Raw genomic sequence first — 144,179 nt, forward strand, 5'->3', positions numbered from 1 at the left:
TTAGTCAATTACAGGCCAATCTCGAATCTACCGTTTCTATCAAAAATACTAGAAAAGGCCGTGTCTTCACAATTATGTTCTTTTTTAGAAAGAAATGGTATATGTGAGGATTTCCAGTCAGGATTTAGACCGTATCATAGCACTGAGACTGCTCTAATTAGAGTTACAAATGATTTACTCTTATCATCTGATCGTGGTTGTATCTCTCTATTAGTGTTACTTGATCTTAGCGCTGCATTTGATACTATCGATCACAATATTCTTCTGAATAGAATCGAAAATTATGTAGGCGTTAGTGGAACTGCTTTGGCATGGTTTAAATCGTACTTATCTGACCGTTATCAGTTTGTAGCAGTAAATGAAGAGATGTCACACCGATCACAAGTTCAGTATGGGGTACCGCAAGGCTCAGTGTTAGGACCGTTGCTTTTCACCCTGTATATGCTACCACTGGGAGATATCATTAGGAAACATGGCGTTAGTTTTCACTGTTATGCTGACGATACTCAGCTCTATATTTCCTCACGCCCGGATGAAACCTACCAATTCACAAGTGTAATGAAGTTCGATCATGGGAAGGAAGGAGGCGGGAACCGGCGAACGTTTCAAACATTTATTAACTCAAAATAAATAAACAAAATGAAAGTAAAACCGCGGGCAGCCCCTCACGGACGACTGCCCGCAAACACACAAAATAAAACATAACATAAAATTCCAGGCCTGGTCCTCTCTCGTCTTCCGCTGTCCTTGCTCCTCCTTATATGCTCCCGTCACATGGCCGCGAGACGAGACCGGTGTGCCACGCAGCTGGCACTCGTGAACGTTAATCACCGGCCCGCTCTCGCGGTCCCTCGCCCCGCTGCTTGCCACACCACATACCCCCATCGCCCCTCGCAGGCCGGGGGGCACTCCCGAGACGGCGCTCTACTCCCCCTCCCCCCCTCTCCCGGGGGGGCCGATCACGGCGGCCGCGGCACCTGGGGGTAAGGACAGAGAGGCGAGAGAAATGGAAACGGGAGCACGAGGAGCCCACGGAGCCCGCGGACGAGAGAGGGGAGAGAGGGAAAAAAGAAAGAAGGGGGAAAAAAAATTCTGGTCCGGTTCCCAGACACACTGCCGTTCGGCCCTCCGCCCGCCGAGAGGCTCTTCCTCGCGGTGCTGTGCAATGGCACTGGACGCCTGGTGGGCCGCTCGATCCTCCTCCGCCCCCTGGCGGCCGGCGGTGACTCCTCCTTTCGAGGGACCCGGCAGCGAGCCCCGCGCTCCCTGCTCCTCCCCTATCAGGCGGATGGCAGCAGGCTCCAGCCCCCGGCAAGCGCGGCGACTCCTCCGCTCCCTCTCGGACGGCAGCCACCCCACCTCGACCCAGGGGCACGGCAGCGAGGTCTCTGTCCCACCTTTCCCGCTCCAGCACCATCGCCTCGGGCAGCCCTCGCGGTCTTTCCTCATCCGCGCTGCCCGAACTCCTCAGCACCGCGATCCCCCTCAGCAGCGAGGGCTCTCCGACAGCGCGTCCCTCCTTCCTCCCGGGCTTCGGCACCAATGTAATGAAGTTCGATCATGGGAAGGAAGGAGGCGGGAACCGGCGAACGTTTCAAACATTTATTAACTCAAAATAAATAAACAAAATGAAAGTAAAACCGCGGGCAGCCTCTCACGGACGACTGCCCGCAAACACACAAAATAAAACATAACATAAAATTCCAGGCCTGGTCCTCTCTCGTCTTCCGCTGTCCTTGCTCCTCCTTATATGCTCCCGTCACATGGCCGCGAGACGAGACCGGTGTGCCACGCAGCTGGCACTCGTGAACGTTAATCACCGGCCCGCTCTCGCGGTCCCTCGCCCCGCTGCTTGCCACACCACAACAAGATTAACAGAATGCATAGCTGATATAAAAAATTGGATGAATAGTAATTTTCTGCAACTTAATTCAGATAAAACTGAATTTTTAATTATTGAACAGAAAAGCTCCACAAGTAGTAACCGAGAATACTGTCTAAAACTTGATGACTGCTCTGTCAAGCCCTCGTCGTCAGTGAGGAACCTGGGTGTGCTCTTTGATACCAATCTTTCATTTGAAAGCCACGTTTCTAGCATCTGTAAAACCGCATTCTATCATCTTAAAAATATATCTAAATTACGGCACATGCTTTCAATGCAAAATGCTGAACAGTTAGTACATGCGTTCATGAGCTCAAGGCTAGATTATTGTAATGCTCTACTGGGTGGTTGCCCTGCTCGCTTAATAAACAAACTCCAGCTAGTCCAAAATGCAGCAGCTAGAGTTCTCATAGAACCAGGAAGTATGATCATATTAGTCCAGTTCTGTCAACACTGCACTGGCTCCCTATTAAACATCGCATACATTTTAAAATCTTGCTTATTACTTACAAAGCACTAAATAGTTTAGCTCCCCGGTACTTAAGCGAGCTCTTAACGCATTATACCCCATCACGTCGATTGCGGTCTCAAAACTCTGGCCAGTTGATAATACCTAGAATATCTAAATCAACTGCAGGCGGTCGATCATTTTCCTATTTAGCTCCTAAATTGTGGAATAGTCTTCCTAGCATTGTTCGGGAAGCAGACACACTCTGTCAGTTTAAATCTAGACTAAAAACACATCTCTTTACTATGGCATACACATAGAACATTTTTAACTTTCATTATTCAATTCAATTGACTGATTGTTAGGCTGCATTAACTAGGTCAGCCGGAACCGGGAACACTTCCCATAACACCTGATGTACTCGTTACATCATAAAAAGAGTGACATCTACGCTAATGTTAGTCTCTCTGTTTATCCCGAGGTTTATCCCGGATCTGGGCCCTGTCCGGATCGGATGGTGGACCTGCCTGGACATGACCAACGCATCCTGGAGTGTCTGCTGAGCCGTGTCAAATGGTGTCTCCTCCGAATTTGCCTCACTGGCACGACATGCTCAAAACCCGTCTTCGGCGCAATAATTCCGATCTTTCATGTATTCATACTCTTGTGTAATTGACGCCCCATCCTAAATAAATCTGTCTCTTCCGTGATACCCTGAAAATTTTGAATAATCCGATCTAATATGATTTCCGACCTGTAAGGTTGCCAGAATAATAATCTTACACGGTGTGTTAATAGGCCAGAGGAGAACTGGCACCCCGACTGAGTCTGGTTTCTCCCAAGGTTTATTTTTCTCCATCATGCCCCGATGGAGTTTTGGTTCCTTGCCACTGTCGCCTTTGGCTTGGCTTGCTCAGTTGAGGACACTAAAAATATGATTAAAGTTATTCAACTTATTATACAAATAAAATATATGAATTAGGTCTTATTTAATTCTATAAACTATAATACTGATCTGCCAACATTGTCGCTATATGATAAATTAAAATAAGCTGATAACATCACTGTTTTCTCCAGTACGGCTGTACAGCCAAATCTAATTTTGTCGCAATATTACCCTGTTTGACACTGTGAAGCTGCTTTGACACAATCGTGATTGTAAAAGCGCTATATAAATAAAGTTGATTGATTGATTGATTGAGTATTAACTGCTAAGGGCCTCGGTTTACGGTTAATGAAAAACTTGAAAACGTGCAGCCCTAAACAGAATAATTAAATGTGTACGTAAACTATTAAATATTTATGACCAAATAACCAATTGGCATTCTAACCTAAATTTTAAATTATGATTAAATGGAGTCAGATTAATGAGGAATTGGAATAAAATCCCTTTTCCCCGATGACACGCAGTGACCTTCACCCGCCGATCGTTAGCCTCCATTGGGACGATTTAGGCAGCCTAACAACATCATGTCTTTATATTGTAGCAAGTGTCTTTGCTTGATCTGTTGCAGAATGCATAGCAGACCAATTTCACCAGGATCAAATCATTAATTTCATTAACATGCTAAAACTAGTTGTCACGACTTAAATGCATGTACAGAATGTGGGCCAGTCTAATATTTGTATACTGTTTAGTCATATGTAATGATTGCACATATTGCTTGTTTGTTTGGTACTGTATGTTTACTGAGATATAGACATACTGACAGCATAGCTTATGCTGTTCAACTCTTTCCCTCATTGAAGAGCTATCTCGTTTTTTATGAGAGAATGTTTTCCTGCCATTGACGAGATTTTCAGCTTTCTTGGTTTTCACTGTTATATGTTAGGGAGCGTTATTACGCATCTCCTGAATGAGTACAGTATCTCCAGATCAAAACACAGGAAAGGAGAAGCAGAAACCAGTGATCTCATACACTATATTGCCAAAAGTATTGGGACACACCTCCAACTACCTTAATTCAGGTGCTCCGATCACTTACATGGCCAAAGGTGTATAAAATCAAGCACCTATGTATCCAGACTGCTTCTACAAGTATTTGTGAAATAATGGGTCACTCTCAGGAGCTCAGTGAATTCAAGCGTGGTACCGTGATAGGTTGCCACCTGTGGAATAAGTTCATTTCTTGAAATTTCCTCACTACTAAATATTGCACAGTCAACTGTTAGTCGTATTATAAGAAAGTGGAAGCATTTGGGAACAACAAAAAATTAGCCATGAAGCCAAGCAGCTGTATCCAAGCATTACATCACCAAGTGCAATGCAAAGCTTCAGTGCCGCCACTGGACTCTAGAGAAGTGGAGGCATTTTCTCCAGAGTGACGGATCATCCTTCTTTATCTGGCAATCTGATGGATGAGTCTGGGTTTGGCTGTTACCAGGAGAACAGTACTTGCCTGACTGCATTGAGCCAAGTGTAAAGTTTTTTATGGTGTGGGGTTGTTTTTCAGGGGTTTGGCTTAGCCCCTTAGTTCCATTAAAATTAACTCTTAATGCTTCCGCTTACCAAGCCATTTAGGACAATTAAATGATCCCAGCTTTGTGGGGACAGTTTGGGGGTGGCCCCTTCCTGTTCCAACATGACTGCACAAAGCAAGGTCCATAAAGACATGGATGAGCGAGTTTGTGGAGGAACTTGACTGGCCTACACAGAGTCCCGATAGAACACCTTTGAGATTAAATAGAGTAGAGACTGTGAGCCAGGCCTTCTCGTCCAAGATCAGTGCCTGACCTCACGAAATTGCTTCTTGAAGAGTGGCCAAAAATTCCCATAAACACACTCCTAAACCTTGTGGAAAGAGTTAGAGCTGTTATGGCTGCAAAGGGTGGGCCAACTCCATATTAAACCCTATGTATTAAGATTGGGATGTCACTAAAGTTCATGTGTATGTAAAGGCAGGTGTAACCAAGGTGCAGGTTTTTGCCAAGGTGCAACTTTTGGCAATATAGTTCATGTAAGCAGATGCATATGAAAAATAATGTGATCATCGACATTAAACAGCATATAAATCAAAACACCCCAATGTTACAGAGTGAAATGTCGACGCAGCAAATGGTTTGGGCTTTGCAAACTTTGGGGGTGTTGATGGACTCATCTACTCCATTTATGTTTTGATCATCATGCTGCATCTGATCCGATTTTCCTAACTTTTTGGTCAAAATTTAGCTTTTTTATTATTAAACTTACCAACACTCCCACAAGTGTTGATCAAAAAGAATGCATTAAGCTAGAATAAATAAATAAAAATTAAAAGCAGAGGGTATGTTATTTCTTTTGATATATTGCATGTTTAGGTATTCATACAACAATGCTATTTTTGGTCATTTTTAGTTTTTTTTTTTTTTTTTTTTTTTTTTTTTAAGGTTATCAGGGAAAGAGTTAAGCTGTTTACTAGCTTTAGAACAACTCAAGAACAGCTTTAGAAATGTAAAAACCTTAACAAATAATTTATACTATACACATATTTATAGTTACATTTAACATTATATAGTTATTTTTAAATGTAATAAATAAATAATATGAAAAAAATGTAAGGATTACTTAATGATTAAATTATGGATTGGATAGTGTCATATTTTCTACACTTTTTTCCAGGGGAGTAAAGTCACATGCCCTTGTGGTATCATATATGTTTTCTTTTCTATTGGTCTCTCCAAGGTTTCCTTTGAGTGATAACTGCACTGACTGACCTTCGAGACTAAGGAAACTCAGATAAAACTTGGATCTCTGGATAGTAATGGACAATGCAGGACAATTAAATTTGTGTGTATAGACAGGCAAGACAGCCATACACAATCTCACATTTCAACTTTCGTGACAGACTTCATCAATCAATGGACCCAATGTTTAAATATCCAATGTTGCAAAATTGAAATGTGAGCAGCCTATACAGTCAGAGAAAGATTTGGTCTTGCGTGTTATGCTATTGTCAGCAGACAGAAATCCATAATAAATGCAAAAACCAGGGACGTGCTAGTGTCTGGAACTCAGCAGGGTTCTCTGGAGGTGTCGGGAAGGATCTCTGCTCTACTCACATCTAGATGATGTGATGGACAGCCATGCCAGAAAACATCAGTCAAATTATCATACTTGCACTAATGATAGTGCTTAAGTGATGGAAAAGATCCCCTGGCCAGGGAGCTAAAGATGAATGTGTGAATGACAAGTTTATGAAAAATCAAATATTTTTGATTGTAATTAGGGACAGAAAGAGAGAGTTCATGTTTCTGGTTATCACATAAGGCTTTGCCTTGATTGATTTGTTCTCCCTATTAGACCTTGAAATAGAAAAACATAACCAGGACCAAACAGATACAGTAAATACAGTACACAGTAGACTAGATAGTGCTTCTAAACAACATACAACATGAGAGGATAAATCACAAGCAATGGTTACCAAAGCATCTACTGTAGCCTACCAGCTGTGGATAACTTAGCTGATTCTGTCCGTTTAAATTCTTTTGCTTTCACTAACTCATCCAATGAAACATATTGAATGTGTGTATACCCAAATTAATGTAAGATCAACATTAAGAAAGTATATTTTAAATAATATTTGTTAAATAGCAGGTACTATCACAATTTGACAATACAAGTATCTTTGCAAAATGGATTTTTGTTTTTCCAAACTTTTAGGATAAAGCAACTAATTTAGTATTTTTGAATCAGGAAAATCATTTTTATATTTTAATAAGAATACTGCAATTATCAGACGACAGTACTTTCTTAGGGCCCTGGTCACATATGGGGACCAGCAGAACCCCCGTCATTTCCTGAATTATTTTGGAATTTAAATAAGAAGCACACTATAATGAATGGGCATTGAATATTGAGTGTGCCAAGTGTGAGTGACATTCACAGGCCCTCTCCCAAATGGCACCCTAAACACTTTCCCATCTCAAGCACTTTCGTGATGTAACAGTGTTTTGACTGACAGGAAGATGTCTGCTGTGGAGCTCACTTCAGTATACAGAGTCAGCAAAAGTGCACATCGAGTGCGCATATTGGAAGCAAAGGGGGCGCTCGCGAGCACCCTTCTGAATCCTAAAATGACAAATGGGACACCCTCCGGTCTCCTGGACTTAATGGACATGCGCACATGGCAGATTTGTCAGTCCACAAGACCGAAAGTGGATATGAAGTGTGCCATTTGAGACAGGGCCTCAGAAATGTGGCAGTGCACTTCACAGTAAGGCCAACTCATTGCACATCAGGAAGATGGCTAGAGATGGCCAAATGTTTCCACAATGTAATATAGTAAATTGATTTATAAACAAACTAAATTATGTTTTTTTTTTTAAATATAAAAATGCAGAATGTTTCCTGTGATGGGTAGGTTTAGGGGCAGGGGCAGCGTAGGGGGATAGAATGTACAGTTTGTAGAGTGTAAAATCCATTACGCCTATGGAAAGTCCCCATATGTCACAAAACCAAACGTGTGTGTGTGTGTGTGTGTGTGTGTGTGTGTGTGTGTGTGTGTGTGTGTGTGTGTGTGTGTGTGTGTGTGTGTGTGTGTGTGTATATGTGTGTAGATTAACATAAACATAAGCATTCTTTAGAATTATTAAAATCACAAGAATATTCTTAGTTGTATGTAAGTGAATGGTTGTTTCAAAACACGTTACAAACCTACTCTGCCACTGTCACCCATCTGTATTAGCACAGTGGTTTAAAATTGACAGGAGATTAATACACCATTCTTTACTAGAGAAACTACACTTGACCTGATATTACTCATACAACAATGATAGAGGTACTAAACAAAATATGATCTTGTATTTTTTTTTACTTTCTTACCTCAGAATTAGATTTTCTGCTGTAGCTTCAGGAGAGATAGCAACACAGGCAGGAAAACCTCCATGTGGGATTGTAAAGGAAGCCAGAGGAAACTGAGACTGTCATATGACTCCTATCTTATTCGTGGAATTGGTAGTGTTACAACTATACTCGGTCTCCCCTATCCTGTAAGTTTAAGAGCTGAAAACACCAGGCCCAACAAATGAGAGCTTTCAGAATGTGCAGGCTGTGACGTCAGAGTGTGGTGAAACACTGAATTAACAGAAAAGGAATGCCTGATTCTGTAGCCCTGCCCACCGACTCATGCCTGAGATGATAAATACAGGCGGATCTTATGAAAATGCGTATAAATAGTATGAGTGTGCAATGTTGTGGAATGTATACGCCAAAACTCATTTTGGCGTGCATATGCTACGCTGTTTTTCGCGTGCATATGATACACACTTTATGGCGTATTATACGGATGAACCACCCACCCCACCACCCTAATCCTTCCCAAGAGCGTGTCATATACACGGCATAAAGTGCGTATCATATGCACGTGAAAAACAGCGTAGCATATGCACGCCAAAATGTGTTTTGGCGTATACATTCCACGACATTGCACACTCTTACTATTTATACGCATTTACATGTGATGGGGTTGGATAAATAACATAGACCTACCTGGAGCAAAACTGGATCGAACTTCCAAGCAATAAATATGCTGCATAAGCATTATTCGGATTCCAATATTATGAATGCATGGATGAACTTTATTTTTAATGAATATCCAGCTCACGTTGGGAATACATTGCACATTTGTTCCTTCATTTCACCACAGATTCATTTGTAAACAAGATTCTGGATTTGCAGGTTGAGGATGAGATTACATTAATGAATGAAGCAATGTGAGTAAAAATGTATTGCCTATGGAGTAGAACTATGGAACCCACTTTATATTAAGTGGCCTTAACTACTATGTACTAACATTTAAATTAATAATTGATACAATGCACTTATGTTTACTTTTGTTATAGCTGCGTGCAATTACATCTGTAATTAATTGTTACACTTATAATTACTCTGTTGACACTTCCCTTACACTAAACCCTTTAAACTTACCACACCTGTCCCTAACTTCACCTGTATTTCACCTCGATATCAGCAAAAGTGAATAATTAATAATAATAATAATAATAATACATTAATGCAAGCTATTGCAGTTTAAATAGTGATGGTACAATGCTACAGTGTTGTACTGTATGTAATTATTTATATACAGTTATAAATCCAATATTTCAGTTAATTTAATAAACTTTAAAATGTTGTTCTTTATTCTCTCTTATTGAATATGCAATATTCAAAAAAATATATTCTTATATTTGGGCATAATTTCAATCAAACTGCAGTTTTCCAACATAAAAGATGCAAGCCATGACAAGACAAAAAAATAATTCAGCCACTGTATTCCAAAACTGTTCATGTAACAGAAAGCTATTTAACATACAGTTTGAGATGTGGTGGAATTTTCATTATTTTCTAAAAAAAAAAATTAAGAAAAAAAGACGTACAGTATTTACACTGTTAGACAGTGTAAGTGGAAAAAAATTCAATAATCTAGTGTGCGACCAGATGAAGAAACACCCATAAATTATAAAAAAGGTATTTGTGTGTCTCTGGCCTACAATCAAACACAAGGTGGACTTTCCAAACAAACAAACAAAAAAAAACAGTACAATGCATGTGCAATATGAGCCAGAACATATATTTTAGTGATCTCATAGTGCTTGCATTATGCTTTAATATTAGAGGGTTTATTTTATTATTATTTTTATTATTTTTATTATTTTTATTATTATTATTATTATTATTATTATTATTATTATTTATTTATTTTTTATTATTTTTTAAACATTACCAGTAACATAAATTGTAGGGTAAAACACAGCTCTGATTCTGTTCTTACATCATCTTGAACTCTTAGAAAATAGTAAGGTAACCCTTTCAACCCAGTCTTTTTTTTCTCTTTATAACACTATGGCAAGAACCAAATAAATATTTATGTGTGATTCATCCAAGATGATTTTAATGAGGCTGGTAAAGTCAGAGGAATTTCATTAAACTCTCATGAGTGCAACAACTACAAAATACACTAAATATTTGTGATATGGACAAACAACTTAATAGGATACAGACAAATTCTGTTAAGTCAATACTGATGTCCTCAGCTGTGTTGCCCTAAGGAGTTGAACCCTCTTGATGGGTAATTAAACACTAACATGATTGATGATTTGTTATCTTTGTCAGCGACTGATATAGTATGAATACTTTAACCTGAAGCACACACTTCTCAAAAGTAGGACAGCAAAGGCTTGTCTTGGGATGCTCATAAATCATCTAAAGACAATAATGAGTATGAAGATACTAATCATAAGAAATTGCGAGAAAAGTCTCTTTGAAATATAAAAAATACATGCAGCATCAACAAATTAGGATGACTGTGTTTGCAGTCCAGGTAGTTTTGGATAAGACCACCAGGTGTGACCTACTTTTTACTTTAGTAACTTTGACAGGCCAAAGAACAAGGATCAAAGAAGCAGAACTATTTCCTTAAATAACCTTTTGCTATTACCAAGACATTTGCATCTTCCTTTCTGCCCACTGGCAACTTTCTGCTCCCAACATCCTGCCACATCTACTGCCTCAGGTTCTCAATATGTTATGCTTTATGTAGAACTCAGCCTATAAGTCTATAAGATCTGGTTGTAGCAAGCATTACGTTAATTTTTGTATTAATTCTGCCAGGATCACTATCGTCAAAGATGACTGGCAGTTAACATACAGTTTGGATTGGTGGTACGGTTTTGTTCTGGGCAACAGAAACTGAACTGATCCAAGGTATTGCAATATCATTCATTTTCTTAATGACAATGATTAAATGTACAACATAACTGAAGAAATTAGTCTGATTCAAGAGGAATATCAGAAAGACCAGTCCTGACTGGACGAGAGGAGGAGCTGAGGGTGGAGGAGGGTAATTCGCTCCTGGCCACACGATAAAGCTGATGATAATACTGAATGAACCATATATACTCACCTAAAGGATTATTAGGAACACTATACTAATACTGTATTTGACCCCCTTTCGCCTTCAGAACTGCCTTAATTCTACATGGCATTGATTCCACAAGGTGCTGAAAGCATTCTTTAGAAAAGTTGGCCAATACTGATAGGATAACATCTTGCAGTTGATGGAGATTTGTGGGATGCACATCCAGGGCACGAAGGGTTCCACCACATCCCAAAGATGCTCTATTGGGTTGAGATCTGGTGACTGTGGGGGCCATTCTAGTACAGTGAACTCATTGTCATGTTCAAGAAACCAATTTGAAATGATTCAAGCTTTGTGACATGGTGCATTATCCTGCTGGAAGTAGCCATCAGAGGATGGGTACATGATGGTCATAAAGGGATGGACATGGTCAGAAACAATGCTCATGTAGGCCGTGGCATTTAAACAATGGCACTAGGGGGCCTAAATTGTGCCAAGAAAACATCCCCCACACCATTACACCACCACCACCAGCCTGCAAAGTGGTAACAAGGCATGATGGATCCATGTTCTCATTCTGTTTACGCCAAATTCTGACTCAACAGCAATCGAGACTCATCCGACCAGGCAACATTTTTCCAGTCTTCAACTGTCAAATTCTGGTGAGCTCGTGCAAATTGTAGCCTCTTTTCCCTATTTATAATGGAGATGAGTGGTACCCGGTGGGGGTCTTCTGCTGTTGTAGCCCATCCGCCTCGAGGTTGTGCGTCTTGTGGCTTCACAAATGCTTTGCTGCATTCCACGGTTGTAATGAGTGGTTATTTCAGTCAAAGTTGCTCTTCTATCAGTTTGAATCAGTTGGCCCATTCTCCTCTCACCTCTAACATCAACAAGGCATTTTCACCCACAGGACTGCCACATACTGGATGTTTTTCCCTTTTAGCACCATTCTTTGTAAACCCTGGAAATGGTTGTGCATTAAAATCCCACTAACTGAGCAGATTTTGAAATACTCAGACTGGCCCGTCTGGCACCAACAACCCCGCTCAAAATTGCTTAAATCACCCTTTTTTTCCCATTCTGACATTCATTTTGGAGTTCAGGAGATTGTCTTGACCAGGACCACACCCATAAATGCATTGAAGCAACTGCCATGTGATTGGTTGATTAGATAATTGCATTTATGAGAAATTGAACAGGTGTTCCTAATAATCCTTTAGGGGAGTTTATATATATATATATATATATATATATATATATATATATATATATATATATATATATATATATATATATATATATATATATATATATATATATATATATATAGGTAGATGTGGATCAGTCAGCTAATGTGAGCCTGACTAATGTGACCTGCCAGACCTAACGCTACACTTATTTTATTTGCGTTTTGACAATACACATCTGCATGTGTCACTACAACTGCTGTGCAAATGGTTAAAACCCTAAGCACAGTAAGAATTACAAACGATATTGAGGAACTGTAAAAAACTTTTTAAATATTTTTTTATTTATCATTTATTAACTCATTTATTGTTAGCATTCAATGTCTGACATTGAGAATATGCATTCATGTTGTGTGTGTGTCCCCACAAAGATGGCAATATCCGAAATCCTTGTCCTTGTGGGGACATTTTTAGGTCCCCATGAGGAAAACATCTTATAACTCACACAGAAGGAGTTTTTTTGAGAAAGTAAAAATGCAGAATGTTTCCTGTGATGGGTAGGTTTAGGAGCAGGGGCAGTGTAGGGGGATAGGATGTACAGTTTGTAGACATGTGCGTGCGTGTGTGTGTGTGAGTAAAAGAAACCAAATACTTTTATTTTGTATTTATACATTAACAGTGTAATTAATGTTCTATTTTTTTAATCAAGTATAAATCTCCTCAAGGTAATGTTTTAAGCATTTTTACATGTATTCCTAAATTATAACCAAAGGCAGAAACAATTTAAACAATGTATATATTTTTGTGAACTGGTGTTCAGCTGTTTTTAATAGTCAATTTATTTTTGGATCATCAGTTATCAAGCTGGTTAAACACTAGTCAGACACGAAAATGTACCTTTAATTTATTTTAAAAAAACCTTCACTGTCATCATGTTTTCAGGCCATTTCAAGTTTGATTTTAACATAAATTGGTGATGTCAGTGGGTGAGTTGTTTACTTACTTTTTAATACATCTTCCCATCAATGCAATCATTTTGTTCATTCAGACAGACTGATAAACACACACAAAAACAAGGTTATTATATTTTATTTTTACTTGACAGACATGCTCTTCATGCTCCCTCAGGTCACTAGAATAGATGAGGATATCGTTGAAATAGACGATGACAAACTTGTTTAAGAATTCACGAAATACCTAATTTATGTAATTTTGGAAGACGGAGGGTGAGTTGGACAGCCCATACGGCATCACCTGATATTCATAGTGACCTGAGGGAGTGATGAAGGCTGTCTTCCACTCGTCTCCCTTGCGAATGCGAATGAGGTTGTAGGCACTTCTGAGATCGAGTTTGGAGAAGATGGTGTTCCCACGGAGCTGTTCTAGGGCGGATGGGACCAGAGGAAGAGGATAACTGAGAATTGAGAACAGTCTGAGAATTGAGGTGACGGTATTCGATACACGGCCGCGTGCCTCTGTCCTTCTTGGCCACGAAGAAAAAGCTTGAAGCGGCAGGGGAGGTCGATGGACGGAAGAACCCTTGTTGTAGCGCTTCGTGCACGTACTCCTCCATGGCCTTCTGTTCCGGGATGGACAGAGGATAGACGTGGCCCTTCGGTAGAGTAGCCCCAGGCAGGAGGTTGATGGCGCAGTCCCATGGCCGATGGGGTGGTAGTTCGGTAGCCAACTGCTTACTGAAGACATCCTGGAATGCCCTGTTAGCTGGGGGAATGGCCATGTTGACTTGAGTTTCGGGACTCTCTACTGAGGTGGACTGGACAGGCAATGATGAAGGAAATGACGATAATGATGATGGACCTTTTCGGTGAGGACGATGAATACAACGATCAAAGCAGTTCTCACCCCATTGCAGGATCTCTCCGGTGGACTAGTGGATATGCGGCTGGTGTAATATAAGCCAGGGGCGTCCCAGGATGGTGTCTGCGGTTGACTCCTCCAGCACCATGAACGTGATGGTTTCCTCATGCAGATGACCAATGCGCAGTGTAAGTGTGGGGGAGAAATGGAGGACACGACCTCGGCCCAGCGGTATTCCCTGAATGGTGGTGATTCTGAGGTTGACATGACAACGTTGACGTTGGGCGGTTAGCTTTTTGAAGATTTGCTGACTGATGAAGTTTCCTGCCGACCTGGAGTTGATGAGGGCTTGTACTGCAACAGATAAGTGAGAATTACAAACGAATAATAGCGTCTTGGTAAGGTTTGCCGTTAAATGAGGTAATTGGATTGTACTCACCACTGGCCGAGTAGGTTGCACAGGGCAGTTCGTAATGACATGTCCATCTCCCCCACAATACAGGCACAGATGTTGTGAGATCCTGCGTTGGCATTCAGTGGTGGTGAGATGGTATGAGTCGATCTGCATGGGTTCAGGGGCGACAGATGTTTGAGCGGGCGGAGGATCGGCAGCGGGTGAGGAGAGGCCACAGGCAAATAACCGTTGAGACACGCGGTTGGTTTTTTGGATGAGGGCCTAGAAGATCATGGCATCCTCGTAGACCACAATAAGTTGCTTGATTTCAGCGAAGAGGCCGTGGCGAAAGGCGGTGACGAGGGCTGATTCATTCCAGCCGCTCATACAGGCCAGTGTTCGGAAGCGCAATGCATAGGAACTTGTTGTCTCTCGTTTGCCTTGGCGAATAGAAAACAGTTGATCATGGACAGATAATTCAGCAGTTTGTTGACCAAATACCTCTTTAAGATGAGTGCAGAAGGCAGTGGTTGAGCCGATGACGGGGGTATTCACTTCCCATAGCGACTGTGCCCACTGTAGGGCTCGGCCTGAGAATAATAAGTTGATAAACGCCACCCGGCCTCTTTCGCTGTGGAACAGATGGGAGTTTGCTTCCATATACAAGGAACATTGCAAGAGAAACCCGCTGCAATCCTGTGCCGCTATAGGTCGCTGGTCGGGCCATGGGACTTACGCAGGCAGCTGACGAAGTAACAGGTGCCGGTGGTGCAGGTGATGACACGCTAGCTTGAGTAGCGGTGAAGGGAGTGTCATGAACCAGTGAGGACCATACAGCATGAACCAGCATGGTGAAGTGGTCTGCGGTGCAGTCCCTGCCTGTGTCCGAAGAGCTCTGTATTTGGTCTGGTCTTCTGTCAGACACAGACGAGGACACAGATGGATTAGTGCAAGTGCAAAGTTTATTAACAGAAGTTACGGACACAGGTGATACTTAGAAGGGTGGTGACACTCAGACAAAGGACGATGATGGTGAAGACGATGATGAAGGTGAAGACGAAGAAGATGACGATGATGGAGACGAGGATCAGGTGATCGGACCTGATCTCCGGTGATCGGTTCTGTGCAGATTTTGCTCATCTCAAACAAGCCTATTATCGAATCCAATTGTGACTTTGTTCAATTTGTTACATTTTTAACTTAACAGCTGATCGTAATTTTAGTTGATTTAATTTAGATCATTGATTTCTCTTAGTATCTCTTATCTTATCTCAGAGGATAATGCTCACAAAATTAATTAATTAAATATATTACCCCACGGACACAAATTAGTCAGTTGTGTTATTATGGAGGATTGCAGAGTGAAATATTTTACCTTAAGTGAGTCACACATGCTTACTCATAACAAAAAGTGTAATTGAAACAATGATCACAGGAACTGCAACGTATTAATAACAGCGAAAATCAGAAATCATATTGCCCCTCATGCTTTGCGCTATGCTCCAGTTCATGGGGTCCTCTGTATGAATCTGTCCTGACAGAAAGATCTGCAGAAACTCCTACAAACTCCTCATGCGACATTACTAAAATAAATGATTTGGGACTGATACAAGATGCATCAAGACTGACATTTATTTGGGCCAGACAGAACTTAAATAAAATCATTAAACAGGAATCCATGGTACACATCTGTCAGCATAAAAATATACAAAGTAATATGAAAATAGTTTCAAAGAGTCATGATATCTGGCACAATACACAATGTGTGTGTGCCACTAGGACACAAACACAACATGGCATGGGCTCCAACATGGCTCCAGAATGTTCCCCAAATGGCAGCCTGCTACCCTTCCTTAAATACTCAGACCAGAACACAGGATTGTAAACATTTGCAACACAACAGCAGGTTTCGGGGGAGAGTTTTAGATATCTTTGAAGAGACCTGAGAAAGAGAAAATTTGTAATTGTGCTTCAGTCTTTTTCATAGTGACTATAGTGAAATTGAGACGAATTTACCCATCGCACTGAGATCTTTAAAAAGATTTCAAACACGAAAGGGATGAAACAATTGATTCACAAAATACATCATCTTTAGTATATTTGCATTTTGTGACTTGAATCAGGGAGAGTCAGTGGTGTAAAGTAACAGATTACAAATACTCTCGTTACTGTAATTGAGCTAGTTGTACTTTTTAAAGTAGTTAAAAAACAGGGTACTTTTACTTTTACTTGAGTACATTTTAAGTGATGTATTGATAAATTTACTGCGCTATTTTACCTTAACCTGCAGTCGCTACATTATGTTTATTTTTTTCCTGTCAACGTGATTGGCTAAGACGAATAATTCGTCCTGTGTCTCCGTTACGCGTGTGACTCGTGTCAAATCAACCATAGCAACCAGTGAGAGACGCGCGCTTTATGAAAGGAAGTTGTTGCTGGTAACTGTTTGATGACTAAAAACGAGAAATTGCCTTAAACAATTACTAAAAATTGAGCGCAGAATATGACATTTTCTGACAAATGGTCTGTATTCTATTAGCGCTGCACAAGCTTGCAGTGCCTAGCCTAGAAATCTAGACGCACCCTAGCAGCAGCAAATCTAATCTGCCGTGAGTGTCGTCTAGCCACTCTCAATACACTTCTGAGCTGTAAAAGCCAAACTCTGGTCGGGCCAATCACATCGTGTATAGAGTCGGTGGGCAGGATTAACATGATGGAGAGTTGTGCTTGCATGCTACAAGTAAACACAGAGGCTGGAGAACGGCGGTCTTTCGAATCAGCTTTCACTGCGGCCCTGGAAGACATTCTTAAGAAGGGAAGATGTGCTCGGAGTTTTGCTGACTGGATATGGCGAAAGTTTAATCTGTCAACTAGCTCTGGCTTCACCTTCGTTGCTTTGGTTGGTTGTAGTGCTATCCAATTGGGTGCTTGCCGTGCAGATGGAGTTTGAAAGACAGCCGTTTGTCCCGCCCCTCAGACTGAGTCCTGTCAATGGTGAGTTTCCAGACCAAACATCTTGATGTGGGTCTGGCTTGTCAGGCTGTGTGGTGCCATCTGTTGGAAACACTTTCTTTATCTTGATTGTTTGCCAGCCATCAAAGTGCATTAGGCATTAACCGATCGTAACTGCTAGCTGTGTCTCTTACATCGATTTCGTTTAGTGATGTTTTTAATAATTCAAAATTTTTGAATGGGTACAATTTGAATGGGAAAACAAAATATTTTGGGTACTCTGGGTTCAGGCCAAATTCAGAGCCCGGAGCCCTCCCACGGTCAGCACACCAAATATGCATAATCTTTACTGTATATATGCATATATCTTTAATTTAATTTGATTGTTTTCCTCCTCATTGTTTGCATGTTTTGTTTGTCTTGAGCACATGGGCTTATTGACGAGTGCCAGGTGATCGCTATCTTTGTGGTATTTCCCCCTCCCCTTCATTATCCTTAAAGGGGGGGTGAAATGCTGTTTCATGCATACTGATCTTTTTACACTGTTAAAGACTTGGAATCCCATACTAAACATAGACAAAGTTTCAAAAGTTAAGGTGGACGTTTGATGGGTGTATTTCTTTGTCAAAAATACTACTTCCGGTTAGTCATAAGTTTCGGCAATTTTTTTTCGATCATGGGTCCACTTGACGTTAAAATTTCGGAATTTCCTTGTATGGGCAGTACGGACAATTCTACCGGAAGAGCGTGAGAGAGAGAGAGCGAAAGCAACATGCTACGCCCATCAAAGCGGGGCTCGTAGGCTGCGCTGCACAGGTGATGTGACTTCAAGAAATTAACAATGTCAACAAAAAAGTGCGTTTTTGGTTGCCAGACCAAGACAGTCCTGTACAGATTGCCAAAAAACCCAGCGTTAATGCAACAGTGGATGTAATTTGCTTTTCCGGATCAGCAACTGAGTTGCGCAAAGGTTTATGTCTGTTCACTGCATTTCGGTGCCGACTGTTTCATAAACAAGGCCCAGCTCGATGCCGGATTTTCCGATCGCCTAATGCTGAAGGATGGAGCAGTCCCAACGATAAAGGTCCCAACGTTAGAACCTAGGGGTGTCAACAATAATCGATTCGGCGATGCATCGCGATGCGGGGCATGAACGATTCAGCATCGATGCGGCAAAGTGCCATAATCGATTATGTGCAATTCCCCTTTATTCCACAAGGTGGCAATGTCTGATACCCAATGATGAAGTGACGTTTCACTCATAGTTACCTCTGACAGAAAACGAAACAATAATTATAATCTGCAAAACTTGAAATGGCTCAGTGATTTACTTCAGAGAGCAAGTACTAAACACAATCATATGTTAGTGTCACTGTCTCTTGATGATGGATGTGGTCAAGAAGCTGTCAGTGATCAAAATATTGATTTTGAAGACGTTGAATATGAGTTTGGAGAATATGCTCGAGATCGCGAATATGACGCAGATGCTGAATCTACTGGTAAACTCTGACGAGGTCATATGATGATGGTATTAAACATCTGCTCAAACTGAATCCTTCCAAGCTCCAAAAGGTAACGAAATAGGTTTTATTTTATTCTTCTGTAGCTGTTACTCTAAAATCAGGAGTTTTATATATTATCAGGACAGGTAGAGGTCTAGCCATGTTAAATATAGATCTGGGTGGCTAACGAATATGTAAGAATGGTAAAAACAGTCATGCATTTAAGGGTTAATTGCATTTTATTTAATTTTATTTAATTACATTTTATTTTATTTAATAACTTTTATGTCAAAGATACAGGAGACACATAGCAGCCAATACAACCTGTTGTTTAATATCTGCTTGTATTGCCTCATGACTGAAAAATTTGCTTTGTGTGCAGTAGAATTTTGATGCATCACAATGCATCGTAGAATCGAATTGAATCGAATCGTTACCTGGTGAATCGTAATCGAATCGAATCGTGAAGGCAGTGCCAATGCACACCCCTATTAGAACCGCAGGCGGTGAGTAAGACTGCTTCAAATGTCTGTATTTTTGCCTATGCCCATCAAGTAGCCCAAACATGATCACGTATAGTAAATTGATCAATGGAGCATGCGATGTGTAGTGCGTGTACATTTGTTTAGCTGGCCACTATATGTGTAACTTTATGTTTGTGTATTGTAAAAGCACTCCAAACAACAATACACAAAGAGTGGGGAAATATGTTGAACTAAATAAGTACGCTTCTTCATTCAAATGCGCTACTATTCCATGTCTTTCTATGTAAACACTAGCCTGCCGTGCAAAACCAGTCCGCTTTCTACAACTGTCTACACAAACCACGCGTAAACACACACACACACGTGCACAACTGCACTTCCCACATGTACACCTTCAAAGACAAAAATACGACGATATAATTCAAGTATAAATATGTAAATAACACAAGCCGCTAAGCATATTATATAGTTAGTGTATAACTTGTACCACATAGAGACGTCCTGCTCTAGTCGTTTTTGCTGCTGCTCCTGTTCAACTGCAGCCTCTGGGTCTGATTCCGGATCATAGATGTATGGCTGTATCTGATTAAAAGCCATATTTTTATTTTGAATAAAGTTTTCCCGCTGTTAGGTATGACACAGCTTTACGACGCACTCAACACAATAACAGCGGCGCGCACACGTCATTATTTAGCTCCGCTCACATGATACGCCCCCACCCGCTCTGCTTTTTTCGGAAAGACTCGGAACAGCGCATCTTTCTTATATAATTATAAAAAAAATAAAGACTTTTCGGAGATATGCAGGATGCAATGCTACTCTATAGGTACTCAAGATTGACATGACACTGACTGAAACTGAGTGTTTCACCCCCCCTTTAATTTCCAGTTGGGCTCTTCGTTCACTGGTTGCTGATTCTCCCTCGTTATTTTTCCCCTATATTGGACACTCTTGTTCTCAGTCTTTTGTCAGACCGTTGTGGTATGTGGCGCAACATTTTCACTCGTGACCGACTCTCTATTGTCCTGCCATGTCGTGCTCTTTCAGTCTCTCAGTGCAGTTTTATTTTTTTTGTGTTTGCTCTCTCTCATCCGCCAGAACTTGTCTGCTTGCTACGGGCCCTGGTGGTGTTCGCTCCATTTAAGTTCAGAAGCTTCGCTCCAGTCCCTCTCTGCACACTCGTCACCCTCATCGGGGAACCCTCTCTCTGCAGCATCCCTGCTCTCTTCAGGGGAATTCCCTAGCTGGGCACCCATCACGTGCATCCATGTACTCAGCCGGTCTTCGTTGCGTCACTGGTGACGCTTGGGACCTGTCATTGGTTAATGTTGCTCACTGGACAAGTGGACGTTTGATTTGGACAGTTTACTTTACTTTTGTGTTCCTATTTATTTTATTTTTTTCCTCTGTCCGTTTTGAGCTTAAATTCTTGTTACCTGCAACTGAATCCACACTTTTTCCTGACATATTGTACAATGCTTTGCAAAGTTTTTTTTTTTTTTAATTAACTGCAAGAAAACCTCTCCAGAATGGTTGTCATAAATGTTACCAGATTATTGGTTGCTTTCTCAAATATTACATGACTATTTTAGTGTTATAGCAGTCAAAAATAAAAAAGTCAAAGAAATATTGAAATGCTGTTGGTTATCCTTATTTTTTATTTTGTTCTTACTGAGAATTATCCATAAAAGAGTAAGCTACATTTGGATAGAATAACATTTATAGCATAATACTTACTACTCTTGAGTACTTTTAAAAGGGCTACTTTTTACTCCTACTTTGAGAAGTCTTTAGGACAGGTACTTTCACGCTACTTGAACTACCTTTTTTTTTTTTTTTTTTTTTGACAAGTAACAGGACTTCTACTTGAGTATCCACCACTGGGGAAAGGGGCAGGGCAGTCACACTTTTTCTGTGAGATCATCTCTCCAGATTAGTGAGCTTTATTGCAGGGCGTTGGATCTCAGCTTTTGTCTTAGCAGTAAAACCCTTTCTTACAAGGCAACTAAAACTCCACAGTCTGGGTTTGGTATTCACCAGCAGATTGGTTAGTGACATTGTTGATTTGCCATGCTGCCTCCTTTATGCTGTTCTGCTTCCTGTTTCCTGTCATGTAATCAGTCACATGACAGGACCCAGTAACATTTAAAGACATAGACATTAACAGATAAGATGAATAAAATGGACTGAAAATGACTGTTAACCTATTAAAACTATATATTATAATGATTTTATGTGTATTATTGTGGTGTTTGTGTCTATTTATCAAAAAAACAAACAAAAAAAAACAGCATAATGAATTAGGCAAGCAAACATCTGAAAATCCCAGCATACAGTAGCTAACTGACATCTTTCAATCCCATGCGCTGGCTATGGTTTCTTGCCAAAAGCAATGTAATATTTAAAGAAACATCAAGCAAATGTAAAAATTGTAAAGCAAGGTTATATATTTTGTTGTTGATGTAATGATTCCCTTACTACCTGATGAAATTGAGGGAAAAATATATAAGGTCTAGAATCTATGTTCCTATATTTTACAGTTGAAAAGAGATGATACAGCAGGGATGTTTTAAAAAATGTTTTTTATTTTTTATTTTTTGACTGTGACGTTATACTAGCCTCAAGGATTTCTAAAAATAAATAGTCTGAAAATATCCTGAGGGCAAGCATCTCAGGTGTTTCATGAGGAAAGAAAAAATAATTTCACTATTTTTAAAGGAGCCTTTCTTATAAGGAAAATATTTCCCTGCTTTCGAATGATTAAAAGGGGAGTCATCTGACCATAGCCGTTGATGACATCTTAATTTCTGTAAAATTGTATATAATGATGTCTACATTTTCTGGCGGAACTCTTCTTTACAAAATATTTAGTATAATATATTGTTCAATATACAGTAGTTGGTCCGCTAGAGTTAATGGTCATCTGTGACTGCCTGGCTCTATGCATGATGACTCATTGTTTTTCTTATAGTGGTGTAAATGTTTGTTTGTTCTCTGGCCCCTGCATCCCTCATGAGAAACTTATCCCTCCCTGAGCTTTTGTAATCTTTCGAATCTCCCAAAGAGATTCATTTTAATCAGCCTTCAACCATGGGTCACTGAGTCCCTAAAGATGTGGATGCAAACTGTTCATGAATGTCATGATTTACCAGAAAGAGTTCAGCTGGCTTAACAAACAACTTTCAAATTACACATAGAGATTTTTTTTCTTTTTTTGTTGGGTGCAGACTTGATTGGCCTGCTCATCAGGCTGATTCATGTATAAATGCATAAATCTACTAAATATGTGAATGTAACCAACAATGATTACCCATAATGATACAAATGAACACTACATTAATTCAAAATAAAACCTAATTATCTAAAAGAGATGTGCTGAATTTTTGAATAATTTCAAGTCTCATTTTGTGTAACCTGATTATAATATGTCTATTCCATCCCCTTTCAGAAAAACAAATTAGGTGACATTTTAATCAAAGCATATAGTATATATGAAATATCAAAGAATATATCACCTTTAGTTCCCCCAGAAAAAAGGACAATCATAACAGTCCTTAATAAACACAACAGTGGCATTTCTCTCTATTACCATTTTGCTAAAAGGTTTGCCTTTGTGTAAAGTGAGCATAATCTTTTTCATTCCTATTTTATAACGTGCAAGATATGTATACTATGTAGAAACTGACACTGGAATAATCTCTGTAAAGCAATACGTGCTTGCTCTTCATATTTCAGTCCCCATTGACAGCAGGAAATAAATGAATATGTCGATACCCAGTTTACTTAAAAGTCGATGCCCTAATATCTTCACTCGCTTGAGTCATGAAATGTTTGCTGCCAGTGTACCCTCAAGAAACAAAGACATTTCTCTGAAAAGCAAGGAGCCACCCCCTCTTACAATTTGATTAAGCAACAATCTGAGAAAAATGGCTATTGTAACTGGATTCAATGCTTAATATGCTACTTAGTAAATCTTAACCCTCGTTCCTGCTCATAACATGGGATAATTGTACCTGCAATGAAAATTAGAAAATGGAAACAGTTCTCTAACACCTTGTTTAATGTCATCATTCATTTGTCTTATTTGGAAAGGTGTAGGCTATCTTTTTGTTTATCCAAATGACTGGCTCATAAAGTCTGCTCCTTGTTTTTTTTGGATTATCCTGTGTTTCAGTGTAACTTAGTTATTTTACAATAATTCAGATGCCATTTTTACCCTGTCCCAGTTTTTTTATTTTTTATTTTTTTACGTTACTTTTTTATTGGTATTACAACTAATTGCAATTTTATTTCTATAAAACGCCACTATATATCTCACAGTTGTGACTTTTTGTAGTGTGACTGTATATTGCACAACTGCAATGTTAATTCTATGATTGTGACTAAATATCACAATTGTTACTTCCATTATATTTAGTGAGTGCAGCATAGAGAAATGCAGAAAGTACAGATCTTAGGTCTTAAATCTTGTTTAATGAAGAGTTTCTTTCAGCATGGTTATGTGGCCAAAAAAAAAAAAAAAAAAAAAAAAAAAACAATTACAATCTGTGAGATTATCAATACAATCACAATCAGATGGCAATGAAAACATGCTCAAATTCAGTCTTCACAGTATTTGCATAAGGCTGAGATGCTTAAAATGAATGACGTGAGAAGAAAATAGCTCCAAATTTCTCCTACATCAAGTACTTCTTCTTTAATCTGTCAAACCCCTTTCCACCAAGGCAGTTGGAGTGCGGGTTTAGAGCCAAAGCCTATAAACTCAAATTAGTTTGTCTTTCGAAACCCATTTTTTAAATTGCAGCTAATCGATTGCAATCTCTATCTATACAAGTTACGGTGAGCTGCACAAACATGTTGGGTTCACTGTGTTTGGATGCCAATGTAGGTTCGCAAAACCATGTGCATCAATAGGAATGTTGTTGACAGAAGACTTGTTCAAGATGCATCAGCGCTGTGCAGACCGATCGGTGAATGACATCAAATTACTGCAAGCATTTGTAGAGCATATGACTCCTTATGCTTTTAAATCGCTCTTGTGGTAACTACTTTGATGTCATATGCCGATCGTTCTACACAGCGTCGATGCATCTCGAACAAGCCTGGTGTGTTTGTGTTTGCTGCTGCCACTCTACACTCTAAAAACTAATACTATGATTTACTCAATTTTTTTGGTGAAACATTTTTACACTAAAAAAAATGAGTAAATTTTAAAGCAGTGAAATCAATTATAGACACCATAAGAACTGAGTAAATGTAAGTAAAAACATTAAGTAGATCTGAGTAACTGCATTTGTTACATTAACAAATTCAATTGAGTAGAAAAAATTGGGTAAAAAGCATTTTAAAAACCAATATTTATGACTAATATGAACTGTTTTTATTTATGAGTATTACTAACTTGTATAGTATAACTTTAATTTCCTCTAAACCTTTGTAAAATACTCCACAGTCCACACAAACACACTTATACATGACATGGCCTTTATTGTCGACGAGTAACTTAAGTTACAGCAATAACGTTACAGCATATAACAGTTATTAGGCTACTGTTTTGACATGTAAAGAATAACAGTTATTTTACAACATTTAAACTCATGTAACAAACATTTTAGAAGTAAAAATTAAACATTTAAAAGTAATTCAAGTGTAATCAACCGGTCTGTTATCCCATTTCCACCGTATCGGTCTGCGGGTGGACTTTGAACTTGAGACCACTGTCCTGCGTTTCATTCGTAGCTGAAAGATGCTGCGAGGCGCCAGACTCCATAACCTGACAATAAACAAAAAGTGCCCAGTTTTAATAAGATTGTATCGTCCAAATTCATTATATTCATTATCTTTACGAATAAAGTTGTGTGTTTTGAGCCACACAGCAGGCGTTTCAAAGACCAACGCCACACGTTAACTTAAGGTGACACACACTGTCCCTGTATGTTTGTGTTGAATTAAATAAAATGCCTTTTAGCACAGTAATGATTATATATATAAAAAAACAAACATACAAACCTGAATTTCAGAGGAAATGCCCCAATTCTGCGACGCTGAGAAGAAGAAACTGCTCTGGTGACTGAGGAGAATTCAAATATCCGCACTCACTCAACTGTCGAGCTGTCGTCACGTCAGAGGGTGGGGGAGGGGCGCATTGTTTTAATCGAGTAAATTTACTCATTTTCCTCAGTGTGTGTTAAATATTAATAATCTTGATTTTAATTAAGTAATATTTGTGGTTCTTGAAACATATCGGTTTAATTCTCCATTCTCAAATATTTTGAAATAAATTTAGCAAATGTATTAAGTATATTTAAAATAAAGAATTGGTTATTTGAATACTAAATTATTTTAGTGAAAAAAATGTAAATATAACTATACATTTTAGACAAAATTAACTGTTGGATTTTTAGTCAATTATTTTGGTATGTTTAACTAAAACCATCAAGTAAATGATATTGAGAGATTTTATTAAGTTAATAAAGTTAATTATTACTGTGATATTTACTAAGCCACTGAATTATTTTTTAGAGTGTAGGATTTCTGGGGAAGATGACGAGACATATACAGTGACATGAAACCGAGCTCTGTGGTTGCAGGCATATGTGTTGATCCTGGTAAAACATTCCAGTCAAACTTACAACCTTCTACATCAGTGTTATTCACCTACACTCAGAAAAAGGTACAGTGGAGGTACAATTTTGTTCTTTGGGGAACAAAACAAAACTGTACCTTTAAAGGTACACAATTGGTCCTTACAATTATACCATTGTTTTCCTCAGTTCGGTCCTAGTGAGTCGCTGTCCTGCAGAGTTTGCTTCCAACCCTTAAAGACATCTATAGAATCTCTTATTGAGAATTAACAGGTTTATATTTTGATGGTTTATTGAAAAAGTTTGGTCACCATTATGGTGATCAGTGTTTCTTTTAGTTGGCCAGTTTGACTTGGATCTTTATGTGAGTTTGTGGTTTTTGTTACAGTGTAAACAAAACTTGCTCAAAACAAAATAAGCCATTAACAAACTGTATCATAAACGTTTGACTAAAGTAATCACTGAATAAAAATATTAATAAAGAACATTCACCAACAATACTTTCTTGCCATTGATCAGATGTCCTAAATTTAGATTTTTAAAAACCTTCTAAAGGGGGAAAAATTTAGACGCACACGGATATCAAGAATCAGCCTATCAATCTCAAAAATGATGACATATATAATGCTGCAATGCATGCTGGGAGCCAACCCCTGATTAGAGGTACAAAAATTTACTCTTAAAGGGGTCATATAATGCCATTTTTACAAGGTAATTTGATTCTTCAGTGTCTAAATGAAAACTTTGTAATATACTTTAATTAAAAATTCTCATTAGTATTGTAAGAAAATACTAATTTTAGCTGGTCAAAAACAGCTCTGTTTTCACCAAGCCAGGAGTCCGGAGTTGAACCGGAGTCGGACCTGGGAGAAGATGACAGCGCCAACGAAATTCGACTTTTAAGGCTAAACAGGACGTTTCTGAATGGTTGGTTACTTAAAGTAATGTCACTTTGATCTGTCTTTATGTACTGAGAGGGTAACTTAAGCGTAGTGGGATACAAATGCTCTGTGTTTATTGATGTATAAGTTAGTTCATTGACAGATTGATGTTACACCTTCTGCCAATAAAAAAATTCTGTTAATGTTGTTTTGTCAGTGATGCGTAACGTTATCTATGCATTGTAATAACTGTTACGACATGATTTTTTTTTACAGTAACAGACACCGTCATAAACCATCTACATATCGTGTTACCACGTTAACTTTAAAACAACCGTACACAGTTTTTAAAAACACAATAACCATAATGCGTTGTCCATTATAAACGTGTGATTATGATTTATATCGAGAATGTCATACATAGAAAACATATGCCGTAATTTAACTTTAGCCACTTTAGCCACATTCATCGTGACGCGTTTCAAGCTACACTCACTGCAGGCAGCAGGGATACGAATAGCTGGTACAGATCTTTATCCAGGAGCAGCTTCTTAGCAAAACCTGCTTTATAAGTTACTGACCCTCGGTTATAAAGCAGTATGGTGAGAAATGCTTTGCGGTTTGCTCAAACAAAAAAGCATTGACGAAAACAAAACTCAGGAACTTCGTCTACAGCTGTTTGGATTTAGGAACATCAAAATGACTTCTGTGTTCATTATTACACCCAAGAACAGAACACCACAATCACTTAGACGCCATTCTGCTCCAGCGTATCAACAATGGCGGACTATGACAGCTCGCTCAGGACGGGTCTGAGGTGAAACACTGCTGTCAAACAACAATCGTGGGAGGGGTGTCCGTCACACTTCGAATGGCATGAATTGAGACAAAAGAAAACATATAAAGAGATACAAACATTGGATGGATTTTTATCATTATAGGATGGTTGTGTACAGGCAATGCCAAAACACATTTCCATACAATCAGCTTGTAAAAGTGCATGTACCATTATATGAACCCTTTAAGGGTACCACCCCAGTGATGGCCACTTACCTTAAAGGTCCCGTTCTTGGCGATCCCATCTTTCAAACTTTAGTTAGTGTGAAATGTTGCTGTTAGAGCATAAAACCTGTAAAATTATAACACTCAAAGTTCAATGCCAAGCAAGATATTTTATTTAACAGAAGTTCCCTTTCAAAGCCTAAAGCGAACGGCTGCTTTGGACTACACCCATGCACTTCCTTGCAGGAATGACGTCACTAGAACAGTTTGTTGACTAACCCTCCACCCACAAGAATATGCAAAAAAGAAGCATGTGGAGAAGAGCGCACATTGAGCGATTGCATCTCCCCGTTATGTTAAGAGGCGGGACCTTTCCAGGCAAAGTGCGCTAAGCTGCTGTCCAATCACAACACGGGAAGCGCTGGCCCAATCAGAACTCGATACGTGTTTCTAAAGGAGGCACTTCATTGAACAAGGAAATCATCAGGCTGTTTTTAGAACCGAGAAAACAGCGGTGTACACATAAGTAAATTGGGTGGAAAATACTGTTTTTTTTTTACACTTGAAACATGAACTCATGTTATATTGCACACTGTAAACACAATCGAGGCTTCAAAAACACACGAAAAAAGGGACCTTTAAACTCGTTTTTTTTGACAGTGTATCGTTTTCCTCTGATTGTAGGGATAGCTTATTGGTAGGATTAGGTTTAGGGGTAGGGATATTGTTGACATGACATTTTCAGAGAGGAATGTTGTTCCTGGATCAACAAAATATGTTGACCCAGGAACAGGTCTAACTGTGCCAAATCAGGAATGCGCATCTTACCACACAATACTGTCTTCAGTTTCCCATTTAGCATAGAATTTACTATTAAATCATGCTAGACTTTTGAGATTTGTGACCTTATAGTCTGTTTTGCATTTCTGTCAGATATATCATGTCAGTCACCCCACACACTAAGCGCTGCAGAGAGACTCATTAATGGACCTCTGGATCGGCTCAAATGTCACTTCTTATAATATGAGATCATTGTCATTTTGTGCCTTTTACAGAGGCTGATGAGTCATGGCCTTGGAGAATCGTAAGGGCTTGTCTTTATTGTGCAGTATGTATCAAATTGAAAAGAATGTCAAATTGAAAGAATATTGACTTTATATAATGTTGCAATGATAGAATAGCTGTGATGGATCTTCGAATAAACATCTTTTGATACAGAGGTCCTGTTGGATCTTATAATGCGCAAGTGATGGTGATGTGACTCAGCCGCTGAGGTGTGCCCACTGAGATGTTGTTCTGTGGTGGTGATGTAGTTACTACATATGTATGTCTGATGACAGGATGTCAGACAGTGGGAAGACATGTAACAAGGTTAATCGATGCATTATGAATTTACAGGCCTTCAGCAAAACAGTTTAGCCTTAAATATGGAAATAATTGCCAGGGCATGACTAAACAGACAGGGTCATGGTGAGCATAGGCCTACATCAATGCATTAAAGTATTCAAATAGTTGGACAAGGTCAGAAAACTTGAGTTGGAATACATCTTTCCTTTTTTGCAGAATATCAAAAGGCTTTAAAATTGTACAGTTTATGGAAGAAGCAACTTCAGTATCTAATATGTCTCAAATAGACCTAATAATTTTGAACTAACTAACTAACTAACACAGTGCCCCTGTTGCCACTAGTAACAAAATAGTAGTACACAATCCGATCCGATCACAGAAGTATCACTGAACTCCGATCACAAAATATGTCACCATTCACACCAAGTATTATTGTCCATTTCATCTACTGTACAGTACATTCAGGTCCAAAACTATTTCTGAGCACTACTTTAGGAGATTAAATGCATGGTAGGACAGGCCCAATTATTGCAAACTTTTTAATCTTGGCATCCTCAGACTAAACTGTGAATGACCACCTATGACCACACTCTCAGAAAAAAAAAGTTACAGAAGAGTTTTCAAATTGTATTACCCCTTAAGGGTATTATTGCCTAGACAGTGCTTCCCTAGTGACAGCTTTTGTATAATTTTTTTCCTGAGAAGCATAAAACAAGAATTTTCTACTTTTAAAATAAGCCCTGAGCTACTGTCAAAATGAGCTGATATTGTCAAACAAGGACAATGTCACAAGAGCCAATCTAATATAAGGTCCAATCACACTAATATTTTCTTTTTCTAGAGGTGGTTTTAATGTTGATTTCAAACTCACAGATACAATTATTGTGTGAATTCTGTCCCCCTGACACTAAAACAATACAATATTTTTGCTATAGCCTGGTGAACAGAATAAACATAATAAAACCACACTAGTAAACCTTCAGACATCCATGTGGTGTGTTTGTTGGGAGCACTGCCCAAAACAACATGTACAATGAGGAAAAGAGATATATACTGCGGATATTGTTATTGATTGCTAAAAAGATAACAGTGTACTGGAAGGAAGAAGGAAGAAGATGGACTCATTGACTCATTGAAGATGGACATTTAAACAGGTTTATATAATGAAGAAGAAAAAAATGAAGTTGGATATTTTTAATGTAACAAAGACGGGCCATAGGAAGACTATATTACAAATGAATGTAACATGTTCCTATTATATACTGTACTAATATTTCCTCTGCAAGGAAAATGCATTTTTCCACAAACTTTTTTTCTTTCCCTCAGTTGTGAGAGGTTTGAGTTTTGGGGATGGGAGATGCATTTTTTAAATCCTATTTGAACAGTAGAAGGTTCTCTGTATTGGTGAATTTACTGCGGCTCCTCTAATGTGGTGTCCCCAAAGATTCATGCACTGATTTTATTCTCGATTTTTAGGAATCACATGCAGCATCTCCTTTCACTGTTACACTGACGATACCCAAATCTGCCACTGTGATCAAGTAACATTGGATATCGAATTGTTTAGCAGATTTAAAGGCCTGGATGTCCCTAAATTCTCTTCACCTCAATAAACTGAGATTTAGGTTTAGTGTATCTTTAGAAGCTGCTACCTCCCCTTGCTTTAATTCTGTGTGAAACCACCAGTTTTTTCATCTCTGATACTATACAGTAAAATCATTTCTTTCTTTTAAGGACTTTGAATGGGTGAATTCCCTCTATACTGGTATAAACCAAGCATCTCTGAACCATCTGCAGATGATATAAAATGCAGCTGCTGGCTTCTCACTGGTGTGCATTAATGAGAGCACACTCTGCATTGACTCCCAAATTGCTATAAAATTGATTTTAAAGTTTTGTTGATGGGTTTTAAACCCTTAAATGGATCAGCTCATGTATATATTTCCGATTTATTATCCATTCACAATCCTGGAAGGTATATTAGGTCATCCAAGCAGAGACTTGTAAATGTTCCTTGGGCTAGGCTGAAACTGAGAGGAAACCATGCATTTGCCATTGCTGCACCGAAACTTTGGAACAGCCTACTTTCTACCAGAACTGCCTCTCCGCTGCATGCACAAAAAACATGTTTTTTGTTTTGTTTTGTTTGTTTGTTGTAGTTTTTTTTGCTGCAGCTGATGTAGCTGATTCGTGCTGTGTCTGGTCTGGGGCCTGTACCATGAAGCCGGTTTAGCTGGCTAGCCAGATATGTTTTAGCTTAGTTTGTGCCAATCCTGGGTTTTAGGTACCATTAAAGTGGTTTGGCTTTTAGCTGTATTCATCGCTATAGTAACTTACGCTCCACGGCTACCCTGCTCCAGGGCAGGTTATGTTCTGGATATCTTAAACTGAAATTGGACCGATCAGCTGTGAGTAAAGTTGCAAAGTTACACACTTCTGATGCAGTAAAGCCACTCCCCCTGTTTCTACTCCAAATTAAAGGTAACTACATAGCAAATAGTTTTTACTATCAGAATTTCATTTTATAAACATCTGGCTTTTAACAATGCTTATTTATAATAATATTAATTTTGAATGATTTAGATATAATTTATGTAATTATTATACCCTTAATCTATTACACATTTATAATTTTAGTAAATTAATAATTAATAGGCACTTTGTTAAAATTAATATTAATAGCCTATATAGTCATACAAATAAGCAAAGCTATTAAAAAATCTATTAAAAAGCTGACTGAGCTAAACGTTCAATTCTCTCTCTATATCAACTAAACTATCTTCATAACTTTTACTTGCATTGACGTATAATATTTTTTCTTTTAGTTGTCCTCTTTCATAAATAGCTATTTCATCTTGATGTGTAAATATGTTTAAATTCTTAATATATTTCAATCATGTAATATTCTGCAGAAGAGCGGAATTAATCTTGCTGCTTCTCTCGTGAGAAGTAAATCTCGGTGATCCACAGCGTGTGATTGGCTGTTCACTGCTGATGTCACCTGAACTCATGATTAAAGCCTGAATTGACACAGAAAGCTAATGATCAGCATCATGGTACCAACAAAGTCTAAATAGATTGGTTTGGTTTTGTCAACTCAAAACTAATCCTGTAACCCTGAGTTTGTTAATCAACCATCATGGTACAGGCCACTGGTCTGTAATTTATGTTGATGGTAGTTGATATAATGCACAGCACCTTGGTTATTGTTGTTTTTAACAGTGTTGAGCTCTGTAAAAAGATATACACTGTAAACATTATTTAAAAAATAAGTTACCTGGTTGCCTTAAAATTTTCAGTTAATTAAAATTAAAAATTTGATTTAGTTCAATGAAATTTTTTAATAATCGACCTTTATTCAAATATTATTAAAAGATTTTGTAAGCATATTGGGTAATTGTGTGTGTTTTATTTGTGATGATGCAGTGAAACATGCCAAATTGTGCTATTTTTATCATTTATCACATTTTGATGTGGTTCAAATACAATAATATATTTTTAAAGTTAAACCTATATATATATATATATATATATATATATATATATATATATATATATATATATATATATATATATATATATATATAATAAAAACTGTTATGAAGTCACATACTGGGGGATTTAAAATGTTATGTGTATAATCATTATAATAGAGGCTGTCCTTTGGACATCGTTTAATATTTTTTGTAAATAACCATTTAAATTTTGCTCTTTCAAAACGGATTAATATTAAAGCCAGCGTCTATAACACCGTCAGTATAACCGGAGTGTCTATGTGCAAATAGCCCGCGGCATGGAAATGTAATGCACCTTATGATAATCATGCAGGCTAATATGGAGTATCGACGTCACTCTCAAGGCTTCGTCCACACACAAATGCGCTCTTGCGCTCTCAAGTGCACTGAAGAGATGCAAACTCGAGATGCGCGCGCCTCTTTGGGAACATAGGACTTATCTTGGTGACCGTTACTTTTATGCATAATAGTTTATTCAGCATTTCAAGATAAGACATCAAGATGACTTCTGCAGTGAGATTTTGACTGCATATGTAGAGTCTGCACAACTCTTCTATTTCACTGTTGACTTCTGCTTTAAATGTTGCAGTGGCATTAGTGGGAGACTTGGATTTTTCAATACACTGAGACAGCGGCATCTTCCGAAATGAGCAACCAATTAAGTTTAACCTACACGCTTAACCTACAAATGTGTTTGTGATGGACTGGGAGGCTTTTTATTTGGGCTGCTGAGCCCAGCAACTTTTTTCTTGCGCTGTGAGGACGCTCGCGAGGATTTGACCACAGCATTATTGAAGCTTGAATTGCGATTCTTCAGAGAACTTCTCGTGAATGGCACGGTCCGCGCTCAGGTGTGGGGAATCTCCGAAAGAATGTCCATGGCATCAAGCATGCAATAAAAGTAATATCGGCTGAATAGTGTTAAGCAAAGATGTTTTCTGAAGAAGCTAATTTCAGTTACACTTCGAACGGCACGGATGATGACACGCTGCCCGCGCTAGATCAAGATTGGAGCGACACTCCTGCCGATAAACTGTCACGGACGGGACACAATGTGGTGGCCGTTATTTTGGGATCTATTCTGGTATTCGGGATCCTAAACAATTTGATCGTCCTCGTTCTGTTTTGTAAATTCAAGACCCTGCGGACTCCCGTGAACATGCTTCTGCTCAACATCAGTGTGAGTGACATGCTCGTGTGTCTGTTCGGCACCACGCTCAGCTTCGCGGCCAGTATCCGCGGCCGGTGGCTTGTGGGGAGACACGGGTGCATGTGGTACGGATTTGTCAACTCATGCTTTGGTAAGTAAGACCAAGAGTGCAAAACTAGAGACTACAGCCATTGGGAACCAACGTGAAATTTGTTTTATGTAGAAGCTATAGGCCTATGGAGGTGAATACAATTCATTTATTAAATACAATGTAAATCTAAATGTAAGGCTGTTAAACAAACCATGTACTTTACTAAAGGTTCTGATATTTGTTTTTGTTTTGTTTTTTTCAGTCTAAAATGCAGTAAACAAAAAATTTGGAAGTTTGTGAGTCCAAGTAAATATGTATTAATATATGTAGAATACATGTAATTGGAAGTTTACATAACATATTCAATGTACATTCTATTAAGTTAGTATGCCACAACTAAAGAGAAACAGGGAAGAGAGTATTAAAACTCCCTGATTATGTACATATTATTGATAAGGTTTTACGTAAAAATATTGTTTTTAACAATATGCTCTCATTAATGCACACCAGTGAGAAGCCAGCAGCTGCATTTTATATCATCTGCAGATGGTTCAGAGATGCTTGGTTTATACCAGTATAGAGGAAGTCAGTTAAATCAACAACTCACTCTTAAAGGGATAATTCACCCAAAACATAAAATTATCCAATAATCCACTCACCTTCAAGCCATCCTAGATGTATGACATTCTTCTTTCAGACAAATAAAATCTGAGTTATATTTAAAGCATTATAAGCATTATAATGGCAGTGGCAGTTATATACTATTATAATATTAACTGACCAAATTTAGACATGTGAATCAGCCAGTTCAGCCAACACATTTTATTTTATCTTTTCACTTTTATTTACTATAATCGTTTTAATTTTTAAAGACAGGCTACTTTTATTTCTTATAATTATTATTTAAATTGTATCACTTGGTTAAAAAAGTTCTTAGTTTGATTGGGTATGATGCTTCAGTGGTGTGAATGGCACCCATAAGAATACAAATAAGAATGATACTAGTCAAACAATATGATCATCTATGCCTTCTTCTATTTCATGTCCTGCTACAATGTAATTTATTCCATTGTGTTGCTTTATTGTTTCTGATGCCCATAGGGAAATGAGATGATTGCATTTAACCAATCTAACAGATGTCAGTGCGAGTGTTGTGTAGTAGGCCTAATGTTATCAGGTCAGTTGAACACTGCACAAAAAATAATTACAAAATCAGTTTAGTTCCCAGTTTTACCCATTAGAGTGCTGAGCCGTAAACCTTGGGTAAAGACAGGTGCTGATGTTTTTATAACATTGTATTACTTTTGTCACAGCAGGGGTGAACTGGAATGATCAGAGGATTCTTAAAAGATGCAAACAAATTACAGGCTTTGGAGTTTCTAATAGTTTTATCTGTGCTTTTGAACCTGTCTCTCTTTGGTAAACACACACAAATATGTTTACTTAGCTATCTAAATGGGGACATTCAGACTTATATTGTTTTTATATGCAGTTATAAATGCTAAAGCCCTGCTAGCTTTTTTGCTAGCTTTTTTGCTAGCAAAAAAGGGCCTTTTAGAATAATAATTAAAAAAACATCATCGCATGTCATGCAATGCATTTCTTTTGCCCCCCCCCCTCCCCCCCACACACACAATAAAAACTATAGAGCTTTGATCATAAAAACTAAGCATTTAAATATCATCTTACTATATAGTGTTGGGTATAGATTGACAACTGATATCTCTATGAATTGTATGTAAGTAGTCTGCTATAGCCCATACTGTTCTAAAGATCTCTTTGAGTTACATTACAAACTATCAGAATTTCATCTTATATTTTTGTTCATATAAATACTAGCAACTGAACCAAATTGAATTGCTCAGTTGGGATCTCTGAATAAAATGTAATCGTATATATATCATACTATATGAGACATAAAAGACTGATGTAAACACAATTCTTTTATGGTTACTTTCCATAGAAATAATTAATTTTATACTGTACAAAGTATATTCTATCCCCTAACCATACCCATCACAGAAAACGTTCTGCATTTTCATATTTTCAAAATGATTTTGGTCCCCCATGAGGATAAGCTGTTTTCCTCATGGGGACCAAATAATTTCCCCACATGGACAGCAATTTCGGATATTGCCTTCTTTGTGGAGCAATAACATAGGGTTTACTACACACACACACACACACACACACATGCACGCACGCAGGCACGCACACACTCCTTGTGTAAATCAATCTGTAATCTTTGACTTTTCTAAAGTATTTTCTAAAGTTTTAGGCACTAAATGAGAACTAATATTTGTTTAATTGTTAAACAATTAAGTGGAGTTCCTCTCAGTGCTACATTCTATAAAACATTTATTTTGTAAGGTGAAAAATATACTACATGTTTATTTCCAACACAGTCCCCTGCAAGGTGGACAAAGATACGTTTTATGCATGGGAAAGCAGCTGCTGAAGTGTAGTTGTAGAACACAAGACTGCAGGCAAATAACTGTAACAATTTTGTAAACACACAGTGGGGTTTTGTTGTGCCACAATCGATTACCACTTTTGCTTTCAAGTCGACCCCAAAAAGGTTTTATAAATGTCAAGATGTTTATCCTTATATATTACAACATGCACTTGCACTTACACCTTTAAAACTATACCACAAAACCATATACCATTAACATTACTATATGCAACCTTAAAGGGGGGTGAAATGCTGTTTCATGCATACTGAGCTTTTTACACTGTTAAAGACTTGGATTCCCATCCTAAACATAGACAAAGTTTCAAAAAAATACGTTGGATGCTTAATGGAGTATTTCTGTGTCAAAAATACTCCTTCCGGTTTCTCACAAGTTTCGGAGAGTTTTTTTCCGAGTATGGGTCCGCTTGACGTCGACAGAGCGGAATGTCCTTGTATGGGCCGAACGGCTCTTCTCCCAGAAGGGTGCGCGCACGCGACCAGAGCGAGATAAAAATGACGGCGCCCATAAACACTGCTGTCTCAGGACTGCACCAAATCAACATCATCACCAAAGAAGTGTGTTTTTGATGAAGCGATGACGATAAAGGTTCACGATTGTGCTTTGGAAGCAGGTGGTGAGTAAAACTGCTTAAAATGTCTATGTTGTTGGCTATCGTCGCGTGAGTAAACAACACGATCGTATAGTTAATTTATCAATGGAGCATGCGATGTAACTTATGGCATGTGTTTAAATACATTTGTTTAGCTGGCCACTATAGTTGTCTGTTTGTTTATTGTAAAACCACCCAAACATAAACCTAGGGGACGTTCACACAAAGCACATTCAAATGCGCTACTCCATTGTTTTTCTATGTAACACTATAACACAGTCTGACGTGCAAAACCGTTATGGTTGCTAAGGTTTAGTCGCATACCCTCACAATCCACAAGTAAACAAACGCAAATGCTGACAAGCCACTAAATACAGTACATACCACAGAGACGGACGTCCTGATGTTGATGCTTCTCCTGTTCAATTTATTTTAGCCTCTGGATCCGATTCTGGATCGTATACATATTAGTTGAATCTGATTGATAGCCATGGTTTATTTAGGCGCTCTCGTAATTCATTAGCTCCGCCCACACGATGCGCCTCCAGCCGCTCGTTTTTTTTCCGGAAAGACTCGGTACAGCCTATCTTTCTTTTATAAATATAATAAAACTAAAGAATTTTCGGAGATATGAAGGATGCAGTACTACTCTATTGGTACTCAAGATTGACTGAAACGTCTCAGGTTACGTATGTAACCCTAGTTCCCTGAGGGAACGAGACGCTGCGTCGAAACGCTGTGAGAACGCCTCTGCGTTAATGCGTCGTGAAGCGCCTGTAGAACCATTCCATCGGAAAAAAGATCGATCGTCGGCGTGATGACGTCATCGACCGGAAGCTATAAAGCGTCCGTGAAAACAAACAGGAACTAACTTCTGATAAAGCCTGAAGTAAGTGATCACGGACACGCCGGGAGTATGGCAGAGCGACGCAGCGTCTCGTTCCCTCAGGGAACTAGGGTTACATACGTAACCTGAGACGTTCCCTTTCGGGGAACTCGAGCTGCGTCGAAACGCTGTGAGAACGCTTATACCCACATCGCCATAGGACCAAGTGTCTCGTATGTGTGAAGCCGAAGCGCACACGGTTACGAGAGAACCTGTGCCCCAACAGTAGATGCCAGGTCTAGTTCATAGAACCTGACGAAGGTTAACGGAGACGACCATCCGGCCGCGTTGCAAATATCGTGGAGGGACGCCCCCGACAAGAGTGCTTTTGAAGCAGCCATACCCCTGGTTGAATGCGCCCGGACAGCCAGTGGAGACGGCTGCCCGGCCGCTTCATAAGCAAGTGAGATGGCCTCGACCACCCACTTGCTCATCCTCTGCTTGGATACTGGAGCCCCCTTCTTAGGGGGTCCGAAACAGACAAATAATTGTTCAGATTTTCTCCACAGGGCAGCTCTGTGGACATATGTATCCAGTGCCCTCACCGGACACAGCAGATTTAACCTTTCCTGGTCTGACGTCTTAAACGGAGGAGGACAGAAGGCTTGTAGAGTGATGGGGCCCCGTGGGCTCGTAGGAACCTTGGGGACATAACCCGGCCTGGGATGCAGAAATGCTTTCACCATCCCCGGCGCAAACTCTAAGCATGAGGGCCCTACCGACAGGGACTGAATATCTCCTATTCTTTTAAGAGACGAAATGGCCAACAGAAAGATGGTTTTTAGGGTGAGGAACTTGTCCGAAACCTCCTCCAGAGGTTCGAACGGTGGTCCGGACAAGCCCCTCAGAACAATGGCCAAGTCCCATGCTGGGACCCTCGAGTGCATAGCCGGCCTCAACCTTAAAGTGCCACGAAGGAAGCGTGTAATTAGAGGGTGTCTTCCCAAAGACACTCCACCGAAAGGGACGTGGAAGGCACCCAAGGCCGCCACGTACACCTTTATTGTGGAGGGGGTCAACCCTGCCGAGAACCTTGCCTGCAGGAACTCCAGCACTGTACCAACCGGGCAGTTAACTGGGTCCCACTGGCGTTCTCTGCACCATGCTGAGAATAGTCTCCATTTCAAAGCGTACAGCTTCCTTGTGGACGGAGCTCGGGAGTGTAGGATGGTCTCTACGACCTCGGCCGAGAGACCTTCCTCTATGAGCCTAGCCCCCTCAGAGGCCAGGCCCACAGTTTCCACATCTCCGGGCGTGGGTGCAGGAATCTCCCGCCCGCCTGAGAGAGTAGATCCCTCCTGGTCGGAATCTCCATCGGAGAGCCTTCCAGGAGAGATATCAGGTCCGAAAACCATACTCGGGTCGGCCAGTACGGAGCCACTAGAAGTACCTGGGCCCCGTCCCGGCGTACCCTCTCCAGAACTCCTGGAAGCAAGACAATCGGGGGGAAGGCGTACAGAGGCAGCCTCGGCCACTCCTGTACCATGGCATCCAGCCCCAGCGGGGCCTGATGGGTCAGAGAAAACCACTGCGGGCAGTGGGAATTCTCCGCCGAAGCAAATAGATCTATTTCTGCTTTCCCATAAACCTTCCAAAGGAGCTCCACCACCTCTGGGTGGAGTCTCCATTCCCCGGGCCTCGGCCCCTGTCTCGACAGGCTGTCTGCTTCCTGATTCAGGGCCCCCGGGATATATACTGCCCTGATTGACAGCAATTTCCCTTGGGCCCACAGGAGGATCCGATGTGCCAATTTGTCCAACGGACGAGACCTCAGACCCCCCTGGTGATTTATATAGGCGACCACCGACGTGTTGTCTGTCCTGACTAGTACGTGGTGGCCCCTGAGGTCGGGCAGGAACTGTTTCAATGCAAGAAACACTGCGAGCATCTCTAGCCGATTTATGTGCCAGTGCCGCTGATGTTCCTGCCATAGACCCTGGGACGAGCGACCACTCATGGTCGCCCCCCAGCCCGTGAGAGAGGCATCTGTCGTTAGCGTTACGCGACGAACATGAGCCCCCAACACAACCCTGAGATAAAAACCCCGGGTTTTTCCACATGACCAGAGCACGTAGGCATCGCCGCGTGACTTTGATCGTGCGGAGCGGATTTCCCCTCGGGGAGAACCCTTTTGTTTTGAGCCACCACTGCAGTGGCCTCATGTACAGTAGGCCAAAAGGTATCACGTTGGACGCTGCTGCCATGAGACCTAACAGTTTCTGGAACTGTTTCACAGTGACGGCTCGGCCTAGCTTCTGCTCTTTGACGGCTGCCAGGATCAATGCTATGCGTGTTGGCGATAATTGCGCCCGCATAATTACCGAGTCCCAGTTCACACCTAGAAAAGTGGTTCTCTGAGCCGGAGGAAGCACACTCTTCTTGGCGTTCAGCCTCAACCCCAGCTTCGACATATGGGCGAGAACAGCATCTCGATGCTGAACCGCCATCTGCTCTGTATTCGCTAGAATCAGCCAGTCGTCGATATAGTTCAGAATGCGGATGCCCTGCAGACGCAGCGGCGCCAGAGCTGCATCCACACACTTGGTGAACGTGCGGGGTGACAGTGCTAGACCAAAGGGAAGTACACGATATTGGTATGCCTCTCCCCCGACGGCAAACCTCAGGAACTTCCTGTGATGTGGAAGGATGGAGACATGAAAATACACATCTTTGAGGTCTATGGTGACAAACCAATCCTCCGACTTGATCTGCGATACAATCTGTCTGAGTGTAAGCATCTTGAATTTGAGCTTGGCCACCGAGCGATTCAATAGCCGCAGATCTAATATCGGGCGTAAGCCCCCATCCTTCTTCGGCACGATGAAGTAACGGCTGTAAAAGCCAGACTCCCTGCTGGGAGGGGGAACCCTCTCTATAGCCCCTTTTTGCAGGAGTGTCTCTACTTCCTGTGCCATTACCAGAGCCTGCTCCGGGCCCACCTCTGTAGGTAGGACACCGCAGAAAGGAGGTGGCCGACTTCTGAATTGAATGGCGTACCCCTTTTCTATTATCTGCAGGACCCAATGAGATATATTTGATAGACGTTTCCACTCGTCTAGAAAATCTACTAAGGGAACCAGCCTCTCGAGGCTGGCCTCTGGTGTATTTTGAGCAACAAGCACAGTGCCCTGAAGCGGCGGACCGGCAGGGAACAACTGACTTGACTGCTCGGGGGCCCCCCGAAGGGGGTGCGGACCACCCTCGGGTGGCCCGCGGAGACCGACTGCGCCCCGGCATTGCGGCGGGGTTGGCAGCGCGGCCCCCCGAGGGTGCCGTAGGGAAACGGGTACCGTTGGCAGGGGTAAACACCGTTTCCCTACGGGGGGAACCACCCTCAGCGTCCTGACACTTCTGGCGTCAGGAACGCTTCGACGAGGCCTTCTTGGCGATCAGGACTGTCCGCAGATCAGCCCTGCCCCTCGAAGGCCTCGTCTGAGAGCGCCGCCCCTCGTCCCCGCGCTGAGGGGGAGCTCGGGCAGCGACGCTCTGCTTTTGTTGAGCCCTGTGTGAGGAGCTCGTACTCGGTTTGGGCTGCTTGGTGGTATCAGCAGCAGCCCCAGGGACCTGGACCCGGAGAGGGAGGAACTGCTTGAGCGCCGCAGCTTGCTTTTTCGACTCCTGGAACCTCTCGGTGACAGTGTGGACTGCGTCACCGAAGAGGCCTCCAGGAGAAAGCGGCGCATCAAGCAGGAAAGCTTTCTCCCTCTCCTTGATGTCTGTGGGGTTCAACCATAAATGCCTCTCCGTGGCCACCAATGCTGCCATGGAGCGGCCAACACATCTGGCCGTCTCCTTGGTGGCCCGGAGAGCTAAATCAGCTGATGATCTAAGTTCAGCAACAATATCTCCCCCCACAACATCACTACCATCCAGATCCCTCAGCAGGTCAGCCTGATATGCCTGCAAGATAGCCATCGTGTGCAGGCATGCAGCCGCCTGACCCGCTGCCGAGTACGCTTTACCCACCAGCGCCGACGTTGTTTTTAAAGGTCTGGTGGGTAAAGTCGGGGCCTTAAGGGACGATGCCGAGGAAGGCGAGAGATGGCTCGCAAGCGTCTCTTCAACCTTTGGCATCGCCCCATAACCGTACTGTTTCAGCCCGCTGATGTTGCTGTAGACCGAAGTCTGCGGGCTGAAAACTCGATATGATGCCGGTCTCCTCCATGATCTTGCCACCTCGGCAGGGCCCGCCGCTGAGGCTCTGAAGCGCGAGATGGCAGGAATCGTTCGTCTAGCTTGCTATGACGCTTTCTTCCTGCCTCAGATCTCTCAGTGGGCCAGTCGATGTTTAATCTGGCCACTGCTCGCGTCAGAACCTCAACTAGCTCCTCACTAGCAGGGGACTGAAGTGGCGAGTCTTCAGTCTCGATGCTTTCAACGTCCACCTCCTCAGAGCTGGACAGATGAAGCACCGGCGACTCTCTCGGGGGAGAAGAAACCGCCATGCGTGCTTCCATGCCCTGAGAAGAGCCGCTGGATGGAGCAGGTGAGGGCAGAGATAAGGCAGCGCCCGTCTCTAACCCCTCTGCAACATCCAATTGTGATCCCCACGACTGCAGCCTTCGCTCCGCCTCGGCGGCAGTGGGACCAGAGCCGCGGGGAACACGAGCCGAGGCACCCTCCTCAAAGAGTGCCCGGCGGGAGCGCAGCGTTCTCAGTGGCAATCGCTCACAGTGCTCGCAAGCAGCCCCCTCGAGGGCTGCCTGGGCATGCTGCGCTCCCAAGCAGGCTACACAAAGAGAGTGTGTATCCCCGCTCGTGATGTAGCGTGGGCAGGGATGAACACACCTCTTAAAACTGCTTTCACTCGCCGTTTTAATCTATCTATTTTATTTTCTCTTTGTTTGTTAATATATACTGCAATATTTAACAAAAGGGTGGAAAATCTCTGGATATAGACAGACAAAAACACCAAATAGACAGACAGGTTCACACAGATCGCTTGCTGAAGGCTCAGAAGCTAGTTCCTGTTTGTTTTCACGGACGCTTTATAGCTTCCGGTCGATGACGTCATCACGCCGACGATCGATCTTTTTTCGATGGAATGGTTCTACAGGCGCTTCACGATGCATTAACGCAGAGGCGTTCTCACAGCGTTTCGACGCAGCTCGAGTTCCCAGAAAGGGAACTGAGTATTTCACCCCCCCCCCCTTTAATAGCAGCAAAAAAGAAAAGAAAAATAACATGAACCAAATAAGTATATTGCACCGCTAATATTTTATTTCGATAGTCCCTTTGAACATTCTGATGACTATAAGTCACTTTGCAACTACCTGTCAACTAACTCTCATTAGATTATTAGTACACTGTCTGCTTAATATCTGATAACTCTTTATTCTGATGGTTCCCCAACAGGCATTCTACTGACTATAAGTAATGTCTCAGTTTATGGATGTAACCTATGTTCCCTGAGAACAGGGAACAAGACACTGTGTTATAAAATGCTTTGGGGTGCCTTCACTGGCAGATAAGGTGTTTACACAGCACCTACAGACCTGGTACCTAACCACATTGCCAATGTCAGTGTACTCAGCAAAAACCAGCCGGATCTCACGAAAATGCGCATAAATAGTATGAGTGTGCAATGCTGTGGAATGTATACGCCAAATGTACACCTTATGGCGTATTATACGCATGAACCACCCAAATCCTACCCAAGAGCGTTTCATATGCACGCAATAAAGTGTGTATCATATGCACGCGAAAAACAGCGTAGCATATGCATGCCAAAATGAGTTTTGGTGTATACATTCCACGACATTGCACACTCTTACTATTTATATGCATTGACATGTGATCAGGTTGGCAAAAATGCAATAAACCCTATAAAGGTAGGGTAGGTAAGAATTGGTTAAAAAACTTTTTTTCCAAATTTGTTTAAACATTCTTTATATATCAATACATAATTGAAATGTAAGTACTCTAAAACAGAAAGTATAAAATTTGCCTGTTTTAAAGACATCTCATTATTTCCATTCAATCCACCTTCTCCCTTCTGGGCTCTTTCCAAAGCCACGCCCCCAAAATAAATGAACGGGCTTCACAGACAGCACAGCTGGAAGACGCATTATTTACCTGAGAGGAGCGGTGTGCATGTTGTGACATCATGTCAGAATCACATGTAATAAAAAATCTAACTTTATCAGTATGAATATAAACAAATAAGATGTATTTTAGTACTCACTATCAAGCTAGAATACCGATACTGGTAAAGTTTAAAATATATTTTTGTTTAATTCGGTACCAAGCTAGTTATATTTATAAAGCAAAGCTAAAAACGGGTAGCATTGATACTTTTTTTCCCAATAACATCAGTTATACTGTAATGAAGATGAATTTCGTGTAAGATTCATACTGTGTTTTGCATGTAAGAGTTTCCATGATGAAAGCATTGTTGATTAGTAGTAGCTAAAGCTAACTTAGTTCTAAAAAAAAGTTCCTGGATGTGATGTACTAGCTTTTACACATGCATTGTGTTATCTAAGTTAAATTTTGCGCAATTCAACACAATAGCGATCAACTTGAACTAAGCATATTGAGTATTTATTATCTCTACTAATGGCTAAGTGTATAATATTGTAACTTTATGCTAAGTAATGTTATGCTATACAGGTCCTTCTCAAAAAATTAGCATGTGTGATAAAAGTTCATTATTTTCCATAATGTAATGATAAAAATTAAACTTTCATATATTTTAGATTCATTGCACACCAACTGAAATATTTCAAGTCTTTTACTGTTTTAATACTGATGCTTTTGGCATACAGCTCATGAAAACGCCTAGGTTACGACTGTAACCTCGGTTCCCTGAGGAGGAAACGAGTGTTGCATCGAATGACGCTATGGGGAACGCTTGCGTGATGATGTCATGAAGCACATGTGAAATCAGTCCAATAGGATACGGAGACGTCAGAGGCGGGTGACGTCACGGACCAGGAAGCTCTGACAGGCACGTAGGAGGTATGGCAAGGCGATGTAACGCTCGTTCCCTCCTCAGGGAACCGAGGTTACAGTCGTAACCTAGGCGTTCCCTTTCAAAGGGAACTCCCGTTGTATCGAATGATGCTATGAGGAACATCTATACAAATGCCACCATAACGAGGAGTGCCTGTCCCATGTGAAAGGAAGCTTACTAGGAAGAAAGCACTGACGACCCCGGGGTTGGCCCTGTGTCCAAAGAGTAGAACCTCACAAATGTGTGCGGTGAGGACCACCCTTCCACATCACAAATATCTTGCAGGGCCACCACTGAGATAAATGCCTTAGAAGCCGCCATACTCCTAGTAGAATGTGACCGGACCGTCAAAGGAGATGGCTATCCGACAGACTCATAAGCCAGTGAAATGGTCTCAACCACCCACTTGCTCATCCTTTGCTTAGGGGCCCCAAAGCATACAAACAATTGCTCAAACTTGCGCCACAGGGCTGCTCTGTGGACATACGCATCTAACGCCCTAACAGGGCAGAGCAAATTACTTTTCTCCTGATCCGTGTTGATAAAAGGTGGAGGACAGAAGGCCTGCAGCCCATTTGGATCTAGCTAAGTTAGTAGGCACCTTGGGGATGTAACCCGGCCTAGGGTGAAGGAAGGCCTTAACCATACCCAGTGCAAACTCCAAGCACGAGGGAGCCACAGAAAGAGCCTGAAGATCTCCAATTCTCTTTAAAGATGAGATAGCCAGGTGGAACAACGCTTTCACGGTTAAAAACTTGTCAGGAACCTCCTCCAGAGGCTCGAATGGGGCCTCGCACACGCCCTGCAGGACCGTGGCCAAGTCCCACATCGGCACCCTAGTGCAAACTACAGGCCTAAGCCTCAAAGTACCACGAAGGAAACGAGACACCAGGGGGTCTTTACCCACGTCATACCACCCAACGGGCTGTGGTTAGCACCAATGGCCGCCACATAAACCTTAAGGGTAGATGGGGATAACCCTGCAGTGAACCGCTCCTGCATGAATTCCAGTACTGTACCGACCGGGCAGCTTACCGGATCCTGCCGGCGACTATGACACCATGATGTGAAAACTTTCCACTTCAGGTTATAAAGTTTCCTAGTGGACAGAGCTCTGGAATGCAGAATGGTCTGTACAACATCAGCTGAGAGACCTGACCTTACGAGCTAGGCCCCCTCAGAGGCCAAGCCCACAGGTCCCACAGCTCGGGCCGGGGGTGTAGAATGGCACCCCCCGCTTGAGACAGAAGGTCCCTCCTGATCGGCAACTGAAGTGGTGAACCCACGAGGAGAGACACTAAGCCTGGGAACCATACTCTGCCCAGCCAGCGCGGGGCTATTAGAACGAGTTGCACCTGGTTCCTCCGAACTATATCCAAAACTCATGGGAGCAGAGCAACAGGAGGAAATCCGTACAGACGTAGCCTCGGCCACATCTGTACCATAACATTCAGCCATAACCACCCTCAAAATCTGTTCCACCACCTCGGGGTGGAGCCTCCATTCTCCTGGCCTCAACCCCTGTCTTGACAGCAGGTCTGCCCCTGTATTCTGGGTTCCAGGGATAAAGGCCGCTCTGAGAGAGAGAAACTTCCTCTGGGACCATAAGAGGATCTGGTGTGACAGCTTGCACAACCGTCGAGAGCGCAAACCCCCTTGGTGATTTATATAGGCCACCAGATGTGTTGTCTGACCGGACCAACACATGATGGCCCCTGAGGTCTGTGAGGAAGTACCTGAGGGCAATAAATACTGCCATCATCTCCAGGCGATTGATGTGCTATACGAGATAATGGTCCTTCCACAGCCCTTGAGCCGAGCAACCGTCCAGGACTGCTCCCCAGCCCGTGAGGGAAGCCTCTGTTGTTAGCATTTTGCGACGACGAAAAATCCCCAACAAAGGACCCCGGGACAGGAACCATGGTTTCTTCCACATAGCCAGAGCACGTAAGCAACGCCGCGTCACTCTGATCATGCGAAACGGGCTGCCCCTCGGGGAAAACCCCTTGGTCCTGAGCCACCACTGCAGCGGCCTCATGTACAGCAGTCCAAAGTAATCACGCTGGATGCTGCCGCCATCAGGCCCAATATCCTCTGAAATTGCTTCACAGTGATTAACTGGCCTAGCTTTATTCTCTTGACTGAAGACAGGATAGATTCTATGCGTGCCGGAGACAGCCGTGCCTGTATCGATATTGAATCCCATACTACGCCTAGAAAAGTAGTCCTCTGCGTGGGAGAGAGAACACTCTTCCTGGCGTTCAGTCGTAACCCCAACTCCTTCATGTTCGTGAGGACGACATCTCTATGCCGAACCGCTTACTAGTGGTGTTGTGGCAGCTGAACTGACTGCTCTAGGACCCTCCTTGGAGGGAGCGGGCATCCCAAGACCACTACGTTTCCGGGTGAACCCGAGACTTCTGCTCGCTGGGGACCCCTGCGCCCTGTAACACCAGAGTTGGCAGGGTTGGCAGAACGGCCCCTTGAGGGCACCAAAGAGAGGCAGGCACCAACAGATGTGGTGTGTACTGCTTCTCTTCGGGGGGGAAAGCCCTCAAAGGCCTGACCCCTCGGGCGTCAGGACCTTTTCCCCGGCTGCGGCAGACTGTGTTTCCACTGTCCCCAGCCCTTTTGTGGGGGAGCACGGGAAGCCACACTCTGTGTTTGAGTGGCACAGTGCGATGAACTGGCCTTATTTTTAGAAGTTTGGGGCTGCTCACTTGCAGCAGCCCCGGAGAAATGTGAGCGGCGGGGGAGGAGCTTCTGGAATGCCACCGCCTGCTTAGATGCCTCCTGGAACCGATCGACGACCGGAGAAACCAGAGATGCCTCTCAGTGGCTACCAAGGCTGCCATAGAGCGGCCGATGGATTTAGCCGTCTCCTTAGCAGCCCTCATCAAAATCTCCTAACAACTCGGCCTGATAGGCTTGTAACAGCGACATGGTGTGGAGACATGCCACAGACTGACCAGCCGCTGAATAAGCCTTACCCACCAAGGCTGAAGTGGTTCTAACAGGCTTAGTGGGTAACGCAGGGGCTTTTAGGGAAGATGCAGACTCAGGGGAAAGATAACTGGCTAGTGTATCTTCAATCTTAGGTATCTCCCCATAACCATGATCTTTATAGTTCATTATAGAGGAATCCTGAGATGTTTGTGCATTGTAAACTCTATATGAAACCGTTTTTTTCCCACAATCTCGCGACCTCGGTGTGGAGATCGGGGAAAAATGGTAAGCCCCTGCGCTGAGGTTGTGATCGGGATGGCAGAAACCGTTCGTCTAATTTACTCTTTGAACGAACGTCCTGCTGATCTGCTGGCCACTCAATATTTAAACCTTCAACAGCCTGTGTCACAACCTCAACCAGTTCATCGTATGCATGACAGAGGTGGCGAATCCTCACTTTCTCTGACACTGACACTCTCCAGCTCCTCAGAACTAGAGAGCCGCATCAGAGGTGCCTCAATCTGGACAGAAGTAACCGCATCGCGTGCTGCATAGCCCCGAGAGAAGGCACTGGATCTATCAGGTGAAGGCAGAGATAGGGCAGCGCCTGTCTCTAACCCCGCTGATAAATCCATTTGTGAACCCCAAGACTGCAATCGCCGTTGTGCCGCAGCGGGACCAGAGCCCTGAGGAACACCAGCCCGAGCGTCCTCGCAAAAGGACGCCAGGCGGGATCGGAGTGTCCGCATGGGAAGCACTTCACAGTGCCCTCGAGCGCTGACTATGCATGCTCCTTTCCCAAACATGCCACACAAAGAACATGTGTGTCCCCTCCCGTGATGAAACGTGGGCAGGGGTGAACACATCTCTTAAACTGCTGCATATTCACCATAGTGTTTGTTTTTAGATTTACTTTACTGAACTAGGAAAAAAAAAACTGAAAACCACTTTGAACAGACCACACATAGAGGGCTACTGAAGACACAGAAGCTGGCGCGACTTTGCTTGGGCAGGCTTTATAGCTTCCTGGTCCGTGACGTCACCCACCTCTGACGTCTCCGTACCCTATTGGACTGATTTCACATGTGCTTCATGACATCATCACGCAAGCGTTCCCCATAGCATCATTCGATGCAACGGGAGTTCCCTTTGAAAGGGAACCCAACATTCCTATCTCAAAAAATTAGCATATCATGAAAAGGTTATCTAAACAAGCTAATAACCTAATCATCTGAATCAACAAATTAACTCTAAACACCTGCAAAAGATTCCTGAGGCTTTTAAAAAACTCCCAGCCTGATTCATTACTTAAAACCGCAATCATGGGTAAGACTGTCGACCCGACCCTGTCCAGAAGGCCATCATTGGGTGTGTTTACATGCACACCAGTAAGCTGATAACTCCAAAAAATCAGCTTATTGAAATAAACAGTTTTCCCTGTTTACATGCAAATAAGTAAATGGACAATGCAAGTAAACCGCGTTTACACGACTTTATTTATAAACCGGGTTATTCCTTATAGTGATGTCAAAAATAATAATGTCCGTATATCTGACTGAGTTTTTCAAATGTTACGTCAGTTGTGATGTTAAATAAAGCGTGCGCTGTGTCAGCGGGAGATTTACGGCTCATATTATCTCTTATACAGTTATGCAGCGTTTTGACTGAACCTCTTCTAGGCTACTTCTGCTGCATGGGAAAAGAGAACACCTCTTTACAATTTTCTGGGTCTTAAACGAGTGTGCGTTTGTAATATATGTCCTTTTTCATGCAAAACGCTAGCTTGCTCTGTCTGGATGCATTTAAATCTGCTCTAAGTTTGCGTTTTTGTCACCTATCACACATGCACACTCCAATAAGCTGACAGAAAGCAGGTTAATGCGTTTACATGCAGCGCGAAATCGAGGTAAGAGGAAGAAAACTACCTGTCCCGACCGGTTTATGCTAACGCTGTTTATGACATTACTCCGATAAAAGAAAACGGGTTACCGCGTTTACATGACCATGTTCATTGTCAGCTTATTGGGCATAATCGGCTTAAGAACGTGTATGTAAACTCACCCATTGACACCCTCAAGCGAGAGGGTAAGACACAGAAAGACATTTCTGAACAAATAGGCTTTTCCCAGAGTGCTGTATCAAGGCACCTCAGTGGGAAGTCTGTGGGAAGGAAAAAGTGTGGCAAAAAACGCTGCACAACGAGAAGAGGTGACCGGACCCTGAGGAAGATTGTGGAGAAGGACCGATTCCAGACCTTGGGGGACCTGTGGAAGTCTGGAGTAGAAACATCCACTTCATGCTTCCATTTGCTGAAAAGCTTTATGGAGATGAAGATTTCGGTTTTTTAACACGACCTGGCACCTGCTCACAGTGCCAAAACCACTGGTAAATGGTTTACTGACCATGGTATTACTGTGCTCAATTGGCCTGCCAACTCTCCTGACCTGAACCCCATAGAGAATCTGTGGGATATTGTGAAGAGAAAGTTGAGAGACGCAAGACCCAACACTCTGGATGAGCTTAAGGCCGCTATCGAAGCATCCTGGGCCTCCATAACAACTCAGAAGTGCCACAGGCTGATTGTCTCCATGCAACGCCGCTTTGAAGCAGTCATTTCTGCAAAAGGATTCCTGACCAAGTATTGAGTGCATATCTGAACACAATTATTTGAAGGTTGACTTTTTTGTATCAAAATCACTTTTCTTTTATTGGTCGGATGAAATATGCTAATTTTTTGAAATAGGAATTTTGGGTTTTCATGAGCTGTATGCCAAAATCATCAGTATTAAAACGATAAAAGACCTGAAATATTTCAGTTGGTGTGCAATGAATCTAAAATATATGAAAGTTAAATTTTTATCATTACATTATGGAAAATAATGAACTTTTTTCACATATGCTAATTTTTTGAGAAGGACCTGTATTAGGCAGCTACAGGTGCTAGTGATACATGCTTCATGAAAACATAAACCAAAAAAATCTATAATCAAAATGAAAGATTACTTGTCCAGCGGAAATACAGCCAGCAATGAGTCATTTTTCAGCCCCTTTAGGTCCCTTAGTTCTCGACATCATTGGAAAGCCACGCTGATATCTACTCGTGTTTTATTTCTTTGTTTATCCAAAGACTTCTTGAGCATTGCCTTTTAGATCATTACTACCTACCCTACCTTTAAGTAAGGGGAGTACAACTTACACAACCTTACCTCAATGGAGGTCCCGGATCAGGGCCATACCTTCTGTATGCGTGGGCGGCAGCTCATGGCAATGCTCTGGTTGTAAGGGAGCGCACTTCAAAACCCAGCATGAGGTGAAGATTAGAAATTCCCATTCGACACGAGCCATAGTGGTGTTAAGTAGAAGGATACAGAGCTGAGAGGGGAATACGCAGAAATACCCTGATTTAATAGTGTAGTACTCACCACATGACCCTGAGATTTTTACAGGGTGGGGGCCTGCCAGTGGCTCAGGATGTGACAGAAATGTAATCCGCATCCAGCCTTGAAGAGTTGGCCCTATTTGCTTAAAAAACAAACCACATACAACTTATCACTTGATCATTAGTTCAGTGGGCTGATGTGGAGCCTACCGTGGCGGCATATGTCAAAAAAGCTAGCTCTGAGGGGCAGGGGCAGGAAAAATAAGTGATGTTTTTATTATCAAAATTTCGGGATGAGCATGTGCAGATAATTAAACCTAATTAAACACAAGTGGAGAATATCAAGCTAATCGACGATAAGAGGTGTGTATATATACAGCAGATTTACCTTTTTTCATTGACCATTTTCATTTTAGCATCCCTCCACCACCCCATCTCCTCACTTGATTCAAACAAACTCTTATTAGAAGTCTAGATGTAAGTGTGAACTTGTGAAAAGTTTCTTCGTGAAGGGAAAGACGGCTTAACCCTGCTCAGTGACCACTGTACTGTAGGGCTGTCAATGAATATTCTAAATGCGAATATATATTCGAATAGTTTTTAAAAAATGAATTTCGAAGGTGAAAATTAATATTCGAATTAAAAAAAATAAAAATGCGGAAAAGAAATCCCCCGCCGCGGTAGTAGAGGCGTGGCTTTCTGCTTTGCGAGTGAGCGTGCGCATGGGGGTTCAGGGACAGGTCACAGGAGTCGCACTGTCACTGCTGAAAGTGGACGCGTCTTGCAGGGAAGATGACAGAAAATGCAGAGCGCAACTCGACCGCAGCAGATAAAGAGATTTTAACTTAATAATCTAAAAAGCCATGTCTGAAAGTATGTTGGATTTTGGTCGGTAGGAGGTAAAATTGTTGAGCTGCGAGATAAAGTTATATGCAAGCTATGTAAGATACAGTTAGCATACCATGCCTTATTTTATTTAACGTTAAATAGAAACATTACTAAAATGTAGGCTACTGTACTGACTGAAGAGATATTGCATGAATAAAGGATAATGCACCGCTAACACTGGTGTGATTATTTACCATGTCAAGGAAAAAGCTCCATGTTAAGCGCAGCACAGCTCGCTCAGGGCATTCAATATGCTGTTAATTAATAATAATAATATTTGTTTCAATCACTGAATGAAGCCTGCTATATTTGGGACAAGAGTCGCAAATCTCGCGACCTTAAATTGCTTGCACAAAACTTGATCAACACTCAAAGTTTGTTCATTTAAACCGTTATCCGCAGTGAGGGCGAGAGAGAGAGGCCTGCGCTCTGCGGTCTTGGCCATTAGTTAATTTATATATAATAATTATATAATTTATAATAACAATCTACTTGTTTTTGTGTAAGTAATACGTTGTCAAATATGTATAAACTTAAATAGACAAACGATACAAGTAGTTAATGTCTCTGTATTAATTTGTCCTGTTATTGACGTAGGCCTAATGCGCGTCATTGACAAAATGCGCACCCAGATGTTCGAATAGTTTGAATATTCGTGTTTGTTTTAGAGGGAATATTCAAACGTCATTTTTGAGCAATTTTGACAGCCCTACTGTACTGGGAGGCCCAATAAAGGTCGCTCCTAACACCCTAGAATGCAGAAAGGGGAAAACAACTCTTACAATGAAATGAGATTATCATTAGGGATGCTAGAAGCCTATGTGAATATGAGGCCAGAGGGGGAAATGCTTTAGCAGAATTCCTCCACTATCTCTAGTATAGCATAGGCCAGATATTAAGGCAGCCCTGGGAAGGCAGAAACAACTCTCCGATGATGAAATTTATATTGTCCAGTGCTTTTAATAGAGAGGGGACTAACTATTGTATCTTAATGTGATCAAGCGATGGCATCAAACCTACTCCTAGTCTGGGAGGATGCTTCACCACTTACCCTAAGGAAAGCCAACCCATATACAAAGCCCATATAACTGGTGCTTCTATTCTATCATTCTAGCCACCAAGCAGGGGAACTTCAGGGCCCTAATTATTACTTCCTTTCTTTAAAACACATAACTCCCCAAACTCTATACAGGGAACGAGGTCTTTAGAAAAATGAAAAAATGAGACCTACTCAGCTGTAGCATGCAGAATGAAGACACACCAACTTTATAAACATGAAAAAAAAAGGTTTATAAACTTGAGGAAAAGAAACCAGCTCAGGCCTGATGCAAGAAGCGCCTGGTAAATAAAGTGAGGATGAGAGGAGAGGGTTCACTTTTAGTTCACCATCGGGCGAAGAGAATCATCACCAATTGTGATTAGGTTTGTGATGGATCACTTCCCTCAAATCCTTCTTCTTCAGGGAGTCCCAACTCTTTTGCAATCTACTCCTCCACAAAGGCAAAGCTGACCCTCTGGTCCTGTCTCCGGTCCAGTGTGCGACACACAGCCTCACCACTCTCAGCCCCCTCTTTCGCAACCCCGTCAGACGAGACCACTATGGAACGCTAATCCTTCTCTGTCAGTGTGCAGAATTTGACCCCACCCACACTCGGGACGCTCCCACACCTCCCATGTCTGCCCCATCGTGGGTACGCCTTTGCTCACACTGTCTTTACTGTCTGCCTTCGAGGGGGGGATAGTAGGGGGATAGACTCCCCTTCGTGTTAGCCCTGTCACGTCGCGGCTTTACCAAAGTTGTCGAGGCAGCCTTTTTGCTACTCAGGCAGGAGGGAGAAACATTCTGGTTTACAGCTGGTATTTTATCACCTGGTCTTTTTTATCCACTTTCAACTACTTCTTTCCTGATTTCTTTGAGGGGTCTATGGGTGGGTAAATGTTTGGGCATTTTCAAATCTTTCAGTCTAATGGACAATATAAGCTTGGCCAATTTACATATGAACTCGACTGGAGATGATAGAAAACACTGGGAGAGCAGCAGCTTTAGCTCTGATAGCTGCAAGACCACGATGTTAGTGTGTGTTAGATATCAGGAATGGTGAGAGAACATTGTTCTTGGTACATTTTGTGTCTTAAAACGAATTTACTTCAGCCACCAAAGTTTAAATTCCATATGGCCAGCATATTTCCCACTGTTTACACATTAGGTAAGTAAGCGAAGAGTAGGCACTAGGCAGTTTTTGTGGTAGACAGATTCAGTGGGCGCATTCGACCAAATAAGCGTCTACATTGTGAACGCAATCTGGTTGAAATGTTGAATTTCGACTACCTCTGCAATTTGTCAAAAGTCGACAGGCGCAAAACGTTTACACCCCATTTACACCTGTACAAAAAAAAAAAAAATGTCTGTTTGTTGTCATTATTATATTGTGATAGCATGCTCATTTGTATGTATGGTAGACAGTTAGAGAGCTACAGTGTATCCATGTTAATCTCGAATTGAGCTTATTTCTTGTCTTCACTCAAGCATGTTGAGACCCAATCCTTATGAGCAGAGTATCCTCTTAAGCACAGATAAACATGATCAAACAGCTTTGAAGATTAGAACATGCTGTCCTATTAGTAGAGAGGCCTGAGGAGTGATGTGGGAACATTAGGGAATTGATTGCATAACTCACCTTTTCCCATGTAAAGGAACTTCAGATCTAAGGCCAAGAAGAAGCTCAGGATTGGCCTTTGTGACAAAACCACTTTAGGAGAATATGTGAAACCACCTGTCTCTTTCTTTTTGATGCTGTTAGAATAGTTCCTCTCCAGAAATACAATAATGACAATTACAGTCTCTCATCCTTGATATATGACATTGTGTATTATCATGACACCCACAGGTGTTTCTGTTCCTGATTAGGCTTATAACTATAATGGACAGGGTAACAGGGTATGAGTTTTTTTTTCAGGCCTTTGTAATTACTTAAATGAAAGAATGGTTCACTGTCACAATGAGAAATGGGAAGTCAAATCCTTTGTTCAGTCCTATTCACCGTATTTTTCAATGTGGAAGCAATTTCCTGTGAATGTGCAGGTAAATAACAAAAAGTGCATAAAAAATAAAAATAAAAATTCTAAAATCCAGCAATTGTGAAAATAAAGAAAAATATTATGATAGCAAATACCAGTTTGCAACTTCAAGCAGGCTTTTATAATTAATACTTACTGCATAGTAGTGATTGGTATATATATATATATATATATATATATATATATATATATATATATATATATATATATATATATATATATATATATATATATATATATATATATATATATGGACCCACTTTATATTAGCTGGCCTTAACTACTATGTACTAACATGTAATGTACTATGTAATTAATCATTTGATACATTGCACTTATTGTGTACAAACATGTTTTTACATTGTACTTGCCTTATAAAATTAGATGCATATAATTACATCAGTAATTAATTTCTGTAGTTACATTTATAATTACACTGTTGACACTTCCCTTACACCTAACCCTGCCCTTAATCAGACCCACACCACCACACCTGTCCCTAACTCTACCCGTATCCCACCTCAATATCAGCAAAAGTGTTTTGCAATACAATATGAACACAGTAAGTACATTGTACTTATTTTTTGATGTAAGTACATAGTAGTTAAGGCCACCTAATATAAAGTGGGGCCATATATATATATATATATATATATGAAGAGAAAACTGACGTGACAGCCCCACAGTTTGGTGTTTAAGGACTCTTATTTTGATAATCTATTGCTCTTTCTGGTTTAATTTCCTGTGGTTTATTCCTGTTTGCCTATAGCTGTGTCTCATTTAAAATTTCGAAGTCTGCGTCCTCCGGAGGACACATCCTGTGTAGGAAGCAGTATACGGAGTGTCCTCAATCAGAATTGAAGGAGACGTCCTTCATAGGACACACAGGCAGGAAGTATCTCGGTGCTATGCCAACAAGTTCAGCCTCGTTGCGCTCTCACGCCAATTATATGAATGAAAATTACTTATAACTTGAAAATGACATGTTTCTTGTCTTGACAGCAATGTGCTGTTCTAAACGTTTAAAATGCACTAAACAGTTGTAATCCTGTTTACCACAACTATCTGTTTGAGGTAATAGAGCTTAATTTTTTTTATTTTATTTAGGATGCAGCCTTTTGAAATGAGACACAGCTTATGGGTGTGACTCAATCACCTAGCCAACGCGTGTATGTGGGGCCCATGTAGATTAAACATGGGCTACAGGGGTACAGAGTGAGCATGGGCTCAAAATGGGCATTTTTTCTAGGGCCCACTTGGGTCAACTAAGTACAGCTGGTTCACTAATGGAAAATTAGTGAATTACTTAAATAGAAATACATGGGTTGAAAATGGGCTACTCAGTGGCCTAATTTATTCACAGTCAAGACTAGTGCAAACAGTAAATTCTAGTACACAAATATGCACCCTTGAGCATTTGGTACTGTTATTTTGACACTTGAACACAATGAGTGTGACTTCAGTCTAATCAAAATATATAATATAAAAGTATCAAGAGCCTGTGGATACAAAGAAAAAGGGCAAAGTTTATTTTGTGATCACAAAACAGCACCATACAGGGACCATTTTAGCTTTTGTTATAAAATTGTACACATTGAGTGAAATATTTCCATTCTCAAATGTTTAATTTTGAATCAATCTTTAATAAATGTTTATTTAGGCACAGAACCACTAGTTTCCGAGTAATGGCTGCCTGTGCTTTTTTCCCTTTTTTATTTAGTGCTAATTCAAAAAACAAATGCACAAAAAGACCCAATATAGTAACACTTTAAAATATTGTTCCACATAAGTTACGATGTCTTCTGAAGGGTTTTGTAATACTGAATCCTTGTTAATAGGTTACAGCAGGATCTTCACTTTTTACTTAACACATTTTTTATTTCTCCCTCATCGGTCAGACCTGATTCAACTCATGAGCTCATTAGTAGAGACTGCAACACCTGTGTCAGATTTAGAGGGAATGCACGTGACGTCATCGGCAGCTGGAGTGACTGCGATTACGCCCTACTGAGTGGCAAAAAGACTGAGAGGCAGCAATGGTTTACTTTACAGCATGAATGAAGCAAAAACACACAAAAACCAGGCCTGGTGCCAGAGGGAGGGGACATCACTGTTCCAAGCTTGAGACGAACTTGATAATAGTATGCAATTTTCTCACTCAAACCACTGCCACCTGCTGCTGCTTCTGCTTTAAGAGGGAAAAGCTGCCCATAACTGCTTGTCTAGGATCGGTAATCCTTGTAAGAATTCGTAACAATAGCATATTATTAGTGACAAGGAGCTAGCAAAAGATCCAGTGTATATCTGTATTTGCACTCGTCAAATTATTAAAGGGTTACTTCAGCCCCCCCCCCCCCCCCCCCCCCCCCAGCTTACAGCAGCAGATGTCTGATCTGGGCACCTCTAGAGCTTTGCATGTCTCATAGATGTTTCTGCAAATTTTAATTTAATATGAGGAACTGTTGGTGAACAACTATAGGCCTCGTTGAGGGCAGTCTAAACCAAAGAGACGCATGGTTTGCAAAGATGAGAAAACATTTCATTTCATATTAATTTCAGTTTTGTAAAATCAGAGTAATGGAAGGGTGTAGTTTATAAGATTTCAGCTAGACATTGCTCTCTAAGGCAAAAACAAAACTAATTGAATAGAAAACTAATATGTTTGTGCATTTGTAGCTATCTTTTATTTGTTATTTGTATAGATATTTTATATTTTGCATTGTTTTATCAATAAGCATTGGGTTTTAGCAATTAAAAAAATACATTTTTTATTAGGTGCAAAGAAAAAAAAAATCCCCCTAGGTGCTGCTAGATCTAATGAGCATATTCTAATCAAGACATTTTAGAGCCTCTTTCCAACCGACTGAATCTTGTCCCTTCAGAAGATACTATTTAAAATTGCCTGAGCAGGTATATCATTGTGGAATATGAAGATGAGCTAAACTTTTATCTACTATTAACCATCTTTTTTAAAGGTCATATTGGTAGTCAGATAAGATGAGTCATCCTGTCTTCTCACTTATTAAATATGCTTCTAAGTTACTAAAACTGCTAAAGCTGATATGAAAATGCTGATGTAGCCTTACTGACACATATAAGTCATAATGTATCTGTTCAAAATGATGCTATTATCCCCTTGTAGCTGGCTTTGTGTATGCTGTATGCAAGTATTTAGAAAATCCCAAAGGGGTACAGAAAGTTTCATTATACATTGTTTCATCTGTCTCTCTGGGCAGCTTTAGCCTAGAGGTCATGTTCAGCTCTGTTGATAACATTTGTGAGAAGTTACTTTCGTTAATTTAATTTAATTGGATGCGTAGCATTCCAAGAGTCCGGATATTTATTCTTCATGTTAGTGTTGTCAAAAATATTGATATTTCGATATGTATCGATACTGGAATATCTGAAACGATACGTTTCTCAGTTTTTACAGTATCGATACCAGCTGCGCTCTCCTCTCCGACCGAAAGCGAGTTGACACACACCGGCATTTCCACTCAGCCCGGTTAACCTCTGAGCACGGCGAATGCGCGTTCTGCTGGACTTTTTCCTCATGACAGTGTGTTAGTGTTAGTGTGTGATCGGTCTGAATTTTCAACCCATTCTCACTCCCAAGGCGTCAAAAACCGAAGCATGGTCAAGTGCCTTCTGCGTCACAATAAAGACGCTAAAGGTGCCCCGCCTACTGTAATAAAGCCGCCTCTGACATGATACAAGTCCAAACATTTGCTTCTTTTTCCAGCTTATTATTGGTCAAATTTGAATTTTTTACAAAGAACATTATGCAATGTTGTTTTAAATGTAATTACTATGCATTTTTTTATTCAGTTTCTTATCTGAATGTTAGACCTACCTGAAAAAATAAAGCAGTCTATTTCATTTGTATCTTCTATTCTATTGCATTTATTTGTGCTATTGTTTGTAATCTGTTTATTTGTTCTTATTTTATTACTGTTAACTCGTCTTTTTAAATTCAATGTACCATTCGAAATCAAGCTTTCTTGTGCTGTGTGTAAGCTATTGCAACACAATTACCCCATTGTAAAAAATACATTGAGATAGCAAAAATGTGTGAGATAATTTTGATAGTAATTGATCAATTGATCAATAATTGTTCAAATCAAAACAATGCCCAACCCTAAGGAACATGCTGGCCACATCAATTTTTAGTAAAAAATAGCAATGAATAATAACAAGTTCTGTTGTCATATTAAGCATCTTATCTTTTTATTTTTATTTTACTTTGGTATCGATTTAGTATCGATATATCGATATTTTAGTCTGGTATCGTATCGAAGTCATAATTTTGGTATCGTGACAACACTACTTCATGTGCTATCAGAATTATTTTAAAGGGGGGATGAATTGAGAAATTAACTTTCCCTTGATCTTTTGATAAATAAAAGGTCATGGTATAAGAATATCCTGTAAGTTTCTAGCTGAAAACATCCTTGTTAGTCAAAGAAAAGCTTTTATAGACACCATGCCCAGAAAACAATCCTGTTCGCAGCTTGACGCCATCGCCTGACGAAACACCACCTCCAGAATAATACGCATGTGTAATTCAGTACCCCACCCACCGACTCATCGGATCACGCTAGCCAGCAGCAATAAACATGCCGAAGAATATAGCAAGATATTGAACTTTTCCTGGTTGTGGAAGAACACAATGAACAATGAATATGTCGCTGCATAAGCTTCCTTCTGATCCTAATATTAGGAATGTGTGGTTGAACTTTATTTTTAATGAAGTTCCAGCTGACGTTGGGACAAACGTATATGTCATAGTATTGCATTGTTAGATTGTTTTGCTTATGTGCACGAGAACATACCTTTAGCACACTTGACTGGGCCAGTGCTCGCAAAGCCAAATATCCTGGTGCTGTGTGTTTTCCAGATGGGGTACTAAGGCTGATAAATCTCGTAATATTCCTTTCTTGTTCTGTCCTATTCTCTCTCTCTTGACGTGCACGGCTTATATCGAATAATCGTGCGGGCTATGTAATACAAAAATAATAGTCCAATCAATCGCAGGTGGATGAGAAATAAATCACTGTGTTTGTTTGATAAAGACGTACTTCAATCATTACGTTTGCCGCGTTCAAAACAACTCCTCCCTCATGTGAACTGAACTGACAGGGGCATAGATATGACAGGAGCTGAAGCTCATTAAATATACAAATCTTATCCAATCCTAGCCGTGGGCATTTACTTCCAAATCTCCAATGCGGCACGCCCATCAAAACCCAGCGTTCTGGAGAGAGCCTCAAAACCAGTGTAGAAAATAGCCTATTACTTATTAGTTATGATGTTTTTGAATGTAAAAAACACGCCATTAGTTGACCTCAGACAACAATATAAAAAAATTAAAAAGCCAGTTCATGACACCTTTAAATTCGAGTTTTCTAGTTAAAATTGGTCATGAATCCCCTTTCAAGTCATATTCACCACTGGGAACATCAGGGATCATTTTGATACTCAGGTTCCCGAGATGAGTGGGCCACAAACTTTAAACTAGGTGGATGGGAGAATGATTGCTGCTGTGACTGGTATTCTTTATAGTTTTTTTTCCCCATAACAGCCTCGCCTTGTCTTATCTTTAATGTAATGCAAATTTACAAGTAATCATTTGAAGCAAATGTATGTATGTTTCACTCTGTCTCCTCTCCACCAATCAGCTGGTGTGTAGTGGGCGTTCTGGCGCAATATGGCTGCCATTGGATTTTCCAGGTGGATGCTGCACATTGGTGGTGGTTAAGGAGACACCCCCCCATGTAAAGTGCTTTGAGTACCCAGAAAAGCGCTATATAAATGTAACAAATTATTATTATTATTATTATTATTATTATTATTATTATTATTATTATTTATTATTATTATTATTATTATTATTATTATTATTATTATTATTAATTAGATGGTAAAAATAATTTTGATTTTAATAAGACTTTCCCAATAAATAAGCAAGTTTCCAACAACAAAGCACTTGAAAGCAAATCATTTATTGAATGATTTATATGAATTGCATTTATATTCTGCTTTGACTGCTTTGGTTTGGACATTTTTTCGTTGAAAGTAAACACATTTGTGACATTTTAGTAATGGACTGTTGTAAAAAAGCAATAACATACTGAAAAATGAGCAATATGTCAGTAACATATAAATTCATATGCCTGGTAGATTATATCCGTCAGATATTTTTGATTTGAAAATGAATCAATTGCAGGTGAATGAGAGATAACTCATTGTGTTTGTTTGATAAATATGTTTTGAGAGCACTGTCAGGGAATTATTCCGGTTGTCGCTTTCAAACAATCCCTCCCGTGAACTGACTGAATGAGTTGAAGCTCATTAAATATACAAATCTTCTCTAATCTATAGCCGTTGGCATTTACTTTCAAGTCTTCAGTGTGTCACGCCCATCAAAACCCAGCATTCAGGAGAGAGCCTCAACCAGTGTAGCCTATTACTTAAGTTATGATGTTTTTGAATGTAAAAACCATGCAAATGTCATAAGTTGACCTCAGACAACAGTACAAAAAATTAAAAAGCCAGTTCATGAGACCTTTAAAGGGGTGGTTTCATGCGATTTCACTTTTTTAACGTTAGTTATTGTGTAATGTTGCTGCTTGAACATAAACAGTATCTGCAAAGTTACAGCACTGAAAGTTCAATGTAAACTGAGATATTGTCTTTAAAATTATGGCAGTTTATTGCCCACAAAAACGTCCGGTTTGGACTACAACAAGCTTCTTCCCGGGTTAAGAACATCATAAACCCTTGCTAGTCACTGCAGATGTGACTTCTGCCCGTAAATGAGTGTGGCGTTTCCGGACAACCTCTGCTTGGCACTTCAGCCAATAAAAATACATGAAACTACATTTGGCCATCTAACCAGTCTAAGAGCATTGCATTTTTCGGAGGGATGAAGATTTTCAATTGGAGCCATTTTTTATTTATTTTTTACAGTGCAAGCCTAGAAAACCACCCCCATGGAAACACCTCTTTAAGATTCTCCAACCCAGTTGTCCTTATAATCCTCCTGAAACTCATCAAAAACTCTAAAACAGTCACATAAAAGGCTAAGGTGGTAGCAAGTTGACACCAGAAGGGTGCAGTCGTGCAAAACTTTAACTCAAAATAAATAATAATAAAAAATTAAAAGGGACATGGGCCAGCTCCTGGCAACAGCTAACAACTGTTTTCTAACCCAGGCACAAACCATCATTACTGTCTCAAAGAAAGAAAGAAAATCACAGCCATCTATTTGGCGTTGTCCATTCAGCGTGCACACCACCATTACTCCTCAGAAACATAGTTACTGATATAGAGAATAAATCCCTTTGGAGTGGACTTTGTGCTTTGTGCTACATTACACACTGATGAAAGCTGAAAATGTAAAAAGCAAAATAGGTCCTCTTTACCATTCTTTAGAATGAAATCTGCAGTGTCTGACAGTGTTCAACAACACACTCAGAATAGGAGAATTACCCTATAATCCTCTTCTGTGCATTTCTGGAGTGCAAATATGTTCAGCTTTACTCTTGTGTGCCGTTTCTTGCATACACAGTGACAAATGCGACAGCCTAAGATTCCATCAACAAGACTCAAAGATCTTTATTAACACAGGCTTTTACATTATTAAAGTAAGAAAACAAAGGAACAGTGATTGTGCCATTCATATTCTGGTGAACATCCGATGAATTAAACTCCATAATGAAGTTTCATATCTGAAATTTGTAGAATAATCTGTGTTGGCGTGATATGAATGAACTTATTTGCATACAGGCATTTGGAAAAGATGTCTCATCACCCAGTCTGAAAAATCCCACACTTACCCTTTGAAGAACATCAGTGAATGATCGTTGCTTAAAGGCATGTTCATTAATATGTTAAAGCAACTAAATTGGACCCTGGTATTCTTCCCAATTTTTTTGCTTTTGAAATAGCCCACTTTGTTTTTTGAAATAGCTATATGGACCTGGGAGTCTTTTCTATTTTGTGTTGCTTAAAGTATAACATCAATGACATTCTGCTTTACATGAATAGAAAGGCAGATTGTTCCCTGCATTAGTTCCCATATTGACAATTTATCTATCCTTTTTCAGGCAATGAATGTATGTGCATTGTCTGAAATATTCTTTATCCTGCATTTATGTATGATGTACATAAATGCAGATAAACAGACAATCAAACTATAATTACTTGTATTGTCAGACTGGTGCTAATTTTATTATCCTGATCATTTATAACCCTTTGAAAATTCAAGAGGACGATTCATTAAAATAGGGCATAGGGTTCCATATTTTAGGAGCGATAAAAAAGGGGAAAAATTGTATGTATACTATATTTATGTTATCGTTTCATTTTGCTTTTTAGATGTAACAAAAATAAAAATAAACATTGAGAAATAAAACAGAGGATAATGCTTTGTAAAAATAAAAAAAATAAAAAAATCTCTCTTTCCTTGAACTGTAGAAACTTTTGTTGTATATTTCTAGGAAGTTAATCCTCATTGGGGGTAGGAGTTACGTAATCAGATTACTTTTAAAAAAAATAAGTAATGCTAGTTACTTTGTTGTCCCATTTGATGACTGACACCTCCCCTGTCCCTGTGTTGAGAAAAATCGGGAGTATGTTGGCGTGTTCTCTATAAAACATGAACACAACTTATTGTAGTCATGCACATGCATTTACTCATCTCACTTGCACAAAAAAACAGACTCAGTAATCCTCAAAATGAATAAAATCAGTAAAATTTACTAACCTAATACTAATGATACAATTCATCCATACTGATTACATACTAATCCATACTAAAGTAAAAATGACTTTAGATAAACATCACATTTGTGTGTGTGTGTTTTTTTTTTTCTGAAGTAAGAGGGTGCTTCTCAATACTCAAATTGATGCTTCTTCGTTTCCTTGCCCCTCTATCCTCCAGCCTGTGACCCAGAAACTGATTGAACTAAGCCATCTTGAAGGACATCTCAATTCTCTAATTGCGCCTCAAGGAGGCGAGGAATGAGGAAGCTTTCTGAGGAGTTCCCTAACATCCTAAGAGGTGGGGTCTAAGATGTGAGGAAAGGAGGCAAGGGTGCACAAATAAGGGCCTGTCTCAAAGGGCACATTTCATGTGCACTTTTGGTCTTGTGGACTTGCAATGGCCGCTGAGTGTACGTGTCCGTTAAGTCCACAAGACCGCAGGGTGTCCCATTTGTCATTTTAGGTCTCAGAAGGGTGCTCGTGAGCACCCTTTGCGGCCGTTATGCGCACTTCTGTCGAGTCCGCACTGGTGCGGGTTACGCAGCGGACTTCTTCCTGGCAGGCAAAGCGGCATTACGTTGTGAAAGTGCGGACTCAGAGGAAGACCGTGAGGGTTTAGGGTGCCATTTGGGACAGGGCCAAAGAAATGAGAAGCACCCAGAGTGTTGAACTTTCTTCTCCTGCCATATTCTTCTGCACACCACAATGGCAGCACAGCTGTAATGTTTGTTTGAGCTGTGCCCTCTAATGTTCAGGAGTGAAACTGCATTTATTTCAGCCTGATGCTTCACTTTTAGCCTGACAGGGCTTTTAAATTTGTAGTTGTTTAAAAAAAAAAATAAAAAAAAATAAATATATATATATATATATATATATATATATATATATATATATATATATATATATATATATATATATATATATATATATATATATATATATATATATATATATATATATATACAGTCTTGTTCAAAATAATAGCAGTACAATGTGACTAACCAGAATAATCAAGGTTTTTAGTATATTTTTTATTGCTACGTGGCAAACAAGTTACCAGTAGGTTCAGTAGATTGTCAGAAAACAAACAAGACCCAGCATTCATGATATGCACGCTCTTAAGGCTGTGCAATTGGGCAATTAGTTGAAAGGGGTGTGTTCAAAAAAATAGCAGTGTCTACCTTTGACTGTACAAACTCAAAACTATTTTGTACAAACATTTTTTTTTTCTGGGATTTAGCAATCCTGTGAATCACTAAACTAATATTTAGTTGTATGACCACAGTTTTTTAAAACTGCTTGACATCTGTGTGGCATAGAGTCAACCAACTTGTGGCACCTCTCAGCTGTTATTCCACTCCATGATTCTTTAACAACATTCCACAATTCATTCACATTTCTTGGTTTTGCTTCAGAAACAGCATTTTTGAAATCACCCCACAAGTTCTCAATTGGATTAAGGTCTGGAGATTTGGCTGGCCACTCCATAACATTAATTTTGTTGGTTTGGAACCAAGACTTTGCCCGTTTACTAGTGTGTTTTGGGTCATTGTCTTGTTGAAACAACCGTTTCAAGGGCATGTCCTCTTCAGCATAGGGCAACATGACCTCTTCAAGTATTTTAACATATGCAAACTGATCCATGATCCCTGGTATGCGATAAATAGGCCCAACACCATAGTAGGAGAAACATGCCCATATCATGATGCTTGCACCTCCATGCTTCACTGTCTTCACTGTGTACTGTGGCTTGAATTCAGAGTTTGTGGGTCGTCTCACAAACTGCCTGTGGCCCTTGGACCCAAAAAGAACAATTTTACTCTCATCAGTCCACAAAATGTTCCTCCATTTCTCTTTAGGCCAGTTGATGTGTTCTATGGAAAATTGTAACCTCTTCTGCACATGCCTTTTTTTTAACAGAGGGACTTTGCGGGGGATTCTTGAAAATAGATTAGCTTCACACAGACGTCTTCTAACTGTCACAGTACTTACAGGTAACTCCAGACTGTCTTTGATCATCCTGGAGGTGATCATTGGCTGAGCCTTTGCCATTCTGGTTATTCTTCTATCCATTTTGATGGTTGTCTTCTGTTTTCTTCCACGTCTCTCTGGTTTTGCTCTCCATTTTAAGGCATTGGAGATCATTTTAGCTGAACAGCCTATCATTTTTTGCACCTCTTTATAGGTTTTCCCCTCTCTAATCAACTTTTTAATCAAAGTACGCTGTTCTTCTGAACAATGTCTTGAACGACCCATTTTCCTCAGCTTTCAAATGCATGTTCAACAAGTGTTGGCTTCATCCTTAAATAGGGGCCACCTGATTCACACCTGTTTCTTCACAAAATTGATGACCTCAGTGATTGAATGCCACACTGCTATTTTTTTGAACACACCCCTTTCAACTAATTCAACTAATTGCCCAATTGCACAGCCTTAAGAGCGTGCATATCATGAATGCTGGGTCTCATTTGTTTTCTGAGAATCTACTGAACCTACTGGTAACTTGTTTGCCACATAGCAATAAAAAAATATACGAAAAACCTTGATTATTCTGGTTAGTCACATTGTACTGCTATTATTTTGAACAAGACTGTATATATATATATATATATATATATATATATATATATATATATATATATATATAATATTCACACCAGCAAGCCCAGCCCAGGTGAGAAAAAAAAATATTGTAATAAATAACTTTCTATAAAAAGTAACTAAGTAATGCATTTAGTGACTTTTTTAAGGGGGTAATGCAATATTTGAACGCATTACTTTTCAAAGTAACTTTATTAATGCTCATCACTGCAATTTCTATGGTAATGTTCTCTCTAAAACAGTGTTGGAACAATATGTATTGATCATATACAATATTTATTTTTCTTTATATTTTAGAAAGGGGGGTCCCTCATGAGGGAGTCATCATATTTGGTGATTTTGGCATCTAAGGCCTGGTTTCACAGACAGGGTTTATACAGATTAATCCAGGATTAATCCAGGATGAGTTTAATTCAATTAGGACATTTATAATTAGCTTTTTATAAATGTGCCATAGAACAAAACTAAACAAAAACATGACTGATGTGCATCTTTAGACAAATCAATGCAACTGACATATTTGTATATATGTCAGTGCAAGTTGCTTTCAGTTAAAACAGTTGAAACATACAGTTCAGTCTGGAAATATGCTTAAACCTGGTCTGTGAAACCAGATTTTGAAAATCACTGAATCAATAAATGTCATTATAATAATTCATATTGTATGAACTTGGTCATACATCACATGATAGTTTTAAAGCACAATGAAGTCAATGATAAATAATAACAAATATTTTACTGTGGATCTGCAATTTAACTGTAAGCATAAAGCCTAATATTCATCTTTTCCTTTTAACAGGGATTGTATCACTGATCTCTCTGGCAGTCCTTTCGTATGATCGTTACAGCACTTTAACTGTTTACAACAAGAGAGCCCCAGACTACAGCAAACCATTGTTGGCTGTTGGGGGTTCCTGGCTCTACTCACTGTTCTGGACGGTTCCTCCCTTGCTGGGCTGGAGTAGCTATGGACTGGAAGGGGCAGGAACAAGCTGTTCGGTCACATGGACTGCCAACACCCCCCAGTCACATTCCTATATCATCTGCCTGTTCATTTTCTGTTTGGGAATCCCTGTGCTGGTCATGGTGTACTGTTACGGCCGGCTCATATGTGCTGTCAAACAGGTAAATTTCATCACAACAACTCAATTAAAAGTTAAAGAGATAGTTCACCGAAAATGTTTAATTATCCCATAATTTACTCATCCTCAAGCCATATTCTAGGTGTAAATGACATTCTTCTTTCAGACGAATACAATCAGAGTTATATTCAAAAATGTCTTGGCCCTTTCAAGCTTTATAATAGCAGCCCAAAATTTGAAGAACATCCATCCATTATAAATGTACTCCGCACGACTGTGGGGGCCTTCTAAAGTGAATCAATGGGTTTTTGTAAGAAAAATATACATATTTAACACGTTATAAGGTAAAATATTGTTGAATATTGTAAACTATGCTGAATATGGATGGAATGGTCCACCATAAGCTAGATATTTTACTTAACTTGTTAAATATGGATATTTTTTTCTTACAAACCCCACTGGTACGCTTCAGAATGCCTTTATTAACCCCCTGGAGCCGTGCGGATTACTTTTATAATGCTTGGAAGAGCCAGGACATATTTTAATATAACTCAGATTGTTTTTGTCTGAAAGAAGAATGTCATATACACATGGCTTAAAGGGATAATTAACCCAAAAATTACAATTCTGTCATCCTTTACTCATCCTCAAGATGTTCCAAACCTGTAAGAATTTCTTTGTTTCGCTGAACACAAAAGAAGATATTTTAAAGAATGTTTGTAACAAAGCATATAGAGCAACCATTGACTACCATAGTTTTTTTTTTTCTTTTTTTTCTACTATGTTATATATGGTTCAGCAGAACAAATAAATTATATAGTCATTGGTTGCTCTATATGCTTTGTTACAAACATTCTTTTTTTTCCTTCATCTTTTGTGTTCAGCAGAACAAAGATATTCTTCCAGGTTTGAAACAACTTGAGGGTGAGTAAATGATGACAGAATTGTAATTTTTGGGTGAACTATCCCTTTAAAGGTGAGTAAATCATGGGGTAATTATCATTATTTGGTGAACTATCCCTTTAATATAATTATGTTTGTAAAATTTTTGCATCCGTATAAGCTGGATGTTTGTAAAAATTTTGTAAAAAAGGATTTTACAACTCAAAACTGCAGTGCAGTTTCCAATCCTTTCTGGAACTAAACAATGTCTCGCTTACTCAAGCTCAAAGTAGGTCAGACTCCAAATAAAATTTAAACTACCTGAAATTATGTTTAAGCTGGTGATATCTGGAATCTTTATTTTTTTTAAAAATGTACTGTTCTAGATACTAGATTTAAAAAGTGAAACAATGTGTTCATAATAAAGAATGACCTATATAAATTTGTTACATGCGGTTCATTATATTTGGAATACATGTTACTATATCTGTTCCACATACATCTCATAAATATGAAAAATGATTTCATGACATTTTTATACATATAAATAAATAAATTATGTTCATCATGAACCTGATGAGTCAGTGGTTACAGACTGTAGGTTCATTCTATTGTAGATCCGAAATCCTTTCATGAGGGATTTGCGTATACCGAAGACTAGTTCTGAATCATCTGCTGGTGCAAACAAAAACAATCTAATTTACATGTTTTTCAGGTAGGGCGAATAAGGAAGACAGCAGCAAGGCGGCGAGAGTACCACATTTTATTTATGGTCATCACTACAGTGGTGTGCTACCTTTTGTGCTGGATGCCATATGGGGTTGTTGCAATGATGGCCACGTTTGGACGTCCAGGGATCATCACACCCATTGCGAGCGTTGTGCCGTCCCTCCTTGCCAAAAGCAGCACAGTCATCAACCCTCTTATTTACATCCTTATGAACAAACAGGTTAGACATTTCCAACTTTTTAATTAGCACTGAATCATGAGATATGATTTCTTATGATACACACTAAACCACATGGCTGCATAACATTTCTTCCACGAAATGCATGGCTTTCATTGTTTTTACTCAGTATAAACCTACATCCACAATAAAGAACAAATGACCAGCCTATAGAAGGAACATTGTCAAGTACTGAATTGATTGTAAGAAATTATAAATAACACTAAACCCCATTCAAAATGTGAGTTATTTAGACAATAACAGCAGTTATTGCAGTTATAAGTATTGGTGCATCTTGAAACAACACTTTCCGTCAAAACATATTACACATTTTTAAAATAAATGTACCAACTATTCACTAAAGAGCAACAAATAGAAAAAAAGACAATAAGCTGCTTTTCCACTGAAAAAACCCGGACCAATTTGTCCCAGGAACTTTTTCCCCCAGACCTGTTGCTTTCTGGGTTTCCAGCAGAGTCTAGAATACTGCGCTGCTTTCCTGTTTCTGCTGGATTTCGCCTGAAAGTTAAAAAAAATTGCGAGCAGGAATGTCCCTGTGGTCAAAACACATCAAAGTCCCTAGTTCCTGGAGACATCTATCAGAAGTAGTTCAGATTTTAAAAAATGTAGAATATGAAAATCATAATTCCCTTTCGGGGAACTCGAGCTGCGTCGAAACGCTGTGAGAACGCCTCTGCGTTAATGCGTCGTGAAGCGCCTGTAGAACCATTCCATCGGAAAAAAGATCGATCGTCGGCGTGATGACGTCATCGACCGGAAGCTATAAAACGTCCGTGAAAACAAACAGGAACTAGCTTCTGAGCCTTCAGCAAGCGATCTGTGTGAACCTGTCTGTCTATTTGGTGTTTTTGTCTGTCTATTTGCAAGAGTTTTTCCACCTTTTTGTTAAATATTCCTATATTTACAAAAAAAGAGAAAATAAATAGATAGATTATGGCGAGTGAAAGCAGTAACTTTAAGAGGTGTGTTCATCCCTGCCCACGCTACATCACGAGCGGGGATACACACTCTCTTTGTGTAGCCTGCTTGGGAGCGCAGCATGCCCAGGCAGCCCTCGAGGGGGCTGCTTGCGAGCACTGTGAGCGATTGCCATTAAGAACGCTGCGCTCCCGCCGGGCACTCTTCGAGGAGGGTGCCTCGGCTCGTGTTCCCCGCGGCTCTGGTCCCGCTGCCGCCGAGGCGGGGCGAAGGCTGCAGTCGTGGGGATCACAACTGGATGTTGCAGAGGGGTTAGAGACGGGCGCTGCCTTATCTCTGCCCTCACCTGCTCCATCCAGCGGCTCTTCTCGGGGCATGGAAGCACGCATGGCGGTTTCTTCCCCCCCGAGAGAGTCGCCGGTGCTTCATCTGTCCAGCTCTGAGGAGGTGGACGTTGAAAGCATCGATACTGAAGACTCGCCACTTCAGTCCCCTGCTAGTGAGGAGCTAGTTGAGGTTTTGACGCGAGCAGTGGCCAGATTAAACATCGACTGGCCCACTGAAAGATCTGAGGCAGGGAGAAAACGTCATAGCAAGCTAGACGAACGCTTCCTGCCATCTCGCGCTTCAGAACCTCAGCGGCGGGGCCTGCCGTTCTTCCACGACTTGCACACCGAGGTGGCAAGATCGTGGAGGAGACCGGCATCATATCGTGTCTTCAGCCCGCAGACTTCGGTCTACAGCAACATCAGCGGGCTGAGACAGTATGGTTATGGGGCGATGCCAAAGGTCGAAGAGACGCTCGCGAGCCATCTCTCACCTTCATCGGCATCGTCCCTTAAGGCCCCGACTTTACCCACCAGACCATTAAAAACAACGTCGGCGCTGGTGGGTAAAGCGTACTCGGCAGCGGGTCAGGCGGCTGCATGCCTGCACACGATGGCTATCGTGCAGGCATACCAGGCTGAGCTGCTGAGGGATCTGGATAGTAGTGATGCTGTGGGGGGAGATATTGTTGCTGAGCTAAGAACGTCAGCTGATTTAGCTCTCCGGGCCACCAAGGAGACGGCCAGATGTGTTGGCCGCTCCATGGCAGCATTGGTGGCTACGGAGAGGCACTTATGGTTGAACCCCACAGATATCAAGGAGAGGGAGAAAGCCTTTCTGCTTGATGCGTCGCTTTCTCCTGGAGGCCTCTTCGGTGACGCAGTCCACACTGTCACCGAGAGGTTCCAGGAGTCGAAAAAGCAAGCTGCGGCGCTCAAGCAGTTCCTCCCTCTCCGGGTCCAGGTCCCTGGGGCTGCTGCTGATACCAACAAGCAGCCCAAACCGAGTACGAGCTCCTCACACAGGGCTCAGCAAAAGCAGAGCGTCGCTGCCCGAGCTCCCCCTCAGCGTGGGGACGAGGGGCGGCGCTCTCAGACGAGGCCTTCGAGGGGCAGGGCTGATCTGCGGACAGTCCTGATCGCCAAGAAGGCCTCGTCGAAGCGTTCCTGACGCCAGAAGCGTCAGGACGCTGAGGGTGGTTCCCCCCGTAGGGAAACGGTGTTTACCCCTGCTAACGGTACCCGTTTCCCTACGGCACCCTCGGGGGGCCGCGCTGCCAACCCCGCCGCAATGCCGGGGCGCAGTCGGTCTCCGCGGGCCACCCGAGGGTGGTCCGCACCCCCTTCGGGGGGCCCCCGAGCAGTCAAGTCAGTTGTTCCCTGCCGGTCCGCCGCTTCAGGGCACTGTGCTTGTTGCTCAAAATACACCAGAGGCCAGCCTCGAGAGGCTGGTTCCCTTAGTAGATTTTCTAGACGAGTGGAAACGTCTATCAAATATATCTCATTGGGTCCTGCAGATAGTAGAAAAGGGGTACGCCATTCAATTCAGAAGTCGGCCACCTCCTTTCTGCGGTGTCCTACCTACAGAGGTGGGCCCGGAGCAGGCTCTGGTAATGGCACAGGAAGTAGAGACACTCCTGCAAAAAGGGGCTATAGAAAGGGTTCCCCCTCCCAGCAGGGAGTCTGGCTTTTACAGCCGTTACTTCATCGTGCCGAAGAAGGATGGGGGCTTACGCCCGATATTAGATCTGCGGCTATTGAATCGCTCGGTGGCCAAGCTCAAATTCAAGATGCTTACACTCAGACAGATTGTAGCGCAGGTCAAATCGGAGGATTGGTTTGTCACCATAGACCTCAAAGATGCGTATTTTCATGTCTCCATCCTTCCACATCACAGGAAGTTCCTGAGGTTTGCCTTCGGGGGAGAGGCATACCAATATCGTGTACTTCCCTTCGGTCTAGCACTGTCACCCCGCATGTTCACCAAGTGTGTGGATGCAGCTCTGGCGCCGCTGCGTCTGCAGGGCATCCGCATTCTGAACTATATCGACGACTGGCTGATTCTAGCGAATACAGAGCAGATGGCGGTTCAGCATCGAGATGCTGTTCTCGCCCATATGTCGAAGCTGGGGTTGAGGCTGAACGCCAAGAAGAGTGTGCTTTCTCCGGCTCAGAGAACCACTTTTCTAGGTGTGAACTGGGACTCGGTAATTATGCGGGCGCAATTATCGCCAACACGCATAGCATCGATCCTGGCAGCCGCCAAAGAACAGAAGCTAGGCCGAGCCGTCACTGTGAAACAGTTCCAGAAACTATTAGGTCTCATGGCAGCAGCGTCCAACGTGATACCTTTTGGCCTACTGTACATGAGGCCACTGCAGTGGTGGCTCAAAACAAAAGGGTTCTCCCCGAGGGGAAATCCGCTCCGCACGATCAAAGTCACGCGGCGATGCCTACGTGCTCTGGTCATGTGGAAAAACCCGGGGTTTTTATCTCAGGGTCCCGTGTTGGGGGCTCATGTTCGTCGTGTAACGCTAACGACAGATGCCTCTCTCACGGGCTGGGGGGCGACCATGAGTGGTCGCTCGTCCCAGGGTCTATGGCAGGAACATCAGCGGCACTGGCACATAAATCGGCTAGAGATGCTCGCAGTGTTTCTTGCATTGAAACAGTTCCTGCCCGACCTCAGGGGCCACCACGTACTAGTCAGGACAGACAACACGTCGTGGTCGCCTATATAAATCACCAGGGGGGTCTGAGGTCTCGTCCGTTGGACAAATTGGCACATCGGATCCTCCTGTGGGCCCAAGGGAAATTGCTGTCAATCAGGGCAGTATATATCCCGGGGGCCCTGAATCAGGAAGCAGACAGCCTGTCGAGACAGGGGCCGAGGCCCGGGGAATGGAGACTCCACCCAGAGGTGGTGGAGCTCCTTTAGAAGGTTTATGGGAAAGCAGAAATAGACCTATTTGCTTCGGCGGAGAATTCTCACTGCCCGCAGTGGTTTTCTCTGACCCATCCGGCCCCGCTGGGGCTGGATGCCATGGTACAGGAGTGGCCGAGGCTGCCTCTGTACGCCTTCCCCCCGATTGTCTTGCTTCCAGGAGTTCTGGAGAGGGTACGCCGGGACGGGGCCCAGGTACTTCTAGTGGCTCCGAACTGGCCGACCCGAGTATGGTTTTCGGACCTGATATCTCTCCTGGAAGGCTCTCCGATGGAGATTCCGACCAGGAGGGATCTACTCTCTCAGGCGGGCGGGAGATTCCTGCACCCACGCCCGGAGATGTGGAAACTGTGGGCCTGGCCTCTGAGGGGGCTAGGCTCATAGAGGAAGGTCTCTCGGCCGAGGTCGTAGAGACCATCCTACACTCCAGAGCTCCGTCCACAAGGAAGCTGTACGCTTTGAAATGGAGACTTTTCTCAGCATGGTGCAGAGAACGCCAGTGGGACCCAGTTAACTGCCCGGTTGGTACAGTGCTGGAGTTCCTGCAGGCAAGGTTCTCGGCAGGGTTGACCCCCTCCACACTAAAGGTGTACGTGGCGGCCTTGGGTGCCTTCCACGTCCCTTTCAGTGGAGTGTCTTTGGGAAGACACCCTCTAATTACACGCTTCCTTCGTGGCACTTTAAGGTTGAGGCCAGTTATGCACTCGAGGGTCCCAGCATGGGACTTGGCCATTGTTCTGAGGGGCTTGTCCGGACCACCCTTCGAACCTCTGGAGGAGGTTTCGGACAAGTTCCTCACCTTAAAAACCATCTTCCTGTTGGCCATTTCGTCTCTTAAAAGAATAGGAGATATTCAGTCCCTGTCAGTAGGGCCCTCATGTCTAGAGTTTGCGCCAGGGATGGTGAAAGCATTTCTGCATCCCAGGCCGGGTTATGTCCCCAAGGTTCCTACGAGCCCACGGGGCCCCATCACTCTACAAGCCTTCTGTCCTCCTCCGTTTAAGACGTCAGACCAGGAAAGGTTAAATCTGCTGTGTCCTGTGAGGGCACTGGATACATATGTCCACAGAGCTGCCCTGTGGAGAAAATCTGAACAATTATTTGTCTGTTTTGGACCCCCTAAGAAGGGGGCTCCAGTATCCAAGCAGAGGATGAGCAAGTGGTTGGCCGAGGCCATCTCACTTGCTTATGAAGCTGCCGGGCAGCCATCTCCACTGGCTGTCCGGGCGCACTCAACCAGGGGTATGGCTGCTTCTAAAGTACTCTTGTCGGGGGCTTCCCTCCACGATATCTGCAACGCGGCCGGATGGTCGTCTCCGTCTACCTTCGTCAGGTTCTACGAACTAGACCTGGCATCTACAGTAGGGGCACAGGTTCTCTCGTAACCGTGTGCGCTTCGGCTTCACACATACGAGACACTTGGTCCTATGGCGATGTGGGTATAAGCGTTCTCACAGCGTTTCGACGCAGCTCGAGTTCCCCAAAAGGGAACGTCTCAGGTTACGTATGTAACCCTAGTTCCCTGAGGGAACGAGACGCTGCGTCGCTCTGCCATACTCCCGGCGTGTCCGTGATCACTTACTTCAGGCTTTATCAGAAGTTAGTTCCTGTTTGTTTTCACGGACGTTTTATAGCTTCCGGTCGATGACGTCATCACGCCGACGATCGATCTTTTTTCCGATGGAATGGTTCTACAGGCGCTTCACGATGCATTAACGCAGAGGCGTTCTCACAGCGTTTCGACGCAGCGTCTCGTTCCCTCAGGGAACTAGGGTTACATACGTAACCTGAGACGTTTATACAATTTAAATGAAATAATTAAAAAATTACATTTATCAATTCTCTACAGTTAAAATCCCATTATCTCAGCTCTATAGTATAACAGCTTTAAAAGTGTCATCTAACTGATGAAAAGTGCAAAATATTTAACCACAAAAACATTATAAGAACAGCACAGACAGAAATGAGAACTCTTGACTCATTTCATACTGTAGCCACATTAAACATTAAAATAAAAAAGTAATAGTTCTTTACAAATTGTGAGCAGCCTTAAATGACAGTGATTAAAAAAATCCCAACGATTGGGACGTTTTCAATCCTCTCTTCACACATTTTGCTTTTTTATAATTAGAATCCAAACTAGAATTTGATTCCACTTTGAAAATGCTGTATTTACAGCATTTACAGTGTGTTCATTTCAGTAGCTCTTCCAAGTAAATTGATAATTTACTTTGAAACTCACGCATTGTCCTGCATCACAAACATGTTTTGTATTTACAGCATCGGCTAATCTCTGAATTGAGGTCAGTTCTGACACTGTCACCAGTGTTAGCATTTAATGTCTTTTAGCATAAGTACCATATGAGATGAATCCTCCCTTCTAGACTTCTGTGAACGTGCTGTTCATTTTCCTCCTCATTATATTGTCTTGTCTCAGATTGTTCAAAGAACTATAGGTAAAACCCCCATAAGATGACAAAAGTCTGTTAGTTTAAGTCAGTTGGGTTTGTAATGTCTTAAAGACCTGTACACCTTGTTATGACGTATTAGAGTCTTTTAATTACAGCGGACAGTTGATCTTACTGAATCCTGGCAGTGTGACCTTTCCCTTTTTCTTGAGGTCCTCCTCAGAAGCTGTGCTCATGCGCTTGACAAGCAGTTTCTCATAAAGCAGAGGGTGGTATGCTCCAAATGTGCAGGCTGTGTCGTAATACTTCTCATGGTAATGGCACAGATCAGTTTGCCTCATTGAAGGAATGTATTCATATACATGGACCTCCTCACAAAGGTTCATCATCAGGACTGTACCTGTCACAAACACACACAGATACACAAAAAGTTGATATGTATTTATCAATAATAATAGTATCGAGCATAGGCTACATAAGTCCAACTAACACAATCACATTACAAACTGTAACTATATGAATTTGAACATTCTTATTTGTACAGTCTCATTCATGTGAATTCTTATTTTTTGTTCGATCTATGTATGCCCCAGTTATATTTAGGGAACAAGCATGAATGTTCCCTAATATATATATATGTAATTTCAAACAAAATAAGGCCAAAATTAAGTTAACTTCGAGAGTTCAAAACAGCTTGCCAAAGTGAACTTTCCAGAAAGGTTTTCTTCAGAGGATAAACACTTATAAAAATACCACTGGTCTGTGGCGAATACACAATAGGTAGGTTTAATCTTCACCAGTTAATTAAATCTGTTCAATTTGCAAACACACTAGAGAGCTGCTTAATAGTAGAAATTTAAGTTGTAATTCTAATAAATTCTAATTAAAAGTGACACTAACACTGTTTAATACTGTACAGCTGCATGCTTTAAAGCAATCTGTTGCATAAAATGCTAAATAGAAATGACAAAACTTGACTGGAGTGCTGAATTGCACAGTTGATGCAAACATATTCATATGGCTGTGATCAGATAGTTTCTTAACTGCTGTTTTCTCTGCTGTCATTTTTGTTGTATGCTTGTATTGGTATTGAGAGGAAGGTATGCAGCACATATTTAGATATTCACCTGCTAGCAGCGTGGACAGCGTTGGATGTTTGCTAACAGTATAACGCTGCAAAGGTATTTTGAACTTTTGAACCCACTTTATATTAGGTGGCCTTAACTACTATGTACGAACATTTAAATGAATAATTTGATACAATGCACTTATTGTGTACATACAGGTTTTTACATTTCACTTATATAAAAAAAAAAAAAAAAAAAAAAAAAAATATATATATATATATATATATATATATATATATATATATATATATATATGCATGTAATTATCTGTAGTTATATTTATAATTACACTGTTGACACTTGACCTAACTCTAGCCTTAACCCTTAAATGCATACCTTGGGTCGTTAGCCACCTGAGACGTCATTGACTACCCTACTCCTCATTCATTTTTTAAAGTTAGACATCAACCTTCTTAGTATTCCTCAATCAATCCATTTTAAACAATATAACAAGAAAAAAATAATTGAATTATAATTGAATGCCTGTTTTTTCACTCGTTTTTTTGTCAAAATTGTATAGGGTCGCTAACGACCCGAGGTGTGTAGGATTGTACATATATTTTTTTGCACAATGATAAATTAATCTATAATGACGAAATAGGGTGCAATTCACCTTTATTCCACAAGGTGGCAATGTCTGATAAGCAATGATGAAGTGACGTTTCACTCAGTTACCTCTGACAGAAAATGAAACAATAATAATTATAATCTAAAAAACTTGAAATGGCTTAGTGATTTACAGCAGAGAGCAAGTACTGAACACAATCAAATATTAGTGTCACTGTCTCTTGATGATGGATGTGGTCAAGAAGCTGTCAGTGATCAAAATTTTGATTTTAAAGACAATGAAAATGAGTTTGGAGAATATGCTTAAGATCGCGAATATGAGGCAGATGCTGAATATACAGGTACACGAACTCTGACGAGGACAGATGATGATGGTATTAAACATCTGCTCAAACTGAATCCTTCCAAGCTCCAAAAGGTAACAAAATATGTTTTATTTTATTCTTCTGTAAGTGTTACTCTAACATCAGGAGTTTTATATATTATCACGACAGGTAGAGGTCTATCCATGTTAAATATAGATCCGGGTCGCTAACGACCTGAATATGTAAGAATGTTTGGCGAAGCAGTCATGCATTTAAGGGGGTTAAACTAACCCATACCACCACATATGTCTCTAACTTTATCCGTATGCCACCTAAATAGCAGCAAGTGTTTTGCAATACAATTTGAACACAATAAGTACTTCTTTTTTGGTTAGGCCACCAAATGTAAAATGGGACCAAACATTATGATAAAAAATAAGTAAAAGAAGTTTGGCATGAGTATATCTGGCATTTAGCATGCTGGAAAATTTGTCAGTGAATTGTCATTGAACATTTAAAGGTGCCCTAGAATGAAAAATTGAATTAACCTTGCCATAGTGAAATAATAAGAGTTCAGTACATGGACATCACATACTCCTCCTTCATATGCAAATCTTGTGAATCAAAAACACCACGGAAAAATAAGTGCTTCTCAACATAAACCCAACCGAGACACAAACGTTGGGGGATCATTTATATGCACGGCCGCAACATTTGCATCTGTCCAAACATGCTCATTGTCAGGCAGAACTGACGGTAACTGGGACTGCAGATAAACAAAGACACTTGAGGATAGCAAAAACGGCAACTCTCATGGCAAACGTCATGTTCAGGCTGTGCAGAAGACGTGAGGACTTTTCATATGTCAACAGCCATGGTTGAGGTTTATTATAATCGGATACCGCAACAATTTATTTCAAAATCGTTCGTTTGTTCGGCCCATTTCAAGCAAGCTTCGCTCAGCTTCTTAAACTGAAGAAAGGGGCAACTGTATTCAGTATTGCAAGCAGTTAGTATGATTTACCCACTTATTGACTGAAACAATTTCTGATTAAAATGAAAGTTTCTTAGAGAGACAGCATTGTCTAGATGACGCAAGATGCTAGTACAGCAACAATAGGAAACTCCAAGTACCATACAAAACTAAATAGTGTGTCTAATGAAAAGGTTAATACTATTTTGTATTACAAAATACAACCGTAGATATGTTGCTTACAGATCGTTCACTCAATGCTTCTAGCAAACGTCACCTTTTCCACCATAGAAGTTAAAATGACAGTCATTTGACGAGGCTATTCATTTTGTAAAAATATAAGTTAAATATTTATATTTTTGAGAACTGAAGTAGGCCTATGATGTTTTTGCACGCTTTCAGAGTACATCACAGTCACCGTGTAACGTTAGCCTACTTTGTGACTAATGTTATATAAACATGCAATATCGTTGACGAAAAAAAACAAGTCTAAAATGTAGACTGAATGAACATCTCAAATGGAGATTGCTGAAATGCAGCTTATTTGTTTATTGGTGTTTTCAGATCATCCGCGCGTGAGAGAGAGCTTGCGTGCATATGGTTGCCAGATTGGACATGTTTAGGTAAAACACCGGATAGTATACGTGTTCACAGAAAAGCTCTGTTTGGGGGATTTAAATTACTGAAATCTGGCAAACCGCACGAACGCGAGCTCTTTCTCGCGCGTGGATGATCTGAAAACACCAATAAACAAGTAGGCTGCATTTCAGCAATCTCCATTTGAGATGTTTTGCTTAAGGCGGGCGTACACTGTGCAAATTCGGACACTCGGAAGGTCGTGAGATATTGCAGACGCTACGAGTCATTTAATTTGATCATCGCATCAAATCAGCTGGTACACGACACGACTGTTTGCACCGCGAGCCGGCCGCGATCACACGAGTTTTCATGTAACACAGACACCGGAGCTTTCAATGTTGCTGCTATGGCTTTAGATACAAAAAATTAAGAAAAAAGGTGTGAAAATGATTTGTTGAAAAGCAGAGAACAGCCATTCCTTTTAACCGAAACAACCAGAGGGAGAGAGAAGAGTGCACGTGAGAGAGAGAAAGTGTGTGTGTGTGTGTGTGTGTGTGTGTGTGTGTGTGTGTGTGTGTGTGTGTGTGTGTGTGTGTGTGTGTGTGTGTGTGTGTGTGTGTGTGTGTGTGCGTGTGTGTGTGTGTGTGTGTGTGTGTGTGTGTGCGTGAACGCAGTATGTGGCAGCCACTGAGCTAGTCATATAGATTGAGCGAATGTGACGTGCTTGTGCATGATTTGGCAATAGGGGACAGCTGGTAAAAATCGGGGCGACTCCCCGAACTTTTTAAACATGTTTAAAAATTATCGTAAGGTCGGGAGGTGCTCTTAACGTGCTCGGCTCGTCTCGTATTTCCTCTCACACGGTGCGAGCCGCGACCATACGAGCATCCACGATGTCCACGCGATTTCTCCCGAGAAAAAAAAATCGTCTGCGAGTTCGTACTACAGCAAAAAACGCACCGTGTACGCCCGCCTTTAAAGTGTCATTCAGTCAGCCTGTGTTCTGTTAGGACTCACGAGCCGCTTCGCTGAAGAACTGAACTGCTATGAGCTGCTCAAATAAGCCAATCAGAGCAGAGCTCAAAAATAATATTCATGACTCTTCCAAATAAGGCAAAAACCGAGCATTACATCCTAGGGACAATTTCTAGGGTTAGTAAATGGACCTGTAAAACTGTATCTGGACAATTTTTCCCCTTAAATAAGCCAAATACCCTACCCTGAGGTAGATATCAGAGAACAATTTAACATATTGTTTCAAATCATTCTAGGGCACCTTTTTTTACGTTTGTTCCTCTCACAGTCTTATCTACTGTAAACATACAAATCCACAAGAAGTCTGAAACTTGAAAGCTCAAGATCCGAGTCATTGTTAAAATGTGACAAAGGGGGGCGGGGGACCAGTACATTAACAGAAGAAAGAAAGTCTTAAGCCCCGTTTCCACCAAAATTACCCGGAACAATTTGTACCAGGAACTTTTTTGCAGGAACTTTTCTTCCCCCCAGACCTGCATCTGTCTGCGTTTCGACCGCGATCTAAAGTTCCGAGAAGATTAGGCAAATTAGTCCAGTGACAGGACTGCGCGCGACTGTTCCTCCAAGTCAGTGAAGGACATGTCTTACTGCAGTAATCATTTTTGTGTGTACCGATTGAAAGATGGACTATTTACATGAGACGTTATCTAAACCGATCTGGTGTTTACATGTGATGACTTTCAATCGCAATCATTTTGTCACATGCAGTTTGTCTGCCGCATCAAAAATGTCAACGCTGTTTTCTCCAGCAGCTGGAGTGTGTTCACTGTAGCCATAGCAACTCTTAACGGCCACCAGCACTAATACAGTATTATTTATAGCTATTTATTTGTTGTAAAGTGTAATAATCATCTCAGAAAAAAAAATGTTCTGTCAGGCGCAGTTAAAGTAAAAACTGCCTGGGGCAATATACGCTGTGTCATTATTCCAACATTATCTTCATAACTTACGAAATAAAAAGTTTACCCCTACGAAAAATTAACTTTCCTCTCTTGTCAACATGAGCGCGGCGCGCTCTGTCACGTCATGTAAGGACGCACACTTAAAAGTAATCGGTCAGGTCGTTTACATGGTGAAAAAAAATTAATAACGAGTATGGAAGAGATTCAAGCTGTGCTGCTTTTGCTGGTTATGTATAGGTTTACTAAGGTAATTAACAACGACAGAAAAGAGCACTAATATGCAGATTCAGCAGCATGCAGCATATTCAGAAAGCTTGTAAAGCTAGATTTAAAATGACAACGTATATTATTATCAGCTATTACGGACACTGAACGTGAGATGACTGAGACGAACGTGGCGCGCGCCATCAGACAAGAGCGCAAGACTGATATTTACTGAATGAGACTGAACCTCGCAAGACTTTTAAAAATGCCCGTTGAAATAAAATGCTGCTTGATCTAAACCAATCAGCATGTTTAGCGCCCAAGTCCCGCCCTCGAAAGTTCCTGAACTTTGAAAAAGTACTACCTCGCGAGCAGGCCGTTTGGAGGGGGAAATATTTACCCGGAACTTCATTTTGACCCTGGTTCCTTCGATCTAAACACACAAAGTACCACCCAAAGTTCCTGGTTCCTGGGTAAAGTTCCTGCGGTGGAAACGGGGCTATACATACTTGGAATGACATGATGGTGAGTAAATGAAAGAATCTCCTCTAAGATCTTGTGGTTAATTCCATGTTAGTACACAGTACACATCAGCTGTGTGTACTGTGGTCTAATGTTGGCCAACTCTGTGAACTGTTGTATTTTTGTTTCACATCAAGACTGTCATTTGCCCGCAGACTGTTACATACACAGCTTGACAGCACCCTGCCAAGATCAGACACAGAGTTGTCTCACTGTATGCACGCACACATGCAGGGGGCACACACATCGAATACTGGGCAGTGTAGCCACACGCAATATGAAGGCCAATCAGGGCCCTGGATGGGCCGAGACCACTCAGCCAGCCAATCAGACATCAGGTCTCATGAGATGAACAACAGGGAATCCACCCTTTAGGATAGCCAATCACCTTAGACAGTTTGTTCTGTGTACACATCTATAGGTTGTCAAAGCAACAAAGTGTTCCAAGTGTATTGACTAACATCAACCCTGCAGCTATCATTTAAGAACCAGCAGGGTGCGTGACTCATGTTGCTCACTGTAGTTCCGGTCATGCCACCGAGACCTTTGTGTGCCGGATTGAATTTAATTAGCATCCCTAGGCATACTACAGAAGCTGAAGAGATGATCAAATGACCCACGCACACACACACACACACACACACACACACACACACACACACACACACACACACACACACACACACACACACACACACACACACACACACACACACACACACACACACACACACACACATGTAAACAGCAATTTCACATTATGGTCTTGAGAAGTTACCTAACAGCTGGCATTTCGTCATAATGAAACAAGTGCTTCAAAACATTCCAGTCAATAATTATTGGGTCAATGACTCAAATTTTTATTTTTGTCCTATATATGAATTACTAAAAAATACATAAAAAATGAAACTCGTGCATATTAGAAACAGAATAAATGAATGCATATTTTTATACAAAAGTGTACTTTCTTGTATGCAACTCGTCAATAATTGGGCATGTTTCTCAGTTCTGAATTAAAATTATTTTTTATTTAATTAATTAGTAATTAATTATTTTTTTAATAAAATTAATTAGTTTTTTGTTGTTGTTGTTTTTAGAATATAAACATTTTACATGTGGAAAAATAAATAAAACATACACCAGGAAATGAGATCACCCCTGCAGACCCTCATGTCTGTGGTCATGACTTAAAAAAAACCTTTTTGTGATGTGAGTTTAACAGGTTGTAAAAACTCATGTGGTATGACCCCCGAAAGAATGTAATAATATTAATTAATTAATATATTAATTAATAATCCATGCAAAATTATATTTAAAATATATGTATTACTTGTAAGATATAAAGATATTAACTTTATTAAACGGAAACTTTTATTAGAATGTTTTTTTTTTTAAACCATATGAAACCATCATGAAAATGAAGAGTACATTTCTAATAAAAAACATGGCACGTGTGCTTTAAAATAGATTTATAAATGATTATAAAAGATTTTATAAATGATAAATGAAAAAAACAAATCCTAAAGAAGCATTTATGCACTGAGATGCTGCAATTCAAAGGAAGCTGGGCAATCTTTCATACAAATGTACACAATTATTAATGGTTTTGCATCTTTTGTATCTGTTTTGTGCAGTTTTACAGGTGTTTCCTCATCCTGTTTCATTGCAAACACAGCTCTCTAGAGAATGGACAGTCCTCTATGCCTTCAAGAACTACTGTCATCCAGCTCAACCGAAGGGCTTACAACAACACAGTGGCCGGCAAGGAACCTCCTTCCACTGGTCTCCAAAATGAGTGCAGCAACCCTGTCTCGAGCTGAACCAATACACAAAAAAACACCTCACAGCTCTATGTCCCAGCTCCACCCTAACCCCAGTCCAAACATAGTTTCCTAAATGATGACAAAATCGTCTGTGTAGTGTTGTTGAGTGCCTACCGATCAAAAGCTGAAAATCAGAACTACTGTAGCAAAGTGATCTCTATAGCCGTCTTTGTGATGACAAACTGTGTTCTGACCTGCACCAATCAGTAATTGTATGTGACTTGTCAAAATAAATGTTACAAAGCGGGAGAAAAGTGCATCCAGCTACTGGTGACTTGTTAACTTGGATGTTTAGATCATGTGCTGGTGCATTACTCATAAATGTGCTTGCCCCCATGTTGTCTGTATGTTCCAACCCATTTAAGGCCAGGTCTGAATAAGATGTTGAATAAAGCTGTGAACTTCAAAGAAACACCCTCAAAACTGGTAAAAATCCCCCACCCATGACTTCTTTGTATTCTATTTGTGCCCTGATCCTAATCTCAACATTAGCTGGTGGAGCTCAAGGATGGTGACATGTGGATCATTAGTCACATCATTGCTTCAAAGTAGTCCAGCGATCCAAGACAGTATATCCAAACTTGGTCTCTAGTGGTGATGATGAATGAATAGTTTAATAGAAGGAAAATCCTTCATTCCAAACTCATATGATTCTTTTTTTCTTCTGCTGAACACGGTTGGGTGAATTCAGTACAATGACGGTATAAGCAACAAGTGGTCCAGAGAATATTTAACCAGCTGCACAGCTAAAAAAAAAAATGTGGCAGACACATTTGTTATTCTTTGCACCATCCAGCAAATCACACTCCAGTCCAGAGGGTGGCAATGTACTGTCACTGTATTAAATTCATCCAAAAATATATTATCAATTGGAAGGCTGTATCCCAGCAAAGCTGTATATCTGGCCTTCCGGATAGTCAAGTGGCATCAAAGGACGTCTCAATTTGAATACTTGAATACCTCTTGTTTTGCATCCTTCATTCAGCTTTTTTAAGGACACATCAAGTATATCCTGCTAGCATCACCTGAAATCTTAGTTGTAACTGAGCTTGTAAAATAACACACAAAAAAGAAAAGAAAAATTGATTTTGAAGATAAAAGCATTGTTTTCTTTTGTTTTGTTGAAAATTAAACATAGTTTTGTTCCTTAAAGAAAAAAGAATAACATGAGGAATGGAGTAAATTATGACAATATTCCTTTATGTTAAAGCTGTAATGGTATGCTAAAGGTACAATCCAATATAGCAATACAGCACACTCAAAACAAGGAAAGAGGACAAAAGAGAGAGGCAATAGTGGATTGTGCCTGTGGATACTGCTATAATGATAGGTGTAGGAATGTTGATCGTATGTTTGAGTATTAACAGCACCGTTTTTACACAGATCTTGATTGTCAGTCATACAAGAAAATAAACCAATTACCCACATTTATACTTACTGTCATAACATTTGTTCATTTGCTTGTGTGCTTCTCCTAGATCTTGAGTTTTAAGCCAAACCTTCATTTAATCATTAAATGGATAGTTCACCCAAAAATGAAAATCACCGCATGATTTACACACCCTCAGATGCATATGACATTCTTCTTTAATATGAATACAGTAAGAGTTATATTAAAATATGTCCTCGCTCTTCCAAGCGTTATAATGGCAGCCCAAAATTTGAAGCCCAAAAAAGTGTATCCATCCATTATAAAAGTCTACATGGCTCCAGGGTTTTGTAATTGATGGGTTTTTCTAAGAAAATGATCCATATTTAACTTCTGGCAGACTGGCTTTCATATTCAGCTTACGAAACAATCGTAACTGGCACGACGATGAGGTCAGATGTAGCGTAAGTGTTTTGAACGGCAAGAGGCGTTACACTTTCAGAGCAAGTTAAATGCAGGACTCTAACCTGGGTGGGTGGTCTGGCAGAAGCTAGATATTTCACTTTATAAAGTTTTAAATATGGATATTTTTCTTACAAACCCATTAATTCACTTCAGAAGGCCTTTATTAACCCCTCAGAGCTGTGTGGATTACTTTTAAAATGGATGAATGTGCTTTTTTGCACATTCATCCATTTAAATGCTGGACTGCCATTATAATGCTTGGATCAGCCAGTGTTTTTGTTATATATATAACTCTGCATTTGTCTTTGTATTGTATTTGTTGGTTTGAGGGTGAGTAAATTGAGTGGATCATTTTAATTTTGGGGTGAACTTTAAGATGCAGCAATGAACTTGCAAAGCAAAAGAAGACAACAAGAACGTTTTTCCCCAAACATTTATGAGTTTTTTTGCTATCACAGGCACTGTTTCTGCCAGTATAGCCTGCGGAAAGGTAAGTATCGTCTAGAAATGTTATGGAGAGTATACTTTTTCCACTTGAGCTGCCTCTTTGATTGAAATCCCTTCATGCACTCAAACCTATCAAAGTAATATTACCTTGTAACACTTCTCAGTATTTACACACACACACACACACACACACACACACACACACACACACACACACACACACACACACACACACACACACACACGTAGTGTTTCCATGTTTTATGGGGACTTTCCATAGGCGTAATGGATTTCATACTGTACAAACTGTATTTTCTATCCCCTTGCACTGCCCCTGTCACTAAACCTACCCATCACAGAAAACATTCTGCATTTTTACTTTCTCAAAAAAAAAAAAAAAAAAACTCCTTCTGTATGATTTATAAGATGTTATCCTCATGGGGACCAAAAAATGTCCCCACAAGGACAAGAATTTCAGATATTGCCATCTTTGTAACCCATAACGTAGGGATTACCCCCCCCCCCCCCCCCCACACACACACACACACCCACCCATCACACAAAACACACCTGCACACTAAATGAATTCAAAAGGAACAGTGAATCAGAGTTGGATGTGTGCGTCAACTGCACAGCATGGCCAATCTCTCAAAAATGACTGTTGCAACATGGGGCATAACAATTTTTGTGTTATTTTGTGTTTAGAGTGCAAGGATCAAAAAGAGGACTGATTGTGTGTGTACATGCATGTATGAATATGTAAATTATGAAAAAACTCACCTATAAAACCTGAGGAAGGAGGGTTAGGTTGAATGTTCTCCTGTGTGTTACTTTGCACAATATCCCAAAGTTTCCAGATGAAGGAAGGATGCAGGATATAAAAAGGCTGCTCAGGGAAGTTCTTCCTGTGAGTTATGTATGGAGTAAATAGGTCATAATCCGGATGCTGGTACCACTGTGAACATTGAGAAAGCAGTAAAATATTATGTTAAAAATAAAGTGCTGACACTTGCATGTTCGATAAAAGGTCAATGACATGATGCTCATTTGTCTGGATCAATTAATTAATATAAAAAATGCAATTCATAAATACACTTGCTTGAATAGACCTATATGAACTTTTTTTTATTTCTAAATAAAAAAAAATTGATAGTTATGGAAGACAAAGTTAAAAAGTGGTAAAACTCTGCTGATATTAACATGAAGAAAAAGCATTATCAAGAAAACTTTATCAAGTATCTTTTTTTCTTCATACTCAGTTTTGTCCTCATCTGCCTCTCAAATTTGCTACTCTAGAGAAAATATCAGGCATTCTTCTGTCATATATATCAGACATCCTCTGCTTTTTGATTTAAATCCCAGTCAGTGAAGCAAAACCCTTGAATCTAATCATTATAAATGATTCCTCTGCCAGCCAGTATGCGGATAATGTCACCTCTATACCCTAAAAGTCACCCTGATCCTGCCTCACAAAATATATATTCCTCCAAGAAAGAAAACTAGCAAGAAAACATCTCGGGTTATGTATATAACCCTTGTTCCCTGAGAGGGAACAAGCACTGCTTCGAAACAACGAATTTGGGGATGCTCCCTAAGCATCAACGCATCTGAAGAATGAATGAAACTAGTCCAATCCTGATTGGTGTTACGTCATGACGTAGATGTGACGGCATACCCGGAAGCTATAAAGGGGAGGCCGGCGCATAGTAGCGTCAATTATCGCGATGAAGCAAAACGCTCTCAGGCGATACGTGGTGTGGCGACGAGACGCAGTGCTCGTTCCCTCTCAGGGAACAAGGGTTATATACATAACCCGAGACGTTCCCTATATCGAGGGAACTTCGCACTGCGTCGAAACAACGAATTTGGGGAACGAGTACCCACTAGGCCACACCAAGGGTACGCCTGCCCTATTGTGAAGCTGGAGACCAAGCACAATTAGGACTTAAGCACCCTAGCGCCGGGAGTCACAGGGAGGTGTAGACTGTAGAACCTAATAAACGTGTGCTGAGTGGCCCAACCGGCCGCTTCACAGATATCCTGCATTGGAAAGCAAGAGAGAATGGTAGAATGTGCCATAACGGCTATAGGTGAAGGCAAACCGCGCACCTGATATGCCAAGGCAATAGCCTGCACTATCCAATTACTAATAGTAGGGGTAGATGCAGGCAACCCTTTCCTAACACCCTCCAAAACACACTAACAATTGGTCAGATTTCCTCCACTGTGCTGACCTCTCTAAATATATCCTCAGGGCCCTAAATTGGCACAAGAGGAAAAGTCTCCTTTCTTCCGCCATCACATGAGGCGGAGGATGGAAAGCCTGTAACACTAAAGACCTGACCACATTAGAGGGCACCTTAGGCACATAGCCTGGCCTAGGGTGCAAGATGGCTTTTACTCCTCCGAGGTCGGAATGCACTGCCAAGGCCTGAAGAAACTCCAGGCAGGTCAAGGCACTGCCAAGGCCTGAAGGTCCCCCACTCTCCTCAGAGATGTGATAGCTAGAAGAAATGTCACTTTTAGGGTCAGATAATTAGGTTCAATAAATTCCAGTGGCTCGAAGGGGGCCTCAGCCAATCCTTCGAGGACCACCGCCAGATCCTAGGTAGGAATCCTGGTATGAGCTACAGGCCTCATCCTCCTAGCCCCGCAGAAGAAACGCACAACCAACTGGTGCCTACCCAAAGGTCCATCACCCAAAGGAGTGTGTAAACCCCCAATGTCAGCCATGTACACCTTGAGTGTGGACGGGGTAAGCCCTGCAGAGAAACGATTTTGGAGGAACTCCAGCACTGAAGCCACCGGGCAGTTAACTGGGTCCACCTTACGTTCCCTACACCAAGTGACGAACACGTTCCACTTGAGGCTGTACAGCCTCCTAGTAGACGGAGCCCTGGAGCTGAGTAAGGTCTCTATCACATCTGCTGGTAGCCCAGCCTCTTGGTACATGGCCCCCTTAGGGGCCAGACCCAAAGGTTCCATATTTCTGGCTGGGGGTGGAATATTGTGCCCCCCGCGTGAGACAGAAGGTCCCCCCGGGCCTCAGCCCCTGCCTCGACATTATGTCTGCCCCCTGATTTTATATTCCCGGGATATAAATAGCCTGAGGGATAACAATTTCTCTTGTGACCAGAGGAGGATGAGATGCGCTAGTCTGCACAGAGGGCGCGACCTCAACCCCCCTTGGCGGTTCAGGTACACCACGACTGCCATATTGTCCGTGCGGACCAGAACGTGGTGCCCATGGATATCCGGGAAAAAACTCCTCAGAGCTTTGTAGACCGCCATCATCTCTAGACAATTTATGTGCCAGGAGGAATGACGGTCCTCCCACGGAACTCTCGCAAAGCAGCCTCTCATGACCGCGCCCCAACCAGTGAGGGATGCATCTGTTGAAATGGTCTTCTGGCAACATGATGCTCCCAGCACTGGTCCCTTGGACAGAAACCAGACTTTCTTCCATATAACTAGAGCCTGAAGGCTTTCGTGTGGTACTCTGATCATACGCAAGGGGTTCCCTCTGGTGGAAAAACCCCTGGTCTTTAGCCACCACTGCAGGGCCCTCATGTGCAACAGGCCAAAGGAAGTAACGTTGGACGCTGCTGCTAGGTGCCCTAACACTCTCTGAAAGTGTTTCACAGTGATATTCTGGCCTAGCTATATTCCTGAGACTATCGCCAGAGTGGTCTCGACTCGTGCGGGGGATAATTGCGCCTGCATTGAAATCGAGTCCCATATAACCCCCAGAAAACTCGTCTTCTAGGCCGCTCCAACACACTCTTTTTCGCGTTGAGTCTCAGCCCCAAGCACTGGATGTGTGACAGAACAACATCTCGATGTCGAACTGCCATCTCGTACGACTGTGCCAGGATTAGCCAGTCATCGATATAATTCAGTACACGGATGCCCAAGTCTCAATGGAGCCAGAGCTGCATCTATGCATTTAGTGAACATGCGAGGGGAAAGAGCTAGACCGAATGATAGTACATGATATTGATACACTTCGCCCCCGAAAGCGAACCTCAGGAACTTCCTGTGGCATGGAAGGATGGATATATGGAAATAGGCGTCTTTTAAATCTATCATGTCAAACCAGTCCTCGGGCTGGATCTGACTCACGATGGGAGGGATAGTTAACATCTTGAACCTGAATCTCCTCAGAGACCAGTTCAGATACCTTAGATCTAAAATCGGCCGAAGCCCTCCATCCTTTTTTGGAACTATAAAGTACCGGCTGTAGATCCCGGCCTCCCTCTCCGACAGCAAGGATTTTACTTCTTGTTTCATTACCCGAACACGCTATAGCACCACTGCACTCCATGTCACCCCATTGAACTTTGGAGGGGGGTGATCAAACTGCAGTCTGTACCCTATTTCTACAGTATGCAGGACCCATGTTGATATATTCGGAAGGCATTTCCATGCGCCGAGATAATCTACTAAGGGAATCAGCCTCTCGAGGCCGACCTCGGGTGTTATCTGAACCTCGTTCCCAGCCCCCTGAAGCGGAACCCCGGCAGGGAGCAGCTGGAAATGATTTTCGGTGTGTGGAGACAAGTGCCGTCCCGTCGCAGGTCTTTTTCGAGGCGACTGGGACAGCACTTGCCCATGGGAAAACGTTTTCCCATGAGCGCCGCACAGAATGCAACCTCGGTTGCCCCCGTGCGGGAGGGACCACTCTTAGAAGCCCTGCCGCGGCTAGGAGTTCTTCCCAGCAGCCTTCTTAGTGAGAAGGACGTTCCTCAGATCGCCCTTCGGCCTTGAAGACTGCTGGTGAGAGTGTCGCCTTTGTTGCCAGGCTCCTGGAGGTGGGGCTCTAAAAGCATCGCTCTCTTTCTGCACCTGCTGGTGCGAGGAGCTGGTTGACGGCTGAGGCTGCCCACTTGGGACAGCCTTCCCCTTAGAACGCTGAGGGAGAAACTGGTGTAAAGCTGCCGATTGTTTTTTCGCCTTCTGAAATCTGTTGACGACGGTGTTAACGGCGTCGCCGAACAGACCCGAAGGCGAAATCGGCGAATCTAAGAGAAAGGTTTTGTCCTTCTCCTTCATCCCGACAGATTGAGCAAGAGATATCTCTCCATAGTCACCATAGAAGCCATGGAGCGGCCGTTGGCACGGGCCTTCTCCTTGGTGATGCGGAGAGACAAATCGGCAGCTTTCCGGAGCTCTAAAATATCCTCCGGAGAGGGACCCTCTCCCTCATCTAGTTCCTTGAGGAGGTCGGCCTGGTATGCCTGCAAGATCGATAATGTATGCAGGGAACTACCAGCCCGCCAAGCCGCCATATATGCCCTGCCCACCAACGTGGATGTATCGCGGCATGGTTTGGTGGGCAGTACCGAGGCTTTAAGGGACGATGCCGATTTGGGTGAAAGATAGCTTGTGAGAGCATCTTCCACCCACAGCATCACCCCATAACCAGCCTCGCGTGCCCCCAGCATGTTAGAATAATCCAATACTGGGGGATTTCCAGGACCTGGAAAAAATGTTAAGCCCCGGCGAGGTGCCTGAACCCGGCGAGGAAGAAAGCGATCATCCATCCTGCTCGGTAGCTGGATCTCCTGTGTTTCTTGTAGCCAATCAATGTTTAATTTGGCCACTGCACGGGTCAGCTCCACAACCAACTCCTCATTGACGAGTGGATGAAGTGGCGACACAATATCTTCACCACCCGCCTTGATGTTGAACTCGTCCAGTTCCTCAGAACCAGAGACAGAACTTCCCCCACCCCGGTGGAAGAAGCCGCAGCGTGGGCTTCCACGCGGGGAGGGAGATCATCTGAACTGTCAGCGGATGATTGAGAAAGTGCCTCGGCAGTCTCAATCTCCGCTGACAAATCGAGCTATGAATCCCATGATCTGCGACGCCGAGCCACCTCTGCGGCCATGGGTCCAGAACCACGGGGCTCACGAGTCTGAACGCCGTCACTGAAAACGGCCAGCCGCGAGCGAAGCACTTTGAGCGTCAGCTTCTCACAATGCTCACAAGCGGCTCCCTCGAGAGCCGCTGTGGCATGCTGAACACCCAGACAAAGCAAACACAACGAATGTGTGTCCGCACCAGACATGAAATGGGGGCATGGAGGCACACATCGTCTGAACTCAGTGCTTCTAGTCGCCATTCTCTTTATATTTATATATAGGGACAAACAACAATAAATAGACAGACAATTTCACACAGAGCGTTATGCTGAAGAAATCGATAACTGACGTTACTTTGCGCCAGCCTCCCCTTTATAGCTTCCGGGTATGCCGTCATATCTACGTCATGACTAGTTTAATTCCTACTTCAGATGCATTGATGCTTAGGGAGCATCCCCAAATTCGTCGCTTCGACGCAGTGCGAAGTTCCCTCGTTATAGGGAACTACAAAAGCAAATTTTAACATGGCTTAATGAAAGGTATGATTCCTATACCTTATGCAGGTCAATGTTATAAGGAGCAGGATCCCATGCTACCAGGGTAATGTTCTTGTAGAGCAAACTGCTGTTGAATCTGTGTTGGGGGTTTGCTACAATCTGATAAAAAAAGATCAACAGATCTCCATTTAGTCCCTGCACACTGGGAGACAGGGCATGAGTCAGATTGTGAAGGTTTGCATCTATGTGCATTAATGCAAATGATTCAAACCTGAGAGTTCATGATTCGAATGGTTGTCTTGCTGCCCACATCTCTTTCATACCCCTTGGAGGGTGCGGCATTGAAACGCAGCACTGCATCATGAGAATCTAGAATGGCAAAAACAGCAGTCATTCAAAAAGACCAGTTACATTTGAAAGGGAGAACACATGTTGACCTTTTGTATCAATATGGAGTACATAGTTGTCATTGTGCGCCCTCCCTCTCTTTCTGTCAATAGCGGGAAGAGGGAGATGTGAGGGAGGATGTTTCAGGCGTGACGTTTTACTGCGCCGAGATACTCTCAGAAGTGCTATTCTGCTATACATTATAGTTCCTCCTTTTTAATCCGCTTAGAAAAGTGCCACGTTTTATTTTGTGTCACTATACTTGATCGTTCAACTATTCGTGTAACTGTATTTAAATAGATTAAACGTGGAGGTGTTTGGTCGGTTCTAACTTGTCACCGCGCATCAGAGAGATTAAGTGCATGCACTGAGACGAGAGAGGTATGTATCAACTCGTCTTAGTTAAGGGAATAACATAGTTTAATATGAAAAAGTGGTGAAGAATCCCTTTAAGAAAGACTGTAGAAAGTCATATGGCTGATGGACATTACAAAAGAGAAAAGGTTAGAGTCCTATTTTCCCGCCAACTCCTGCAGGATTCTGTCCCATTCCTGCTCACTTCTGCAAATATACTAGCCTGATGTGGTCATACTCAATTCTAGTCAGAATATGAGTCTGAAACTGCTCAATTGGGCTGTGATTATGGGGCGTGTTTTAAACGAACCAGGAAAGACATAAATTGAATAGACCTACAACCAATCAGAGCAACGAAGCGACGCATTGTCAAATGTCAACATAGCTCAACTGCACTGTGTTGCCAAGTCAGCGTTTTTTTTTCCCACCGGTTGTTTTCTATGTCAGAATGCGTGCAAAGTGGCTTTTCTTAATAATTCCTAAAAAAGCTGAAATCTCAGTTCAGGGCAACCTCACAAAGCTCCATTATCAATGAAGCTGACTACACTATGAATCTTTCATAATGTCTACAAATGTTCCTTGTTATAGTCTCAGGATTTATTGGCATGTGGAATTCTGAACAAAAACTCACATTGAATGGTCAGTGGATTCTATCTTAAATGCTGACATGCCATTGCATTAAAAAATATCAACACATAGGACTATGATTGGCTACATCTGCATAAACATGTTTTAAATAGAAAACGTTTTATTCTCCACAACCCACACACATACAACTGCCTTACTGCACATGTCTACACTCGGACATCAAATCTAGTCCCACGCCGCACTCTATTGCATTTAGGTCTTGCGAGAGTGCATGTCTCTAGTTAGGAGTTATGACCAGGTAAGAGCTTTAGGACCTGCATTAATATTAGGCATGACAACTGTTGTTGCATTGTTTTACTCCATATGTGAGTTTTTGTGTCAAAGGTTTTAAATACTAAAAACCTAAAATAGAATTAAGAGGTGTTTGTGAATGTTTGTGTGTCATGGCCCAGATCAGTAGACACGAGAGGTGAACTAATCTTTCCAGGGAACATACGTAAATAAATGTGAAATGACAAAAGAAAGAGTAACTCTGATTCAGAGGGGAGGTGAACTAACAGACTGCTTAGCCTGAAGACCCAGCTAAGCAATTAATTAAACATTTTTTTTTCTTAAAGTTTGGCTTTGACTGCATTATCTTATTCTGTATTATATCTAATTTGTATTATTATTATTTAAAATGTGATCAACGTTTGCATAAGTACTATGTTGGAAAATGTAACACTGAAATTAATTAAATGACTTGAAAAAAGATTTGTTAATTTTGCTGAACGAGATTCAAAGATCCGAGTCCATAAAATGATCCAAAATTCCTTACCTACTACTAAGAAACACCTTTGACATTTGAAATCAATCCAAATAAACACACTCCTCATTTCATTGCTCCGTCCCCAACATTCACAAACAAGCATTGTGGATATCTCTGTAAATCGGTGAAGTGAAAAAAAATAATGCTTTGTGAAAAATAAAGCAAGATGGCAAACGGATGACAGGGAAGAACCAATTTTCCCTGTTGATTTGAAAATGATTTTGTTTAAAAATTGAATGAACTTGTGTGCATTAATTGAATCCGACCACACAATGGCTAATTGCACATAATTCATATCATAAGATATTGCTCCCTCTAGTGTTGTAAGGCAAATTCTACCATATTAAACTCCAGGATTCATATTAAACTTAAAAGTCCCAGTGAACTGGAAGTTGCAACTGATTTTATTTCAGTGCTGTAATGGATATCCAAGTGAAATGGAATATTGAATAAAGGGCAGGGTTTTACTTCAGCGCTCCTCTGCTTTATCTCTCGCTCATAGAAGTCAAACTGTTGGAAGGGAGTGGTTAAGGATATTCAAACCTAAGCCGTCAAACTGGCGTCAGCGGAAAAGGAACGCCATTCAAGACCGGAAGTTACTTTTCAAATTTTGATTAAAGATTACTACGACAATTTTCTGTGTATTAACTTGCATGGATTAAGACCAGTAATATGTGCTAACAAACTAAATAAGATTGATTTTGATTTCATGAGGACTAAACATAAGCCTAATGAACAGCTATTTTTCATCTGATTTTCAACTAAGTAATTCCATATTCTCTGACTTGAATAATCAAAACATATGTCTACTGCACATTAACTTCTTCCATCAATATCTTTCAAGCAGAGGTGGACCAAGTACACAACTTCATTACTTGAGTAAAATTAAAAGTACTACTTGTAAAATAATACTCAGTTATAAGTGAAAGTTGTAAAAACAGATTTTAACTTAAGTAAAAGTACAGAAGTGTTTTCAAAAGCACTTAAGTATCAAAAGCAAATTTCCTTTTTTATGTCAACATATTACTTTCTTATTGTTGTATAAATGCACACTATGCCATTATGGTTTAAAGGTTAAAATATTCAAACGGAATCAGCGTATAGATTCATGATTCGCTAATGTCACGTTATTTCAGCATTTTGGCGGTTTGACACACGATCCGAATCATGAACCAATCTGCCGATTCATAATCGTTTGAATCTTTATTTGACGGTTTGAAAACAAATGCGGAAGAGAAGACAATGAATTTGACAGTGAATTTTTGGACCAAAATGTATTTTTGATGCTTCAAGAGATTCTAACTAACTAACTGATGTCACATATGTACCACTTTGATGATGTTTTTATTTCCTTTCTGGACATGGGCAGTATAGTGTGCATACACTAGGATACGCTCTCAGACTAAATATTAATATCCTAAACTGTGTTCCGAAGATGAACGGGGGTCTTACGGATATGGTACAACATTAGGGTGTCATTAATGACATAAATAAAATTTTTGCGTGAACTAACCCTTTAAGCCAGTCAGTGATGCTCCGTCCGACATGCTACCATACAACTAACTTCAACTAATTGAAATACTTGTATAAAAGTTACAAAGCCCTTTACAAAGCTGCTGTCACTTTAAGGCTGAATGCGCGGATCCTATTGACTGGCTATCTCCAGACTAAGCTCCATTTAAAATTGAACATTGGTCTGCGTAGTCTATATATATATTCTACTGCACAAGAGGCATGATTGACTAGCATAATTCAAGTGACTCTATACACAATTGGATATTTCTTCAACCAATCAGATCACAAGAGGCAAGAGGCAAGGTTGTTGGATCAACGGGCAACGACCCATCACTCTGTCCGTCATTGTGTTAAACCCGCCAATAGTGCGCCAGGGAGATAAGTCGGTCTGTGATTGGGTCCCGCAAAAGTGTAAATGAAGCAGCATACTGACTTCCAAAAATCATCCACTGACTTCCAAAGCTGCTACAGAAATGACTTTTGACTTTGAGGACCTTGATAGAAATTTAGTGGAGTAAAAATGGAGTGTCTTTCAAATGTAGTGAGATTAAAGTCATACGTTTCCAGAAAAAATATACTCAAGTAAAGTACAGATACTCAAAAAGTGTACTTAAGTACAGTACTCAATGTACTCAGTAACTGTCCACCTCTGCTTTCACATGCAGGACATTAAATTGCCACTAGAAGGCAGCAAAATACAATTCATTAACACTTAGCAACAAACCATCTAGACTCACTTCACAAACGTTCACTTTTTTGATCAATGTAAGTGACATGATAAAATGTTTTAATACAAGTACATTTTATTAATAATACAGTTATTAATTGTATTAATAAAAGTAAAATATTTTGAGTTTACTACACAAACTGCTGCTGTAAGTTTCTAGACACGCCTAGGCCTAAAAAATAAGTTCCAATGTCCAGTTTCCGAACTAGTTTAAAGTAAAATCCTATAAGACTCTTACAAATAAAAGAAGAAAAAAACACACATGAGACACTGTGACAGTATTGCTCTCGATCTTTCTGACAATAAAGCAGGGCAATGCTATTCAAGGGCTTTTGGAGAGCAGGGAGCACTGATCTAATGCTTATCTGCCATTGGCTGTCAGCTGCAGTATTCATGTCCCAACACATTCAACAATTAGGCCTTGTGCATCAATGTCGCTATTCAACAGCAGACCAAATCAAGGACTAAAAAGGGGGGGGGAAGATGCAGTGAAGTGAGTGTAAGAAATTGAATGAGAGAGAGAGAGAGAGAGAGAGAGAGAGAGAGAGAGAGAGAGAGAGAGAGAGAGAGAGAGAGAGAGAGAGAGAGAGAGAGAGAGAGAGAGAGAGAGAGAGAGAGAGAGAGAGAGAGAGAGACTATCAAACAAGAAGGTTTTTGTTTGGCTAATAAAAACTTAAGCACAAGCCTTTGTGTGTACTACGAGAGAAATAGCAGAATTACACTTTTAAATATAAGTATTGGGTTTAAAAAAATAAAACGTCTACCTTCTGGCCCTCTGTTTAGGGGCTGAAATCATGAAAATTGGCTCCTTCGTGGTCAAAAGTGACAAAGCCTTGAGGTTTTTTATTTTATTTTATTTTTTAAGGAAACCAATGTAATGTATTTTTATTCGATTTATTTGGAATTTTGAGGGATTTTTATGATTTTATGCCATATTTATAACATTTTATGAGCTGTTTTCCTCATTGAAAAAATTAATAAAAATCAAATATATATTATTAAAAACAATTTCAAAAGTATTATTCTATGTTAAAAACCATAGATTCCTATGTAGCTCTGTATAAAGGCTTTTAAATTCTCTATTTAAAAGCCAAAATATGCATACTTAAACTTTCCAGAAGTTTAGTGTTACCAGAAGCTTGACAATGAAGTCATGTGTAGTTCTTTTAAAACCTAACTAACTTTTCACTTCTGATTAGGCTTCACAATGCATTAAAATTGTGTTAATTTGAGAACATTATCTTGATGAACAAAACATGTAAGAATCACAAAGAAATCTAAACCTTTTGTAACATTATAAATGTATTTACTGTCAATTTTGATCAATTTAATACATCCTTGCTAGGGAAAAAAATACATACTTAATCCAAACATTTGAATGGTAGTGTATCGCAGGAGGTTACCAGAAAACAATGACATTTTCAAGAGTAATAATAAATGTTTTGCGTACCAAATCAGTATATTGATTGATACATTGATTTCTGAAGGATCATGAGACACTGACAACTGGAGTAAGAAATGTATTTTTACTGTGCATTTTATCAAATGCAGTCTTAGCGAGCATCTTCATTTTAAAATCTAAATTATTTAAAACTTTTGAATGGTAGTTATACATATATATACACACACATATATATGCATATTATTCAATCCCAACTCACCAATTTCACGCCCCAGTGATGAGTTCAGAATTGCCCCGGCTGAAGTCACCACAGCACATGTCCTGTACGCCTGCTGTAGTTGAGGAGGAACCAGCTGTTGAAAACCTAGGTGAGCGAAGGGCTGTTCAGAGCTATCCAGAGTCCTGAGCTGAGCTTGCTCTTTCATCTGACACAGTATCTCCTGCCTACCCTTGTTTGCCTTACGCTGGCCTTTGTAGAACACTTTGTGCTTATTAGAGTGAACATGGTGCATCATGGCCTTCTGTAGTCGTTGACTAAGCAATTTGGAGGATACCTGTCCCTTCCACAGACCACGGACCACCGACCAAGTGTTGGAAAAGTCAGTTTCATGAGACTTCATCGCATACTTCCTAATCTCTGGCTGACGTTTTCCAAAATTCCTGAAATGAAACTTTTCTCTAACATGAGGAGGTTGATATACATGCTTGCGCTGGAAAGGACCCCTCCTCTCCGCAAACATACCCCAACGGGCATTATGGGATGCCATGATAGCCCGAGAACTACGCTGAACATGGGTTGAGTGTTGAGATTCAGAGTTGAAGAGGAAAGTCATCCTTGGGGGTGGGTTCACCTGGGAGTCAGTGAAGTAGGAAAAGACAGCAAGGAAGAGCAACATCCAGACCAGCAGGGCCAGCAGAAGAAGTTGAGCCGACTTCTTCATGACATGCTTCAGGCCCGGCAAAAGAGAGTCCTGAACAATCATATTTCACAACACTCTCCCTGGAAGGAAACAGAAAGGCATGGCACTTAATATGAGTTTGAATATCATATATCGTTGATATCATAAAAATATTTTATTTTGTTTCAGTGCAAATATCTTTTTTTACTGTCATTTTACTTCTTATTTGGAGCTATTCAAAATTAAAATATCTTTGTTACTTTCATTTTACTTTTTATTTAAATGAAGGAGCTTTTCAAATGTCCGGTTCCAGAGTTATTTGTAATCAAGTGTCGCTACTGTCTTAAAGTCACTATAAAAGTTTTGTCAAAACTGTGCTGTTTGAGTAGCCATAATAATTTTACCTTATTTATGGTATCTGGTGACAAAGTTGGCTGAATACTTATAAGAATTCTTCAAATAAGAGATTAATAAAGTAAATGCACTTTTAAACCCCAAAAGCTTACATAAGTAGCCTAGAAATCTAGATGCACCCTAGCGCCAGAAAATCTAATCTGATCTGTCTAATAGTCTAGCAACTCTCAATACCTTCTGAGCTGTAAAAACCAACAAATATAATAAACAAACAGCTGATAATAAACAAACAATTGAATAATTGACACACAGCTGATTCCAGTCTGGCTTAGAGTCAGTGACAGGTTTTTTTTTTTTTCTATTACATTGACACTTATACAGTAAAAGGAGGACTTTGAGGAGTAATGTTTTTGGAAACAGAAAAAGACAAACACTGTAATGTCTGGATGAGGAAGAGTAAGAGCAAGGGGCCCAGGGAGAAGAGAAGGCCCAGTGAGAGATGCAGTGAGAGGTGTGGGATCCAAGGGTGAACATACCAAGCGGTGTTATCCCAGGTGTATATTACCCTTGGATAAAATCAGATGGCCTAACCCTGAAGATTGCAGAGATTAAATACAGTAACGTTTTCTGTTCTATCATACCGTGTTTCTACAGTACCTCCTGTAGTAAAAAGTCAAGGAAAAAAACATATTTTTTGCTTTTTACTGAAATGCTTTTGACTGTGAACATTACTGAATAAGTGTGGACATACAGTTCCCAACCAAGAAATTTAGTGTAAAAATGGTGCACCGCATGTTTTGCATGCAAATACCTGTAAAACTGAAACTGATAAAAGTCTATGAAACATGGTGTACTTCGATTGAGTGCATGTACCTTGTGAATTGAAAAGAAGTGCTATTTTGTCAGGGTACACTGAAAGAGGACTCAATTGCAGGAATGAGTGATCAGGGGGTTTATTAAATAAAATAAAACAAGACAAACAAAACAACCCAGAGGGGGAAAACCGAGACTTGGCTTGGCTTGACTTGAGGAGCAGGACAACAGGAGGAAGGTTTGACAATGATCCAGTACAGGACTGCAAACACAAGGAGATTAAATGGGGAGCAAACAAACGAGGGTAACGAGAAGACAGGTGGGGCAAATGAACCAATAATCAGGAAACAAGGTGGGTGGGGTTAGACAATTGACGAGAGCACATGGGACAAAGAAACACATGAACATGTGCTCCCACCAAACGTGACATGAACATGCAGATAATGAAAACTCATAAACTGCATGTTCACACGAAATATGACAACATGAAAGCATGCAGCAAGTGAAATACCAGCTGCATGCTACACAACACAAAACACGGACAGGAGAGCGTACAATCACATGACAAGACACAGTGCACAAGAATGTGCAAATGCTCATTCTGTGCACTCACAACAGAACACGAGGAGCATGAATGTCCGAATCCCAACACAAAACCAAAACCCAACTAGACAGAAGTGTCGGGACCCAACACCCTGCCCCACACAGAAAACTACAAGGACAGAAGAGCACGCAGCTCGAGCATGGTCAAAGCTGCGTGCTCACACAAGACAAGACAAAATACAGGAGTGTCAGGACTCTGTCACAAAACCAAGAGAAAGCTAGACCGAAGTGACAGAACCCTGACATATTCTTTGACAGAAAAATTTCATTTTGAGTCAGATTTCTTTGGAATTACCTTTGTCTCAATAAAACTGAACAAAACTTTATTTCAGAAACTATCAAAAATATGCAATTACAAAAGAAGAAAAACACATTGAAAATGGAAAAAAAAGAACTCAGTTGCACAAATGTAATAGGATATTCAGTATGCTTTATTTTTTGTTAATGTTTTTCAAAGATTCGTTTTCGGAAATCGTGGATTGTGAATGCATTGCCAAAGATTCCGACAGACCTCGGCCTATGGGCGGCGAAAACCACCGCCCGTACTATTGGCCAGGCGATGTCCACCTTGGTGGTCCAGAAGCGGCATCTCTGGCTCAACCTGGCCGATATGAGGGAGACCGATAAGACCCGGTTCCTGGACTCCCCTATTTCGTCGGCTGGGTTGTTCAGCGACGCGGTTGAGAGCTTTGCCCAGCAGTTCTCGGCCGCCCAGAAGCAGACGGAGGCTATCCGGCACATCCTGCCCCGGCGGCCCGCTGCTGCCTCCACCCCGTCTCCGGTGGCAGCACCTCCGCGTGCCCGCCGCCACCGCCTCCCCTGCTCCCGCCGCAGCCCAGCAGCAGCCTCCACCCGGGCGTAGGCGTGGAGTTGGCCGCGGGAAGGACGTGTTTCTGGTTCTCTTTTCTCGGTATGGAGCTGGATTCGGTCGCCCTGATGGCGCGCCTCACCGAGGAGCGCATCCAGTCAGTGTTGAACTGAACTTCGTGCCACTCACATTCCGGGCCGGCTCAATTGTGCGGCCGACGAGCCCTCACGGCAGCCAGTGCTTCCGGGAGAGTGGAGACTCCATCCCCAGGCGGTCCAGCTGATTTGGGATCGCTTCGGGGCCGCACAGGTAAACCTGTTTGCCGCCCCGGACACGGCCCATTGCCAGTTGTTTTATTCCCTGACCGAGGGGACCCTCGGCACGGATGTGCTGGCACACAGCTGGCCCCGGGGCCTACGCAAATATGCGTTTCCCCCAGTGAGCCTTCTTGCACAGAAACTGTGCAAGGTCAGAAAGGACGAGGGGCAGGTCTGGTTGATGGTGCCATACTGGCCCAAAAGGACATGGTTCTCGGAACTAGTGCTCCTGGCGACAGCACCTCCTTGGCCCTTTCCTCTGAGGAAGGACCTCCGTACTCAGAGACGGGGCACCCTCTAGCACCCGTGTCCAGACCTCTGGAAACTCCATGTCTGGTCCCTGGACGGGACGTGGAGGTTCTAGGTGGCTTGCCACGGACGGTGGTAGACACCCTCACTTCCGCTAGAGCTCCCTCTAAGAGGCACCTCTATGTGTTAAAGTGGAACCAGTTCGTCGACTGGTGCTCTTCTCATCTCGAAGACCCCCGAAGATGTTCGGTTGGGGCCGTGCTTTCCTTTCTCCTGGACGGGTTGGAGAGAAGGCTGTCTCCCTCCACCCTCAAGGTGTATATGCCCACAATCGCTGCCAATCACAAACTAGTAGAAGGTAAGTCTTTGGGGAAGCACGGTCAGGTTCCTGAGGGGCGCAAGGAGATTAAATCCGCCTCGCCCCCCCTCTATACCTTCTTGGGACCTGTCTCTGGTGCTCAGTGCACTTCAGAGACCTCCCTTTGAGCCTTTGCAGTCAGTAGAGTTAAAAATTCTGTCTCTAAAGACAGTACTCCTGCCAGCATTGCCCTCTATCAAGAGCGTAGGAGACCTGCAGGCATTTTCGGTCGACGAATCGTGCCTGGAATTCCGGCCGGACTACTCTCACGTAATACTTAGACCCCGGCCAGGATAAGTGCCCAAGGTTCCTGCCACTCCGTTCCGGGACCAGGTGGTGAGCCTGCAAGCGCTGCCTTCGGAAGAGGCAGACCCAGCCCTGGCTTTTCTCTGTCCTTTCCGAGCACTTCGGACTTATGTGGACAGAACGCAAAGCTTTAGAACCTCAGAGCAGCTCTTCGTCTGTTACGGAGGATAGCAGAATGGAAAGGCTGTCTCCAAGCAGAGGACGGCCCACTGGATAGTGGATGCCATTGTCTTGGCGTATGAGGCCCAAGACGTGCCCTGCCCTGCCAGCTTCCTGGGCGCTGGCTCGTGGGGTCTCGCTGATGGATATTTGTAGAGCTGCGGGCTGGGCGACACCCAACACGTTCACTAGATTTTATTGCCTACGTGTAGAACTGGTATTTTCCTGTGTACTCACTTCTCATAGTCGGTAGCACCGAAGTGCCCATTCTAGTGTCGGCTCGCTGCTCCACTCCCTTCCTCATGGAATGGATACGTGCGCTTATATGCTCCAGTCGAGTTCACCGGGATGGCGAACCCTGTCGAGTCCTCCGCAATCCGCGGCAGTCAGACGTGGTGGAGCGTCTGAAGCCAGGTCTAACACTCGTATGCATTGTGGAACTTGTGTAAGGCTGGGTTCCATATGTAGTGACCCCCACGGCGGTCCCATATGTGTATTCTCCACCATACGGCTCCCTACGGCGAGCCCGTGTCTTTCCCTTGGCAGAGCCCGCTCTGCTGTCTCAGTGTGGTGACTGTCCCCCGCCCAACTGGGCCGGGGCCGCCCCTGGGACTCCCGTATGTTGTACTGTCCACGGCCAGTCCATACGTGTAATTTCCACATGTTATCCCCTTCGGGGGAGTGTGGCTTCCGGAGCGGCCTCCAGGGGCATGCTTTCCCAGCGTTATCCAATAGTCCACTGATTGGGTCTTGTGGGATGGCAGTGTGACTCTCCCTGCAGGGAATTCCCCGCCCATTGAGACGGGGTCCGAGGGCGCTGGAAGTGGTAGTAACTGTGGTGTTTTCCCTACGGATCCCAATTAGTCGGTACGACGTACGACCGACTGAAAGGGAATGTCTCAGTTACGTATGTAACCCTCGTTCCCTGAAGGAGGGAACGGAGATGTACGTCCCATCGCCACAGTTGCTGTACCATCACTGCAGTTCGAGCCACGGGTTCGGCTCCTCAGTGAAAAACAACAGTGCGTGCCGATCGCTTCCGCTTTATATCCGCGCACCGTGGCGGGGTGCGATATGCAAAGCACGCACGCCAATGTTCGTTTGCCCGTTTTCTATATCTCGAAGCTGAAAGGGGCTCCCAGAAGTGATCCCAATTCGTCGGTACGCCGTACGTCTTCGTTCCCTCCTTCAGGGAACGAGGGTTACATACGTAACTGAGACGTTTTAGACCAAAAAAACCCTCAACGTTTTAGACCATGTTTACACTTGTATTTAAACATGTCCATATTTTATTGTGGAGACTGGAGAAAAATGTATAAGGCTAATTGTATAAACAGTATAGAAACCGTAGGGAATATAGATTCTGATTACATGGAAAGTCTCACAAGCTTGCTGCATTGACAAAGAAAGAAAGAACCTGAAAGAGTAACAGATGTTCTCACGTCTGCTCATTTCCTTTTCTCACTGGTAATGTTCAATTCAGCAGCTTCATTCCTCCCATTTGAACAGTACTTTAATTTGGTTCTTGTTGCTTTGTTCGGTAACGCTTTAGATTAAAGCCCAGAAATTACTGAATTAGTAAAAATTAATTTACAGCGTAACTTTCGGTAATTAGTGTAAATATTAAAGTATGTACTTAGGTATAAGGGAACAATATGTAATATTTGGGGAATAAAGGGATAACTCCTAGGAAAATTAACAAATGATTTATACTGTAAGTATTTTTTTATTAAGAGGTAATTATCTGTGTCGTTACAGGATAAGTGGTGCTAGTATGAATCTGTGGGCTGTAAAAGAAAAAAGGAACAGGAGGAGGAGAAGCCAATCAAAAAAAGGACAAAACATGCTTCTTTCTGTTAGGACGTTTGTATTTGAAATGAAAAGTTTATTTTTTTTTAAAAATTAAATGTTGTACATCTGTTTTGAAAGTTATTTTTCAAATAAATGTTCCTGAGTGATATCAGATTGTGTATGTGTTTTTGTTGTACTTAGGCCTACCCTGTAACTACATGAAACAGGAGGGGAACAAAAACCACTTTAATTTACAGCCCGTATAGTCATACTTACCCTGTAACTACACAGATAATTACCCCTTAATTAAAAATACTTACAGTATAAATAATTAGTTAATTTTCCTTAATTTCCCCCAAAATCACATATTGTTTTCTTATACCTACATGTACGTACTTTATGGTTATACTATAATTACAGAAAGTTATGCTGGAAATTTGTTTTACTTACGTAGAACTTTCCAGGCTGTAATCTAAAGCATTACCCTTAGTTCTGCTTTAAAGAGACTCTCTGTTACTGGCTGCCTTGGTACATATATTTAAATGTTGAGAATGATGCAGAGCCCGTTTTAAATAAAGGATAATTTACTAAGGATAGAACAATAACCCCACATCCTTTTGCTCCTTGTGAGTCTTAATGTCTGCATATTTTAATCTTGCATGGGATTTTGTCAAATTACTGTCTCTATACTTTACATGGATTTTCTGTCAAATCACACAGCCCTTTCATTCTCAGAGAAATCTGCTGCAAACAATGAAGAAATCAATTTGATAATTTGCTGAAAATTGCTTTCATGTGGGCAAATTGCTCTTTTTCCAGTCTGTTGCAGAAGTTAAAGCAGAACACATGAAATATATAAAACAGAGTAAACTGGTAGTACATCTTTCAGGGTAAATCTTTATTTTTATTTGTTTTATTTTTTGCACTCATTTATGTTCTAAGTACTTTATCGGGGAATGATTACAACACTCTTTAGTGTGTATAGACATCATCTTTGCTGACCTTGAGATTCTGATGCACCATGAGATTCTGCAAAAAATAGATAGTTTAATTGTACTATTTATGCTCAACCTGGTAATGTTAACTATTACAAGCACAATAGCTCTCACTAACTCAAAATAGCATAAATAACAGAGTTTATATTACAGTTAAGTCAGTGCAGTTGCAATATCCATCTCCATTTATATACACAAGTATGAATAAATTAAATATTAGGGCATAAATGCTCTGGATCACAGTAGGAACTCTATGCCTGCAGTTCTAGTTCTAAGTCCTAATTGCTGGCATTTCTTATAAGGGACTTCCAGACACTGTTATGTGTTTTCAAACTGCAGGGAGCCAGACCATCATTAAAAAGAAAAAAGCAAACCACAGAGAAGAGTTAAGGCTTCTGACAACTATCAATGATACTATGATGAATAATGTTATAATTTTACATTCAGAGGCAAGCTTATTCATTCATTCATTCATTCATTCATTCATTCATTCATTCATTCTATTTGGAGAAGTTAAATGTCATTTTAGGTATAGGGCAACATAAATGAGGGAAAATTGGGTTATACTGAAATTTCAATCTGTGTTGGAACATAATTTTAGCCAAGAACTTCTAAGAGTGTTAGTAAGAATTCTTGGAAGAATGGAATAATTCTTCACATTTCTGAAGGACAAGATAGTAAAATAGTTTTTCATATAATTGCACAGTTAAAATAATAGTCATAATTAACTCACACTACCGTTCAGATGCTTTTGATCAGTAAGATTTGTAATGTTTTTAGAAGACATCTCTTATGCTCACCAAAGCTACATTTATATACAGTATAAAAAAATAAATAAAAAACTAATATTGTGAAATATTATTAACATGTAAAATAACTGTTTTGTATTTGAATATGTTTTGTCTTTTATTGTGTCATTTTGCCTCAGTCATGTTTCCTGGTTCTTGTCATCATGTCATGTGATCATGTCATGTGCTTCCCTATTTTTCTGTCCCTTGTTCTGATCGGGTCCCTTCTCTATGGCCCTGTTCCAAATGGCAACCTAAACCCTCACAGTCTTCCTCTGAGTCTGCACTACAAGACCCCACAAGACCGCAAGAGCACATGAAGTGTGCCATTTGGGACAGGGCCTATGGCTGCGTCTGAAACCTGGAAAATACTGCCTTCGGAGGACACATTTGAAGGCAGGAAGGCATCAAGCAACGTCCAAATTTAATGTTTGCTTCACTTCCTGTCTCTTGAGATACTTTCATCTGACAATCCTGTGCTTTCAATTCAGTGACAGTTGAGCTGGGGAAAAAAGATGGTGCCCGAAAGTTGTGTTTGCTGTGTTTCACCTGTTCCCTCTTGATTTCTTCCATTTATAAGCTCCTTGTGTTTGTCAGTCTTGGTCGGATCGTTGTACTGTCTACGTCTCCCGGTTCTCTGTGTTGGTATGTCTTCAGTTTCATGTATTTCTAGTTTATGTTTTTCCCCCTTTTGGGTTTTGTTTTGTTTTGTTTTGTGTTTATGTTTTATTTTATTAATAAATTATCCTTTCTGCACTTGAGTCCTCGCACCAGTTTTCTTTGTGTTCCCGATTGTGACATAACAATCCGACCCTCAGAGGACTCAGGGGAAGGGCAACACAGCAGACTCCTTTCCCTCCGGCAGGAGGGAGCTAGCATAAAGGAGTTTGCTTACCAGTTCCTGTTTGCTGCAGAGAGGCTCAACATCAGTCAGGCACAGCTCAAGGACATTTTTAACAACCGCCTTAATGAGCCTATCATTGCCTGGGAGTTGAAAATGCTGGGGAATTTATCATTTTGGCAGTTTGTCATGGTAGAGGAGTGTCCTGGAGCGGAGGTCTTCCACCTCTTGGGCCTCCCACATTTTTCCCCACAGACTGCCAAGTCCCCAGTCCTCCGATGACCCCTTCGGGAAGAGGGTGGAGGAAGAATGGCACCACATCCACCACCTACTCGGAAGTCCAGAGTCTGGTGTTCCGGTGGACCCAGTTTCGGTGGTCTCTAAGCGAAGGAAGAGAAGGAAGGCTACTTCCGTCTCAGTCCTGGTGGATTATGTTCTGATGGGCCCACTTCCGGTGGACCGTGTCCTGGTGGACCATGTCCCGGTGGACCGTGTCCCAGTGGACTCAGTCCAAGTTGATTATGTTCGGGTGGATCCAGTTCCGGTGGACTCAGTTTCCGGTGGTCCGTGTTCTGGTGTATCTAGTTCTGGTGGTTTCAGTTGCGATGGACTCCGTAATAGTGGTCCATGTGCCGGTGGTACTAGTTCTGGTTGTCCCAGTTCCGGTGGATCATGTTTAAGGGGTCCCGATTTCGACAATCCAGAAATGGAGGAGGAGGAGAAAGGCTCCCTCCGTCTCTGCTCTGGTGGACCCAGTTCCGGTGGTCCCGAGTCCAGAGACGGCCTAGAGGGCTGTGATGGGATGCTTCATGGTGGCAGTCCTGCATACTTGGGAAAGGCACAGGGCCTTACCCAAAACGTTTAGTTCCGGTGGTCCCAGTTCCGGTGGATGGTGTTCCGGTGGCCCCAGTGCCGGTGGATCGTGTTCCGGTGGTCCCTGTTCCAGTGGATAGTTTTCTGGTGGTCCCAGTGGCGGTGGTCTCTGTGCCGGTGGATCGGGTTCCGCTGGTCCCTGTGCCGGTGGGCCCTGTTCCGGTGGGCCCAGTTTCGGTGGACTCTGTGTCGGTGGACTCTGTGCCGGATGTGCTACTCAAGCGTCCTGCTATGCCTGGGCGTCTGAGCTCTGCAAGCCATCATTGCCTCCTGAACTTTTTGTTTTCCCCGTTCCTCCCTTGTCTGTTCCTTCCTTGTCTGTCCCTCCCTGGTATGTCCCTCCCTGATCCGTCCCGCCCTAGTCCATCCCTCCCTGATCCGTCCCTTCTGTCCTGCCCTGGTCTGTCCCCCCTTGATTTCTCCCACCTGCTTTTCATTTCTCCATATATATATATATATATATATATATATATATATATATATATATATATATATATATATATATATATATATATATGAATTGATACTGATTTAAATCAATACATTTAACAAAGTTGCATTTTGCATTCAACAAAAATCCTTCATCAAGTGTATTTTGTCTGGTATTATGACATTTATCCAAGATGTGTGAAACACTATTTGACTGAAATCGTATTAGAAATAATCTCAGAAAATTATGTCAAAAAAGACAAATATTTTAACTAAAACTTGACTTAGATATATTGAGATCCCTTATCGAGGGAACTTCCCACTGCGTCGGAACAACGAAATGGGGATGCTCCCTAAGCATCAGTGAATCTGAAGTCCGAACAGAAACTAGTCCAATCTGATTGGCGTGCGTGATGACGTCATTGTGTCAACGTACCTGAAAGTATCAAAGGGGAGCCGGCGCATAATGGCGGCAGTCTTTGCTCTTCAGCAAGCGCTTTCTGTACTGTCTGTCTATTTAATGTTGTTTTGTCCAGTTGCGAGTGGTGTGTGAAAGTTAGTTTAAAAAGATGGAAAGAGAGTTAAAGCAGTGTGTGCATCCTTGCCCTCGTTACATCTCGGGCTCGGATACACACCTGCTTTGTGTGCAGTATCTGGGTGTTCAGCATGCTCGGGCGGCTCTCGAGGGAGCCGCCTGTGAACACTGTGAGCGCTTGACACTCAGACTGCTCCGCTCTTGGCTGGCTGTGTTCAATGAGACCGGCCAGCCTCGTGAGCCCCATGGTTCTGGACCCGCGGTCGCTAAGGCGGCTCGGCGTCGCAGATCATGGGGCTCACAACGGGACTTGTCAGAGGGTTTTGGGACTGCTGCAGCACTTTCCCAATCCTCCTCTGACAGTTCTTGACGCCATCCCAGAGGATTACGTTCCTAGGGATCATATGGGATTTGACTACGATGCGGGCACAATTGTCTCCCGCGCCTCGTCGAGACCTTACGGGCGATGGTCTCAGGAATAAGGCTAGGCCACAGCATCACTGTGAACCACTTTCAGAGAGTGCTGGGGCACATGGCAGCAGCGTCCAACGTGATACTGTCCGGCCTGCTACATATGAGACCCCTCCAGTGGTGGCTGAAAACCAAGGGATTTTCCCCCATTGGGAATCCATTCCGTATGATCAGGGTAACGCGCAGATGCCTTCGTTCCCTACTCATATGGAAGAAACCTTGGTTTCTGTCCCAGGGGCCAGTGCTGGGAGCGTCCTGTTGCCGGAAATCCGTTTCAACAGACGCCTCCCTCACTGGTTGGGGCGCGGTCATGGACGGCCGCTTTGCGAGGGGCCCATTGGAGGGCCGTCATTCCTCCTGGCACATAAACTGCCTGGAGATGATGGCGGTCTAAAAAGCTCTCAGGAGCTTTTTCCCGGACCTCCGCGGCCAATATGTCCTGGTACGGACAGACAATACGGCTGTGGTATACGCCTCTATGCAGCTCTATGGCGCATCTGATTCTCCTGTGGTCCCAAGGGAAACTGTTATCCATCAGGGCAATGTATGTCCCGGGGGTCCAAAATCAGGGAGCAGACATCCTGTCAAGGCAGGGGCTGAGGACCGGGGAGTGGCGGCTCCACCCAGAGGTGGTGGAACCCATATGCGAGAGGTTCGGCCCAGTGGAGGTGGACCTGTTTGCGTCTCGAGAGACGTCCCACTGTCCACTGTGGTTTTCCCTCACGCATCCAGCCCCAATGGGGTTGGATGCCATGGTACAGACGTGGCCGAGGCTGCGTCTGTATGCATTTCCCCCGATTGCTCTGCTCCCGGGAGTCCTGGAGAGGGTTCGTCAACAGGGGGTCAGCCTACTTCTGGTGGCGCCCCGTTGGCCGACTTGGGTTTGGTTCTCAGATATCATAGCTCTCCTGGCAGGTCACCCGTGGCAGATTCTTTTGAGGAGGGATCTCCTGTCTCAGGCGGCGGGCACAATATTTCACCCCCGGCCGGAGATTTGGAACCTTTGGGTCTGGCCCCTGAGGGGGCCAGGTACCTAGAGGCTGGCCTGTCGGCAGAGGTGGTAGGGACCTTACTCAGCTCCAGGGCTCCGTCTACTAGGAGACTGTACAGCCTCAAGGGGAATGTCTTTTCCACTTGGTGCAGGGAACGTGAGGTGGACCCAGTTAACTGTCCGGTGGCTTCAGTGCTGGAGTTCCTCCAAGATCGTTTTTCTGCGGGTCTGACCCCGTCCACACTCAAGGTGTATGTGGCTGCCATTGCGGCTTTCCACACGCCTTTGGGTGATGGGCCTTTGGGTAGGCACCAGCTGGTTGTACAGTTCCTCCGTGGGGCCCGGAGGATGAGGCCTGTGGCTCAGTCCAGAGTTCCAACCTGGGATCTGGCAGTGGTTCTCGGAGGATTGGCTGACGCCCCCTTCGAGCCACTGGAGCTGGCAGAACCAAAGTACCTGACCTTTAAGGTGGCTTTTCTCCTCGCTATTACCTCTCCTAGGAGAGTGGGAGATCTTGCCTGGAGTTTGCCCCGGGTGGAGTAAAGGCCATCTTACATCCTAGGCCGGGCTATGTGCCGAAGGTCCCATCAAGGGTGGTCAGGTCATTGGTTCTGCAGGCATTTCATCCTCCGCCTCATGTGACGGCAGAAGAAGGGAGGCTTCACCTACTCTGCCTGGTTAGGGTGCTTAGAGTCTATTTGGAGAAGTCTGCACAATGGAGGAGATCTCAGCAGCAGTTAGTGTGTTTTGGTTCACCCAAGAAAGGGTTGCCTGCTTCTACTCAGACAATCAGTAACTGGATTGTCCAGGCGATAACCATGGCCTATCGGGTGCCCAGTTTGCCTTCACCCTTGGCCGTGAGGGCTCATTCCACCAGAGGCATGGCCTCTTCAGTGGCCCTCCTTTCTGGGGTCCCCTTGCAGGATATCTGTGAGGCAGCTGGGTGGGCCACCCCACACACTTTTATCAGGTTTTACAGCCTGGATCTCCCTGCGACGCCTGGTGCTAGGGTGCTCCAGTCCTAGTTGTGCCCGTTTTCCGAGCTTCAGAGCAATAACTGCCGCCATTACGCGCCGGCTCCCCTTTTATACTTCCAGGTACGCCGTCACAATGACGTCATCACGCACGCCAATCGGATTGGACTAGTTTCTATTCGGACTTCAGATTCGCTGATGCCTAGGGAGCATCCCCATTTCGTCGTTCCGATGCAGTGCTCGTTCCCTCTCAGGGAACAAGGGTTATATACATAACCCGAGCGGTTTTCTTTTGACTAAAACTAGACTAAAATGACGAGACATTTAGTCGACTAAAACTTGACTAAGATACATTGAGTCTTCTTTTGACTAAAACTAGACTAAAATTACAATACTTTTAGTCGCTCCACCTTTCAGGACAAGCCGTTGTGCGACTCCTGAATTGCACTCGCGACAATTTTGAAAAACTCTCCTTCATGAAATGTGCAGCACGGAGAGCGAGATTTGGATAATAATTATGAGGGACCGAGTTAAAAATTAATTTTAACCATTGATCCCTAACTCCCCGTCCCTAGGGAGGCTGAACAAAGTGGACCTGCAATCCGGATTAAAATAATAACAGCATTTCGTCTGCATTGCGCAACACTCCAGCCTACTAACTATACCCCAACAACTCTTCTCCACAGCAACAAAAATGGCCTCACCCCCCTATTCTCGGAGGAGGGTTTATGTAAATATTGGGGCTGGTGATGTCAGCAACCCTGGAGGAATGTCTGTAGATCCCTACCGGTCATTTGCTGTAATCTTAAGAAATTAATTTCTTTAAAAGCAAATATCTCCCTTTGCTTTAAACTTTGAAAATGTTAACTTTGCAGATGTTGTTTATGCTCAAACAGCAACAATACACACTAGATAAAAAATGATTACCCCTTTAAAATATATTCAAATAGAAAACTTTTTTTACATTTTAATAATATTTCATAATATTACTTGTTTTTTTTTTTTGTTTGTTTTTTTTTTTTTTTAACCAAATAAATGCAGCCTTCGTGAGCATAAGAGACTTCTTTTAAAAACAATACAAATATTACAGATCAAAAGCTTTTGAATGGCAGTATATGTTGTTCGAAACCTTTAGGTCTTTATTCTGTGGAATGCAAATTGTGATATTTTTTTCTTTTCTTTTGTAGAATATTGGGATGTCAAGATTTTTACAGAATAACAACTTAAATATCAATGCAATGTGAAATACAGTTAACAAGTGATATGTTAAAACTTAATGATACCTCTTATAGTACTTTGTAAAAATCATACATGTGGTCATTACTTTTTTATTTTTAAATTGTTTTACTTTTTTGTATAAGGATGACTAAATTATGTTGTATTAACAAAGTTCGGGAGGAGCAGATTCAGATAACTGACATGAGTGGAGAGCATTCAGCCAATCAACAATAAGAGATATATATTTCAGCAGTCTTACCTCCATTTGTTGACAGTTTATCAGCATCCCTCCACCACCCCTTCTCCACACTTTTAATTCTAACCACTTACATACACGGGGGGAGTACTCTGGGTTCAGGACAAAATCAAGCTTGGAGCACTAACCCCTGGACAGCACGGCAAATAAGCATTTCAATTTTACTCTCTCTAAATTATATGTAAGTGTGAACTCGTCTGTGATTAAATGTTATTGTCCAAAACAATGGAATTCCACAAAGATTTTTACATTACATGTAGTTGAGCTCACCCACCAACCACAAAACTTTACTAAGATGGAAAGACAGCTATAATCCCCAGACTAGAAAAACAAGTTTTTCCAGCTTTCTGTTCCGTATAATAACAATAAATAGTTATTTAAATAATAAACGGTTTAAGCCATTGGCTGCCACTAAGGTGCACAAAATTAAAAAAATATGAACAACAAAATTTCCAAAATTCAATCCAGCAAGTTAACCGGAATGAATTGCTTTCTGGAATTAATTTAGATTCAGACTGTTTGCAATTTTCATTTAAAATACAACAAATTATTATTATTATTATTACATGAAAAATTAAATTAAGAGCTAAGAAGAATTGTCTTTCCTTAAATTACCACCTTTTAAAACTGGCAGTCAAAACAGGCTACAGTAGACAGTATTTTATTTTATTAAGAAATAAGGTAGTTAAAGAAATTAGAAAAGCTAAAGCAGACTTTTTTATTACTGCTTTGAATAGTGTCCAGGGAAATTCAAAATTGATTTGGAATCACATTAAAAAACTGACTGGGGATTCTCATATAAATAGGATTTTAAAGGGGCCAAAGGCTGTGGCAGAGGCTTTTAATCATTATTTTATTGATTCTGTGGCTGATATCTCAAATTTTACAGGAATGCAGAATAAAATATATCAGTCGTTTTCTACTGTGCAAAAAATTTCTTTAGCACATTACTGAGGCCAAAGTCATAAATATTATCAAGCCCCTTAAACCATCTAAAACCAAAGATGTTTTTGGAATGGATAGGAGTATGCTTAAAGCTACACTGTGTAACTTTTTTAGTTTATTCTTAGCTAAAAACACTTAGTTCATTCAAAAATATATGTGCTTATTAATGTATATTTACTTCTTTCAAGTAATAAAGTATTCTCATAAGTTTTTTAATATGCCATTGAAAATACATACGGGTGAGGGGTTTGAATGCCGGTCGCCATGTTGGCCCTCCATCTTGAAAGTACATTAGCCAAAGAGGGACATACCAATAAATTCAAGCTTTGCCTTTCGCGTTTTAACACTCGATGGCACCGTGTCGAATGTAAAGAGGGGGATTGCTATGTTAATCTTGGACTAAATTGGCCACCGTTTTGAGTTAAAACGAAATCAGAATTGAGAGGAACAGAAACTATTATTCACTGCATGGTCATATACCTTTTCACTGCTAGATGGGGGAAAATATCACACAGTGTATAGCTTTAAAGATATTGGATCAGCTCTAGCCAAGCCCATTGCCTCCATCAATAACCTCTATTTCAACTGGATATTTCCCAGATGCCTTGAAATTGCCTATTGTTGTACCTGTTTTTAAATCTGGTGACTCGACCAATCGCCCAATCAGTATCCTTCCAGCTGTCTCCAAAGTTTTGGAAAAAATTGTAGCCGAGCAGATTATCCACTATTTAAATAACAGCTTTATCTCTCTCCATCCCATGCAATTTGGCTTTAGAGCCAAACATTCGACTGAGATGGCCACATGCCTCTTTGTAAAAAAAAAAAAAAAAATCTTATTTAGACTTGGATGGTGTTGTTGGGGCTGTATTTTTGAACCTCAGAAAAGCATTTGATACAGTAAATTACGCAATTCTCCTTAGTAAGCTTTCTAATTTTATTTTTTCTTGTGCTGCCCAAAGGTGGATGGAATCCTATTTGAGTGACAGGACTCAATTTGGTTTTATTAACAATTGTAGATCGGAGCCTCTTAAGTTAGTTACAGAGGTCCCTCAGGGATAAATTTTAGGGCCCTTATTATTTAGCCTCTACCTTAATGACTTGCCTTTGGTCTGTCCGGAAGATGAATGTATCGTATGCAGATGACACGGTTTTATTTGTTTACGGCAGATCAAAAGACATTGTTGCTGCTAAACTTACAAAAGCATGGCTGCAGGAGTGCTGCCTTCAGCTAAATCTCGCTAAAACTGTCGGGATGTTTTTTTGTAAAACCAGTAGGGTCTCTCATGTCACTGAAATATGTTGCAGGTGAAAACTGCAGCTGGTCACACAGTACAAATATCTCGGGTTACTGCTTGATTCCAATCTCTCATTTAAAGCTCATGTTGAGAAAGCAAGTAAAAAAATAAAGCTAAATCTTGCAACTTTTAGATCAATCAGACGTGAAATGTCTAGAGAGGCGGTAAAGATATTTTTACACACTATGATTTTAAGTCATATTATTTATTGCCAAACAATTTGGTCACAGGGTATAATCGGGCCACTTGAAATAGTATACAAGCAAGCCATCAAGGTCATGGATAAGAGACCAAGACATTACCATCAATGTTCAATTAAAAAAAAAGTAATTTTATTGTAATTGGTCTGACCTTCATAAATTTGCCAATTTATGCTTGATTTATAAGGCAATACATAATTTAGCTCCTATTACTTTGGCAGATCTTATCAGCCAAAGAACTCTCTGCTTTACTCTCTACTTTGCGAGTCACTAGAGGCTCAGTGAGAGGTGACTGTGTCATCCCTCTGTGCAAAAGCACCTTCAACCAATCAGCCTGTTCTGTGAGGGGCGCTAGTGGGTGGAACAGATTACCAGATGAGATTAGACAGGCAACTACTTATAATGCTTTTACTAAACAGTTAAAAAAATGATATGTACATCTGTCAGCACTAAAGTCTTGAACATGTTGTGTCTCTGTTCAAATATGTGTTTTGTATTTTATTGGCTGTATTTCTTGTATCTTTTATGGTTGAACTTGCAGTGTGTTATGTGTATTTGTTGTTACTAACCATGTCTATTTGTGTTATATTTTTGCTCTGGGCAAGGGGACTACAGATGAAAAATAGCCTTTTGGCTAATTTTGGCTTTTTTTTACTCATGTGTGTTCATGTGTTTTTATAAAATTGTATAGTCCCCTTACAAACAAAGTAATCTTAATCTTAACAGTGTTAAATGAGATAAGGGGCGAAAGGTTACCCATATACGTTTGGTATAACTGCCTGGGGTCAGAGTCTCTGTTTACTATTTAAAGTACTAATAATAACTGGTTTAAAATGATACAGAGGTGTATTATAGATGCTATTATTCTAACTGCTATGAGCAAGTATGTATAGTGTGTTAACTTTGTCTCAAAGGTCAGAAGTTAATAAGGGCTTGCGCCAATAATGCTACAGATGGCAAACTGCCATTATGGTGACGAGCAAAGTCATTGGTTAGATCAGAATGATGTGTATGATACACTTTACTAATTATATGTCCTTGCATCAGTAAAAATAAACTGGGTCTCACTTTTTATTAAGCAAATTTAACTGTTTTGCATACGTATATGCCCAGTCTTGTGTGTTTTTCATTAAGTATCTGTTAGTCTGTTTTCTCCTGTTTGGTTAATAAGTAATACGTGTCAAGAGTGTTCCTGAGTTGTTTTATTAAAATCCCTGTTTCCTGTGCTCCTTCGTCTCTGTGCACTTATCTCACACATGCTTCTGTTACACAACTGACCGAAACGGACTGCTCACTCAGGGTTTTCTACTACACTGGGCCTGAAGGCACGTGTTTCTGGCAGGCGGTCCAAATAAATATTTTGCCATGTTCGTGAAGTGGGTACTGGTAAATAACCACTCACTATTTACCATCGGCCCCGCTGAGGAGGACAGCGTTACCAGTCCCACTCCACCACTGCCAGAGACCAGCCAAACCCTATCGACGAGGACAAGGACGGATGGTGTCAGAGCTACGGAGCCCGGACCACTAACAGGGTCTGACCAGGTGCGTGATGGCAATGCCGTACATCGCAGAGGGAGTTATTGTGGAGTTCGAGGGCTGGGAGGAAAGTCCCGCCCACAACACAGCCAGGAAGTTGCTGGCAGCTACATAGAAAAGCTGAGGAAGGCTTTTGAGGTGTACCTGATTGACTTTTTTGGAGAAGTTTTTCCTGTGTCCCCTGTAGCTCCTGTGTTCTCTGAGTATCCAGCTATCCAATATCTCCTGAGTTTCAAAAATTCCCGCCCAGCCTCCCTCTCCCACTCTCTCCATTCCTCAGTGCTCCCTTCACTGCTGCTCTTCCACCCCTCTGCTCCACCCATACAGTGTGGACACGCCTAGTGTCTCCAGGCCACCAGCTCTGTTCGGCACTGAGGTTCCCCTGTCTCCGCCTCCAGCCTCTATGCCTCCTGCTCCGCCTCGGCCTGTCGAATCTTCGGCGCCCCCTTGGCTCTTCCCTCCCTTGGCTCTACCGGAAACCATCAGCCATACAGCTTCTCCGGGATCCCTCGTCTCTCCGGCTTTGCCTTGGTCAGCTGTCGACCTGCCTTCTCCTGTGGCTTCATCTGGCTCCGCCTTCCCTACAGCTTCGCTTTTGTCCTCTGTCCCTCTGGTTCAGCCGCTGCCCACGGGGGGGGGGGGGTTGCACACCGGACGGGAAGATTAGCACCGCGCAGTGCCAGGTGTTCTGCTCAGGTATATCACACCGGACGCGCAAATATTGAATCGACTTCTGACAGAAGAGCTGCACGATGGGTGTATCTTGTAGCACGGGGTGAAATCAGTATGTACATTGACGATTTGAGGAAAATATAATATTATTCAGAATGCCGTGGGAGGGGCAAACAGTCATGGGAGGGGCTTCCGACCGTGAGACGTTAGGCGGTCGAACGGCTTGATGTAAGACAGGAGAAAAGATATAAAGAGATTTAAAAAAAAAAAAACACTGGATGGATTTTTTTATCATTATAGGATGGTTGTGTACAGGCACTGCCAATACACATTTCCATACAATCAACCTGTAAAAGTGAATGTATCATTATATGACCCCTTTAAGATTTGCAAAGGCCGAGAAAGGTGAACATGATCTAAAACAGCCACTAAAATGACTGATGAAAAGCAGGGGGAAAACATCATCCTGCAAGCTTTTTAAACTCATGATGTGGTCATGTGGTCTTAAGGGAAGAATTCATTTTTTTAAACTAGAATTTTTTCACTATTGTATTTATTTTGGTTAATTTTTTTTTGACTAGTTGTAGCAATTATAGGTAATCAGTTAAGGGAATGTATATTTCACTAAAGATGTGTGTTACAACTTTATTTTTTCCACTTCAAGCACAGTCCTTTTTCATTTAAAATATTCTTCTGTCCATGCAAAGAACCTTCTCTAATCATAGTTTTAGACCCCCAATAGCATTCTGATAAGCTGCCTCAACATGATATAAAAAGATAGAAACAGTTTCATGCTTAGTAAGGCTTAAAGTGTGGGAGTCAGGTGCACAATTCCAGCTTTGTGCTGGCAAAAAAGAAGAAGAAAAAAACACAAAGAGGAGAGCAGGTACAATGGCAGAACACCAAATATGCTAATTGTTTTTGTCAGTATTTTTATGCTCTTTTGCATCCAGTATACAAATCATTATTTATAAAAAAGTGATTTCTGTGACAACCTGGTGTTGAGTGCCCTAGCTCAAGGTTAAAAAGTTGACAAAGAAGAATTAATCTCATGTACTTCTCCTTTCACACCATGGGATTAATCCACAACATTTCTGTTTTGAAGCTGAGATCCCATGGCTGATAGACCATTAGGCTACAACCATCACAAATTAGAGGATATAAATAATTGCACCTGCTGTCTCTCTTAGTCCTTCACTTGGCCTGTGTCCAATACCACTGAGAGAAACAAACGCCTACGCCAGCAAAGGCAATCCACTGTGGAGGAGAATTTGAAATCAGCAAAGCTTTTAAACACACTTAAGTAAACCTGCCATGAAAAAAGAACAGAGGGAAACAGAGGGTCTGTGTGTGACAGATCTTAGCCAAAATAAAAAATAACGAGTAGAGAATGAATGAGGGCAAATTGTGATGGGTAATATGCAAAGGAAACAAATACGTGCTCATTAAATAAGGAACAAATAAACAATGCATACAGATATGCAAAAATGGAGAAGTTGCTTATTAAGATTATGATATTGCTATGATTGAAGTATGGTCTGTTTCTCTGGTTCTTTTTCTGCACCCAAACAACTGCTCAATGGTCTAACAAAAACTAGGATAGAATACTAAACATATTCAGCACTCTTACTAGGCACAATCTGCCAGCATCTGGTCAATCATTCTCAACTCTTGTGTGAGACACCAAATGCAGGCTCTACTCATTGCCAACAATCAAATCTCTGAAAAAAAGAACTGCATAAAATAAAAGACGTTTTATGAACAGAGTGATATATTTCCTAATTATAATAATCTTTTGGCAAATTATTTATTCTATATTGAATCTCTTAACAGATCTGCTACAGTCAGTACTTTTCAGTAGCCCATAAAAGTGTAGGCTAATGTCTAATTGTGGTAATGTGTTGTGTGCAGTAGATGCCCTACTGTATGCCTGCCATAATAAACCAATCAAAGCTGTGTGCAACTAAAATGTGTATATATATATATATATATATATATATATATATATATATATATATATATATATATATATATATATATATACAGCAAAGGAGCAAAATAATTCAAAAAAGATCCTCAACATAACGGAAACTTGTTAGATTAGGCTACTATAATTAATTGCCACACAGACATGTGAAACAGATCTACATTGACTAATTAAACATTCACATTAAAACTATTTCATTTTAAAAGTTCTGAAAACAATACTCTGGCATACATAGGCTACTGTAGATTTCACTGCCACAAGTAGGATGTGGAAAGGAAGGAGTAGTGTGCACTTACTGCAGCTGTAGACAGTTCGAGTCGCGCGGCTGCATTCCCCTCGCGCCGCTCCGTTCAACACAAACAATGTTATAACAAAATTAAACAGTAATAAATGTCCACGTGTGAACATTTACTACACTGAAACTTTAATTCCGTGTGTCGTTTCCTCGACAGAGAACTGGACCAGAGCATTTCTCTCTGTCATTACTTTCATCTTTTGCCAGTTCGCTAGCAACCAGGATGTTATTGTCTCAAGTCACGCTCCACTTGATCTCGCAAAACTCTGGGACCAGATCTAATGAGTGCAGACAACGACTACCGAATCAGCCCGCCCTCAGTGCGTTTTCCCACGCCGTTCCTTTTGGACAAAATGTAGAATATCCAGTGCCACAGCGCGCGATGTCGTTCCCTGAGCACAATCAGTGTCCGGTCGGATGCTCACTATTGTTCATTGCATTTACATCATCGGGGACGTGCGCTTCTTTATGCATTCACATTCGCGGAGGAAACGTCACAGACTTAATGATTTAAAATGACTATATATCTGCAAATATTATAAATAAATAAATAAATAAATAAATAAATAAATAAATAAATAAATAAATAAATAAATAAATAAAGCTGTCCACATTAGTTTATTGTTCGTTTATTGGCCAAGTTTTATTTATATTTGTTTGTTTGGAGGTGTGGTGAGGTGAGGTCAGTAAAAGGGTGTGATTGCATAACTTTGGTACATTATAATAGCCTACAGTATTTATTTATATATTGTTTTTTTGTTTTGTTTTTTATGATAGGCTATTTGTACTTTCCCATCCCACAGGGATCAAACATATATTCAGTTTATTAAATCACAGTAGAAAAGTAATAGGCCTAATAATAATAATAATAATAATAATAATAATAATAATAATAATGGATAGGCCTAGCCTACATGGTATAATAATAATAATAATAATAATAATAATAATAATAATAATAATAATAATAATAATAATAATTATTATTATTATTATTATTATTATTATTATTATTATCATCATCATCATCATCATCATCATCATCATCATCATCATCATCATCATTATTATTATTATTATTATTATTATTATTATTATTATTATTATAACATGTAGGCCTACACTGTCACATGTCTTAAAATCCAAAGAGACTTGCAAAAATAGTAGGCCTAATTTAACAGGAAATGTGTATATTCAGGAAGAATACACAAACAGGAAAAAGTAACCATCAGTAACCATATAGCAAATAATGAGAGCTAATACAGAATGAACAGAAACCAACTAAATAGAACATGATCGTGACACACACACACACACACACACACACACACACGTTTTGTGACATTCCATAGGCGTAGCCTAATGGTTTTTATACCGTACAAACCGTGTTTTCTATCCCCTTACACTGCTCCTGCCCCTAAACCTTACCTACCCATCACAGGAAACATTCTGCATTTTTACTTTCTATAGAAAACATCATCCTGTATGATTTATAAGCATTTTGAAAAGTGGGAACTTGGCACATATCCTTATATTTCACCCTCTCCGTGTAATACCTATGTCATTCATTATACACATTTGTGTCCTCATATGTCACAAAAACACACACACACAATGTGTTTATAAACTGGATGGTGGGTATTTTTAGGCATATTTCTAATTCAGTATCAACTAAGTAAATGTCAAGACTTCAATGAAGAAAAAATTATGTTACTTAATTTACAGCAGTTCTATGGAAATCTCTTATTTCAGAAGAAAACATCTATTTAGAAGAAAAGAAAATAGTTATTTTTTTATTATTACAAATTATATATAAATGTGACTGAGGAAGGATTAATACGGTAATTTGAAATGCAGAAATAGGGGAAAAGTAAACTGTTTAAACAATCAGTTTGCATGGACATAATAATTGGACAGGCTTTTTTAAGTTCACCCATAAGTTATTATTTTGACTCCTTTCTAAGGCAATTCTTGATTTTTTAAAGTTCTGAAATATTGACACGTTTTACTGCTTTGGTTTTATCAGATTATGGCATCTATTTGAACTCTATACACCTTAAAGTTACACCATATTTTTGCACTGTGTAAAAATGGTAGTAATTGTCATGATAAGTGTGCACACTATTATCATGTGATTGGCTTGCAGAATCTGTCTCTATAATTGCAATGGTCTGTCAAGATGCATGACTTAGTCACCTTAGGACAACAGTTTGTCTATTCCTGCATACACTCTTAAAAATGCTGGGTTAAAAACAACCCAAGTTGGGTTGAAAATGCACCGACCCAACAATTGAGTTGTTTTAACCCAATGGTTGAGTTGTTTTAACCCAATGGTTGAGTTGTTTTAACCCAGTGGTTGAGTTGTTTTAACCCAGTGGTTGGGTTAAATGTTGCTTAAGACAACCCAATTGCTGGGTAAGAACAACTCAACCATTGGGTTAAAACAACCCAATTGTTGGGTCAGTGCATTTTCAACCCAGCTTGGGTTGTTTTTAACCCAGCATTTTTTAGAGTGTAGGTTCAGTGTTTTTAGATTATTGCTGTGCTGGAAAGCAAAATGCATTCAGGGCCTGCTACAGAGAAAACTTACCAGAAGTTAAACCTTCCTGATAGACGTGTATTTATTATCCAATCAACTTAAGCCACTTTACTCCATTTGACTATGTATGTTACTTACATTTGGATTACTCCTCTTTGTGCCCTAGCTACCTAGGGTGGTTGACCCCTGATCTAAAGCATTAGTAAAACAAATGTGAGACAATGCCTGGGTGTCAGATGGTAGAAAAGAGATATACCAAGTTTCTGGCTTATTGACAGTTCCTATTGCCTCCTTGGATTATTAGATTGTTCAGTGTAGGCCAAATATGGGTTGAAGATATGTGTCCCTTAATGAGAGTAAATAGTAAATTTATATAAATTCACAGTAGTTAAAGAGTAGTTAGTTCACCCAAAAATGAAATTTATGTCATTAATGACTCACCCTAATGTTGTTCCACACCCGTAAGACTGTTCATCTACAGAACACAGTTTAAGTTATGTTATATTTAGTCCGAGAGCATATCCATGCAAACTATACTGTCCATGTCCAGACAGGGAATACAAACGTCATCAAAGTAGTCCATATGTGACATCAGTTGGTTAATTCAAAAATACATTTTGGTCCAAAAATAACAAAAAAACGACTTTATTCAGCATGGTCTTCTCTTTCTGGTTTGTTTTCAACAATCCTCAAATAAAGATTCAAACGGTTATGAATCAGCTTATTGATTCGGCTAGCATGTCAAACTGATGAAATCACGTGACATTGGCGATCCGAATCATGAATCAATACGCTGATTCATAACCGTTTGAATCTTTGAAAACAAACGCGGAAGACAAGACAATGCTAAATAAAGTCGTAGTTTTTGTGATTTTTGCACCAAAATGTATTTTCGATGCTTCAAGAGATTCTTCTTAACTAACTGATGTCACATATGGACTACTTTGATGATGATTTTATTACCTTTCTGGACATGGACAGTATAGTGTGCATACACTTGGATACACTCTCGGACTAAATATAAAATGTCTTAAACTGTGTTCCGAAGATGAACAGACATTAGCGTGAGTCATTAATGACATCAATTACATTTTTGGGTGAACTAACCCTTTAATAATTACTCATAAAAGAATCCAATGCTAAAGATAACTCTCTCTCTCTCTCTCTCTCTCTCTCTCTCTCTCTCTCTCTCTCTCTCTCTCTCTCTCTCTCTCTCTCTCTCTGACAAATGACAACTGACAAATCTTTGTTATCTCTGATCCTTGTACAACACTGATTGGGTATTGACAACTACCAATAGAGTTGCTCACAGGAATTGTCATTTTTATTCAGCCTGTGCTGAGGAAGGATGGAGACATGAAAATATGCGTCTTTTAGGTCTATCGTGACACACCAGTCCTCGGACCTGATCTGACACACAATCTGCTTCAGATTATGCAGATAAACAGACTCTCTGCTGTGGGGAGGGAACCTCTCTATAGCCTCTTTTCGCAGAAGAGTCTGTACTTCTTGTTCCATAACCAGAGCCTGCTCTGGGCTGATCAAGTGGGCACCACCCCGTGGAACTTGGGCGGACAAAACCCAAACTGTATTCTGTACCCTTTTTCTACTGTAGGACCCAATCAGAGATATCTACTAAGGGAACCATTCTCTCGAGGCTGGCCTCTGGTGTTTTTTGAGCGGTCAGCTCAGTTCGAACAACCAAACTGACCCTTTTGGACCCCCCTTGTGGGGTAGAGTTTAGATTCTCTGCCCAAGCCCGAACCTGACCCGAACCGACCCACGGGCCGGGTCGGGCCAAGATTTCCCGGCACTATCCTCGGGCCGGGTAGGGCCGGGCCCTTGATCAAGCGTTTGTTTTTTTAATCATTAGCCTACTTTACTAGTCTAATTGGGTGGGCAGAAAGCTATGCTATAATCAGAAATTATATATATTTTGAAAGGGGTACTTCAGCGCTGGGAAGATGAATCTGTATTTAAACTGGGTCATCAATGCAGTAGAAATGTGAAATTATTTTTGAATTTGGTGCCTTCTAGACTGAGAAAAGACAGAAAATTTATTTTTGTCCCATGGGGATGAAAGACTACATTTCCCAGAATGCTTCGCTGCCCTGTGAGGCCATTCCCAACGCTACCAACTTCATTACTGTGACGGAGTTAGAGGAGACACTACAATTAAAAACTGAACGTGTCTGTTCAATATAAGGAGTGAGTCACCGCGCGAGTATCACAGCACTGAGCACTAGCTGCACGAGTGATGAGAGCTGAGGTAATCGCGACTACACTCGCGGCATAAATTCACAACGCGAGTTCAGTCTAGCGCGTTTTAGTTCATGCCTTTGCAAGCTTAACTTTCATAGAAATGAATTTGAGAAGTTAAAAGACTTACATTGCTCACCATAGCTCCGTTTAAATGATCCTGTAGCTGCAAACTGAGCTCTCCCTGCAAGCTGAGTGTTATCTCCCCTCCCCCATGCGCGGGTTCAAAACATGTGGAAATGGCTCCCTCTGCTGGCTGTAGTCTTTAGCCTCTGGCCAAACATTCCTCCTATGATGCAAAAATCGTCAATTTGCATCGTAGGAGGAATTTTTCCAGAAATAAAATGCATAAATCTCTCGTCTCAGGGAGATATGAGGGGGGAAAGCACAATAATTTGAATATACTCCAGGGTTTCTACTGATACAAAGCCATATGCTAATCGCTGAAGTAACCCTTTAACAAAGTAAGAACTAATACAACAACTAAGAAACAAATGTGTAGGCTACAAAGTAGCACAAGTCAGGATTAGTGTAAAATCTTTTCTTCTTTTTCTTCTTTTGAGGCAACGTGGGGGAGAGGACGCTGGCATTGTCTGTTCGCCGCTTCTCCACCCACAAATCATGTTCATGTACTATTAGATTTAGATTTTATTTTATTTCCTTATGTTTGTGACTAGTCTAGAGCTACAATTGGGACTGTTGCTGACTGCTGGCAGCCACTGAGAGGACGTTGTTCGTCGTTTCGCCGTTTTCAACCGCTTCTCTGATGTTTATGTTTGAATTGCTGCGGTTGGTTCTGGTTTGGAGGACATTTGATGTTGCTCGCCGCGGCTGCTCACTGGTGGTCTCCCTCGGGCTGCATGGTGGCTGAAGTTTGCACCGGGCTAGTGTCATTCGGGCCAGTGTCATCAGCGTCCGGCATGATGTTGGGATGTTCCGCTTCTCGGCTGCACCGCTGTTCCTTCTTGCACTGCGGCCGTGGAGCGGCTTGGACTTCTGCGCCAACCCCGGTGTGTCCACAGAAGTGCCCGAAAAAAATTTCTGCCTCCTGCATGGTGCTGCGGCGATCCCCATCGTTTGAATCGCCATGAAGACCCATCATCTGGTCTTCAGCTGTAGTGCCTCGGCAATGTCATCAGAACACTGCCGCTGGGAGAAATTTAAAACATGGAGTGGACCACAGTGTGCTGAGGAGCTAACAGAGAGTTTTCTGTTCACCATCAGCTCTGTTTTCTGTTCACCATCAGCTCTGTTTTCTGTTCACCATCAGCTCTGTTTTCTGTTCACCATCAGCTCTGTTTTCTGTTCACCATCAGCTCTGTTTTCTGTTCACCATCAGCTCTGTTTTCTGTTCACCATCAGCTCTGTTTCTGTTCACCATCAGCTCTGTTTCTGTTCTGTTTTTTGTGTTGGTTGATTGTTTGTAGTATTCTATATTTTTACTTGAGATTCTTCGGAATGAAAAGTGCATTATAAATAAAATCTATTATTATTATTATTATTAAAAATGTGCGAAGCAGCATTCTGAACAGAAATGCTCTGTGTCAAGAGCTGCTCGTGTGAACACTGCACTTTGCTTGATTAAATATCTTCTAATCGTTTAGTTTAAATGTGTACATTTTTCTCAATTTTCATGTCTCATGTCTGTGAGGCAAGTAGCCTGCTGAGTTCCGTTTTATTTATGAGACGCGCGCTCCAGTTCTTGAGCAATGAAAGCGATCATTCCCAGGACTTTATGTCATGATTATAGTCTGCTATTTGCTTTTTACAATTTACAATTTAAACAAAACAAAAGAAATGCTTTCTACAAAAAAAAAACTTAATATTAAACTAAATATAACCATCAAAATCATTTCTGACACACTCGCATCTTTTCACTTATCATAATCAGATGAAATGTAAAAATAATATAAAAATATTTTAATATATTAATATATTCTTCTTTGCCGGAGCCTTCCTGGAGATAAGAACAGTCCTCAGATCTGCTCTATTTTGGGAAAGCCTCGGCTGAGCACGCTGCCCCGGCCCCCAGTCTTTCTGTGGGGTAGCACGGGATGCCACGCTCGCTTTCTGTTGTGCTCTATTCTATCCCTAGCTGAACCCTTACTTGGGTGGGACTGCTCCCACCCAGCAGCCCCAGAGACATAGACTTTTCGGGGAAGAAACTTTTGAAAAGCGGCTGCCTACTTTTTGGCTTTCTGAAACCTTTTGACCATCAAATCAACAGCACTGCCAAAGAGACTAGTAGACTGGAGCATCGAGTAGAAACTTTTTATCTTTGTCCTTGATCTCAGATAAATTCAACCATAAATGCCTATCCGTGGCCACCAGTGCTGCCATAGAGAGGCCGATGTATTTCGCCGCTTCCCTAGTGGCCCGAAGATATAAATCGGCTGCTCTCCTAAGCTCCGCTATTGTATCTCTCTCTACCTCTTCAGCAGTCTCGTCTATGTCTTTCAGCAGGTCGGCTTGATATGCTCGTAAAATCGCCATTGTATGTAAACTAGCGGCCGCCTGATCTTCTGCCGAGAACACCCTGCCCACTAAGACTGATGTTGTTCTAACTGGCTTAGTGGGCAGCTGTGGGGCTCTTAGCGACGACGCAAACTCAGGAGAGAGATAGCCCGCAAGCGCCTCTTCCACCTGAGGCATTGCCGCATAACAGTTCTCTTTTAGACCCATTATATTTGAATATTCCGATGTAACTGGGTTTAATACTCTAAATGAAGCCGGTCTGTCCCATGACTTCGACACCTCAGTGTGAAGGTCAGGGAAGAACGGTAAGCCTCACTTTGAAGGCTGCGATCTCGCTGGCAGAAAGCTTTCATCTAATTTGCTTTTAACATGACGGGCTTCCTGATCATTAGCTGGCTAATCTAGTTTTAGTCTGGCAACAGCACGAGTCACAACCTCCAAAAGCTCCTCTGTATGTGTGTGTGTGTGTGTGTGTGTGTGTGTGTGTGTGTGTGTGTGCGACCTGGTAATCCCTACGTTATGGGGACAAAATGTCTTATAAATCACACAGAAGGAGTTTTTTTGAGAAAGTAAAAATGCAGAATGTTTCCTGTGATGGGTAGGTTTAGGGGTAGGGGTAGTGTAGGGGGATAGGATGTCCTGTGTGTACAGTATGAAATCCATTACGCCTATGGAAAGTCCCCATAAAACATGGAAACACGACATGTGCGTGTGTGTGTGTGTGTGTGTGTGTGTGTGTGTGTGTGTGTGTGTGTGTGTGTGTGTGGTGGTTCATTGTAAACATCCAGACTCTCAGCATCCAATTCCTCAGAACTAGAGTGCTGAGAAGCCTGCGCTTCAGCGCGATCAGAGGAAACCGCCGCACGTGGTTCTGACTCGCGAACTGAAACGTCGGGTCTAGCGGGTAAAGGCAGAGATAGGGGATCACCCTGGGAACGTGAGCCGAAGCACCCTCCTCAAAGAGTCCTCCTCGAAGGCGGGAACAGAGTTCCGTTTTAATATTTAATATCCTTTAACCAGAAGCAAAGCATGATGGGAAGTAGAAATTTGTTGTAACATTCTGTAAAAGTGTTTATATGTGTGTACATGTATGCATTCACATTAATATGGGAAATTCAATATACAGTAAGACTACACAATAAAGGATAAAACGTTATAAATATTACATGTAATGATAATTGTATGTGTTAAAATATAGCCATACAAGGTCAATGCATACATTGCAGTAAATTTAAAAAGGCATTAGTTTCCTATATTCCTTTATATTTCCTTTAATATATTTTGCATATAAGTGCAGCTTATTCCCATATATTTGTTTCGTAATGGTATTCTACCTATACAAGCTATTTGTTAACAGTAATATCAGCAATATTTCTAAAAATAATTAAACACTCACAAATAGCCTATTAGTTCTGTCATCACAATCTGCACACGCGTCAACGCACCCATGTGGAAATCAATCGAGGGGTTCATTGCCTTCCAGAGGGACCGCGAAGTGTCGAGCTCTGTCATTCTCAATGCAAATGTTAACTTATGTTTAGCAAGATTTGCCAAAAGATTCGTAAATTGGTCGTTTCTGTTATTATGTCGGTACCACAGCCTATGTGCAGGTAACGCTAAGGCTAATAAAGCGGTGCACGTGCCAAATTTAAACATTCGACTCGGCATCGGGAGGATGTTTCAGGTGTGACTTTTTACTGCACCTAGTCAAGGTACTCTTAGAAGTGCTATTCCACCATACATTATAGTTCTCCTTTTTAATCCACTTAGAAAAGCGTCACGTTTTATTTTATGTCACCATACTAGGCCGTTCAACTATTTGTGTAACTATTTAAATAGGAGGAGTTTTCTAACTCGATCTCTGTTTGGTACCATAGTAAATGAACTAGGCTTAGTGGGCTAAGCTAAATGCTATCAGAATGTCACCGCACGTCCATGCATCATGTATCAACTCGTTTTAGTTAAGGGAATAACATAGTTTAATATGAAAAAGTGGTGAAGTATCCCTTTAAAGAAGTAGATAAGCAGATAAACATCTCATTTTCATTTTTGGGTGAACTAACCCTTTAAGGAAGGGACGTGGTTAGACCTTGAAACAGTATAAATGAAATTGTATTTACGAAATCTGGTAGAGAGGGAGTGCGGCCTACACACTCCTTATGAGGCTTGAAGCTGGCTTTTGCTGATGAAACTGCAAACTAGTAAAGTTATTAAATGTAATTTTGGGAGGAGTACGCTCATCTAATCTTCCATTTAATACCAAGGTATAAAACCAGAAGCTGACCTCTTCCTGTTGTTAGTTCTTGCATCCTCCCTCCTCCTCCTTTTTGTACGATTTTGTCTGTTATAGGGGGTAATCGGAGCTCGGTCTCTGTGCCCCTCTATAGCAGACAGCAAGCCAAATCCGTTTACTACTTTCACTAGGATTATATGGGCACACAAACTCTTCTTCATTAATTCTTCTTCAGTGAACTCTTCAGTATTTTTTTCTTTAATTAATTGCACTCCTGACTCTTGGTCTTCATTCTTCACAACTGAACTTGGGTCCTAAACTGTTGTCTCAACACTAGTATAGCCTACTGCTGTTTGTGGAGGTCTCAGTTGATATCACTTCCCCGTTGTCGTGTATTTGTAAGTGAGTAATCTGTCACGGTCACACCAGGCTCTCCCTACACAAACACACACACACACACACACACACACACACACACACACACACACACACACACACACACACACCTCACAATCCCCAGAGTACTTATCACCCACACCCGCACCCGCACCTGTTCCTGATCACCTTTCCACATTTAGAGCACTACAAAAGCACACACCACCACTTACTCAGCATCTCAGTGACTCACCTGCAAACCTTACTGAGGATTGTATTACCTACCTGATCCCCAGCCTCTCCTAAGTAATTCTTGTGTCTACTAGTCTTGTTTGCTCTTGTGCATCAGGCCCTGTTCCAGAATCGAATCGGTTACTCTAGTAAAGTGCAAATATAGGCTAAGCAATGGCTCCACTATACAGTGTAAGAAGAATTCAGGTCTCCAATTGATAATTTTGTAGTAACTGATCCCATCAAAAAATGTAATTTGGCCAAATTGAATTTCTGTGAGTTAAATTACATCAATACACAGAAAATCGTTTTGCCCAATTAAACAATTTCGATGTGATCAGTCACTTTTTAGAAGTGTACAGTGAGACTTTTAATATTGTTTTAAGTCATCACTTTCACCGATAATTAGATTAGAATTTCAAAAATATTTTGCTACAAATATTTTTCTCTGAATCTATTAATCTGCCTTTACTTTAATGTTTTATTAGTATATTTACGTTGCTTTATTGTGTTACTATGTAATATCTTCATGAGAACCAGAAAAAAGGTCATTACATTGTTTGGAACATAATATATGCCTAAATACTTTTAAGATTTTTTGTTTTTTTTTATTCTTATGTTGTGCTATGTCCTCTGTAGTGATCACCAGGGCCCATTTATTAAGATAATTAAAAGACATGAACAGGCAAGAACAATGGGTTTTTATTTTGTCCACCAATCAAGTTTTATTTTTTAAGCTTCTTTTTTTTTAATCCAAACTTCGTATAAAGAAGATTCTCAACTATGTTAAGAAAGATATAACAGATTGATTTGATATGCCATTTTACTTTATGCAGCGTGTAAACATGGCCATAATTACCATACCCATTCTATGCAATGTATCTATCATGTCTTCCCTTTGTTTGTTAATGAGAGGTTTTGCGATCCTGCATAAAACTCAGCACTGAATAAAAACGTTTTGAGCAGTGAGTGGATTCTAACTACTTAAACACCACTAATTGGCCATGGAGTTCAAGAGATCAACAACTATGTCTGTGATTGGCTATATGCTCACCGCTGCAAAAACACGTTGTAAATAGATACATTTGACGTTCTCCAGAGCCTGTAGAACTGGGCCTGCCCTGCATGTGTACTGCTTTGCATCTGAGTAAATGACAGTAACAAAAATCATTCTGCCATTATCCGTTGCACTGTCTATCATTTAAATTCTCACCTGTTGTCATTGTCTGAAGTACTGTTCAGTAATTGGGTTTAACTTATACTAACATCCCTTGAGTCTGATATCCCCTGACAGTATCTAGCTAAATTATTATAATTTTTTTTTTTTTTTACTTCTAGAAGCAATTTATAGTCTCTGCAGAAAGGTAGAAGGGGATGATGAGAAATTCATCTTTTATTGCAGAAGGGAGGCAGTATTGGCTGGGGGGAAACAAAGGTATAATTGACAGAATGGTACTGTATATCATCTGGATAACATCCGGCATTTTTAATGTGTTTTGTGAAGCAATCATTGTATTAAGTCTTAATTTGCATACTAAATGGAATGGATGGTATGCATCCAGTTCCCTTTCGGGGAACTCGAGCTGCGTCGAAACGCTGTGAGAACGCCTCTGTTTAAATGCGTCGTGAAGCGCCTGTAGAACCATTCCATCGGAAAAAAGATCGATCGTCGGCGTGATGACGTCATCGACCGGAAGCTATAAAACGTCCGTGAAAACAAACAGGAACCAGCTTCTGAGCCTTCAGCAAGCGATCTGTGTGAACCTGTCTGTCTATTTGGTGTTTTTGTCTGTCTATTATACAAGAAAGCAGAGATTTTCCACCCTTTTTGTTAAATATTACATATATTAACAGAAAAAAGAGAAAATAAATAGATAGAAATGGCGAGTGAAAGCAGCAATTTCAGAAAGTGTGTTCCTCCCTGCCCACGCTACATCACGGGCGGGGACACACATCTTCTCTGTGTTGCATGCTTGGGAGCGCAGCATGCCCAGGCAGCCCTCGAGGGGGCTGCTTGCGAGCACTGTGAGCGTATGCCACTGAGAACGCTGCGCTCCCGCCGGGCACTCTTCGAGGAGGGTGCCTCGGCTCGTGTTCCCCGCGGCTCTGGTCCCGCTGCCGCCGAGGCGGAGCGGAGGCTGCAGTCGTGGGGATCACAATTGGATGTTGCAGAGGGGTTAGAGACGGGCGCTGCCTTATCTCTGCCCTCACCTGCTCCATCCAGCGGTTCTTCTCGGGGCATGGAAGCACGCATGGCGGTTTCTTCCCCCCCGAGAGAGCCGCCGGTACTTCATCTGTCCAGCTCTGAGGAGGTGGACGTTGAAAGTATCGATACTGAAGATTCGCCACTTCAGTCCCCTGCTAGTGAGGAGCTAGTTGAGGTTTTGACGCGAGCAGTGGCCAGATTAAACATCGACTGGCCCACTGAAAGATCTGAGGCAGGAAGAAAACGTCATAGTAAGCTGGACGAACGCTTCCTGTCGTCTCGCGCTTCAGAACCTCAGCGACGGGGCCTGCCGTTCTTCCACGATTTGCACACCGAGGTGGCAAGATCGTGGAAGAGACCGGCTTCATATCGTGTCTTCAGCCCGCAGACTTCGGTCTACAGCAACATTTGCGGGCTGAGACAGTATGGTTATGGGGCGATGCCAAAGGTTGAAGAGACGCTTGCGAGCCATCTCTCGCCTTCCTCGGCATCGTCCCTGAAGGCCCCGACTTTACCCACCAGACCTCTAAAAACAACGTCGGCGATGGTGGGTAAAGCGTACTCGGCGGCGGGTCAAGCGGCTGCATGCCTGCACACGATGGCTATCGTGCAGGCATACCAGGCTGACCTGCTAAGGGATTTGGACGGTAGTGATGCTGTGGGGGGTGATATTATCGCTGAATTAAGATCATCAGCCGATCTAGCTCTCCGGGCCACCAAGGAGACGGCCAGATGTGTGGGCCGCTCCATGGCAGCATTGGTGGCTACGGAGAGGCATCTATGGTTAAACCCCACAGACATCAAGGAGAGGGAGAAAGCCTTTCTGCTCGATGCGCCGCTTTCTCCTGGAGGCCTCTTCGGTGACGCAGTTCACACTGTCACCGAGAGGTTCCAGGAGTCGAAAAAGCAAGCTGCGGCGCTCAAGCAGTTCCTCCCTCTCCGGGTCCAGGTCCCTGGGGCTGCTGCTGATACCACCAAGCAGCCCAAGCCGAGTACGAGCTCCTCCTACAGGGCTCAGCAGAAACAGAGCGTCGCTGCCCGAGCTCCCCCTCAGCGTGGGGACGAGGGGCGGCGCTCTCAGACGAGGCCTTCGAGGGGCAGGGCTGATCTGCGGACAGTCCTGATCGCCAAGAAGGCCTCGTCGAAGCGTTCCTGACGCCAGAAGCGTCAGGACGCTGAGGGTGGTTCCCCCCGTAGGGAAACGGTGTTTACCCCTGCTAACGGTACCCGTTTCCCTACGGCACCCTCGGGGGGCCGCGCTGCCAACCCTGCCGCAATGCCGGGGCGCAGTCGGTCTCCGCGGGCCACCCGAGGGTGGTCCGCACCCCCTTCGGGGGGTCCCCGAGCAGTCAAGTCAGTTGTTCCCTGCCGGTCCGCCGCTTCAGGGCACTGTGCTTGTTGCTCAAAATACACCAGAGGCCAGCCTCGAGAGGCTGGTTCCCTTAGTAGATTTTCTAGACGAGTGGAAACGTCTACCAAATATATCTCGTTGGGTCCTGCAGATAATAGAAAGGGGGTACGCCATTCAATTCGGAAGTCGGCCACCTCCTTTCTGCGGTGTCCTGCCTACAGAGGTGGGCCCGGAGCAGGCTCTGGTAATGGCACAGGAAGTAGAGACACTCCTGCAAAAAGGGGCTATAGAGAGGGTTCCCCCTCCCAGCAGGGAGTCTGGCTTTTACAGCCGTTACTTCATCGTGCCCAAGAAGGATGGGGGCTTACGCCCGATATTAGATCTGCGGCTATTGAATCGCTCGGTGGCCAAGCTCAAATTCAAGATGCTTACACTCAGACAGATTGTAGCGCAGGTCAAATCGGAGGATTGGTTTGTCACCATAGACCTCAAAGATGCGTATTTTCATGTCTCCATCCTTCCACATCACAGGAAGTTCCTGAGGTTTGCCTTCGGGGGAGAGGCATACCAATATCGTGTACTTCCCTTCGGTCTAGCACTGTCACCCCGCACGTTCACCAAGTGTGTGGATGCAGCTCTGGCGCCGCTGCGTCTACAGGGCATCCGCATATTGAACTATATCGACGACTGGCTGATTCTAGCGAATACAGAGCAGATGGCGGTGCAGCATCGAGATGCTGTTCTCGCCCATATGTCGAAGCTGGGGTTGAGGCTGAACGCCAAGAAGAGTGTGCTTTCTCCGGCTCAGAGAACCACTTTTCTGGGTGTGAACTGGGACTCGGTAATTATGCGGGCGCAATTATCGCCAACACGCATAGCATCGATCCTGGCAGCCGCCAAAGAACAGAAGCTAGGCCGAGCCGTCACTGTGAAACAGTTCCAGAAACTGTTAGGTCTCATGGCAGCAGCGTCCAACGTGATACCTTTTGGCCTACTGTACATGAGGCCACTGCAGTGGTGGCTCAAGACAAAAGGGTTCTCCCCGAGGGGAAATCCGCTCCGCACGATCAAAGTCACGCGGCGATGCCTACGTGCTCTGGTCATGTGGAAAAACCCGGGGTTTTTATCTCAGGGTCCCGTGTTGGGGGCTCTTGTTCGTCGCGTAACGCTAACGACAGACGCCTCTCTCACGGGCTGGGGGGCGACCATGAGTGGTCGCTCGTCCCAGGGTCTATGGCAGGAGCATCAGCGGCACTGGCACATAAATCGGCTAGAGATGCTCGCAGTGTTTCTTGCATTGAAACAGTTCCTGCCCGACCTCAGGGGCCACCATGTACTAGTCAGAACAGACAACACGTCCGTGGTGGCCTACATAAACCACCAGGGGGGTCTGAAGTCTCGTCCGTTGGACAAATTGGCACATCGGATCCTCCTGTGGGCCCAAGGGAAGTTGCTGTCAGTCAGGGCAGTATATATCCCGGGGGCCCTGAATCAGGAAGCAGACAGCCTGTCGAGACAGGGGCCGAGGCCCGGGGAATGGAGACTCCATCCAGAGGTGGTGGAGCTCCTTTGGAAGGTTTATGGGAAGGCAGAGATAGACCTGTTCGCTTCGGCGGAGAATTCTCACTGCCCGCAGTGGTTTTCTCTGACCCATCCGGCCCCGCTGGGGCTGGATGCCATGGTACAGGAGTGGCCGAGGCTGCCTCTGTACGCCTTCCCCCCGATTGTCCTGCTTCCAGGAGTTCTGGAGAGGGTACGCCGGGACGGGGCCCAGGTACTTCTAGTGGCTCCGAACTGGCCGACCCGAGTATGGTTTTCGGACCTGATATCTCTCCTGGAAGGCTCTCCGATGGAGATTCCGACCAGGAGGGATCTACTCTCTCAGGCGGGCGGGAGATTCCTGCACCCACGCCCAGAGATGTGGAAACTGTGGGCCTGGCCTCTGAGGGGGCTAGGCTCATAGAGGAGGGTCTCTCGGCCGAGGTCGTAGAGACCATCCTACACTCCAGAGCTCCGTCCACAAGGAAGCTGTACGCTTTGAAATGGAGACTTTTCTCAGCATGGTGCAGAGAACGCCAGTGGGATCCAGTTAACTGCCCGGTTGGTACAGTGCTGGAGTTCCTGCAGGAGAGGTTCTCTGCAGGGTTGACCCCCTCCACACTTAAGGTGTACGTGGCGGCCTTGGGTGCTGTCCACGTCCCTTGCAGTGGAGTGTCTTTGGGAAGACACCCTCTAATTACACGCTTCCTTCGTGGCACATTAAGGTTGAGGCCAGTTATGCACTCGAGGGTCCCGGCATGGGACTTGGCCATTGTTTTGAGGGGCTTGTCCGGACCTCCGTTCGAACCTCTGGAGGAGGTTTCGGATAAGTTCCTCACTCTAAAAACCATCTTCCTTTTGGCCATATCATCTCTTAAAAGGATAGGAGATATTCAGTCTCTGTCGGTAGAGCCCTCATGTCTAGAGTTTGCGCCAGGGATGGTGAAAGCATTTCTGCATCCCAGGCCGGGTTATGTCCCCAAGGTTCCTACGAGCCCACGGGGCCCCATCACTCTACAAGCCTTCTGTCCTCCTCCATTTATGACGTCAGACCAGGAAAGATTAAATCTGCTGTGTCCTGTGAGGGCACTGGATACTTATGTCCACAGAGCTGCCCTGTGGAGAAAAACTGAACAATTGTTTGTTTGCTTTGGACCCCCTAAGAAGGGGGCCCCAGTATCCAAGCAGAGGATGAGCAAGTGGGTGGTCGAGGCCATCTCACTTGCTTATGAAGCTACCGGGCAGCCGTCTCCACTGGCTGTCCGGGCGCACTCAACCAGGGGTATGGCTGCTTCTAAAGCACTTTTGTCGGGGGCTTCCCTCCATGATATCTGTAACGCGGCCGGTTGGTCGTCTCCTTCTACCTTTGTCAGGTTCTACGAACTAGACCTGGCATCTACTGTAGGGGCACAGGTACTCTCGTAACCGTGTGCGCTTCGGCTTCACACATACGAGACACTTGGTCCTATGGCGATGTGGGTATAAGCGTTCTCACAGCGTTTCGACGCAGCTCGAGTTCCCCGAAAGGGAACGTCTCGGTTACGTATGTAACCCTAGTTCCCTGAGGGAACGAGACGCTGCGTCGCTTTGCCATACTCCCGGCGTGTCCGTGATCACTTACTTCAGGCTTTATCAGAAGTTAGTTCCTGTTTGTTTTCACGGACGTTTTATAGCTTCCGGTCGATGACGTCATCACGCCGACGATCGATCTTTTTTCCGATGGAATGGTTCTACAGGCGCTTCACGACGCATTTAAACAGAGGCGTTCTCACAGCGTTTCGACGCAGCGTCTCGTTCCCTCAGGGAACTAGGGTTACATACGTAACCGAGACGTTTTTCAATATGATATCATGCTGACTTTTTTTCTTCTTTCAGCAAAAACACAAATAAGACTATTTAATGCACTGTTGACTTTGCAAACAAACTCCACCAGCAGAAATTCCTCTACCTAGAAAGTAGTTCCACTTTAAGATAATTTAGAAAACAGTTGATATTGCAAACTGGAAAATGTATCTAGCTATCTTGGCATGGTTTCCATTGTGACTGCATTTGTCAGTGCATTTTCTCTTATTTCTAGTCTTTTTCTAGCCTGGCTCCGCCCTCCTACATACTTCCGCTCAATTTGAATTTTCCTTCAGTACTTTGTCTGGGACTGCGGTGTATTCTTAGGTTTTCTCCGAACCAATTTTTACTGGTCCAATCAGCGATCCGACGGAGAGGCTGAGAACGATGATGTTGATGTTGTGCGCTAGTTTGAGTTGTAGTTCAGTAATGGCGGAGGAGAAAGATGCGAACAAAAGCATTCATTCCGTTATCGCTCTGGTGCTGAAGTAAAAGCCGGAGCAATAACAATCTTTGCTGAGGTTTATTGATGGTCCTCCTCTCCAACAGGGTGAATTCGGGAAAAGTTTGATTTTCCAGTTTGCTCCATTGGTGTTGAAGAAGTTGACTGAAGCTCTATTCGGACAGTAATTGTTTCTTGTGGGGTCGGAAGGTATTGCCATAATTTAAGTTACAGGGGCTAGTCAGTTGTTTTATTGCTGTCTGTTTCCGACCACCTTTGTAAAAATCCCTGGCCGAATTACCTACTGCTTTTGACAAAAACCAGGAACGTGTGGCCATGTAATAGCTGTCCGAATCCACATCTCTGAGTTTTCAAGAATATATCACTTCAAAATGCACTGTTTATAATAATTTTTGACCACTGAAGAGCACCGTATGGTTGTGCTGCTGTTATTTGGATACATTTCTAGACTTGTATTTATTTAAAATGCTGGCAAGTATTTACAAAAGCAATATACAGTATTTCATCACCACTCAAACTAATTAAAATAAAAGCACTTAAACATTTGAATATGTCTGTTATTTATAGCAACGCTCATTATCAAACCAAGCATATGACATTTTATTTACAGCATGCAATCATGTTACAGACCTCGTGAGCAGCACGTTCCCGATCACAAAACTTTCCCCTCCACCATGAATAAAATCACAATCCGAATGCCAGTGATTTGTACTCGCGGACTCGTTCTCGGTCTTGGACTCGGACTCGGACTCAGACTCGGATTCATATTTTAATGATCTCGGTCTCGTCATGGACTCGTGTGCATTTGGACTCGGAATTGACACGTACTTGAACATATTAGGACTCTGACTTATTTTCGAGTCCACTCGAGTCCCATTCAAAATATTCATGATTATTACTCAATGTTAGTATTTCTTTAAATTGATATTTGATGCTTCCAATGATGTGTGGTTTTCTTAAGCGCAACTGCACATGACTAACGCAAAGGTAGCAGGACTCAGGTCAGGAAGGATGTGGAGCGAGCCTCTAGCTCTTAACTATGTGTGGAAATGTCTGCTACATCATCTGTTATTCAGTTTGCATATATGAGCCACAAAGAGTTTATATGTAGTAAGACTCTAAAAAAACTAAAACTTTCTGTGATGTGTAAATTCTGCAGTAGGCCTACATCAAGTACCGATGCAAAGGGAACAACGTCCAATTTTCATCCATATGTGGAGCGAAAGCACAAAGATTAAGAACTAATCATTTTTGTAGCCTATGCATAAAATCTCAGCATTTTGACAGCTAATGCTTAGTAGTTCGTTCTTTGTAGAGGTCTGCAAGTGACATTTTACGCCTGCGCTCATGCTCACGCTTCTATTTTACTGTGTCCACATCGCGTTTTACATTTCCATTAAACTGCTCTCTGTCTGTTGAACGGAGCCTCCTAATTTAGTTACATCACTATTCACTGCCACTTAGCAAAAGAGTTTGATGGTGGGATTTCAAGAGTTTCAACTGCCCATAGCAAAGATTCATCTTATTTGTTAAACTTGAGATTGATGCTGCAGTCATGTGCCATCACCAACTTTTATATTATCTATTAGCTTTATTTTGATGTGCCAATCATTTCCGCAGCCGCACTGAATCCCTAAAGAAATGTTTTCGGTAATTAGTTATAGACCAGGCAATAGAAATGAATGTAAAACAATGTCATTTATACTTAATATATTATATACGTATAACCTTTTTTACTTAAATAATTTCAGGAAAAAGTGTTTAGAATCTAGTAAACAATTATCAAAATTTTTTGTCAAAAATGAAAATAAGAAAATAACATGCTGTGAAGGGTGATAGTGCGACCAGGGAACTCAACCTTCCATGTAGATGCTGAAATTCCATCATGTAGATGCCAAAAATAACCACAAGCTTAATGCTGTGTGGTATTCAGTTGTAAAAGGATACAATACAAATATAAGTGAAGTGCGATGTGTTTGAATGAAAGTGAATAAATGATCTTTAGCTCTCAAACACAGATGCTGATAGAGCCCAATTTCAAGGTGATTTCATTAATACAAACAAACAATTTTATTGGATTGAGACAGATTTTTCTGTTTACATCACAATGAAACATTTAAAATCCTTATCTGTGATCTGTCGTTATCAGGGCTTCTCTATAGAACCCAAGGGATCAATGGTATATTTCATGTGATACAGAGTCTGTCAAAGCCTGAGTGCTTTGTTTTGTTTCAAACTGAAAGAGCCAGTGCTCATGTCTCATACCAGTTGGAATTAGGCTGTTGTCATGACAACTTGAAATTATGGACATATCTGTTGTTTTGGACCTCACTGACTTTCAAAATATTTTCTTTTGTGTTCCACTGAAGAAAGACATACAAAAAGAGTTGGAATGAAAGGAGTGTGAATAAATAGACAGAGTTTTGGGGTGAATACATTGATCTGCCAGTGATTTGATTTTGCCCTGCAACTGTACATTCCATGTAAATTCATTTCTACTGCTTCTGTTACACTTTTGCGTGAAACAGTCACAGACTGGCTTATCCACCTGCCGCACTTTTGGCGGGTTAAACATGAAGACATATAGAGAAGCGATGGGTTGTTGACCGTTAAGGGGGTCGCACACCGGACGCGGAGCTCGGCGGCACGCCACGTCTTTAAAATTCGAACACATTGTTTTCAATGAGTGTACGCACACCGGTGGCGGCATTCGGCGCCTGTCCACAGCGACTCAGGAAGTTGTTCTAAATCCTGCCGCGCCACAGAGCGCCATTTCAAGGCTTTATATTAAAAGTATATTATCGTTAAGGTATACTGATTTCACCCTTTGCTACAAGCCACATTTGTTTTCCATTCTGAGTTCAACAGCTTGAATAAAGTCTAAACATATTTTGGGGAAATGTATAATAAACGTAGCCTTTTAAAATACTTTTAGAATGTGCGCGTCCGGTGTGTGATACCTGAGACGCTGCGCGGCGCGCCGCCGAGCTCCGCGTCGGGTGTGCAACCCCCTTAAATCATGCCTCTTGTGATTTGATTGGTTGAAGGACTATCCAATTGCATACAGAGTCATTTGAATGCTGCTCATTTATCACGCCTCTTGTACAGTAGAAAAATACAGAGCAGACTCCCAAGACCAGTGTTTAATCTTAAATTGAGATTGGTCTGGTGATAGCAAGTTGACACAAACTAATTGACACAAACACTCAAAAATGTGTTGTGGCTTTGGCTGAACAAAATTCAATACAGTGGTTTCACGTGATTGAAACAAATAAAAAACCCAATAGAATCAACCATGCTAGACCAGAATCTGACTAGAATCAAAGGTGTTCATTTAACTTTTTAAATTTAAATATTTTAATTTAAATTGAATTATTCAATATCCTTAAATTAATGCTTCTTGTTTAGTCCTGACATTTTAATAACTAACTATATAAGCTCTCTTTACACATTTTATGTCTGATGTCGGCAGTCTAGAAGTAATACTGGTTTCATCCAGAGCTCTACCATAGTGATTGATTTAGAATAAAAGCATTTAGAACTTTTGATAGCAAGTCCTCAACTCAAGCACAACCTCAACATTTCACCACAATGGTAACCCCCCAAACCACTTACATAACAGAAACTTACCAGTTACAACAAAAATACCAACATAATAACATTAAACATTAACAAGTCTCTCCATTTTCTCATCTTGATAAAAATGCTTAAAATAACACTTTATTTCATCATTCCAATTCAGCCCCTTACAAAACATGATGGTGTATAAGAAGGGTTGGAAGAAGACACGCGATAAGGAAGATAAGCTATTAACAGTCTTTAATAATAGTCTATGATATGAGAAAACACAACTTACACAGAAGAGACTGGACACTAAAAGCACAGGAACCTAAAGGGTTAGTTCACCCCAAAATGAAAATTCTGTCATTAATTACTCACCCTCATGTCGTTCGACACCTGGAAGACCTCCGTTCATCTTCGGAACACAAATTAAGATATTTTTGTTGAAATCCGATGGCTCAGAAAGGCTTTCATTGACACCAATGTCATTTCCTCTCTCAAGATTCAAGGCACTAAAGACGTCGTTAAAAAGTCCATCTCACTACAGTGGCTCTATGAAAATTTTATGAAGTGACAAGAATAGTTTTTGTGCACAAAAAAATAAAAATAAAAATAAAATAACTTATATAGTGATGGGCCGATTTCAGTAATTAAGTAGTAGTAATTAAGAAGTAATTAATGACACAATTTTCATTTTTGGGTGAACTAACCCTTTAAAGCTGCAGTCCTTAAATTTTGCCTCTTTGTCACCATCTCTGTTTGAAACATGCAATTGCAATTATTTGCAGAATTATCTTTAGGTGGGTTGTGCCTCAGTTTGGCTCCTCGGGACGGATGAATCCAATGTTTTGAGGAGATTATACTCACAGATTCTACGTTTCAAAAGTATGACTAAAATAATAATTTTCACCGGAAAATATAATATGAAGAAGTAAGAAACATTTCTGCCACTTGTGTTCTGACCAACTGAAAAAAAAGCATTACAAAAATCACGCTACCAACTGTGATTAAATCTAACTATTGCTTAGCTTATATCATCAAACCATGTAAATTTGTATTATTATTATTATTATTATTATTATTATTATTATTATTATTATTATTATTATTATTATTATTATATACTTTGTTCTTAAATTGTTACTATTAACAACATCAGCATTGCGTGACTACATGCATTTTGTTTTAGCGTTACTCGTAGATATCAATTTCTGTACAGTCTAATCTTTTGATTTGGTGAATCTCCAGTTGTCACTGATGATTGTTGTTTAGAACTTTCTGAATTAGAATCCACCATCACAATTATACATTTAATTATTCCAGCTGCTGTGAGAAAAGTCTATAAATGGTCTGCCACCTGCAGCATCCTCACATGACTCCTTTATGTATACGGACGTGACATAATCACATAAAGACGAACTGTACCATGCTCAAATTTCCCACGGAAATCTTCCAGTACCACTCAAATTATAACACATTATTATTATTATTAAGCTTATTGTTGTGAATCGAGCTAAGGTACGGAGATAGTTTTGAACACTGGCTGGTTATATGCTTGCTTTAAAATTCATTTTGGATCATTTTTAACCCAAAAATATTACAGACTGCAGCTTTAAGTACTAAAGCAAATAAGGGTAATGATACACAGCTGAACTAAAAAAACTCGGTCAAAATCAAGGGAGCAAGGGTCTGTCCGTATAAACTTCCCTTGTCCACTTCACAAAGTGGAACACTTTAAAATGGTGGTGGGGATTACCCCGATGAGAATTGCTTAGGGAAGTTCGCAAGTGTGTATCAAAGTGAAGTGGAATGCAGCACAGGTGTATAGACTTGGTCGGCATTACTGGGAACGCCCACAAAATGTCATATCCATTTAGCAGCATTGAAGGTCCCAATGAGCATAGTGGCCTTGATGATCCGTAAATGGAAGGAGTTTGGAACCACCAGGACTCTTTCTAGAGCTGGCTTGGAGAGAGGAGAACCTTCCAGAAGAACAACCATCTCTGCAGCACTCAACCAATCAGGCGTGTATGGTGGCCAGACAGAAGCCACTCCTCATTAAAAGGCACATGACATTAAGCCTGGAGTTTGCCAAAAGGCACCTGAAGGACTCTCAGACCATTAGAAACAAAATACTCCAGTCTGATGAAACAAAAATTGAACTAGTTGGTGTAAATGGCTAGCATTATGTCTATAGAGGAAACAAGACACCGCTCATCACCTGGCCTATACCATCCCCACAGTGAAGCATGGTGGTGGCAGCATCATGCTATGGGGATGTTTTCAACGGTAGGAACTTGGAGACTAGTCAGGATTGAGGAATGCAGCAATGTTCAGATACATCCTTGATGAAAACCTGCTCCAGTGTGCTCTGGACCTCAGACTGGGACGAAGGTTAATTTTTCAACAGGACGATAACCCTAAGTACACAGCCAAGATAACAAGGGAAAGGGTACAGGACAACTCTGTGAATGTCCTTGAGTGGCCCAGCCAAAACCCGAACACAATTGAACATCTCTG

The 144,179-nt window shown here is 41.8% G+C and overlaps 2 protein-coding genes across 3 annotated transcripts; one reads left to right on the top strand and one right to left on the bottom strand.

The window, feature by feature from the left end:
• Positions 1 to 33,208: 33,208 nt before the first annotated feature.
• tmtops2a (teleost multiple tissue opsin 2a) lies at positions 33,209 to 84,687 on the top strand. Its single transcript, XM_067459339.1, has 4 exons — positions 33,209 to 34,132; positions 67,437 to 67,762; positions 69,317 to 69,550; positions 84,013 to 84,687. Exons 1-4 carry the CDS (start codon positions 33,763 to 33,765, stop codon positions 84,196 to 84,198), a joined length of 1,116 nt encoding a protein of 371 aa, XP_067315440.1. The 5' UTR covers positions 33,209 to 33,762; the 3' UTR covers positions 84,199 to 84,687.
• Positions 75,558 to 121,018, bottom strand: st6gal2b (ST6 beta-galactosamide alpha-2,6-sialyltranferase 2b). Of its 2 annotated transcripts, XM_067459337.1 has the most exons (7): positions 120,587 to 121,018; positions 119,478 to 119,560; positions 98,884 to 99,624; positions 93,115 to 93,212; positions 92,901 to 93,002; positions 87,263 to 87,437; positions 75,558 to 76,564 (listed from the first exon to the last, which is right to left on the bottom strand). In XM_067459337.1, the coding sequence occupies exons 3-7, from the start codon at positions 99,605 to 99,607 to the stop codon at positions 76,317 to 76,319; spliced, it is 1,347 nt and encodes a 448-aa protein (XP_067315438.1). In that variant the 5' UTR covers positions 99,608 to 99,624; positions 119,478 to 119,560; positions 120,587 to 121,018; the 3' UTR covers positions 75,558 to 76,316. The 2 variants fall into 2 exon arrangements, with proteins under 2 accessions (XP_067315438.1, XP_067315439.1); XM_067459338.1 differs by lacking the exon at positions 119,478 to 119,560.
• Between the last annotated feature and the right edge of the window lie 23,161 nt (positions 121,019 to 144,179).

The sequence above is a fragment of the Pseudorasbora parva genome, chromosome 12 (genome assembly GCF_024679245.1).
Source record: "Pseudorasbora parva isolate DD20220531a chromosome 12, ASM2467924v1, whole genome shotgun sequence".
In the NCBI taxonomy this organism is placed as follows: Eukaryota; Metazoa; Chordata; class Actinopteri; order Cypriniformes; family Gobionidae; genus Pseudorasbora; species Pseudorasbora parva.

Coding starts and splice junctions, on each gene's coding strand:
- tmtops2a (XM_067459339.1), top strand. CDS start 33,763: ATGTTTTCTGAAGAAGCTAATTTCAGTTACACTTCGAACGGCACGGAT. Junction 34,133..67,436: donor ATTTGTCAACTCATGCTTTG/GTAAGTAAGACC, acceptor TCCTTTTAACAG/GGATTGTATCACTGATCTCT. Junction 67,763..69,316: donor TCATATGTGCTGTCAAACAG/GTAAATTTCATC, acceptor CATGTTTTTCAG/GTAGGGCGAATAAGGAAGAC.
- st6gal2b (XM_067459338.1), bottom strand. CDS start 99,607: ATGATTGTTCAGGACTCTCTTTTGCCGGGCCTGAAGCATGTCATGAAG. Junction 93,003..93,114: donor TTCGAATCATGAACTCTCAG/GTTTGAATCATT, acceptor TTTTTTTATCAG/ATTGTAGCAAACCCCCAACA. Junction 76,565..87,262: donor TCCTTCCTCAGGTTTTATAG/GTGAGTTTTTTC, acceptor TGTTTGTGACAG/GTACAGTCCTGATGATGAAC.